This window comes from Sciurus carolinensis, chromosome 5 (genome assembly GCF_902686445.1).
Source record: "Sciurus carolinensis chromosome 5, mSciCar1.2, whole genome shotgun sequence".
Taxonomy (NCBI): domain Eukaryota; kingdom Metazoa; phylum Chordata; class Mammalia; order Rodentia; family Sciuridae; genus Sciurus; species Sciurus carolinensis.
Window position 1 is genome coordinate 92850230 of NC_062217.1, and position 144179 is coordinate 92994408.

Below are 144179 nucleotides of genomic sequence, written 5' to 3' on the forward strand. Positions count from 1 at the left end.
CCATCAAATCAACAAAAGTCTATAGAAATGCTTCATTTGCATTGAGGCTCAACCTCAAATGATACAGGGAAAACATTTTTAAATACTCACTGTGTCTCCTGAGTGATATCAGCAGAAAATAAGATATTAATTCAGCACAAGTTTACTCTGTTTCTTAATGGAATAATATCTTCCCAATGCACAGCACAAGAGATTGAGAAAATGCAGTGCCATGAGCAACTCTTTTTTGTCATCACCTCTAGGTTTCCCAGCTGACATTATGGTTTACATAGAACTGGCACTGGTATACATATCCAATTCATTTTCAGATACCCTGAGTGTGTGGCTCAAAAATCTACTACTTCCCAAACACTGCTGCAGTTGACATTTTGAGTTCATGTCTTTAAATATAGGTGAGCACCTTTTTTCTTCAAGAACTTGCTGATTAAATCCCCACTTCAGGATTTTTGTGAGTATCATAAAACCCATCAGTTACTTATACTTGTCTAATCTCCAGGAATGCCTATTCTTAAGTAGTCCATTCCACATGAGGAGCACTGCTGATTTCTACAACAGTGTCATGCTGAAAACTCTCATTGAAATTGACTTCCACTTAAAAGTGTTAAGTGTCCACCTGTGTTCTATTCACTTGATTAAACAGAGGAGAAAATGTTGAGAATAGGTGGGTTGGCATTATCTGAAGAGGCTGAGTATGATAGGTGCCTGGATCCTTTTCTGGTTCAAACTTTTACAACTACAATCAATTCCTATTTGTCACACACTGCCTCCTCCTCATCCTCCTGGAATTTTCCTTTCAAAAATTCTAACCAGAAGATATCTGAGCAAAACAAACAACCCAGTGGTGGTGCTGAATTTTTCCCAATTATTTTAGGTATATGGGAGACTGAGGAAGGAGGCTGTCCAGGACAAAGAGAGTTCCCTTAAATTAGAGAAGGCCTCAGAAAATTAGCAAGATCCTGTCAATATATATAAATAGGCAAAGGGAAGAGGTGATGGGTCCCTGGATCAGTGACCCCAGGTACAATATGTGCTGGCAGAATAAAACAAATAAAACAACACCAAATTGTCATACTTCCTGTGGTGGTGTTTGCAGCAAATCTTTTCAAGAACCATTGCCCTGAGATTAGGTCTGAGAAGTTCCTTCCATTGAACTGTCCATCATTCAAAATCCTGCTACACTGGTTTTGATCCTTCTCAAACAAATGCCTAAGTTGGTTAAGAGTAAAATAATAGCAAAATAGAAGGTAGCTAAGATATTCATAGTTGAAAGGGCTGGCATCCTGCAACATGTGATTGAAGGGCAAGGAAATTCCTGGATCAGGAGATTCCTGGCTCTGCACTTTGTTTCTATTTGCAGGAAGTGTTTCTGTACCTTTGGCAACATGGGTCCAAATGAGTGCCTGTTGTGACATCCTGGCCTCTCTGCAGATATCACCTGATGTCACAGAAAGGCAGAATGGTAGCATGATGATGTCATGGTTCCATGGCTGCCAAAGATACTTCTGCTTCTGGTCACTTAATAAAATGATTCAAGTCAAGCACCAGCTCAGTTGCAATGGTGATAGGGAAGAGTAAGGGATTGAGTCTCTGGAGGCTACTGTTTTCAAGAAATGTGATGCTAACTTCTTCACCCAGGAGCAGAGGTACCAGAGTGTGTTAGAGGCACAGTCATGTAGGCCTATGGGCAATCAAACTCCCTCTAGTGCCAGGGACCCCCTTGAAACCTGAGAGCCTTTTAGGTTGCACTGTCCATGGTTGGCCACACCAGGCATCAAGACCACAAAACCAACCAGTGTTGGTTGCATACAATTGGGCCCCAACAGGACTACTGGACCTGGGAGTGTCAGATGGGTTCAGAAGGGCATGAAGATCACTGAGCCTAACAGGGGCCCCAGTTTTATTGCCCCCTAAATCCACTGCTACAGGTCTGGACACACTTGTGATTTCACCCAGTTTGGTAACTGGTGTACAGCCTTACAGGAAAATGGAATGATGGCTGTTGACAACTGAGGGCAGGGCAGCATCCACTGCAGCTGGGTGGATTCAGTGATGACTAAATTGGGAAATGTTCACAAGCTCTACTGGGGTTCCCCTCATTCCCCTTGAATGTACAAACACATGAGGGGTGGACTCTGTCAAGTTTGACTTCTGAGTAGAGATGTGTGTTTGCTGTGTTGCCTAGTGAAGAGAGGAGGGATTGAATCACTGAGCACATGTGATGGAGCTCAGGAAAGAGTTATCAAGGGAGGCAGATATTCTGTGCACACTCCATCTGCCAGTACCCACTTGCTTTGCTGCTAGTCCATAACTAGGCTACACTCTGAAATTCTCCTGGTAGAAGTTTCAAAGGGGCATCTGAACTCACCTTTTAGAGGCAGAAACATCTGGCCAATCTGTCTTGGTAGAAGGGTTCATCCTCTTGCACTGACTACTACCTGTCTGACATGGGCCCTCTGTAAAAATGCCAAGGTTCTTTTAGCAGCCCCTGGAGGATGCAGAATACAGACTAGTGCCACAGATCCTGGCACAAAGATGCTCCAATAAAGTGAATGTGATGCATCAATGTTCATTGCTGCTCAATTCACCTTAGCCAGATTGTGGAACCAACCTAGATGCCCTTCAGTTGATGAATGGATAAAGAAGCTGTGGCATATATATGTACAATGGAATATTACTCTGCCATGAAGAATGATAAAATTATGGCATTTGCAGGCAAATGGATGAAATTGGAGAATATTATGCTAAGTGAGATAAGCCAATCTCAAAAAAACTAAAGGACAAATGATCTCGCTGATAAGCGGATGAGGACATATAATGGGGGGTGGGAGGTGTTAGTGTTAGGGTTAGGGTTAGGTTTAGGGTTGGGATAAGGAGGGTGGTAAGAATGGAGGAAGGAAGGACTGTATAGAGGGAAAAGAGGAGTGGGAGGAGTTGGGGGGAAGGGAAAAAAATAACAGAACGAATCAAACAACATTACCCAATGTAAATTTATGATAACACAAATGGTATGCCTTGACTCCATGTACAAATAAAGAAACAACATGTATCCCATTGTTTACAATTTTAAAAAAAGTTAATGTGATGGATGAAACAAGAGCCTGACAGTGTCATGATGAACACAATTTCCAGAACATAATATCATCTTGTAATATGCATCATTATGAAATAGAAGAATGTTACAAAGCTTCAAATCTGAATATGAAAAAATAAAAGTGCTAAGGACATTCTGTGGGGAAGTAAGACAGAGAGGTTTTGGAGGTGAAAACCAACTTCAGTGAACAGACAAAAAATATTGTCATTGCTGATGATCTCCCCAAAAATACCAGGTCATTTCTTCACCTTCAAACTACTACACCAATGTGACACTAAAAAAATGTGAGATCGTTCATTAAAAAAATAAAATTACTGACTCCACTTGCAAAGGACCCGAATGTTTTTGCAATTCATTGGACCTATCCTGTTGTGTGCAAAGGACAGCTGTTTACACTTATGCTGATTTGTCTTTTTTGTCACAAAACCTCTGAGGAAAATCTTTCCTTACTCCACAGCACCTACCCAGAAGCGCTTAAACAAGTAGAAATTTGGAAGTGCAGCACTGAATGATGGCTCTCAAAATAAAGAGTGCACCTGAATATCAGAGATGAAATGATAAATTGTCTGCTAAAATACAAAAATGAAAACCCAATATGGACACATCCTGAATTTAAAAAGCTGAAAATTTTAAAGATTAACCAAAGATGTAATGGGAGGTACCTACCACAAAAAATAGAATCTACAGCATTTCCAAAATAAAAAATCCTTTTTTATTGTAATGTTCTTATATCCAACATGAACATGCTGATACCCAATGTCTCTGATTTCTTTCTTTAAATGTGAGTTCTTAAAAATGTTGTTCTTGTATCATAACTTACCCTAAAAAGCACAAACAAAACATTCACAGAACCATGGCAAATAGGAAAATATCATATCCTTCACCCAAATCTAAACAGCATGGCTTTTGAACATCCATCAAATCAACAAAAGTCTTTAAAAACCTTCATTAAAATTGAGGCTGGACCTCCAATGATATAGGAAAATCAGTTTTTAATACCCATTGTGCATCCTGAATGACATCAGCAAAAAATAAGACATGTATTCAGCACCAATTCACTCAAATTCATAAAGGAATTATATCATCAAATGCACAGCACAAAGACTGAAAAAATTCAGTGCCAAAAGCAACTCTCTTTTGCCATCACCTTTAGGTTTCCAAGTTGACATTTCCCATTGATATGGTACCAATAAAGGTGTAAAAGTCCAATTCATTTGCAGAAAGCCTGGAGTGTATCCCAGATGTCTACTCTCCCAAACACTTCTGCAGTTGACATTTTGAATTTCATGCCAGTAAATTCAGATGAGCTTGTTTCTTCTTCAAGAGGTTGCTGATTAAATCCCCACTTCAGCATTTTTGTATCATATAATCTGTCAATTCCTGATAGTTGTCTCATCTCCAGGAAAGCCTAGTCTTAAGCAATCCAGATCACTGAGGGAGAACTGCTAATTCCTAACAGAGTGGCATGCTGAAAATTGTCATTGGAATGAACTTCAACTTAAAAGTGCTACTTTTCCAACTGTGTTCTATTCACTTGATTTAACAGAGGAGAAAATGTTGAGGAATTGAAGGGTTGGCATTATCTGAAGAGGCTGAGTATGGTGAGCAACTGGATCCTCTTCTGGCCTGACTGAAATGCTTGGCTGGAAAACCATCTCAAAGCAAACTGAAAACATTCTAATAAATTTTTAATTTCACATTAAAAAAATTCTGCCAGAATCCTTAGATGCATGAAAAGACCCACAGTCTTCAAGAGTGGGTGTCATGAGAGAAAGATTTATTCCTATCTATTTAAGGAGGAAAATGGTTGTAGTTAAACACTGAGTAGACAATTTTCCTAGTGATGCCCGGGGGCCTGAGGTAGGAGAGGCAGGCATATGTGGGAAAATTTATGTGCTCAGGTCATTTTTATAGAAGAAGATTTCTGGGGTTATTCAAACCTGAACACCAAGCCTTTATGACCACAATAAATTCCTATTGGTTCCACACTGCCTCCTCCTCCTGGAATTTTCCTTTCAAAAATTCTAAGCAGCAGAGATATGAGCAAAACACATGGACCCATGGAAGTGCTGGCTTTTCCCAATTATTTCAGGTATGGAGGAGGCTGAGGAAGATTCTTCAGGGCAAAGTCAGTTTTCCAAAATTAGGAAAGGCCTAAGCAACATAGCTAGATCCTGTCTCTAAATATAAATATGTACGAGGAAGAGGTGACGGCTCACTGAATTAGTGACCACAGGTACAATACATGTTAACAGAATTAAAAAAAAATAAATGGGCACCAAATTGTCATACTTCCTGTGGTTTTGTTTGCAGCAAATCTTCTAAAGAATCATTATACACAGCTTAGGTTTAGAAAGTTACTTCCATTGAACTGTCCATCATTCAAAATCCTGATACCCTTGTTTCGTTCCTTCTCAAAGAAATGCCTAAGTTGGTTATCAGTGATCCCGTGAAATGAGAGCAAAAAGAGGAAACACCTCAGATATTCAAGTCTAAAGGACTGGCATCCAGCAACTTGTGATTGAAGGGCAAGGAGATTCCAGGCTCATGTAGGGGAGTACACTTTTTTTTTTCTCTCTGCAGGGGGTGTTCCTGGTCTAGCACAACATGGGTTCAAATGAGTGCCTGCTGTGGCATCCTGGCTGCTCTGAAGATACCACCTTATGTCACAGAAAGGCAGAATGACAGCATGACAAAATCATAGTATGCATGGTAACCAGAGATTCTTCCACTCCTGGAAGCTTCAGACAATGTTTCAAGTCAAGCTCTGGCACAGCAGTGAGTGTAAGAGTGAAGAGTTAGGGGACGAGTCCCAGGAGGCTACTGTTATCAGGAAATTTGATCCTAACAACCTCACTGAGGAGCAAAGGAGCCAGAATGTATTGTTGGCACAGCTTCGCGGGCCTGTGGGCGATCCAGCTGCCTTCATTGCAAGGGACCCCACTGAACCCTGACAGCCTGCGCTATTCTGCAGGTCCACTAGGTGGCGTGGTCCACATTTGGCCACACCAGGCATCATGTTCTCATGGCCACCCAAGTTTTGTTGCAGGCAATTGGCACCACCAGGACTACTGGACCTGGGAGAGATGGATGGTTTCAGGAAGGCGGGAGGATCACCCAACCTAGCAAGGGCCCCAGTAGCATTGGCCTCCGAATTTGCTTCTCCCAGTCTGGGCTCACTTGGAATTTTTCTCAGTCAGGTACCTGTTGTAGGGTCTTACCAGCGAAATGGAATGATGACTGTTGACAGCTGATGGCAGGAGAGCTTCCAGTGAAGCTGAATGTATTCCATGATGACTGAAGTGGAAAACATCCACAAAATCTGGTGGGGTTACCCTAATTTTTCTTGAGTGCCCAAACACACAACAGCTGAAACCTGTGAAGTTTGACTTCTAAGTGGAGGTGGGTGACTGCTGTGATGCCTAGTGAGGAAAAGAGTGTGTAGATCACTGAGCACCTGTGATGGAGGCTAGGAAAGAACTAGAAATCGAGCAGAGATGTTCTGTGCACACTCCACTTGCCAGACCCCACTAGCTTTGCTGCTAGGCCACAATTGAGATGCACTGTGACCTACTCTTGCAGGAGTTTCAAAGGGGTCCTTGAACTCACACTTAAGAGGCAGAACTATATGGCCAATCTCTCTTGACAGAAGGGTTCAATCTCTTGTTCTGACTACTGCCTGTCTGACATAGGGCTCTCTGTGACTATGCCAAAGGTCCTTGTAGCAGTTCCTGGAGGATGCAGACTACAGGCTAGTACTACAGACACTGGCACAAAGATGCTCCAATAAAGTGAATGTGATGGATGAAGCAAGAGCCTGATAGTGACATGATGAGCACAATTTCCAGGGCATAATATCATCTTGTAACATGTATCATGATAAAATAGAGGAATGGTACAAAGCTCTAAATTTTAATATGAAGAAAAGGAAGAGCTGAGGACATTCTGTGGGGCAGTAAGACAGAGTGATTTTGGAGATGAAAACCAACTTCACTGAACAGACACTAAATGAAATTGTCAGTGTTAATGATCTCCCAAAATATTCCAGGACATTTCTTCAGTTTGAAAATACTATAGGAATACAACAAGAAGTTATTGCAGGATCATTCTGTAAGCACCAATAATTACTGACAATAGTTCAACTGGCAAAGAACATTAATGACTTTGCAATTTCCTGGCTTATTCCTGTGACTTTCAAGGAACAGCGTATTACATATATGCTGATTTAGCTTTTCTGGCACAAATGATCTATGAGGAAAGGTTTTTCTTACTCCAGAGTACCTACGCTCAAGAACTTAAACAAGTACAAATTTGGTAATGCAGCACTGACCAATGGCTCTTGAAATAAAGAATACACCACAATATCAGAAATTTAATCAAAAGCATCATTCCAATTTCTTCTACCCTGGTTTTGACGCTTCTCAAAGAAATGCCTAACTTGATTATCAGTGCTCCTGTGACAGTAGAGCAAAAGAAGCAAGAAGGGAAAAGTGGAAGGGGTTGGCTTCTGGGAGATTTCAGGTTCTGGTAGGAGAAAGCACTTTGTTTCTGTCCCTTGGGGGTGTTTCTGGGCCTTTTGTAACATCCATTTCCATGAGTTCTTTCCCTGACATCCTGACTGCACTGCAGATACCACTGATGTCATAGAGAGGCCAAATGAGAGCAAGATAACACCAAGGTTTTCATGGCAACCAGAGACATTTCTGGTCCAGGTTGCTTCAGACAAAGATTCAATAGAGGCGCCAGCTCAGCTGTGATTATAAGAGGGAAGATGAAGAAAACGAGTGCCAGTGCTGTTTTCAAGAAATACTATCCTAACATCATTGCACAGGAGCAGAGATGGAAGGGTATGTTAAGGGCGCAACCCAGCAGGTCTTTGATCTCTTTCAGCTCTATCCAGAATAAGGGATCCAGCTGAAGACTGACAAACTGCAGTATCTTCCATGCTTGCTAGGTGGTGCTGTCTTCATTTTGCAGCACCAGGAATCATGGCCTCCTGGTCATCCTGATCCTGTTGCAGGCACTTAGCCCCCAGCACATCTAGTGGACTGGTGAAAGATGGAGGATGGCAGGGAGGGTGGGTGGGTCACCCAGTTTATCACTGCCCCCAGCAGCATTGCTCTCCAAACACACTCATCAAGGCCTGGGCTCACCCAGTGTCTTGGTAACTCAGGAAACTGACCAAGGGTCCAACCAGCCACACGGAATGATGGCTGTTGACAGCTCGATGCATGGGAGCATGCAGTGAACCTCAATGGGTTAGGTGATAATTGAATTGGGAAACATCACACCAATTCTGGTGGGAAGCTTCCTCCTTTCCTGAAATGCCCAAACTGGAGACAGCTGGAAACTGAGAAGTTTGACTTCTAAGAGGAGGTGGGTGGCTGCTGTGATCCTTAATAATGAGAGGAGGGAGTCAATAATTCAGCATGTGTGATGGAGGCCAGGATCAAGCTATCAAGTGAGGAGAGATGTTCTGTGCTCACTCCCCCAATCATGCCACACCTTCTTTTCCACCTACTTACAACTAGGCGGTACCCAGTAATTCTCTTGGTATTAGTTTCCCAGGGGCCCTTGAACTCACCCTTAGATGCAGACAATTCTGGGCAATCTGTCCTCACTTAAGTGTTCGTCCTGGTGACTTCATTACTGCCTGTGTCTGGCACAGGCCCTCTGTAACAATGCCAAGGATCCTTTTACCAGACCATGAAGGATGCACACTACAGGGCAGTGCAAGGGCACTGGCAAAACAATGCCAGTTTTCCAGTTGATGTTGAAGTTGATGTTGAAAATGCCCAGTTGTAGAAGCCCAATTCATTTGCAGGAAGGCTGGGTGTGTGCCCCAGAAGGCTACTGCAGTTGACATTTTGAGTTTCATGCCATTGAACCCTCTTGAGCATTTTCTACTTCAAGAACATGCTGATGAAATACCCACATCAGCATGTTCATGAGAATGATATAAACTATCAGTTCATGAGTGTGTAATCTTCAGGAATACCTTCTCTTAGGAAATCCAGGACACAGGGGAATCACTGCCGAATGCCACTGCATCTCCATGCTCATAATTGTTTGGAATGAACTTCCACTTAAAATTTTTACTTTTCCAACTGTGTTCTCTTCACTGGATTTAACAGAGGAGAAAATGTTGAGAAATTGGAGTATCAACATTATCTGAAGTGTTTCTGTAAGATAGGTGACTGGATAGTCTTCTGGTTGGATTCTGTGAAATCTTTGAAGGAAAAGCATACCACGGTGAAGTCAAACAAATTCTAAAAAATTTTAAATTGCACTTTTGAGAACAATTCTGCACAAAACTTGGTTGCATGCCAAGTTCCACAATCCTAGGAGGTATGATGAGAGAAAAAATTTTCCTTATTTATGGAGAAAAATGGTTGTAGCTGAACAATGAGCAGACAATTTTCCCAGTGATCCATGGTGGTCTGGGCATGAGGAGAGGCAGGAACATGTAAGAAACAGTACATGCTCAGTTGTTATTATAAAAGGGATTTGGGGGATCATTCAAACCTAAATCCAAAGCCATTACAATCACAATCTACTCATTGCTTTCTCACTCATCTTATTCCTCCTGGCCTTCTCCTTTGAAATATTCTAACCAGCAGATATCTGGGTAAAATGTACAATCCAGTGGAGGTGCTGGATCTTGCCTGCTATCTCAGCTGTGGGGGAGGCTGAGGAAGGTGATTCTCAAGGGCAAAGCCAGTTTCCCTAAATTACAGAATGCCTAAAAACTTAGCCATTTTCTCTAAGTATAAATAGGCAAAGGGAAGAGGTGATAACTCCTGGGGTATGTAATCCCCAGGCACAATATTTACTGGCAAGAAAAGAAAAAAAAAACACATTAAATTTTCTAACTTCTGGTAGTTATGTTTCTAGCAATTCTTCTCAATATTCATTACAGTGTGATATTTGCACCAAGTCATATCCGTTGAACTCTCATTTATTTACATCCATTCAACAACTTTCTCCCCTGGTTTTGATCCTTCTCAAAGAAATGCCTACCTTGGTTACCAGTATTCCTGTGACAACAGAGCAAAAGATGTCAGAGCTATAATATTCAAAGTGGAAGGGCTGGAATCTGGAGTGTTGTGTTTGAACTGTGCAGAGGTTCCAGGCTCCAGCATGAAAATTCAATTTATTTCTTTCCCCAGGGTGTGTTTCTGGATCTTGGGCAACATGGATTTCCATGAGGGGCTTCCCTGACAACCTGGCTGCCCTGCAGTTATTGCCTGATATCACAGAGAGCAGAATGACTGCCTGATGATGTCATGGTTCCCATGACAACCAGAGAGGCTTCAGGTCATGTTCACTTCAGACCAAGATTCAACATAAGCACCAGCACAGCTCTGATTGTAAGAGGGAAGATGAAAGGAGGGAGTACCATGGTTCTTCTGTTTTCACCAAATGTGATCCTAACATCCTCACCCAGAAGCAGAAAAGTCAGGGTGTGTAGGGGGTATGGTCCCATGGGCCTTTGATTCATCCCATTCCATCCAGGGCAAGGGATCCCACTAAGACTGACCGCCCATAGTACCCTCCAGGTTCAAGTAGGTGCTGTCCTTTTTTGGCCACACCAGGCATCATGGCTGCCCTGCCACCCTGATCCTGATGCAGGCATTGAGCTCCCACCAGGTATAGTGGACTGGGACGGGGTTTAGGGTGGGAGAGTGCATGTGGGTCACCAAGCTTATCACCATCACCAGTTGCTTTGTCCTCTGAATCCTCTCCTCCAAGTTTGGGCTCACCCATGATTTTGCTGAGTCATGAAACAGACCGATGACCCTACGACCAGAGGGAATGATGGCAGTTGACAGCTCAGGACAGGGGAGCATGTAGTGCATCTCGGTAGGTTAGGTGATGATTGAACTAAGAAACATAACACCAATACTTGTGGGATGCCAAACAGGAGACACGCTGGATCCTGAGGAGTGTGATTTCTAAGTGAAGGTGAGTGATTGCTGTGATCCCTAATGAGGATAGGAGAAAGTCAATCATTCAGTATGTGACATGGAGGCCAGGAAATAGTAAGTGAGGAAAAATGTACTGTGCTCACTCCACCTGCCAAGCCCCACCTACTTTGCTACTGCCTTACAACTAGGCTGCACTCAGATATTCTCTTCATATGAGTTTCCAAGGGGTCTTTCAACTCAACTTTAGATGCATAAATATCTGGCCAATCTGTCTTCACTTAAGGGTTCATCCTCTTGATCTGACTACTGCCTGTGTGGCACAAGGCCCTCTGTGACAATGCCAAGGATCATTTTATCAGCCCCTAGAGGATGCAGACTACAGGACAGTGTCACAGAAACTGTCATAATGATGTTTCAAAACAGTGAAATTGATGGATGAAACAAGTGCCTGATAATGGTGTGATGAGCACAGTTTAAAAAAGCATATCATTTTTGAACATGCATAATGCTGAAAGATAGGAATGGTACACAGGTTCAAAGCTGAATATTCAAAGAAGGAAGAGTAAAGAACATTTTTTGGGTCACGCAAAGCAGAAGGCTGTTGGAGATAAAAACCAATTTCAGTGAAGGGACACTAAAAAAAATTGTCATGGATAATGGTCTCCCATACAATTCCAGGACTTTTCTTCAACTTCAAAGTACTATACAAATACAGAAAGAAGTAATTGTGAGATCATTCTGTAAGCAGTGATAAGTACTAAAAATAGTTCAACTGACAAAGAACATCAATCCCCTTACACATTCCTGGTTCCTTCCTGTGGCTTGCAAATTGATTACACATATGCTGATTTTGCTTTTCTGTCACATGACCTATGAGGAAAGGCTTTTCTTCCATCACATCATCTACACCCACACACTTAAATTTGAAGTACAAAATTGCAAATGCAGCTATGAATGATGACTCTCAAAATAAATAGTGCTGCAAACATCAGAAATTTAAAGAAAACAGCTATGCTAAAATACAAAATGAAGACCCAGTGTGGGTGAAACCTGAATTTCAAAAACAGATAATTTTAAATAATAACTAACCATGTGATACAACTTACTGAGCAGAAAAAAAGCAGATTCTAAATCATTTCAAAATTCAAAGTCTTTTTTTTTAATAATTGCTTATATCCACTACAAACATGCCATGTACCTAATACATCTAATTTCATTCTTTGAATGTCAGTTTTTGAAATAGAAGTTTTTTCTGTCATTACTTACCCTACAAAGTACAATTAAATAATTTCCAGAATCATGGTAATGAAGAGAATACCCCATCCTTCACCCATTTCTACATAGCCTCTCTTAAGAACATGCATCAAAAGAAATAAAAGTCTATACAAATGCTTCGTTAGTATTGAAGCATTAGTATTCTCTGGACCTCCAATGATACAGGGAAACCAGGTTTTAAATAACTCCTCTGCCTCCTGAACGACATCAGCAGAAGCTAATATATGAAATGCAGGGCAGCTCTCTTTTGTGTTCTCTCAGTTTTCCAGTTGACATTGAATTTGCCTTGGAAAACACCCAGCTGTAGAAGTCCACTTCATTTGCATGGAGGCTCAGCGTATGCTCCAGAAGTCTTCTACCTCACATAGACTACTGCAGTGGACAATTTGAGTTTCATGCCATTAAACCCTGCTGAGCACTTTCTTCTTTAAGAACTTGCTGATTAAATACCCACGTCAGTATGTTCCTGAGAATGTTATAACCTATCAGTTCCTGAGGGTTGTCTAATCTACAGGAATACCTACTCTTAGGAAATCCACATCACTGGGGAAGCACTGTTTACTGTGACCACAGTTCCATGCTGAAAACTCTCTTTTGAATAAGTTTTCACTGAAAACTTGTACTTTTCCAACCATGTTCTATTCACTTGATTTAACAAAGGAAAAAATATTGAGAAATTGGGGCATTGGCATTATCTTCACAGGCTCTGTAAGGTAGGTGACTAGATCCTGTTCCAGTTTGACTCTGAAATGCTTTGCAGAAAAAACATCCCAAGGCAAAATGAAACAACTTCTAATGAATTTTTAATTTCACTGTTGAAAACAATCCTGCAAGTAATCCTTGGTTGCATGTCACAACCCACAGCCCTGGAAAGTATCATGAGAGAAAGATCTAACCCTATTTAAAGAGGAAAACAGTTGTAGCTGAACACTAAGCAGACAATTTCCCAGTTACTCATGGTGGCCTGGGGCATGAGGAGAGGCGGGCACATGTGGGAAACATATGCTCAGGTCTTTATTATAAAAGTGATTTTTGTGATCATTCACACATTACAATCACAATCTACTTACAACTTTCTCAAACTTTCTATTGCCCCTGGCCTTTTCTCTGAAACATTCTAACCAGCAGATATCAGGGCAAAATGCACAGTTTACTTGAGGTGCTGGATCTTCTCTCTTATCTCAGGTATGGGGTGGGTACTGAGGAAGTTGTTTCTCAAAGGCAAACCAGTTTCCCTAAATTAAAGAATGCCAAAGCAACTTAGCCAGAAGCTGTGTCTAAATATAAATAAGTAAAGGAAGAGGTGATGGCTCACAAGGTATATGAATCCAGGCACAATATTTACTCTGGTGGATATAAGACAGAGAGTAAATAATGGTGGGAGAAAAGAAACAGGCATGAAAGGATAACAAAGTTGGAAGGAATTCATTTTTAATGGGATTCATGAAACTGGGCAAGAAATTTTTGAAGAGGATCCTTCCTCAGTGAGCTAGATTTATTTCCCCCCATAACTGTTTCAAAAACTGTTTCAAAGAGAACTGGAAAGAGTAGACATCGTTGTCTTATTCCTAATTTAGAGTAAGTGATTTCAGTGTTGGCCTTCTTGTTATAATTTGGCTTTGGGTTTGTCATATGTAGTCTTTATGATGCTGAGGTAAGTTCCTATTGAGCCTAATGTATTCAGAGATTTTATTATGAATTGGCACTACATTCTTCAAAGGCTTGTTCTGCATCCATAGAGATAAGCAAGTAATTTTTTTCTTAATTCTACTTATATGTTGAATTATATATACTTATTTGCATGTGTTGAACCATCCTTGCACTCTGGAATGAAATTAATTTGATCTTGATATAAAATATTCTTAATTTTCTTTTCATTGTGATTTGCTAACATTTTATCAAGTATTTTTGCAACTATGTTCTGAGGGATGTTGCTCTGAAGTTTTCTTTTGTTGATGTGTTGCTACCTGTTTTTGGTCACAATGTAATACCAGTTTTATTAAATAAATTTTGAAGCATTTTCTTTCTTCTTTTGCCTCATGAAGTAATTTGAGAAGCAACTAAATATTTTTTAAAATAATTTAAGTTGTAGGTAGACACAACATCTTTATTTATTTATTAATTTATTTATTGTGGTATAGATAAACACATCTTTCTTTCTTTCGTTCTTTCTTTCTTTATTTATTTATTTATTGTGGTGCTGAGAATTGAACCCAGTGTCTCACATGTGCTAGGCAAGTGCTCTACAACAGATACACCTCAGCTCTCATTAATTGTTTTTAAAGTGTGTGGTAATATTCAGCTAAGGCTACTTTCAATTCAGGGCTTTTCTCTTTTAGATGGCTTTTCAAAAACTATCTTTAGCTGCGAAGAGTGGTGCATGTTTGAATTCCCCGTTGCTCAGGAGTATGAAGAAGGATGATCATGGGTTCAAAGTCAGCCTCAGCAATGTTCCAAGGCTCTGAGCAACTTTGCAGGACCATATCTAAAACAAAATATAACAAACGACTGGGAATGTGGCTTAGTGGTTAATCACCCCTGGGTTCAATCCCTGGTATCAATATACATATATAGGTACATCATAATTATTTAATGGTATGTTCATTCCGACATATTCATTTATATAGATAACAAAATTCGAATGACCTCTTTCCTCAGTGCCTCACTTTTTCCTCTCCTCATCTCTCCTCATGAGTCTCTACTCTGCTCTTCTTTTTCCTTTTTGTGTGAAATATTATACCCTCATTCATTTTTCTTTCTACTTTTCACATGTAAGAGAAAACACTTGATCCTTGATTTTCTGAGTCTGGCTTATTTCACTTAGCATGATGTCCTCCGGGTTCATTCATTTTGAAAAAAATTACAAAAATCCCCTCATTTTTGTGGTTGAGAAGAATTTGTACAACTGTGAAGAGCTGTGTAAGTCCTATATCCTCACCAGAAATTGAATCTCTTGGTGCCTTGATCTTCACAGTGTGAAAAATAAGTGTGAATGACTTTTGAGCCACCAGTGCACTACGATTTTTAGAGTACTTTGATAAGGGAGTGCACTGTCTCACTGTGTTGTCACAGAGTAACGTTAGAGGTCCTTCCAAAACAGTAATTCCATTTGTGTAGCTCTACCCTCATGACTTAATAACCTCCAGGCTACACCTCCTTTTATCACAACAGGGTATAAAGATTTCAAACTATAAGTTTGTGGAGAACAAACTCTTAACCATGATAAAAAGTGATGCCCTTTCTTTGCTCAGGGTATCATGTAAGTTCCTCATGCATAGACTTCATTGCATGCTCCCCCAAAATTCTGAGACACAAAATATCTGTACATATGAATCCCATAATATCAGCATCCCTAGGTGAGTTAGGGCCAGGAGACCAACTGTCAGGTCAGTGGGCTTAAAGCCTGTGCTGGGAAGGAAATTGAACATGTAGAACATGTAGAAGAGAAGAAGGATGATGTTGGCTGAGATCCCAAGGCCACCTTCAGAGAAAAATGTGTTTCTTTTGCTAATAAAATTATATTGTTGGTTGGTCTTTTTACCATATGAACAAGGATTCACATAGTTTGTATCTTAGGAGAAAATGAAGGAAAAAACTATTTCAAACATTATCACCTGCACCAATCTCAGTCTTCACTATTATCAGAAATATATGTGATTTTACCCCAGTACACCCTTTTCAATTTCAGTTCTCAAGTTTCTCTGACACCCTTCAGGTGCAATTCCCCTATTATTACCAAATTATGCCTGGATAAGGTAACAATTTTGGGGCTCCCACTATATATCAGATTTCCTGTACATTCAGAATTACCATATATTTTTGAGAAGAGTTCTCAATTTTAATATCATCTTGAGGTTTTATGGGGTAATAACTTATTTGGTTTTCATCTTTCTCATCTTCATTAAACCTCAGGTACCTATGGAAAACTCTAATATTTTTGGTGAATTCAAGTGAGAGGATTGAATAATATTAGGCAAGTCCAACCCTCTCAAGAAATGAATCTCAATGGAGCAGGTGTACACATAAGTATGTAATTTCATTGCTGTCTTTATTAAGGTTTATTAAAAGACCTACTATTTTTAATTCATTAACTGAACCCACATTGAGGAGTATGAACTCTAAGGTACATTGTTTCAATTTGCATATATGATCTTCTGTTGAGTTCAAGTGTGATCTTGATGCTAGATATGATCATCTCACCTATAAAATATAATCAGTCATATTACATATTTCCTAGAACTATTATGTGTGAAAGAAGATAAAGTATCAAGTAGGGATGTGTTTCTGACCTATAATGATCTCTATAGAAATGTTGATCTTTATGTATTAATTATGCAGCTCCTTATACATGAGAATTGGGATATTTAATTAAGTTCTCTTAATAATGACTATCTGTTTTGCTGCCTCAACAAATCTTCATAATGTTTGAACATTTTATCAATATGGATAGAAATATTTTTGTAGTTTTGTACTGTCTTTGATTCCCCAGTGTAAATATCCATCTTGCTCACTTGTTATTATTATGACCAGAATTAAGTGAGCTAAGTTCAATTATCAAATATTAGTGTGAACATATTCTAATTGTTTTCTCCTCAGTTATCTGGAATCAGGGTGGTAATTAAAGTCACATTTAAGATAGATTCAGTCCTTCCATTTAAGGTTTTCCTTAAAAAAGTAGAATTTGACCCAAATCTGAAAATAGACCTCCAAGAGTCACAGTTTTCATCTTCATGAAGTAAGCAAATATATTTCTCTAGTTCATAGATCCAAGAATAAATGTGGTAGAGAAAATTTTATTTTGAACCACTGATAAAATATTTTCTACACAAGGCATATTTGTGTTTTAATTCAACTGTCTGAAATAGTAAGTATGTATTTTAATCATTTCAGTTATATAATAGTAATGAGTCATAGAAAATCATGTGTGTGAGGCTAAATCATTTCATGAGTCTTTACAACTTGTAGATTCGAAAGGCAAGATACTAAGGGAAACCAAAACATTTAATATTCATGAACATGGGATAACATTTAAAAATCTGAACTAGTTGGTTAAAATATTGAAGTGTTGATTTTTATTTATTTTAATTTTTAATTGTAATCTAGTATTTGTACTTGGATATGGAACCCAGTATTATAATTCTACAGGAGTATACAGTGTGAAGTGATCAAATCATGGTAAACTTCATCTTCCCTAATATTATTATTTTTATATTTGAAACCTGAGAACTCTTCTCTGCTTATTTTGAATTGTATAGATACATATTATAGACTGTAATCATGCTATTGTGCTCTAAAATGTAAGAGTTTATTTCCACTCTTAACTGTTTTGGGAACTTCTAACCCACTGCCTCTTTTATTTTCTTTCTTATAGATCTAGAAAGCTTTTCTGTTCTCAGCTTCTGTGTGAATATCTTCTTCAAGTTAGCAACTGCTTGTATTTCACCCAAATTTGTGAAATTGCTCCATTTAAAACATTACCACACACATCGATCTCATTTTTATCAAATTATTTTCCCTTTTCTACCACTCCTTCCTCTTTCATTCCTTTCATCTACATGACTAGAAAGGTATCTGTAAAGTCACCTAATGCTAATTTTGGTCTGGGGCACTTTGTTTTGTTGTTGTTTCTACCTCTGCCCAGTTTTCCAGTATTCTGCTGTATACATTGAATTCTTTATAAGAAACTTTAGCATTTTTATAATACAATGCAATCAGTTTTTTTCAAAAGATTAGCACTATTTTTGCTAGGATTTGGGCATTGAATGACATGATAAGAAAAGCACCTGACATAGTGTGAGTGAGTGATTCTGAGAAGACGCCAATTATTCTGTAGGGACTTACATGTTTTTCTTCCCTACAATGTCCTTCTCTTTGCCCTTTAGCAAACTTCTACTCATCCTTTAATTCCAAATTGAATGTGAAGAATTTTCTAGTACCTACAATCAGTCCATCAGACCCTTTCCCTGGAAATGTAGAACCTGAGCATAGATAAAAGAGGGACAGTGGAAAAACTTAGAGTGGGGTCATGTAGCAGTAGTCCATGGAGAACTGTGCAGGGGTTTTGGGCTCTGAGATCACCTGGCACAGTCCAGCTCCTCCTTTATTGAACTTGCCTTCAGGTTCCTGTGACCTCTCCAATGTCCTTTAACACATTGTTTTTATTGAAAGTACCCATACTTTTTTCTATAACTAGTAGTCCAAGTCCCAAAATACTGTCCTGTCTTCCCAAAATTAAAGCATGCCAAAAAAAAGAACAGTAGTTATGCAGAGGATATTATACAGATTTTCTTTCTGAGACTGAACATTAAAAAGTCCATGGTTAGACAATTATTCTGCCCACTTTGAGAAGCCCTGGGCTAGCTTGTGAGGAGAGCACAGATGACTCTTGTCTGCCAAGGAGCAGTGCCCATTGTGTACTGGAAGGCTAAGAGAAGCTGCTGAATGGCACAGAGCTAGATAAAAGCAAAGAGCAATTCCTGTTCAAACACACACACCTTTAATCCTGGCTAGGTTTCTTTGTTAGCAGGGCAGGGACTGTGCTATTTGCTCACTTGTGTCTCCTCTGCTTCCATACTCTGCCTGACACACAGTTGGTATTCAGAGCATGCTCAACGTAATGCCAGTGAAGTATTATCAACTGCTCTATTTATATAGTGAGACTGACTCACAGGTGAGCAGAGTGGTTCAAGTTCATCTATTGGTGGCCTGCATGACCATACTCCACTTTCAGTTTTCCCTCAGTCTAAGCAGTGTCTGGGACCACTGGGTAACTCTGCAAGACTCTTTTCATTCCTTTCAGGAGGAGTTCTCAAGGAGAGTTGGATCAGTCACGTGGGGGAGGGGTGTCAGGTGTACAAGTGAGATTGACTGAAGAGTCAGGGAGATCAAGAAGAGCCGATTCATTTGTTATGCTATTGGATGTAGGTGGAATTGGGCCAAAAAAGTTTTCAGGTTTAGAAGAAAAAATGTGACCTCTCTGTGTTAAACAGGTCAAAAGAGGAAGATCCACTGGCTAGAAAGCAGAGGAGGAAGTGGTTGGAGTGGGTTTGGTGCTGCAGAGAAGAGCCAAGTGGATTCCAAATGTTGGACAGAGCCTAAGAGATAAAATTGACTGTAGCTGAAGTGATGGGCAGTGAGAGTCTTGTGCAGATGTGTGGGGCTGTCTAGCTCAGAAAATGGTTGGAAATGGCAGGGAGAAACTGATTGGAACACTGAAACCCAATTGCTAGCAGCAGTGGGTGGGAATAGTACTCATGGAAACAAGTGGGAGGAGCACCTGATTCAGAGCTTCTCACGTGAGCTCAGTCTGAGAACCTGGAGTCCAGCAGGTGAGCAGACAGTGTGGTGGGTAAATCTGTAGCAGGCAAAGTGAGCCCAGGAAGCCCAGAGAGGCATATATGCTTTGGAAATAATTTTGAACTTTACTGTGGGCCAAATGGGAAAGCAGGGCCCTTGGACTTCCCCTGCCTTAGATGTGAGCTCAGAGTATTTTCTGTTGGAGCTTCAGTTTCTCAATTTTGCAATTAGTCAATGGAGCAAGGAAGAAGACACTATGATGAAGATGTCCTTAGTTTTTCCCTCTTAATGGATGCTGTCAACTTCCTGTGTATTCAGGTGGGTTGGGGTCCATAGGTTTTCTGGGAGAGGTCTTGAGGGAATGTTGTCATAGAGATTTTGTTTTGGGGGGAGTCACCATTGTCTGAGACCTGTTCACAGAAACTTCTCCTGAGCCTGGTGACCCCCACACCAATGTCAGACACCATTGCTGAGCCTGCCTGCCTGACCCCCTACTGCTGAGGGACATTGCACTTGTCTCTGTGCTGACTCAGCACACCCTTGCTGGGACTCCCCAGCCTCCTTTGAATTATTTTGAATTATTTCTGAGGTGGTGGACATCATCATCGGAAGGGAGGTTCCCTTCCTGAGACACCTACAGGAGACTGCAGGCCCTCAGGATTCAAGAAGAGGAGGTATTGAGAGACTTGGGACCAACTCAGAGCTGCCAGGTGAGTCTCTCCCACTGGGTGATACTCCCTCGATGGGTCAGTAGTCCCAGAATGCAGGGAACTTCATGGAGTAGAGTTGCCTAGTGATATTCCCCCACTGGAGCTTTGAACCTGGACAACCGGGAGCATTATAGAGGAGGACCACCCAGCAAGAAGCTTCACCACAGAGCAAGAGTCTCAGGTCTGGGCAGTAGGTACAGTCCCCAGGGAATGTCATAAAGGAGGGTCACTCAGAGAGAGAGTCCTTTCTAGGACCAGGCCCCCCAGCCCAGGTAGTAGTTCCAGGCTGCAGGGAACGTCACACAGGAGGGTTGCCCAGTGAGAGTCTCAATCACAGAGTGAGGCTCCCTGAACCAGGAGGTAGGTTCAGACCCCTAAGAATGTCACAGAGGAGATCTTCCCAGCCCAGGTGGTAGCTCTGGACTGAAGGCAACTTCTCAGAAAAGAGCTGCCCAGCGAGACGTACCCACCTGGTGAGTCTTCCCCACAGGGTGAGGCTTTCCCACCAGAGTGGTAGAACCAGAGACACAGGCCCAGACCAGTCGTGCCCCAGGTTGCAGTCTAGTCCCCCTTTTGACTGACCATCAGTCAAATAGTGGACGTGCCTTTGCTCAGCAGTAGGAAATACACCACACCTAAAGGCCACCACCCCTAGAGGGGCATATTCCTTGAGGAGCAGTGCATGATCAATTTTCTCCAAGACTTCAGGCAACTGAAGGCAAGGAGGCAAGTTATTGGAAATCTACAGGGACACTATAAGTCAACATAGAAAATATGCAAGATCTCAGGTTTCACTACTAGAGGGGTATATAACTGAGCCATATGAGCAAGCAAGGGAAGAAAATGTCCCAAACCTATGTGCTACATCAATAAAATCCAATGACAGGATGGCAGAAGAAATGTCAGAAAGGGAGTTCAGGATGTACATAATTAAAATGATCAGAGAAGCAAATTATGAGATGAAAGAGCAAATGCAGGCTTAGAATGACTGCACCAATCAAGAGTAAAAAGAGCAAATGGGGGAAGGAAAGGATCATGTCAATAAAGAGTTAGAGATACTAACAAAAAACAAAACAGAAATCCTTGAAATGAAGGAAGCAATAACCTAAATTTAAAAATTCATAGAAAGCATAACCAATAGGATAGAACACCTGGAAGACAGAACCTCAAACAATGAAGAAAAAATATTTAATCTTGAAAATAAAGTTGATCAAACAGAGAAGATGGTAAGAAATCATGAACAGAATCTACAAGAATTATGGGATGACATGAAAAGACCAAATTTAAGAATTATTGGGATTGAGGATGGCACAGAGAAACAAACCAAAGGAATGAACAATCTATTCAATGAATTAATATCAGAAAATTTCCCATTCTGAAGAATGAAATGGAAAATCAAGTAGAAGAGACTTACAGGACTCCAAATATACAAAATTAAAACAGACCCACAAAAAGGCACATTATAATGAAAATACCTAACATACAAAATAAAGACAAAGTTTTAAAGACTGTGAGAGAAAAAAATCAAATTACATTTGAGAGAAATCAATGCGTATATCTGCAGATTTTTCAAACCAGACCCTAAAAGCTAGAAGGGCATGGAACAACATTATTCGAATACAGAAAGAAAACAGATGCCAACCAAGAATCTTAGCCCACCAAAACTTACCTTCAGATTTGATAACAAAATAAAATCCCTCCATGATAAAGTAAAATTAAAAGAAGTTGCAAAAATAAAGCTGGCATTACAGAAAATTCTAAGCAAAGTATTTTATAAGGAAGAGATGAAAAACAATGATGTAAAGCAACTACCCTAAAGGAACAGACAAAGGAGAAACAAAGTCGTGTCAAAAAACAAAAATGAGCCAAATGACTGGGAATATAAATCATATCTCAATAATAACTCTGAATGTTAATGGACTCACTTCATCAAACAAAAGACATAGACTGGAAGATTGGATTAAAAAGAAAGATCCAACAATATGCTGCCTACAAGAGACTCATCTCATAGAAAGAGATACCCACAGAATAAAGGTGAAAGGATGGAAAAAACATATCATGCACATGGACTCAGCAAAAAAACTGGAGTATCCATCATGTCAGATAATGTGGACTTTAAGCCAAAGTTAGTCAGAAGGGATATAGAAGGACATTTCATACTGCTTAAGGGAAGCATCATTCAAGAAATAACAATCATAAATATCTATGCCCCAAACAGTGGCTCATCCATGTATGTCAAACAAATCCTTCTCAATTCCAGAAATCAAATAGACCACAACACAATAATTCTAGGTGATTTTAACACACCTCTCTACTCATTGGACAGATCTTCCAAACAAAAATTGAATAAAGAAACCATAGATCTCAATAATACAATCAATATTTAGACTTAACAGATATATATAGAATATACCATCCAACAAAAGACGAATGTACCATCTTCTCAGCAGCACATGAATCCATCTCTAAAATAGACCATATTTTACGCCACAAAGCTAATGTTAGCAAATACAAGTGAAGACACTACTTTGTATTCTATCAGATCATAATGGATTGAAACTAGAAATAAGTGAAAGAATAAAAAACAGAATCTACTCCAACACCTGTAGATTAAATAATACACTATTGCATGATGAATGGATAACAGAAGACATCAGGAGGGAAATAAAAATATTTTTAGAGGTAAATGAGAACAAAGAAACATATCAAAATCTCTGGGACACTATGAAAGCAGTACATAGAAAAAATTTATTTCATGGAGTGTATTCAATAAAAGAAGAAAAAATCAACAAATGATCTAATACTACAACTCCAAGAACTAGAAAAAGAAGAACACAGCTACACCAAGAGTAGTACATAACAGGAAATAGTTAAAATCAGAGCTGAAATCAATGAAATTGAAACAAGAGAAAAAAATCAACAAATAGACAAAATAAATAGTTGGATCTTTGAAAAAATAAAATTCATAAACTCTTACCACACTAACAAAGAGAAGAAGAGAAAACTCAAATTACTAAAATTCAGAATAAGCAAGGAAATATCACAACAGACATGACTGAAATACAAAACATAATTAGAAGCAATTTTGAAAATCTATACACCAACAAAATAGAAAATCTCAAAGACATCAACAGATTTCTAGAGACATATGAATTACCTAAACTGAACCAGGAGGACATACACAACTTAAATAGATGAATTTCAAGTAATGAAATAGAAGAAGACATCAAAAGTCTACCAACAAAAAACAGTCTGGGACCAGATGGGCTTTCAGCCAAGTTCTACAAAACATTTAGAGAAGAGCTCATTCCAATACTTCTCCAAGTATTCCATGAAATAGAAGAGGAGGGAAGCCTCCCAAACTCATTTTTTGAAGCCAATGTCACCCTGATACCCAAACCAGACAGAGACACATAGAGGAAAGAAAATTTCAGACCAATATCCTTCATGAACGTTCATGCAAAACTTCTCAACAAAATCACAGCAAATCACATACAAAAATATATTTAAAAGATAGTTCCGCTATCAAGTGGGTTTTATCCCAGGGATACAAGGTTGGTTCAGCATTGGGAAATCAACAAATGTAATTCACCATATCAACAGACATAAAGTCAAGAATCACATGATTATTTGGAGAGATGCAGAAAAAGCATTTGATAAAATACAGCATCCCTTCATGCTCAAAACACTAGAAAAAATAGTGATAGTGGGAAAATTCCTAAATATTGTAAAGGCCATATATGCTAAGCCCATGGCTAATATCATTCCAAATGGTGAAAAACTGAAAGCATTCCCCCTAAACCTGGAACAAGGCAGGTATGACCTCTTTCACCACTTCTATTCAATATCGTCCTAGAAACTCTAGCCAGAGCAATTAGACAGAACAAAGAACTTAAATGGATCTGAATAGGAAAAGAAAAACTCAAACAATCCCTATTTGGTGATGACATGATTATATATATAGAGGAACCAGGAAATTCCACCAGAAAACTTTTAGAACTCATAAGTGAATTCAGTAAAGTAGCAGGATATAAGATCAATACTCATAAATCCAATGCATTTTTGTATATGAGTGTGATGAATCCTCTGAAAGAGAAGTTAGGAAAACTACCCCATTCACAATAGCCTCGAAAAAAATAAAAACAAAAGAGGTGAGAGGTTTTCAAGATGGCAGACTAGAGAGTGGCTGCATTTCATGTTGCTCCAGGACTCAGGATTCAAAAGGGGAGATATTGAGAGACTTGGGACCAACTCAAAGCCACCAGGTGAGTCTCTCCCATTGGAGAGGCGTCACGGATGGGGCGGTAGTACCGGAACGCAGTAAACTTTGTGAATTAGAGCTGCCTGGCGAGACAACCCTCCCCCCGTTGGAGCAGTGAACACAGACAACTGGGAGCATCGGAGAGAAGGCCGCTCAGCACAAAGCTTGAACTAGGAGCAACCCACCGGGGCTCTGGGGGGGTGCCCAGAGGAGGAGCTGCACTGCCAGCTGTTTGGACTCAGAACAAGCGCTCCTGAACACCGGGGCCTGCCTGAAGGAGGAGGAGGAGGAACACAGCAGGTCGTTTGGACTCGGAGTGACTGCACCAGAGCTACAGGTGGTTACCAGAGGAGGAACTGTGCAGCGAGCTGTTTGGACTCAGAGCGACCGCTCCTGAACACCGGGGAGGAGACTGCCCTGAGGGGGAGGTGGAGGGTGGCGGGTCGCTTGAACTCAGAGTGACTGCACCAGAGCTACAGGCAGTTGCCAGAGGGAGAGGCAAGTGGTGAGTTGTTTGGACTCAAAGTGACCACTCCTGAAAACTGGGGAGGCTGCCCGGAGGAGGAGCACTGTGGGTCGCTTGGTCTCAGAGCGGCTGCTCCTGAATACCCAGGGGCTGTCCGGAGGACGACAAGGAACTGGGCGGGTTACTTGGATTCAGAGTGACTGCCCAGGGCTATGGGTGGTTGGCAGGAAGAGGAGGTATGCAGTGAGTTGCTTGGACTCCTAGTGACCACACCGGAACACTGGGCAGCTATCCAGAGGAAGAGGCATGCAGGGGATCGCTGGGATGTGGAGCGATGTACGGGGCTCCAGGGGGCTGCTCAGAGGAGGGGCCACATAGCCAGGCGATTAGGTACAGAGCAGGGTCCCAGGTCCTAGCAGGCTTCTTGGTGGAAGAGCTGCACAGAGACACGCATAGGGGTGGAGCAAAGGTTCCAGGACTGTGTGCAGATTCTCTGAGGAGAGGCAGCCTAAGGAGACTCATCTGCGAAGGGTGAGGCTCCCAGGGCCAGGAGGTAGATCTGGGCCCCTGGGAACATTGCAGAAGAAGGCAGCCCAATCCAGGCAGTAGTTGTAGATTGAGGGGAATCACCAGGAGGGTTACAGACGAACGAGACCTCCCAACCAAGTGAGACTTCCCTGCCGGTGAGATTTTTGCATGAGGACAGTAAAACCAAGAACACAAGCCCAAACAGGCCCTGCCTCAGTCCACAGCCTAGTTCCCCTTTGGATGACCATTGGTCAACAAATGGAGGCACCTCTTACCACTAGCAGGGAAGACCACCACCCCTAGAGAGGCAGATTCCTTGTGGAGCACCGCATTATCAACTTCCTCCAAGACTTCAGGCTACTGAAGGATAAGAGAGGATATACTAGCAATCTTCAGGGACATTATAAGTCAATAGAGGAAATCTGAAATATCTTGATGATCCACTGATTCCTGAACAATATGAGAAAACAAGGGAAGAAAATGCCCCAAACAAATCTAGATGTGACATCAATAAAATCCAATGACAGCATGGCAGAAGAAATGACAGAAAGGGAGTTCACAAGGTATATAATTAAAATGATCAGGGAAGAAAATGATGAGATGAAAGAGCAAATGCAGGCATTGAATGATCACACCAATCGATAGTTAAAAGAGCAAATACAGGAAGCAAAAGATCATTTCAAGAAAGAGTTAGAGATATTGAAAAAAAAGCAAAAAGAAATCCTTGAAATGAAGGAAACAATAAACCAAATTAAGAACTCCATAGAAAGTAAAACCAATTGGATAGAACACCTGGAAGACAGAACCTCAGTTATTGAAGACAAAATATTTAACCTTGAAAGCAAAGTTGAACAAACAGAGAAGATGGTAAGAAACCATGAACAGAATCTCCAAGAACTATGGGATATCATGAAAAGGCCAAATTTGAGAATTATTGGGATTGAGGAAGGCTCAGAGAAACAAACCAAATGAATGAACAATCTATTCAGTGAAATAATATCAGAAAATTTCCCAAATTGGAAGAATGAAATGGAAAATCAAGTTCAAGAGGCTTATAGGACTCCAAATACACAAAATTACAACAGACCCACACCAAGGCACATTATAATGAAAATACCTAACATACAAAATAAAGACAGAATTTTAAAGGCGGTGAGAGAAAAGAACCAAATTACATTCAGGGGGAAACCAATATAGATATCAGCAGATTTTTCAATCCAGATCCTAAGGGCTAGAAGGGCCTGAAAAAACATTTTTCAAGCTCTGAAAGAAAATGGATGCCAACGAAGAATCTTATACCCAGCAAAACTTACCTTCAAATTTGACGATGAAATAAAATACTTCCATGATAAACAAAAGCTAAAAGAATTTACAAAAAGAACGCCAGCATTACAAAACATTCTCAGAAAATTATTCCATGAGGAAGAGATGAAAAACAAAGAAGCAAATCAGCCAAGGGAGGTATTATCCTAAAGGAATTATCAAATAAAGGGGGAACCAGGATGTGTCAAAAAAATAAATAAATAAAATTTTTTTAAAAATGAACCAAATGACCAGGAATACAAATCATATCTCAATAATAACTCTGAATGTTAATGGCCAGAATTCATCAATCAAAAGACTGGACTGGCAGATTGGAATAAAAAGAAAGACCCAAAAATTGTTGCCTGCAAGAGAATCACCTCATACAAAGAGATACCCATAGACTATTGGTGAAAGGATGGGGAAAAACATATCATGCACATGGACTCAGCAAAAAAGCTTGAGTGTCCATCCTCATTCCAGATAATGTGGACTTCAAGCCAAAGTTAGTCAGAAGAGATAAAGAAGGACATTTCATACTGCTTAAGGGAAGCATAAATCAGCAAGACATAACAATCATAATCATCTATGCCCCAAACAGTGGCTCATCCATGTATGTCAAACAAATCCTTCTCAACTTCAGAAACCAAATAGACCATAACACAATATTACTTGGTGATTTTAACACACCTCTCTCACCAATGGACAGATCTTCCAAACAAAAATTGAACAAAGAAATCATAGATCTCAATAACACAATCAATAATTTAGATTTAAAAAACATTTGTAGAATACACCATCCAACCAAGAGCGAATACACTTTATTCTCAGCAGTTCATGGATCCTTCTCTAATATAGACCATATATTATGCCACAAAGCTAATGTTAGCAAATACAAGAAGATAGATACTACCTTGCATTCTATCAAATCATAATGGATTGAAGCTAGAGATAAATGAAAGAGTAAAAAACAGAAACTACTCCAACACCTGGAGATTAAACAATATGCTATTATATGATGAATGGATAACAGTAGATATTAGGAAGGAAAGTAAAAAATTCTTAGAGGTAAATGAGAAAAAAGAAACATGATATCAAAATCTCTGGGACACCATGAAAGCAGTACATAAAGGAAAATTTATTTCATGGAGCGCATTCAATAAAAGAAGTAAAACACAACAAATAAACGACCTAACACTACAGCTCTAAGCCCTAGAAAAAGAAAAACAGACCAACACTAAAAGTAGTAGAAGACAGAAAATAGTTATACTCAGAGCTGAAATCAATGAAATTGAAACAAAGCAACAATTCAAAAAATTGACAAATAAATAGTTGTTTCTTCGAAAAAATGAACAAAATTGATAAACCTTTAGACACACTAACAAATAGAAGATGAGAGAAAATCCAAATCACTAAAATTCGGAATGAATAAGAAAATATCACAACAGACACGAGTGAAATACAAAACATAATTAGAAGCTATTTTGAAAATCTTTACTCCAACAAAATAGAAAATTTCTAAGACATCAACAGGTTTCTAGAGACATATGAATTGCCTAAACTAAACGAGGAGGACATACACAATTTAAATAGACCAATTTCAAGTAATGAAATAGAAGTCATCAAAAGCCTACCAACAAAGAAAATTCCAGAACCAGATGGGTTCTCAGCCGAGTTCTACAAAACCTTTAAAGAAGAGTTCATTCCAATACTTCTCAAAGTATTCCATAAAATAGAAGAGGAGGGAATACTCCCAAATCATTCTATGATGCCAATATCATTCTGATACCTAAACCAGACAGAGACACATCAAGGAAAGAAAATTTCAGACCAATATCCGCAAAAATTCTCAACAAAATTTTAGGAAATTGCATACAAAAACATATTAAAAAGATAGTGCACCACAATCAAGTGGCTTTTTTCCCAGGAATGCAAGTTGGTTCAACATCTGGAAATCAATAAATGTCATTCACCATATCAACAGACTTACAGTTAAGAATCACATGATTATTTCAATAGATGCAGAAAAAGCATTCAATAAAATACAGCATCCCTTCATGCTCAAAACACTAGAAAAAATAGGGATAGTGGGAACATTCCTTAACATTGTAAAGCCATCTACGCTAAGCCCATGGCTAATATCATTCTAAATGGTAAAAAACTGAAAGCATTCCCCCTAAAAACTGGAACAAGGCAGGAATGCCCTTTTTCACCACTTCTATTCAATATCGTCCTGGAAACTCTAGGCAGAGCAATTAGACCAAAGAAATTAAAGGGATTTGAATAGGAAAAGAAGAACTCAAACTATCCCTATTTGCTGATGATATGATTGTATACTTAGAGGAACTAGGAAATTCCACCAGAAAACTTTTAGATCTCATAAGTGAATTCAGTAAAGTAGCGGGATATAAGATCAATGCACATAAATCTAAGGCATTTTTATACATAAGCGATGAATCTTCAGAAAGAGAAATTAGGAAAACTACCCCATTCACAATAGGTTTGAAAAAAATAAAATACTTGGGAATCAATCTCACAGAAGAGGTGAAAGTCCTCTACAATGAGAACTACAGAACACTAAAGAAAGAACCTAAAGAAAACCTTAGAAGATGGAAAGACCTCCCATGTTCTTGGATAGGAAAAATTAATATTGTCAAAATGGCCATACTACCAAAAGTGCTATACAACTAAAAAGCTTTCTCTCAGATAAGGAAACTATCAGCAATGCAAAGAAAGAGCCTACAGAGTGGGAGAATATTTTTGCAAATCATACTTCAGATAGAGCACTCATCTCCAGAATCTATAAAGAACTCAAAAAACTCTACACCAAGAATGCCAATAATCCAATTGATAAATGGGCTAAGGAAATGAATAGACACTTCACAGAAGAAGATCTACAAGGAATCAACAAACATATGGAAAAATATTCAACATCTCTAGTAATAAGAGAAATTCAAATCAAAATCACCCTAAGATTCCATCTCACCCCATTAGAATGGCGATTTTCAAGAATACAAGCAACAACAGGTGTTGGCGAGGATGTGGGGAGAAAGATACACTCATACATTGCTGGTGGGGCTGCACATTAGTGCAGTCACTCTGGAAAGCAGTGTGGAGATTCCTTAGAAAACTTGGAATGGAACCACCATTTGACCCAGCTATCCCATTCCTTGGCCTATACCCAAAGGACTTAAAATCAGCATACTACAGAGATACAGCCACATCAATGTTCACGGCTGCTCAACTCACAATAGCCAGATTGTCCTTCAATTGATGAATGGATAAAGAAACTGTGATATATATATTATATATATATAATGGAATATTACCAGTCATAAAGAATGATAAAATTATGGCATTTGTAGGCACATGGATGAAATTGGAGAATATCATGCTAAGTGAGATAAGCCAATATCAAAAAACCAAAGGACGAGTGATATCGCTAATAAGTGGATGATGACACATAATGGGGGGGTGGGGGGTTTAGTGTTAGGGTTAAAGTTAGGGTTGGGGATGGGGGCAAGAATGGAGGAAGGAAGAACTGTTTAGAGGGAAAAGAGGTGTGGGAGGGGTGGGGGGAAGGGAAAAAATAACAGAATGAATCAAACATTACCCTATGTAAATTTATGATTACAAAAATGGTATGCCTTTATGCCATGTGCAAACAGAGAAACAACATGTATTCCATTTGTTTATAATTAAAAAAAAGATATGAATGACCTCTACAATGAGAACTACAGAACACTAAACAAAGAAAACAGTAGAAGATAGACAGATCTCCCATGTTCTTGGATAGGCAGAATTAATATTGTCAAAATGGCCATACTGCCAAAAGTGCTATACACATTCAGTGCAATTCCAATTGAAATCCCAATGACGTACCTCACATATATAGAACAAGCAACTATGAAATTCATCTGGAAGAATAAGAAACCCAGAATAGCTAAAGCAATCCTTAGCAGAAAGAGTAAACCTGGGGTATCGCAATACCAGAACTTCAACTATACTACAAAGCAATAGTAACAAAAATGGCATGGTATTCACACCAAAATAGACAGGTAGATCAATGGTACAGAATAGAGGACATGGACACAAACCCAAATAAATACAATTTTCTCATATTAGAAAAAGGGACCAAAAATATGCAATGGAGAAAAGATATCCTCTTCAACAAATGGTGCTGGGATAACTGGAAATCTATATGCAACAGAATGAAATTAAACCCCTATCTCTCACCTGCACAAAACTCAACACAAAATGGATCAAGGACCTAGGAATCAGATCGGAGACCCTGCATCTTATGGAAGAAAATGTAGGTCCAATCTTCAACTTTTCAGCTTAGCGTCAGACTTCCATTATAGGAGTCCCATAGCACAAGAAATAAAAGCAAGAATCAATAACCGTGATAGATTCAAACTAAAAAGTTTTCTCTCTATGATCGCCCACCACCCGCAGGGACAATCACAACGTGTACACTCTTCTTGATCACAGGAACCAAAAGCCGTTTATTCCACAAGTCTCAGACTTATATCGAGAACATAAGTCTATCAGAGAGTAGACTACCAGGAAAGTCAGCCTATCAAGGAACAGTCTCTAGGCAGATACCAGGATCACTTCTTGTACAACAGCCACCCAGAGTTATTTCCTAAAACTTGTTTATGAGTGCAGCTATGTCTGGAAAGCTGCCAGGCACCATCTTAGAGATCAGACCAGGGTGCAGCTCTGGGGCCCTCAGAGCCCACCCCTAACATCTCCCCCTTATTCTTTAAATAAAGAAAAGATGACTTGGGACCATGCCTGTCTTAGGTTGTCCATGGCAAATTACACCCTACCCGTCATTGGAATTCTGACCTCCAGGCATCAGAACCCTGTCTTAGGTTGGTATGCATTTCCACAGATCTTACCCATCTTTGACTACTGGTCCAGCATGCTTAACTACACTTGGGGGGTGTGCCTGTCTCAATGACTATCGAAGCCTGTACTATAGCCCGTCGATGACTTCGGGCATCTTGGCGAGCTCTGATTTGGCTGCATATAACATAGGCTATCCCTAAGCAGATAATAATCAGAACAGCTACTGTTCCAGCCCACTGTTTTGTCAATCCCAGGGTTTTAGATAACAAAGAGAACATCTCGGATACCAATGCAACTTGAACCCTGGTGGCATAGACTCTGAGTATTTCAGCTTGTAGCTGACTGGTTCAATTATCAAACGTAGATGACCAATTGCCAATAAGGTAGACAGAAAGCTTTTTAGATAACATAGCCGCAGAGCTAAGGTTATTATAAGCAATAGGGGTGACACACACTACTCTTAAAGGATAAACACATCCCAGTCCCAAAAGTTCTTGTAAGACGTCCACTTGTTCTTGTAGTAAGTCCACTCTTTGATTTACAAGGAGTATGCCTGCTCTTAGATGTTGGTTTAGGGTCTCTTGAGTCTGTAAGGCTGCAGCTGTATTTTTGACCAAGTGATTGACCATTGTTGCTGTCCGTATGGTCATCATCAATGCTGCTGCTGCTGTGGTCACGGCTGCCACTGCAGAGACTGCTACCATGGCAACCACAGCCGCTGTGATGCCAAAATCTCTCCTGTTTTTCGATAGCAATACTGGCAATTCTGCATCTGTAACAGAGAGTGGAACAGGTAGGAAAGTAGGAACACGCATTATGACCACCCGTGAAAACATTGAAGCATTCCAGCATTGAGATAGATAACATAGGTCTGTGGTGCAATTGAGAACATAAGAAGAAGAATTTGAAGAATTGGTTAACAAAAACATAAAAGGAGTGAACACACAAACTGGGGTAGGTGGAAAGGTACATAGTTGAACTGTTCCTCCTAAGAGACTAAAAAGAGGTTGTAAGTTAGTTCAAGGGGGGAAAGGCTACGAGCATCATGGTCATCAGGAGTATGTTCAGCATCTTCATTTTGATCTGAGTTACTTGTTGGCAGCGTTGACACTGGTCGAATCAGCCATTCAGTAACCCAGATAGGTGATATTTTGTCCTGTGGAAACACACAAACTGAGCCGCGGTTCCAGTAAAGCACCGGATCCGGGCCATTCCATTGTCCAGTAAGAACATCCTTCCATTTTACCATCGCTCTATCATGTTGTTTATGATTGCCATGTCTCTCAGCGGCAGAGCGACCCTCATTATCCAGAGTTAAAAAATTTAAAATAAAGAGGCAAAGAGAAGTTTATCTTTAGGGGACCTGAAGGTCTCCCCTATTCCTCCTTTTTGTTTATAAAGAGTATTTTTGAAGGTGAGATGTGCATGTTCAACAATACCTTGTCCTGTGGGTTATAAGGTATACATGTGGTTAGAGTTATTTCAAATTTAGTGAGAAATTGGTTAAAGGAGGTTGAAGTATAAGCAGGGCCATTGTCCATTTTAAGTTGTTTAGGAAGTCCCCAGGCTGCGAAAGCCTGGAGACAGTGGGAAATGATATCTTTGACTTTCTCTCCATTGTGTAGCGATGCAAAGATGATACCTGAATGTGTCTACAGATACATGTACATATTTAAGGTTACCAAATTCAGGAATGTGAGTAACATCCATTTGCCATAGACGATTAGGTAACAGTCCTTTAGGATTAACTCCTATAGAAGGTGGATGATGGAGGACTGTACACTGGCCACAAGATTTAACAATAGAATGGGAAATTTTAGTTTTAATGTTGTAGAATTAACATGGAATTGTTGATGATAATTTTTTGCTGCCTCAAACGCAGAAAAAATGTGGGGATCCTTAGTTGCTATGTCTGCTACATTATTCCCTAGAGCTAAAGGTCCAGGTAAATTGGTATGAGCTCTGATATGTCCAATAAAGAAAGGATTATAATGATCCCAAATCATTTGTTGTAAAGTCTGTAAAGGATGAAAAATAGTAGAGTTTGAGTCAATAAGCCCTGCACATTCTAAGTTACTGAGAGCTTTAACTACATATAAACTGAGTAAACATTGAATGAAATATTAGGGAACATTTTAAAAACTTCAAGAACTGTTAAGAGTTCTGTTTGTTGAGCAGAAGAGTTAGGGAAAAAGCATGTTTGGACTTTATCTTGATAACAAATAGCTCCAGTCCCTGTTTTGGATCCATCAGTGGAAATCACAGGAGCCTTAGGAATAGGTTGTTGACTGGTAGCTCTTGGGAAAATTACAGAATTATTACTACAAAATTGTATATAAGGATGTTTAGGATAGTGAATATCAAAGTTAGCTTGAGTGGAGCATCTAACAACAGTCCAAGAATCCATGAAATTACATAACCAAGAAAGTTGAGGCTTATCATAGGGAATAATGATAGTAACTGGATGAATTCCAAACACTGTGATAGATGATTTAAGTGCCTTTAAGATTACTTGAGCTACTGCTTCAGGGTAGGGTAAGAGAGTTTTATTGGGTGAACAGGCTAGATGGACCCAAAACAAGGGACCCTCTTGCCAAAACACTCCAGTGGGTGGTTTCTTGTTAGGAATAACAGTGAATTGTAATGGCTGAGAGAGATCAATATGATCTACCTGGGCCTCATCTAATCTTTTTTGTATAATATTCAAAACCAGATGTGCTTCAGGGGTGAGCTCTCTGGGAGATGTGGGATGGAGATCCCCTGGTAAGATATTAAAAAGAGAAAGTAGTTCTCCTGTGGAAAGCCTCAAATATGGACGAATCCAATTTATATCCCCTAGTAGCTTTTGAAAATCATTTAATGTTTTAAGATGATCTACCCTGATGACAGTTTTTAGTGGCTTTACTACAGCCCTGTTTAATTGGGCTCCTAAGAATTCTTGTGTAGTACCAACTTGAACCTTTTCAGGGGCTATAATGAGTCCCCATAATTTGAGTTGTTCTATTAATTCAGAGTAAATATCCTTTAAAATATTTTCCTCACAGTGGCATAATAATATATCATCCATATAATGATAGATAATAAGTTTGGAGTATTTTTGTCGAATTGGCTTTAACGCCTGATCGACATAAATTTGACACATAGTGGGGCTATTGGTCATACATTGTGGCAAAGCAACCCATTCATATCGTTGTTCAGGTTGTTGGTGATTTAGAGATGGGAGAATGAAAGCGAATCTCTCACAATCATGAGGATGTAATGGAATAGAGAAAAAACAGTCTTTTATGTCTATAATTATTGTAGGCCAATCTTTTGGTAAAGCAGTAAGGACTGGAAGCCCTAACTGAGTTGGCCCCATAGATTGCATAGTAGCATTAATAGCTCTTAAGTCATGAAGGAGCCTCCATTTTCCTGATTTCTTTTTTATGACAAAAATAGGGGTATTCCAAGGAGAAGTTAAGGTCTAATATGATTTGCTTCTAATTGTTGTTGTACCAGTTCTTGGGCCACCTTAAGTTTTTCTAATGTTAGGGGCCACTGAGAGACCCACACTGGTGCATTAGATTTCAAAGTTATTTTTATATACTTTTTTTCAGTGGCCCCTAGGAAAAACCCAAGCCTTGGCAACCTTGATTGCCCTTAACACTAATTGGCTGGGTACTTCCCTGGTCATAGCGGCCAAGCCCCTTGTCCCATTTATGACCTGTTTTACCATTAGATTTTGAGCCTTTTGGCTATAATGGCCTTCTGTAGTGAGTACTAAATCCATTTGTATGGGAATATCTCTGCCCCATAAATTAACAGGTAAGTGGTCTAAGACATACGGTTGAAATATTCCCTGTTGGCCCTCTTCATTTTTCCAAGTTAATACAGCACTACTCCTTTGTGGGCTAGTAGCTACACCCAATCCCCTTAAGGTTTGTTCTGCTACTTGTAGAGGCCATTCTTTGGGCCAATCTTTTAGGGTAATAATGCTAGTATCAGCTCCTGTATCTAGGAGTTCTGAAAACTCTTTATTTTTAATCATTGGTTTGAGCATAGGTCTATTTTTTAGATCCATTGTAAGATAAGCAAAATCAATCCCAGAAGATCCCAAACCTGCAGTTCCCCTAGTTGCTGTGGTCAATGGAAAATTTTTATGAAGGCTGGGAATAATCAAGAGCTGAGCTATGTGGTCCCCAGGTGATATGGACATAATTCCTTGAGGAGAATGAGCAAGAACTTTAATTTCTCCTGTAAAATCAGAATCAATAACTCCAGGGATAACTATGAGTCTCCTGAGTGCGCTAGAGCTCCTACCTAATAAAATTCCAACAGTATCAGGAGATAAAGGACCTTTTAGGTCTGTAGGGATAGGTTGGACTCCCATTTCTGGAGTTAGTACCACTCTGGTGGTGGCAAGGAGGTCCAATCCTGCGCTCCCTGTGGTGACTCTCCTTGGCTTGTCAACGGTTGGTGAGTCCTGTGTACCTGTTGAATCACACCGTACACTTTTGAGGGGCCCCGGGGAGCTGGACCCCAATTCCCATTTTTTGTCTGTCCATGAGGGGGCAGAGGAGCTCCATCTATATCTATCATAGATCTACATTCAGATGCCCAATGATTGCCTTTTCTACATCTAGGACAAACATTGAGGCTTGGGTCTTCTAGGGGGTCGATTAGGGTCCCTTAACTGTGAACAGTCCTTTTAGAAATGTCCAGGTTGTTTACAATAAAAACAAGTTCCTGGAGGCCGTCCTCTTTTTATAGGACCTTGTAATTCTTGTGCAACGGCTGCTGCCATAACTTCTCCTTGAATCACAGTCTCATTGATATCTCTACACACTTTGATGTATGTACTTAGGTCCTTATTTTTCCAGGGACGAATGGCATCCTTACACCATTTATTAGCCTGTTCATAAGCTAACTGTTTTACCAAGGGCATTGCTTGATCCACATCCCCAAAGAGGTGGCCTGCTGTTCGCATCAGCCTCGCTACAAAATCAGCATATGGCTCATTTTATCCCTGAATAACTTTTGACAGTTGACCTTGCAAGTCCCCACTCTCTTGTATACTTTTCCATGCTTTTACAGTGACTGCAGAAACCTGCATGTACACTGCAAGATTATAGCCAATTTGAGCCTGTTGTCCTGTTAATACTCACATTCCCATAAGCATCTCTAAATTCCACTGAGGATTTCCTGCTGCAGCATTGCGGCATGCAGTATCGTTGGAATGCTCCTGCCATGCTGTTTTCCAGACCAGATATTGCCCACCTGACAACGTGGCTCATGCCACATTACCCCAATCATCAGGAGTAAGATTCATTCCCCCTATGGATTCTACAAATGATAAAGTAAAGGCTGCTTGGGGGCCATAGGTCATGACAGCCTCTTTTAATTGTTTTACTAATTTAAAATCTAAAGGTTGATGATATCTCTGATTATTTTGATCCTCAAACACTGGGAATGCTGTTGCATCTTGTTGTAGGAAGTCCCATCTTGTTGAATTAGAATTAGGATGGCTACAATAACATTTTTGTCCCCCTAAATGCTCATAATTATATGGTGGGGGAGCAGACAGCGTAAGTCTGTGAGTTTTCCTTTTAACTGCTACATTTGATTTAGTTGATCCTGTAATAGCAAGATTTTTTGTTCTACATAGTAAATCCTCCTCCTCATCTGAACTATCCTCACACACAGTTTCATTTTCCTTGTCTGTCTTGATCTTATTGATGCCCTTTCTAATGCTTTAGAACGTTCCTCTTTTATTTCCTCCAAAACCTCTTCCCCTTGTTTTATGGTCTCTCTGCATTTGGGCTTAGGAGTATCTAAACACCCTCTAACTAACATCCATATGGCCATGGTTCCCAGGGGTAATGGTTTTACTCTCTCTGTCGCTCTCAAATCCTCCCCTAGATGCTCCCATTGAGGGATATTCAGTAATCCCTCGTCCAAGAACCATGGCGCAATATCTTCCACTGTGCGTAAAAAGTCTGGGGCTGTTTTAGTTTCAAGAGGAATTCCATTGGCCCGGAGCAAATCCTTTAAGGGACCTTCCATGCGCATTTGTGACATTTCAGTGCCCATATTTCTCTATTAAACGAACAGAATGCAAAGCACTTTAACTAGCAAAACAAAAGCGAAAGCACTTACAAACACTCAATCTCTGTCGCTGTCCGCGAACTTTAACCTGGCCAGACTGTACTTTACTTACCCTGTATTTACCTGATCAGTTCCTTCTTTGTAACTCGAGTTCCTAGGTTTCAGCACCACATATGATCACCCACCACCTGCAGGGATAATCACAACGCGTACACTCTTCTTGATCACAGGAACCAAAAGCCGTTTATTCTGCAAGTCTCAGACTTATATCGAGAACATAAGCCTATCAGAGAGTAGACTACCAGGAAAGTCAGCCTATCAAGGAACAGTCTCCAGGCAGATACCAGGATCACCTCATGTACAACAGCCAACCAGAGTTACTTCCTAAAACTTGTTTATGAGTTCAGGTATGTCTGGCAAGCTACCAGGTGCCATCTTAGAGATCAGGCCAGGGTGCGGCTCTGGGGCCCTCAGAGCCCGCCCCTGACACTCTCAGCAAAGAAAACTCTCAGCAATGTGAAGAGAGAACCAACAGAGTGGGAAAAAATTTGCCATTCATACTTCAGATAGAGCACTAATTTCCAGGGTATATAAAGAATACAAAAAACTGTATACCAAGAATACAAATAACCCAATCAACAAATGGGCTAAGGAAATGAACAGACACTTCACAGAAGATCTACAAGCAATGAACAGATATATAAAAAAAAAACTTCATCATCCTTAGTAATAAGAGAAATGCAAATCAAAACTACCCTAAAATTCCATCTCACCCAATTAGAGTGGTAATTATCAAGAATACAAGCATCAATATGTATTTTGAGGATGTGGGGGAAAAGGTATACTCATATATTGCTGATGGGGTTGCAAATTAGTGCAGCTACTCTGGAAAGCAGTGAGGAGATTCCTTAGAAAACTTGGAATGGAACCACCATTTGACCCAGCTATCCCACTCTTTGGCCTATACCCAAAGGACTTAAAATCAGCATACTACAGAGATACAGCCACACCAATGTTCTTAGCTGCTCAATTCACAATAGCCAGATTGTGGGACCAACCTAGATGTCCTTCAATTGATGAATGGGTAATGAAACTGTGAGATATATATATATATATATATATATATATATATACACACACACACACAGTGGAATATTACTCAGTCATAATGAATAATAAAATTATGGCATTTGCAGGCAAATGGATGAAATTGGAGAATATCATGCTAAGTGAGATAAGCCAATCTCAAACAACCAAAGACGAATGACCTCACTGATAAGCGGATGATGACACATAGTGGGTTGTGGAAGGGGGGCAAGATTTGAGGAAAGAGGGACTTATAATTTGAAGAGTAGTGAGAAGAAGAAAAAAATAACAGAATAAATCAAAAACTATTACCCTATGTGAATGTATGATTACACAAGTGATATGCCTCTATTTCATGTACAGAGAAACAAGATGTATCCCATTTGTTTACAATAAAAATAAATTTATAAAAAACACCATTGATAAAGGAATGATTATCACAACTCATTCTGTTAGAGATTACAATGTTCCTGTTCACAAACATGGAAAGGACAAATAGCACCTCATGGCCTATGAGAATTATAATTCTGTGTCTCACTCATTGGAACACCCTCATATGGAACACCCAATATTATTATTAAAAATTATCCTATTAATATAAATATTGTTACTTTTTTACAATTATGTTCAAAGGGTTTGTTCAGTGTCTATTTCCACAGTCTCATCTGTTTGCTGTTATCTCAGAAAGATACATCTCTTTTAGTGTACCCATCAAATAAACTCAATAGCTTCTTTATCACATGTCATCTTTGCAACCTCTATTTTTCAAGTCAAAGATCTAACATTAAACCAATGACATTCTCCTCCAAGGAAATAATTGGGTCATATCCATTAAGAACACCCATGTGTAAGACCTTTTGATGGGCATGATGGCACATGACTGTAATTCCAGTGACTCAGGAAAACAAGCCAAATCCATCAGAAGTTTGATACCAGCCCCTGCAATTCAGGAGGGCCCCATCTTCAACAAACAAACAAGTGGGGCTATGACCCAGCTGAACAGTGCCCCTGGGTTGAATCCCAAGTAGCAGAAAATTATTTTAAATATTTTAGTTATTTTGGGGAATGGAATATTAAAATATAATTCATCAGATCTGTCAGCATTTTTTTACTTTGCACAGAGCTATCTTACCTAGAAATATAATAGTCTCTTTAAATAATTTTATCTATTCCAGTTCAACAAATGTATTATGGAATGGTTCTATGTATTGTATTCCTTTTATTTATAAATGACAGAAGAGTATATTTTGACATATTTATATGAACACAAAGAATATCTTATTCTAATTAGGATCCTGGTCCTGTGGTTTTACAAGATGTACAAATTCATTGTGTTGTATTCATACATGTGCATAGAAAAATTATGTCACACCTATTTCACTCTTTCCTATTCCTGTCCCCCACCCTTCCCTTCATTTCCCCTTTTCTGATTCAATAAACTTCTATTCTCCCCCCGAGCACCCATATTTGTATTAACATCCACATATCAAAGAGAATGTGTGGCCTTTGGTTTTGGGAATTGGTTTAATTCACTAAACAAGATAGTCTTCGGATCCATCCATTTACTGGCAAATGTGATAATTTCATTCTGTTTATGTCTGAGTAATATTCCATTGTGTATATATATATATATCACATCTTCTTTTTCCATTTATCTTTTGAAGGCCAACTCAGTTGGTTCCATAGCTGAGCTATTGTGAATTGAGTTGCTATAAACCTTGATGTTGCTGTGTCAGTTTATTATGCTGATTTTAAATATTTTGGATTTGTACTGCCAGGGTACAGCCCTAGGAGGGGTCGGGGGTCCTAGGTGGATGGGAGGTGTTGGCCCAGTGGAGAAAGAGCGGACAGAGATATCAAGTGTTCTGAGGCTGAATCTGTCTTTATTTTTTATGCCAGTCTTTGTATAGATATTTTTCTTAGTAATGATTATATCATTTTATGGTTAGTTTAAAATAAGAAAAACCTTCAAAAATACATCTATGCTTCTTCTCAAAGTACACATTCTGTATGACAGCCCAGACCAAAACAACCTTATTTCCCAGTTTGATTGAAACAACCTTGTCTCCCACTAAACTAAAACAACATTGTCTCCCAGCTAAACTGAAGGCACCATGATCTGCCAGCCTTCAACCTTCAGAACAAACACATCACTAGATTTTGCACCCCCACCATGAACTCCAGTGTTTAAAGTAAAAAGTTTTTACTATTATTAACAAAGGGCAAAGAAATCAACTTATAGTTAATATTTAGTCTATTCTATTTCACATAATGGCGGACTACAATCTTATTCTCAAACAATTAGACTAAACAGAAAAAAACACAAATTATATTTATGACTAACCTAAATATTTTTATTATGTAAAGTATCTCTAGAATCAACTATTAAAACTAGGAAAGCAACAAAGGGCTAAACACCACATCCAAGCTTAGAGGAATGCATCTTTATTCATCTATATTTAGAAATTATTATACTAAAGCAATCACAGACTTCTTTTAACTCAAGCATAGCTACAATTGTTTATTTTCACATACTTTATCTATGTATTACTACTAAATTTTTATTGTGTACTATTTTGTGTCCCAATATAGTAAAAACTTCCCAACGTTTTTCCAATAAGTTTCTAATGTATATTGATTATTAACATTAAAAAGCAACTGCACATGGAGACATGTCACGCCTATGGCCTCCAAGAGGGAAGATGATCAACAGAACCGCGCCAAGTTTTGAGTCCTCTACTCCAACAAAACTGTGCCAACTGTAAGATCCTCTACTCCAACAGAACTGTGTCAAGTGTTGGAGTTGCAGGAAACAGATGCAGCATTGTACATCTTGCCTGGTTTAGCCAGGAAAATGGTGGATTCATTCCTAGTTTTTGAGGAATCTCTTTACTGCTTTCTAGAGTGATTGTACCAATTTACAGTCCCACCAGCAATGTATGAGTGTGCCCTTTTTCCCACATCCTTTGATCATTTATTGTTGTTATATTCTTGGTTGTTGTCATTTTGACTGGAGTGAGATGAAATCTCAGTGTAACTTTTTTTGTGTGTGTTGCTGGGGATTGAACCAGGTTCTTGTGCCTGCAAGGCAAGTACTCTACCAACTGAGCCACATCCCCAGCCTTCAGTGTCATATTAAAATGTATTTCTCTTATTGCTGGAGATGTTGAACATTTTTTCCATATATTTGTTGACCACTCCTATTTTTTTTTTTGTAAAGGACTTGTTCTGTTCCTTTGCACACTTATTAATTGGTTTTTGTTTTATGTTGTTAAGTCTTTTAAGTTCTTTATATACCGTGAAGATTAATGTGAGGTGCATTAATCTGAAGTGCAGGTGGTAAATATTTTCTCCCATTCCACAGGGTCTTTATCTTGTTTCTGTCCTTAATCTCTCTACATTTAAGGTGTCTTTTAGGTCTTATACTTCACATCAACTTGAAAAATGTTCATATTAGCCTTTCCTTTATTTAAATGGGGTGACTGACTGATGTCATATGTATGGTAATTGTGTGGACAGCAGGCCTCCAGATGCTGAACAGGTTTGAGACCTTAAATATGTTTCTAGGTAGCCTCATGCATGCAAGTCTTTTGAAGCCACAACCTATCTTCCCTACTGTAGTCCCCACCCAATAGGCCAGTAATCAACCTAGGACTACAAAGAATGGGCCACTTAAATCTCAGGGATAACTGCTTTTATGAGTCAGTATGGAAACAAGTTCTCAAAAGTCTATAAATTTGGGATAAATGTGGGATCCAAAAGTAGTCAGCTGGAACTCAGTTTTCATCACCACTACTGACCATCCTAGAGTGTGAGGTGAATTACCTAACTCCCATTGTTGCTCAGTGCCCCATTCTTATAAATATATTGCTCTCTTACAATCCCCTTTTCCTTCTTTACCCTTCTTTATCTACAACCTCTATATACTACTTCTATCTGTTGGCATTTACACTGTTCAAATTATATATATATAATTATATATATATATATATATATATATATATATAATACATTGCTTTTCATTAGTTTGTGATTTTTACTATGCCTCATATTTAAAGATAATTACTTTTGAAAATATTTGGATTAATTACTTGAAATTAAGTTTGAGAATATGTTCTATCAATGCTTACCGGGTCACAGTCCTGAAATCTCTTTTGAATTTGAGGCTATTACAAATTCTTCTGCACCGAAGCAAGTTGCAAATAGCTTCAGGTTATTTTGCAAATGAATACTCCTATAATAGTCTTGAATGGGAGGTTCCATGCATCATTTGTTGTCTAGTTGCTGTCTTACAATCTGCTCTTTTTCACTTTATGCAGTGTTTCTTATTATCCCTTGTGACACTCATGCAGTCTTGTAGTTTCCATAATTTGCTGTTTTTCACCCTATCTGAGGAACAAATTATAACTGCACCCCACTCCAAATTTGTCCTGTTATGATAAGTTAATTTTTGGCCTTGATTTTCTAAATTCAGTCCTCAGGCATTTCCCAAAATTATGTCAAAACCTTTCTAGAAGTTTCAGAAGCATTCTTTCAAAAAGGATGCTTTTAGATGTGTCACCATTCAAATCTAAGATAATAAGAAAAGAAGAGCAAATCATCTGCTTTAGAGGAGGTTGGTTTTGTTTTGGAGTCAGTCAGAATTGATCCTGAATTACTAATCAGCTGCTTCATAGTTGAGGGACTTTGAACATGTTCCTTTAACATGGACAGCTATATTAACCTCATCCATAAGAAAAAGCTCAATGATTCTGAGTGCCAAAATATCAGCAATTCTGTATTCTCACCTGTGTCCATAATTTTGATAATGGACTTTTACTCCTATTTTTGTCAAAATTCAGAATGCTGGATCTGCACCCTCCTTATTTTCTATAACTCAAGAAAAGCTATGACTATTAATGAGTATTAGTCAAAGATTTAGCCTCAAACAATTTGAAGGCTTCTCCTTTTTCTTTCAAAACTCTACCATTGCCATGAGAATAAGCCCATATTAATTAATTGAAGGAACACATGTGTAGGAAAACCACGGCAATTTTTTTGACAGCCTACTCCCCCTCTGAAGTTCAGTGACATTTTCAACCATCAGCTAACCAACTTGCTGCAGAAAGACCCCAGAAGAACCCAACCTAGATTGATGTTCAAACCAATCTTGACCTAATACAATTTAGAGTGGTTTACTGTCCAGTAATACACAAGTAATATACACATTATAAGCAGGATGCCAAGATTCACTCATATATTATGTATATATATACATATATGTGTGTGTGTGTGTGTGTATACTTGGTATGTATATATATATATATATATGTATATATATATACATATATATATATACATATAGTTAAGTGAATTCTATCACTTCTTTGAGGTAAAGGAAGTCATAGTTCTTTTTCTTAATTTATTTTTATCGTAAAATAATGGGATACATTCTCTGGATATGGAGTAAAGGCATACATTTGTGTAATCATACATTTACATAGGGTAATGCTGTTTGGTTCATTCTGTTATTTTTTCCCTTCCCCCCACCCTTCCCACCCCTCTATTCCCTCTATACAGTCCCTCCTTCCTCCATTCTTGCACCCTCCCCCCAATTATTTGTCATCATCCACTTATCAGCGAGATCACTCTTCCTTCCATCCTCCATCCTTGCACCCCTCCCTAACCCAAACCCTAACTCTAACCCTAACACTAACCCCTCCCACCACCCTCTATGTGTCATCATCTGTTTATCAGCGAGTTCATTCATCCTTTGGTTTTTTGAGATTGGCTTATCTCACTTACCATGATATTCTCCAATTTCATCCATTTGCCAGAAAATGCCATAATTTTATAATTCTTTATGGCTGAGTAATGTTCCATTGCATACATATAACACAGTTTCTTTATCCATTCATCAATTGAAGGACATCTAGGTTGGTTCCACAATCTTGCTATGGTAAATTGAGCAGCTATGAACATTGATATGACTGTATCTCTGTAGTATGCTGATTTTAAGTCCTTTGGGTATAGGCCAAGGAATGGGATAGCTGGGTTAAATGGTGGTTCCATTCCACACTTTCTGAGGAAACTCCACACTGCTTTCCAGAGTGACTGCACTAATTTGCAACCCCACCAGCAATGTATGAGTGTACCTTTTTCCCCACATCCTTGCCAACACCTATTGTTGCTTATGTTCTTGATAATCGTCATTCTAATTGGGGTGAGATGGAATCTTAGGGTAGTTTTGATTTGCATTTCTCTTATTATTAAAGATGTTGAATATTTTTTCATATGTCTGTTGGTTGCTTGTAGATCTTCTTCTGTGAAGTGTCTGTTCATTTCCTTAGTCTATTTGTTGATTGGATTATTTGTATTCACGGTGTAGAGTTTTTTTGAATTCTTTATAGATTCTGGAGATTAGTACTCTCTGTGAAGTATGAGTGGCAAAGACTTTCTCCCACTATGTTGGTTCTCTCTTCACATTGCTGATAGTTTGCTTTTCTGAGAGAAAGCTATTTAGTTTGAATCTATCGCAGTTATTGATTCTTGCTTTTATTTCTTGTGCTATGGGAGTCCTGTTAAGGACGTCTAATGCTAAGCCAAAAAGTTGAAGATTTGGACCTATATTTTCTTCTACAACATGCAGGATCTCTGGTTTGATTCCTAGGTCCTTTGATCCATTTTGAGTTGAGTTTTGTGCAGGGTGAGAGATAGGGGTTCAGTTTTATTCTGCTGCATATGATATCCCAATTATCCCAGCACCATTTGTTGAAAAGGCTATCTTTTCTCCATTGCATATTTTTGGCCCCTTTTTCTAGTATGAGAAAATTGTATTTATTTGGGTTTTTGTCCATGTCCTCTATTCTGTACCATTGATCTACCTGTCAATATTGGTGTGAATACCATGGCATTTTTGTTACTATTGCTTTGTAGTATAGTTGAAGTTCTGGTACTGCGATACTCCCTGCTTCACTCTTCCTGCTAAGGATTGCTTTATCTATTCTGGGTTTCTTATTCTTCCAGATGAATTTCATGATTGCTTGTTCTATTTCTGTGAGGTTCGTCATTGGGATTCCAATTTTCAATTGGAATTGCATTGAATGTGTATAGCACTTTTGGCAGTATGGCCATTTTGAAAATATTAATTCTGCCTATCCAAGAACATGGGAGATCTGTCTATCTTCTAGGGTTTTCTTTGTTTAGTGTTCTGTAGTTCCCATTGTAGAGGTCTTTCACCTCTTTTGTTAGATTGATTCCTAAGAATTTTATTTTTTTCAAGGCTATTATGAAAGGGGTGGTTTTCCTAACTTCTCTTTCAGAGGATTTATCACTTGGGTATAAAGATGCATTGGATTAATGCATTGTAACCTGCTACTTGACTGAATTCACTGATGAGTTCTAAAAGTTTTCTGGTGGAATTTCCTGGTTCATCTAAGTGTATAATCATGTCATCACCAAATAGGGATAGTTTGAGTTCTTCTTTTTCTATTCCTATTCATTTAATTTCTTTGATCTGTCTAATTACTCTGCCTAGAGTTTCAAGGATATTGTTGAATAGAAGTGGTGAAAGAGCACATCTCTGACTTGTTCCAGTTTTTAGGGGGAATGCTTTCAGTTTTTCACCATTTAGAATAAAATTGGCCATGGGCTTAGCATAGATGGCCTTTAAATATTAAGGAATGTTCCCACTATCCCTAATATTCTAGTGTTTTGAGCATGAAGGGATGCTGTATTTTATCAAATGTTTTTTCTGCATCTATGGAAATAATCATGTGATTCTTAACTTTAAGTCTACTGATATGGTGAATTATATTTATTGATTTCTGAATGTTGAACCAACCTTGCATCCCTGGGCTAAAACCCACCTGGTCATTGTGGACTATCTTTTGAATATATTTTTATATGCAATTTGCTAAGATTTTGTTGAGAATATTTGCATGAATGTTCATGAAGGATATTGGTCTGAAATTTTCTTTCCTTGATGTGTCTCTGTCTAGTTTAGGTATCAGGGTGATATTGGCTTCATAGAATGAGTTTGGGAGGGTTCCTCCTCTTCTATTTAATGTAATACTTTGAGGAATATTGGAATAAGCTCTTCTTTAAATGTTTTGTAGAACTTGACTGAGAACCCATCTGTTCCTAGTCTTTTCTTTATTGGTAGGCTTTTGATGTCTTCTTCTATTTCATTACGTGAAATTGATCTATTTAAGTTGCGTATGTCTTCCTGGTTTAGTTTAGGTAATTCATATGTGTCTAGAAACCTGTCGATGTCTTTGAGATTTTCTTATTGGTTGGAGTATAGATTTTCAAAATAACTTCTAATTATGTTTTGTATTTCTTTCGTGTTTGTGATATTTCCTTGTTCATTCTGAATTTTAGGAATTTGATTTTTCTCTCTCCTTCTCTTTGTTAGTGTGACTAAGGGCTTATCAAGGAACCAACTATTTATTTTGTCAATTTTTTGTATTGTTTCTTTTGTTTCAATTTTGTTGATTTCAACTCTGATATTAACTATTTCCTGTCTTCTACTACTTTTGGTGTTGTTCTGTTCTTTTTCTAGGACTTTGAGTTGTAGTTAAGTCCTTTATATGTTGATTTTTTTCTTTTATTGAATACTGCTCATGAAATAAATCTTCCTCTAAGTACTGCTTTCATAGTGTCCCAGAGATTTTGATATGGTGTATCTTTGTTCTCATTTACTTCTAAGAACTTTTTTATTTCCCTCCTGATATCTTCTGTTATTCATTCATCATATAATAGCATATTATTTAATCTCCAGATGTTGGAGTAGTTTCTGTTTCTTATTCTTTCATTTATTTCTAGTTTCAACCCATTATGATCTGATAGAATACAAGGTAGTGTCTCTAACTTCTTGTATTTGCTAACATTAGCTTTGTGGCATAAAATATGGTCTATTTTAGAGAAGGATTCATGTGCTGCTGAGAAGAGGGTATTTTTGCTCTTTGTTGGATGGTATATTATATAAATGTCCGTTTAGTCTAAATTGTTGATTGTGTTATTGAGATCTATGGTTTCTTTATTCAATTTTTGTTTGGAAGATCTATCCAGTGGTGAGAGGGGTGTTATAATCACCTATTATTATTGTGTTTTGGTCTATTTGACTTCTGGAATTGAGAAGGATTTGTTTGAAATATATGGATGAGCCACTATTTTTGCATAGATATTTATGATTGTTATGTACTTCTGATTGATGCTTCCCTTAAGCTGTATGAAATGTCCTTCTGTATCCCTTCTGACTAACCTTGGCTTGAAATCCACATTATATGATATGAGGATGGATCTCTGGCTTTTTTCCTGTGTCCATGTGCATGGTATGTTTTTTCCCATCCTTTCACCTTTAGTCTGTGTGTATATTTTCTATGAGATGAATCTCCTGCAGGCAGCAAATTGTCAGATATTTGTTTTTAATCCAATCTGCCAGTCTGTGTCTTTTGATTGATGAGTTCAGGCCATTAACATTCTGGGTTATGTATTCCCAGTCATTTGGCTCATTTTTTTTTTTTTGACACGACTTGGTTTCTCCTTTATTTGTCTGTTCCTTTAGGGTAGCTCCTCCCTTTGCTGATTTACTTCATTGTTTTTCATCTGTTCCTCATGGAATATTTTGCTGAGAATGTTCTGTAATGCCAGATTTCTTTTTGTAAATTCTTTTTGCTTTTGTTTATCATGGATGGATTTTATTTTGTCATTAAATCTGAAGGTGAGTTTTGCTGGGTATAAGATTCTTGGTTGGCATCTGTTTTCTTTCAGGGCTTGGTAAATGTTGTTCCAGGCCCTTCTAGCTTTTAGGGTCTGTATTGAAAAATCTGCTGATATCTGTATTGGTTCCCCCTGAATGTAATTTGATTCTTTTCTCTCACAGCTTTTAAAATTCCATTTATTTTTGTATGTTAGGTATTTTCATTATAATGTGCCTTGGTGTGGGTCTGTTGTAATTTTGTGTATTTGTTGTTATAAGCCTCTTGTACTTGATTTTCCATTTCATTCTGCAGTGAAATTATCTGATATTATTTCATTGAATAGATTGTTCATCCCTTTGGTTCTTTTCCCTGTGCCTTCCTCGATTCCAATAATTCTTAAATTTGGCCTTCTCATGATCATCCCATAATTCTTGTAGATTCTGTTCATGATTTCTTATCATCTTCTCTGTTTGGTCAACTTTGTTTTCAAGATTTAATATTTTGTCTTCAATGTCTGAGGTTCTGTCTTCCAGGTGTTCTATCCTATTGGTTATGCTTTCTATGGGGTTTTCAATTTGATTTATTGTTTCCTTCATTTCAAGGATTTCTGTTTGTTTTTTTTTTTTTTTCAGTATCTCTAACTCTTTATTGAAATGATCTTTTGCTTCCTGTATTTGCTCTTTTAACTGTTGTTTGGTGCGATCATTCAATGCCTGCATTTGATCTTTCATCTCCTCGTTTGCTTCTCTGATTGTTTTAAGTATGTACATTCTTAACTCCCTTTCTGACATTTCTTCTGCAATGCTGTCATTGGGTTTTATTGATATAGCATCTAGGTTTGTTTGTGACATTTTCTTCACTTGTTTTCTCCTGTTGGTCAGATATCAGTGGGACTCTGAGATATTGCAGATTTCCTCTATTGGCTTATAGTGTCCCTGGAGATTTCCAGTATATTACCTCCTAGCCTTCAGTAGCCTGAAGTCTTCGAGGAACTTTATAATGTAGTGCTTCCAAAGAAAACTTCTCCTGGCCTGCCGCTTGGTGTAAGACTGTGGGATGGATGTGCTCGGAAAGTCTCTCACTAGGCAGGTCTGCTCCGAGAAGCTGGCTGTGGACTGGGCCTGCCACCAGATGGAGCCGGGATGCTCAGGAAAGCCTCTTGCCACCCTGCTCTACTCCAAGAAGCTGCCCACTGTCCCAGCCTGCTGCCCAGGCCAAGCTTCACCCAGTGTGAGAAACTCACCCAGTGTTTCTGAATTGGTCCAAGTCTCTCAATACCTTCCCTTCTTGAATCCTGCATTCTGGAGTGACAGGAGATGCAGCTACCTTCTAGTCTGCCATCTTGAAAATCCTCAAGGAAGTCATAGTTCTTAAACATGGAATGTGGTGTGAACTGATATGTTTTGGAGTTTTCAAATATAGAATTAGCTTTGAAGATGTAGTTTATATATACTTCATTATATATTTTATTAATAATTTTATATTGTCAAACAATGATAATATTCTGGACATATTGGTTTATGTTATTAGAATTGATTTCACCTATTCTCTCTGCTTTTTAATGTGAATATTATAAAATTTAAATTTACACTTTTGCCTTACAATTTATTTGTGTTGTACATTGCTGCTTTAGAAAATTCTTTTGAGCTCAAAGCCTAAGCTGCATCTTTATAAGAGCAGAGAGCAAAAAGGTTAAATGGATATTTAAACTAATGTTTATTAACATTTTTATTCATGAATAACACATGCAATTAATAAATATGACCTTATATTCAAGTTTATATGGAAATATCATCCTGGCTAGTCTAGACCCAGTACTGTAAGGAAACCCAGCGTTAAAATAGCTGCAACCTGAAGCTCTGGATTCAATTCTTAGTAAACCAAATGTTAAAGAAGAAAATAAGGACTGGCTGTGGTGGGGCATGCCTATTATCTCAGTTACTCACAATTTTTGAGACAGGAGCTGGCTTCCATGATGCACTCCTGTAATCCCCAGTGGCTCCTCTAGTGGCTGGAGTAGTAGGATTACAAGTTCAAATACAGCCTCAAAAGCTGAACAAGGACCTAAGCAAATTAGCAAGACCTTTTCTCTAAATAAAATTTTAAAAGGATGGGGATGTGGTTTAGTTGTTTAGCACTTCTTAGATCAAATCCTGATACCACTCCCTCAAAAAAAAAAAAAAAAAAAAACCAGTATTCCCAGAAGACCAGTTAGCAGAAAAGTTAAATGGAACTTAAAGTAATTTCCATTATATCATTTCCAGTCATGAATCATATGTACATATATAATTCACAAGTTATACTGAATTTATACTCACTGATAAATGCAAATTTTCTCCTCTCTGGGTTAGATTGCACTACTGCAAGGAGATCTCCCTTAAAGGAGTTGCAAGATGAAGCTCTGTGTTAAATTCACATCAACTCAAAGGACAAAAACTTAAAGCCAGGAGTTGTGGTGCATGCCTGTAATACTGAGACCAGCGTAAGCAAATTCATGAGGCCCCTTTTCAAAAAATAGAAAGGAGTGGGATTGGGTTTCAGTGTAGAATGCCCCTGGATTGAGTCCCCAGTGCTGCAAAAAGCAAAAGTAGCCATCCAAAGTCTGTCATTCTGTTCTCATTAATTCCCGGATTGGCCTCAATCTTCTGTCACTCAGAGGTAGGTTCACTCTGCTCAGTGTCTGGGGTCATGGACTTAAGCCCTGTCCAATCAGAGTCACCTGGATGATAACTGTCCAATTTGCATACAGTCAGCGAAGAGGAAGCGGGTTTATGCAATCGAATGCTGACCTTTTTCTTGGAAGTCTGCCATTCTCTGGATCCATTTTTGGCCTTTCCTCCTATGCTCAGAAGCCCCAGTTTTCTATGCTACACAACGGCTGAAATAATCATAGAGAGAATGATGGCACTGTGAAAACCAGGAAATGGTGAGTGTGCTTTATGCATCTGGAGACTGGGGAGGGAAGTCAAAGCCCTTGGGTCTGGTGATAGCAGAAACAGAAATGATGACTGGGACTCTTCATTGTCCTCTCAGTATGCCCACCACAGCTTCCTCTGTGGTGGCTCATCCCTAAGCCCCTTCCTCTAGGTCTAGTGAAGTTGTTAGCTGGACCTTTGACATCTTGTCACATTAGTGCAAGATTTCTTCAGCCTCTGCCTGAAACCCCATGAGGATATCAATGTGTTGGCACCCCACAGTCTCCCTGGGTTGAGAGAAGAAGACTCAGAAGATCATTAGAGGAGAATGAGGGTATCAGTGTGCTGGCAGCCCAGTATCTCCACAGGTTGTGTGGTGAAGACTGAGAGTATCATTAAAGGAGAACCCCAATTCCATTGTGTTCCTGCATGAGAGTAGCTGTGGTCTCTAGAAGTCTCAGTTTTTCCTTCCTACTGATCTAGCTAAATATACAGGAAGCAGTAACTCAAATCCAGAACCATGGTCCCCATCCTAGCTATTCCTTTGTCTATGAATAAATCACTAAATTTTCTTTTTATTTTAATTGGTTCTTTTTAGTTGTACATGACAATTGAATTCATTTTGTTATAACTATACAAGCATGGAATATGTCTTATTCTAATTAGGTCCTCATTCTTGTGGATGTTGGCAATGGTAAAATATGCTATGGTGTATTCATGTATATACATAGGAAAATTTTCTAAAGTTTCAGCTACAGTTCACATTCCCAATGCCAGTTTTCCCTCTTAACATTATTGATTATTGGTTTCCCATGCTATATTTCAAATTTATGTAATAATTTATCACTTCTATCACTTCTACAAATACTGGACAGTGCATGCTGAAGGTTTTGTTTTCTGTATGTGAGAAATTTTTGAGAGAGGGAAGCAGAAAATTATCACTTGATCATTCCAAAAAAAGAATGTGTGTTCATCTCTTCCATTTGTCTTCAAAGACACAGACACCTTATCATAAAATTTTTGTGTTGAAATTCACCTTTGAAGAATTTACTGTGTGGTACTTCCTTATATTAATCTCTCATTCTTTCTTAGTCCTGTGTTTCATAACTGAATGACATAAGGTGCCCACCTTTGCTGTGTCTAAAACTGCTTGGGCTATGTAGTGAATATCAGTCTCTGAGTCTTTTCCTTTTGGAGAGCAGTTTGAAATATTTGATGGAGCCTCTCAAGAGAGTAGCTGGATGCTCTCTAGCTAGGATTAATCTTTTGACATAAAATTACTCAAAATGTACTCCCAATGACCTGGGAGGCTGAGACAGGAGGATCACAATTCAAAACTAGCTGCAGCAACTTATCCAAGCTCTTAGAAACTCAGCTACACCCTATCTCTAAATAAAATATAAAAAAGGACTGAGTATGTGACTCAGTGGTGAAGCACCCCTGAGTTCAATCCCCAGTATAAAAAAATAAATAAATAAAATCTTCCAAAAAACAATTCAGGTTTTTATTTGGTTTCTTTTTTTGTTTGTTTGTTTGACTCTTCTATGAATAATGTTACAATGAAAATGGAGTTTGACTATTTCATTGACATAAGATTCCAACTCTTTTAGATATATACCCAGAATTATTACTGGATCACATGATATTTCTATTTTCATTTCTTTTAAAAGAGACTTTATAAACTATTTTGAAAAACAGTTTCACCAAATTTATATCTTCACCAACAGTTGTACAAAGTTTTTCTTTTACCCATATCCATATAATCTGGAGTACGTTTTATTTTTTGCATGTTTTTAATATCCATTCCTGAAGCTGTGTTCAAGCTCCAGGAAGTCTATTGAACTGGTACAATGAATCCCTGATGCAAGTTTGTTAAAATTCAGGCTTTCCAGAAGCCACTGTGTTTTAAATAATAATAATAATTTTAAAAAAAAAAGAAATCAGTGACCTGTACAATGTCCGAGGAGTAATTGTTATTACTCAGTTAATACTGAGGTGAGTAGTGGAGGGACAATAATCAAGAAGTGAACTCTCACTCAGGCTATCAATGGCATACTGTATTTAACCCTATAAAATGCATGAATCAAGCTAGATAGAAACTCTATTGTCAGCAACAGCAGGTGGCAAATATGGTGACAAGTCCCTTCTAAGGAAAAATTCACACCTTTGAGATATAACTCCTCTTCCCTGGTCCCTGTTTATGAAATCCATGCATGTATTTGAATAATCATAGAAAATCACCACTTTTTTTGGTTGTGTTATTATGTCTATCTAGTCACTACTGTTTTTCTGAAAAAGTGTCAGCATTTTATTACAAAAGCTGAAAATGGAACAGCAAAGAAAATGAAATCTTAAGACTTTCAGAGAAAAAAAAGATTAGCCTTATTTTTCAACAATTTAGAAATCAGGACACCTCAAAGTTACATTAGGAAAATACCCCAGGCTGATTTCTTGATCACACTAATTTTTTCAGTGTGTGTTGGGAAGAGACTCTACTTCTTGTGGTCACTCAGGCACCCAATCTGACATAACTCCATCTTAGCATAGCTCTTTTCAGCATGGAGACAGGACAAATACTGTATGGAATGATCTACTGTATCTTGATATTGTTTGGAGTAGCATACATCATCTGTTCATGGTTTGTTGGTCAAAGCAAGTTACAGTATTCTATCTAAACTTCTTATTTTTCTTTGTGAATTTTTTTAAAGTTTTTATTTGTTTTAATTAATTATAAATGGCAGTAGAGAACATATGTGCATTTTGATAAATCATACATAAATGAAGCATAACCTCTTTTTTCAGCTCTGTATCAATTTAGGTGAAAACCACAGTAAAATTTAGAACTGGTGTTGGTTTGGTCCTATTCTCTGTTTACTCAAGTTACCACTGGCTCTTGAGGATCTGGTCTCAATTAAATGGCAAATTGTTCAAGGCAGGATTTCTTCCCAAGTGTATACACCCCAGATTTTCATACTCACTAGAGGGTAAATATTTTCTCAGTTGTCTTATGTATCTTAATCTTTCAACTCACTTATAACTTTGTCATGAAGGGTTCTTAAACATAAGTAGATTATATTTCTTCAATTTCTAAAGATTTGACCTTTTGTGGTTATCAAACACATATATGACTTGCATACAGTGACTATTCAAATCTGTTGAGTGGTTTTCATTTGAGGCCTCTATTTTTTCCTTTCAATTAAGTGTTTAGTCATATGTGAGGTAATTCGTTTCTTCAACTCTGTCACTTCTCTTTGTACCCTTTAATGATATCACTTGAGAAATAAAATTTTTATTTTTATATTGACCCATTTATGAATTATTTTACCCTGTTTTGTGTAACTCTGAAATGGAGTACATTTATTCCTTCCTTGAGATTGAAGTTCAGTGTGGCCTACCATTGATGTTTTTTCCAGTCATCCCCAAAATTTAATTTGAAGACTTGGTCTCACTCAGTTGTTCAAGTTGGCCTTGAAATTGTAGTCTTTCTGCATTAGCCAAACCAGATAGTATTAGAGTTGTGTACGACCAGACCACCCCCTCTGCAACTCCCTTTCTTATAACAACTTGAATGTTTTATATTTTGCTTTAATATTTCAGTTGGTATTACCTCTGAAAATGATTTACTCCATGGTATGAGGACAAGGCACAATAACACTTTTGTCACACAGAGACCATATTGCCCAAGCAGCTTTCTTTGAAAGGATGCTATATTTTCTTCTTCCCTACAGTTCACACTGTTCTTTCTCCTGGTCTAAGTAACAAGATTCTTTTCAAAGGTCATTTTATGTATTCAACTACTGTGTATAAAAGTTTAAATTTTATTAAAATTTTATCTGAAGCCAGACACACAAATCATATTTGTCATTTACTATTAAATGTGCATTCACATTATTGATGTTACATTACAGTAATTTGGCTTCAGAGAACTGGATAAAAAACTAAAAGAAATCCATATTGCCTGGCTGCAGGATTTTATAATTCCTAGGTCATGTAAACCATAGGTTACACTTCTGTGATATGCTACTTTGAGCTACCACAATAAAATAGGAACTAGAATTGAGGCTAAAGAAAGTTTGATTTTTCAGTTATGACCAATATTTCATGCTAATGTGTGACTCAAAGTGAAAAGTCATTGTATATATACAACAGTCATGTGTTACATTTTTATTGCCCTATTTTGCTGACTGGGGCTTTGATTACTGTGTAACTTTGTAAAACTCAATACCTTTTTTATTCTGGCAAAGTACCTATCAAATTAATTTTAATTTTGCAACCATTTCTCAGAATAAAATTCTGTACCATTCATATATTCACTGTGTATATCATCATCAACATGTAGTACCAAAAATTATTTGACATGGAAAACAAGGAGTATCCACTAGGAAGAATCTGTCATTCATTCCTGGTTTTGAAGCCCTCTACTATTACTCATAAAACTCAGTATGCCCAGACCCAGAAGGCAGGGTCTGAAACCCTGTACAGTCATACACCCTTGGGTAAAAATTCTCCAATCTATCAAATAGCAAGTGAGATGGGGTAGTATTGATAATTTCTTCTGTCTGGAGTCCATGATTGATGATATTCACCTCTAGGTTTTTCATTTCTATGCTCAGGAAGTCCAGCTTGCTTCAGCAAGCAGGTGCTGGAAAATTTATAGGGAGAATGCTATGAACCCTAAAAACCAATAACTGGTGACTATGCAGTGCAAATGTTAGGATTGGTGAGGGAAGCTCCTCGGAAGACGTTGGACTAACTGTTGATGGGACTGGTTATGGTGGATGAGACCTGCCCTGTATAGTCTTTGGAGTGTGCACGTCTAAAAATGAACCTATCTAATGTATACCCTAGCAAACAAGTAAGTGTGCAAAAACTGGGGACAACTGCTCTGACTTGCTATGTTTCTGCCATATACTTTCTTTCTGGCTCATCCCCTCTCCTCTTGAATAGGTCTCTTTGGGTAGAGCTCAAGGTAGTTTTAGTTCTGAGGCTGTGGGAGTCTCCTGAGTGTTCAACCATCATTAATATGTGCAAGTCTGAGACCTCCTTGGGACAATTCATTCTTAAGTCCCTCCTGGTCAGTCTAATGGGGAATGTGTGAGTAACTGAGACCCTGGGAATCCTGTCACATCTCTCCATGGTGTCTTCAGTCATGGCCCAAAGCCCTTTGTGGTGTTGACTGGAAAGATCATCAGGAGAGAATCCCAACTCCATGTGTGACTTTCCTGCATGAAGTAGTGATAGTCTTTATGAGCCCCATTTCTCTTTCCTTCTGAAATTTCTAAATGTATGCAAAGAAGGAGCTCAAATCCTGTACTTCCTGTTTAGTTGTTTGTAGCTCTAGGAATTCATTCCTAAGTGTCCTTTTTCTGGTCTACATTCCCATTGTCAACTTAATGTTGCCAGAACATTATAAACTAGCTGTTTCCCCATTTCAAATGGACACAATATTTTTATATTATATTGTATATTATATATATATATATACATATATATATATATATATAATCATTCTCCCGAAATCACTAGATGGCACATTTTAAAAGATTTTTTTTTCAATTTTTGAACACCTCATATGAGGGGATAAGAGAGGAATCACTTGACCCTCTGTAAAAAATATTTCTGTCCTGCATTTGTCTTCCATTGGCACAATTTTCAGAATGTATTTGAATTGACTTTATAGTATGTTGTGTCTCCATCTCCCCTCCCCCAGAACTTTTCTTGGACTTTAGAACTGCTTTTCATAAGGTGCTCACAGATGTTATGTCTCAGGTCTTTGGAGTATCTAGTGAATTTCACTCCCTGGGTTCTCTCTTCCTAGAAAGTAAGCAGTCTCAAGTATGGAGTGGAGTCACTCCAGGAGGTAGGTAGATGTTCAACAGCTGGAAGAACATTTAACTCCAAAAGTACCCTTCATCTAAAGGCACTTCAATTGTCTTCTTTGCTACCATGAATTTTGCTACAATGAAAATAAGAGTGTAGCTATTTATTTGACCTATTGTTTGTACCTCCTTTGGATATATAATCAGAATTATTTTTACTGGATCATATGCTAGTGCTATGTTTGGTTCAAAAATCTTCACAGTTCTTTTTAATCTTCTGTGCACTAGTGCTTTCTGTTGTAGGACATGAAGTGACTTGCACACCACTTATTTGTGATCTAGGGAGATTGGCATATGTTCAGTCAGCTTGGACCCCAGAGCTTGGGAGTTTAGGATGTAGTCCATGGAATGGAAAATGTTGGAAATGAGATAATCACTGAATGGAAAACCTCCTTCCAAGAGGATTTGACAGGCTAGAGTTATTACAGGGACAACCTGGGTTAGAGAGCTTAGGAAATGTTAAACTCCCACTAAGGCTGCAAGTGGTGCAATGCTTTCTCCCCTTTTAAATGTTTGATGCAGGATAGGATAGAGAGTAGCTCAATTATCAGCAGCATAAGTTGGTCAGGTACCCTAGAAAATCTCTTCTCTAGGCATAAAACATGTCCTTTGTGATTTAACTTTCTCTACCCTGATCCCAGGTGTTGAAGTCCATGGAAGTACTTGCATGACCATAGAAGACCACCACTCTTTTTGTGATCTTGATACTTATAACTGTCTAGATTCTTCCTTTTAAGTACTAGGTAAGTTAGGGTATCTACCGCAGCAAAAATAAGAGTTAGGGTGTGTATATATGGTCCCAATTTTTCTCTCCTCTGACTATTGATGATTCTGGTCCAATTACACAGTACTTTGCCTAAAACTGGACTAATGCCCAAGCTACCTCAAGTTTTCTTCCATATTTGGTGGCAGGTATTTTCACTGTTGTGCAATGTAGAAAAGTCTATTGACTCATTTATTACTTTGTCAAGAGGGACTTGAAACATAATATGTTTATACAATGTATTCATGGAAGATGAATGGTCAGCAGCATCTTATTATGTTGTAATTCCAATGTTATCCTCCCTCTACTCTGAGTATAAGTCCTTTTTTGTGCTGGAGTTTGATCCCAGGGCCTTGCACATTCTGTACACACACTGCCAGTGAACTGTGCCCCAAGTACAAACATCTACCTTTAGCTTTGGTTGTATCATTCCTTCATATTTAATGTTATTTTTTTGATGTGGTTGGATTTATATAGGCCTTTCTATTGTTATTAAAATACAAATAATTTTGTATGCCTATGAATTCATTTATGGATTTCTTTGTGTTATGATACCTTCATCTTTATTATTTCAATTTATAGTTCAATAATATATATTAGTTCAGAAAAGGATAATGAGGTTTTTCCTCTTGTAATTCAAAGTTTCTTGGCTACTTTTATGTATATTTCACAATCTAGATGAATTTTAAAATTTTTACTCTGTTTTCTTCTTTCATTAAAAGTAAAGTATACTATCATTTTGATGGGTAATATTTTAGATTTGGGGAGATTACTTATCTTTTAAATGATTATTTCTACATTGTACACAAATGGTATGTATAATTGAGCTAAATCATTGAATCATGGTTCCTATCAGACAGGCATTGTCTCTGAAGGCTCTGGAAATCCCAACCCATCCATTTCTCCACTGATTTCTCTAGGCAGTCCCCAACTCACCCTGCCATCCCTGTCCAGTCTTACTGGAGGAAACTTTTCAGAATTCTCAGCCAGCAAGAAGTCCTTAAACTCTGGTCATGTCCAAAGACTTTGAGGGATGGAAATTATCCAGCTCAGCTCAGAAACCAGATGGGGTCTCTCTACCATGGTGTTCTGTCCAACCCTGTGCTACCCTGTCCACCACTCTCCTGAACTGCCCACCATGTGCTTAATAATGGGGCTGGGTCAATGTCACATGGGAGGCAAGTCTTTGTCACTTTCCATTTGGTACCATCAACTCATGCATGATGGGGTTTGGGCTGTTGTCCCTTTTATGGGCATTGCAGACTCTCATGGCCATAGGAGTTGATGCTATCCAGGTATATCCTGCAACCTGGGTCTCTAGTCCCTCTGAACTTTCCAGAGCTCTGTGCCAAGTCCTCATTTGGTGCAGTACCTTCTTTCTTTCTGTCCCTCTTCCCTGGAGAAGCCTGGGACAAGTGAGACTTGGAAAGTTTTTCAACACTGCCTCTGGGTTCAGTCCATCACTTCCTTTACTAGAGAAAACATGATTTCCACCATGTTAATCTAGAGAATCAGCCTGAGGAAACTGGGAGAAAATATTTACATAATGAGGAAGGAACAAATTTTAACCAAAAACGCATTCTCTGGGAGTCCATTTTTCTTCATCTTTCCCATCAATGACTTTGGACTTAACCTTATATCTCTCATGTGGGCAAAAGTCTATGAGCACAATTCACTGATCTTTCCCTCAGTTTTACATACTAATAATAGATCACATTAGTCTTGAATCTGTTGGCATCTCTTGCACTGAATCAGAATTGCTTTCTCATAGTTTATATTAGAAAGATATCCAATATACTAAAGCGGATATCCAATATACTAAAGGAGACCTGAAAAAGAAGAAGAGACTCATTCTCTAGAATATTACATTGTCTATTGAACTACCCTCTTAGCACTTCTATAGCATGCATCACATACACAGGTGAAACTTTAGGTAAAACTTTTATCAGAAGATTGACGTGATTCTTTACTTTTATTTCATTTTGCTTCGTGTGGCCACTCATATAGAAGCAATAATAGTATCCTGTTATGTGCATTGACCCTTTCTACCAAATAAATCTGCCAGATTCTTCCCAATGAAGTTCATAGATTTCTCTTTATCATTATCTCCTCAGAATTTTTCTAAATAATCTGTATAAATCACCATATTTTGTACAAAAAATGTACAAAATACATTTTTTTACTTTTTCTATATTTGTCACTTGCTTTGGAGAACAAAAACTCATTTTTGTTTTTCTTTTTTACTTTTTTTTACTTTTTCTATATTTGTCACTTGCTTTGGAGAACAAAAACACTCATTTTTGTTTATTAGACATATAGGCTTTCACACTTGAGGTTTGAAGCAAACCATAGTTTTATACACTTTCATTTTATTCTACCTCAAGTTCAAAGGCATACCCATTCTAACCTCCCTGCATTTTCAGCAAAAGAAACAGTTTAAACAGCCTTTTTCTCAGTGCATTAAAATTCTAAAATATAGTTCAGAAATGATAAGTGAAATATATCAAAGAAAATACAAGACTCAGAAATTGGAGCACTTTATATTCTGTTCAATGAATGTATCTCAGCAATGTCATAAACAAAGCTTCAACCCCAAGTTGATTTATAATTTTACACAACTGAATATATTTACTTTCTCTAACATGAAAAGTTATCTGCTGTTGTAATGTATAAAAGGTACCATTTTCACATGTGTGGTAAAATATATCATTTGATTAATTTGATTTTATTGCCTTAACATATTTCCATTACACTTAGCAACATTAACATTCAATAACTGCTCTAAAAATTTAATTCACACTTTATTTTTAACTTTATGTTCTTTTCTATTAATTATAGGCCAGGTAAAATTGCAAAAAATCCAGGCATAGTATTATTTGGATGTTTAACAAAATGTCTCAGAGATAAAAATCTATTACCACTCTGAATAGATTATTTTGGGTATACACATTAAGATATAAAAAAATCTCTTTTAGTGATGTATATATATTTACAATGATCAAAATGGATTCTTGTTACTACTTGCTCTTATAACAAAATGCAAAAACTGCTTAAAATATTTGAATTCAAATTCATCAGTGAATATTTTATTAATTTTCTACCTCATTACTATTCAAGAGTTTTTCTTGGACCAGTGGCATTGGCATCACTAAAGAGCTTGCTACATATTCAGAAACCCAGATCTCATCCCAGGACTACTGAATCTGTCTATGAACTAGCAACACATTCAATCAATGTTTGTGCTAATTATCATTTAGGAAGTAATCTTCTAACTCACTATAACTTTCTCATTTGAGAAATATACATAACTCATTTTATAAAATATGAATATAGCCCCCAAATATATTCTTATGTTTATCTTAGTTTTACATTTTATTTCACAAAAGTGTAGCATATACACTTTTTTTGAACTTATGTCATCCTCTTTTCTCAGAGTTATATAGTACATTAGACATGCATGCTTTGTTAAAAATTATCTTACTGAATAATTTAGGTTCCTCAACTTTGTGAGAGCCCATTCTTCTACTTCTCAATGGGTCAAATTAAAAACTCTGTCAATGATCATATGGTCAATGTGCCATTTATATACTTATTCTTATTTCAGGAACCATTGACATTCAAGGATGTGGCCACTGATTTCTCTCAAGAGGAATGGGAATGCCTGGAACTGTTCAGCAGAATTTATACACAATGTGATTTTGGAGAACTACAGAAACATGATCATTCTTTGTGAATGTAACTTCCCTTCAGAATTCATAATTTGCTATCAATATTGAATGTTTTTCCTTTGCACAATCTTTCTTGGTAGCTTCTACTGTGCATGAATGAGCATCAGATACTTACTTTCATGGAAATTGGGAACTGGTTGAAGTAGACAAGAAAATATTAATTGTATTTCTTTTAATGTTTACCCTCATTCTTTCTTGATATGATGATATACCCCTCACTTCAGATTTGTCACAGAAATTCAACAGTATAAAATATTGTGACCTATACCATAAAGTCCAATGTATTTCCTTTGATTTGTTCCCTTTAGTGTTAATAATTGGAAGTTGGGCTCAGAATTTGCAGATTGAAATGCTTCTTATATATTCTAATGGATCTGTCAGGAAACAATATTTGGAGAAATAGTTTTCTAGAATTTGGTATTACTGTAATGAACAAAGAACTAGAACATAAACATCAATAATCCCAGGGAAGATTCCCAAGAGTTATTCTATTTTACAGCAATATCCTCATTATCTCCAAGCCATCCCTAGTCATCTTTCTGGACCAAAACGCCATAGAATCTAAAGAGACAGGAGAGAGTAGCTGGTTTAGTCAGCTTTATTGCTACTGTGACCAAAAGACCTGACAAGATAATTTTAAGGAGGAAAATTTTATCTGAGCCTCATAGTGTCAGAGGTCTCAGTCAATAGACAGCCAGCTCCATTCCTTGGAAGTTGACATGAGGCCGAATATCATGCTGGAAGTGTTTGGTGAAGGGATATGTCTTACATGATGATCAAAAAACTGAGAGATAGAGACTCTGTAGACTAGATAACAGATACAAAATGCATACCATAGAGGTGTGCCTCCAATGATCCACTCCTCTAGCCACACCCTAGAAGACTACAGCTAGCTACTTCTCAGTTAATTCTATCAAAGGATTAATTCACTGATTGGGTTAATGCTCTCATACTCAATCATTTCAACCCCTAAACCTTTTCCTATTGTCTCACACACGAGCTTTCAGGGGATACTTTATATCCAAACCATAAGAGTAACCATATGGACAGGTGGGTAGAAATGAAGAAAATTAAAGATTCCTGAAGATAGGTCCAAGTGTCAAGGAGGAAACCATATTTTACAATGTTTATTGAGAAGCTCTCATTCAACAGAAATGAATATTCAGAAACCTAGTTTATTTATCTTACAGTCATATAAGGGCATGCTCTTCCCTAGTTTACCATGGTTTCAAACTCTTTTAGGCTCCTTTTTCCCTTTAGTGATCCCACAGTATATTCGAAGTAACAGCCACAGTACTCTCCTTTGCCTATTAGGGTCTGCATGATCTGACATCTCTTTATTGATTTTGAAGGTCTCTAGAAAACCTGTTCACATTTGTGAATGCCTCTAGGTTAAACCATTGCAATGTATTAATATCCTAAACCAATTTCTCTATATGATTTAAATATTTATTCATTCAAATTATCCCCTCAGGGCTATTTCTGAGTGATTTTACTGGGTTTTCTGTTAATATTCTCTGCTGTGTAATGAATGTTCTTTACTCACAATGCCTGTTCTTTGTGAGTGTATACTCATGGCTGAAAATTATTATTATAAAGAAGGATTTTTAAGATAACATGGTTATTGATAATTTTATGGATTAATTTTTTAATCAGTCTTGTGCCCACTGTGTGTGTTCTATTGTTTAGAATAGGTTCTATTCTGGAGTAGATTTCCTCCCATCAATGAATAATGTTTTTATTTTTGTAATCTACATATTATGCTTGAATGTTATTTGTCTGTATTTCACATTTTGGAACCATGTAAGTTGAGATATGCATGAATTTTGTGCCTACTGTCAATTAAATTACATGTTTCACCTGCTTTTATAAATATTACCCCTTTATGACTGTATATTGTGACTTGTTTACTTCATGTAGGTATTTGAGTAATTTATCTAAATAAATATGTGTAGATGTATGTACATGTTCTGGGGTTTGAACTCAGGGGTGCTATAATAGTGAGTTACATCCTAGCTTCTTTTTATTTTTATTTCGAAATATGTTCTTACTAAGGTGTTCGAACTGGCTTCAAATTTGCAATTATTCTTCCTCAGTCTTCTTAGCAGCTAGAATTACTGGCATGCTTATCAACTATTTATTGACAAAATTGTTCTTTTGTCTAGGATAAAGACTTTACATTGAAAGATGTTTTTAAATATTTTTACAATTCTGTTTATCTTTAATGTGTTTTTAAAATTTAAATTCATTCAGACCACATAAAATTAAACTTACTATTTTAATGTTTTAAGTATTGTTTAGTAGTTTTAATTCTAATTGTTTTGAAACACCTTTCTAGGAAGTTTATATCTCACAATATTAAACTTAGATTTTCATGAAAAGCAAGTGCTCATTTGTCTCCCATCACAAACACCATCCTTTCTGTTCAATGGATTTGACTCCTTTAGATGTCTCATATATGTAGAATCACACAAGATTTGTCTTTAAAAATTGTTATTTCAGGAAGCGTAATGTCTTCAAGATGAATTCATAGTATAGATGTTACGCAATTTCTCATATTTGTAAAGTTGAAAAACATTCTGTAGTTTTTTTCCAAAATGCCTTCATGCACAAATATGAAAGAACATTTTTTTTGCTTCCCCTGTTGGCTCTATTGAATAATTTAATGTTTACATATGTGTAACTATGTCTTGATTCATCAATATAAGTGAGGATTTACTCTGTTCTGTTCCATATCTCTACTTGTCTAAGTTCATGTCAGCATTAATATGTTGAATACTGCAGCTTTTGTTATGTTCTAAAATCAAAAAGCATTATTCAAATGTCTCCATTTTAAATATTTTTGAATAATTTACAAGTACATGGAATTCCACAGGATTTTTAAAATATCCTTTCTTTGTAAAATTAATACTGTGATTTTGATAGATACTACCTGGAGTGTCTAGGTCATTTGGGTATTATAGATAACCTCTAATTTTTTCTTTCATTTATTGAACAACACCATGGTTAAGAGTGCACCATTGCCACATATTTTTGGAGATTTGAATGTCACTTCCACTTTTGATTTCTAATTCACTATAATGTATTCAGAAAGTCATTTAAATATTGTCATTTCTTAAGCTATTTTCTGCTTTTTAACTGGTCAATAGAGAATATTTCATGAGCTATTGAGAAGATTGAGTCTGTAAGTCTAATTGATTTATAATAGTTTGTGAAGTCTTCTAGTCCCTGTTTACTGTTCTGTTTTTATTTTCTGTTACATTTATTGGGGATTGGTGTCTCCAAATATTACTGTGTTACTATTTGTATCAATTCTTTCAGTGTTGCCTTTCTATATTTGGAAGTATGACTGAGATACACATGTATTTACTATGATTGTAATGTTTTAGAGAGTGGTCTCTACTATCTTAAAATAATATTTTAGTTTGTCTCTCTTCAAAATGATTCTACTTAAAAACTATTTTATCTTACACAATTTTTTGCCTAATTGTTTTATATAACATAATTATTGGCATGTCTGATTTAATTTTTTATCTTTGCATATGATATCCTTTTCACTTTTAGTGAAGTGACTATAGATTTAAATAAAAACTCATGTAGATAGTCTACAGAAATTTTTAGATTTAATCTTGTCAGTCTGATTGGCATTTAATAATAATCCATTTATACTTAAATAAATTACTAAAAATAAAGAATTTAGTGCTCTTACTTTGTAAGTTGTTTTTTCTTTTTTATGATTGTTTTCCATACTTTTGGAATTGCTTTAATATTTGGTTCATAGACCTTTTTAGTGACATGTTTTGATGTCTCACTTTATTGTAATCATATATTTTATAATTATTATGTCATTAAATTTGGACTACATAAAACACTTTAAGCTTAAATGACATTATATAGTAAATTAACTCAAATTTCATATAAAAGTTGACATCTTTGCATTTCCTCTCAGTGTTGTCTTTGATATCCCAGCTATACCAGTTAACGGGTTTATGATAACTTTAAATTTTTATCTTTCAAACTCTATAGCAAAATTGTTTTATGTACCATCATTATTGTCAAATTCGTATTTGTGAATATTTGTGGTTTTGACTAAAAATTTTGAGATTTTAAATGATTTGTCCTGTGCAGTTTTATTTTATTTTCAATTGAAAGAATTCTCTATAGTATGTTTTGGGGGACCAATCCAGAAGTGAGAAACTTTTTCAGCATTTGTGTATCATTACATGCTTTCTTTTTCTTTACTTTCAAAAAGTAGAGGTTTGGGGCATAGTATTCATGGTTATTAGTTTATTTTTTCTTTCATTCCTTTGACTATATATTCTAATTCTTTTCTGGGAGTCTTCTGGTAAAACTATGAACTAATAATTATATAGAAGTATCCTTGTAAGTGGTACATCTCCTATGTTTTGGTCCTCTCAAAAAATTCTGTGGGTTTTGTAACTTTGGTTATGATGTGCTTTCTTTTGAATCTTTTTGTGTTTATCCTAGTTGGAAATGATTGTGCTTCTTAAAGTTTGATATCTTTTCTTTCTCACATTTCCAATTTCTCAGACCTTACATATTAAGGAATATTTCAAGTACAACATTTCAATTGATTTCTGTTAGTAACTTTTTTTCTCTCAATTTTATTAATTTTAATTCCTGATCAGTACATTAAACATCAATGAAATGGTTATTTAGTCTTCTTAATAAGCTCAAACTTTCACATTCCTATGGTCTTTTCCTAATTGTTTTATATTGTTTCTTTTATCAAGCCAAATTTTCCTTTTTGCTTTCTGTGCTGTTGTTTCCATTGAGATATTTCTACTTAAAAACCAGTTTACAGTAGATGATTGTATTTTCAAAATGTTCAAAAATTACTAAATAAATGAAAAATAGACAAGGTAAAAAGACATGTGTGTAAAATCCAGATAATCGGGAGACTGAGGCAGAGGGTCTGCAAGTGTGAGATGAATTTCTTAATGACATTTTGTCTCAAAAATATACCATATAGAAAGGGACTGGGGGAACGTGCTTATAGTTCAGTGGTAGAGCACTTGCATGATGTACTGAGTTCAATCCTCAGAACCCCATAAAAATAAAATAAAGGTATTGTGTCCATGTTCAACTAAAAAGAAAAAAAAATTTAAATGACAAAAAGGGACTGGGGAAGTAACTCAGTGGAAAATTGATCCAGTATTCATTTCCAATTACCCTCCCCCCATAAAAGAACATAAGAGGAAACAATAAGGCAAAAAGTCAATTGTTACATCAGTTGACTCACATGTGAAATCTGAACAAGTTGAACTTAGGAGCTGTGATTTGGGGGATGTTAGGGGTTATGTCAACCAAACTGCAAATTTATACATGTTTTTTCTTTTTTGATTCATCAGACACAAATGGGGTAAACTTTTATTCCTCTGGTTGTACGCAAAATAGAGTAACACCATTTGTGTAATCATACATGTACATGGGTAATGATGTTTGTCTCATTCCATTATGTTTCCTCCGCCCCCTCACTACCCCTCATTTTCCTCTACAAAATCCATCCTTCTGCTATTCTTCCTTTATTACCTCCAACCTATTATGTATCATCAACCACTTATCAGAGAAATCATTTGGTCTTTGGATTTTTGGGATTGGCTTATTTACCTAGCATGATATTCTCTAACTCATCCATTTATCTGTGATTGCCATAATCCTTTTTTATAGCTGAATAATATTCCATTATGTATATATACCACAGATTCTTTATCCATTCATCTATTGAAAGGCATCTAGTTTGGTTCCAGAATCTAGCTATTATGAGTTGAGCTGCTATAAACATTGATGTGGTTGCATCAATGCAGTATGCTGATTTTAAGTCCTTTGGTTATAAACTGAGGAGTGGGATAGCTGGGACAAATGATAGTTCCAAGTTTTCTAAGGAATCTCTATCTTGCTTTGCAGAGTGGATGCACAAATTTGCAATAACACCAGCAATGTATGAGTGTACCATTTCCCCCACATCCTCACCAACAGCTATTATAGTGTACTTTTTTTTTTTGCCTGTATTCTTAATAACAGTCCTTCTAATTGGGGTGAGATAAAATCTCAGGGTAGTTTTGTTTTACATTTCTCTTATTACTAGAGATGTTGAATGAACATTTTTTCATTTATCTGTTGGTTTCTTGTAGATCTTCTGTGAAGTGTCTGCTCATTTCCTTAGCCCATTTATTGACTGGGTTATATGTATTCTTGGCATAAAGTTTTCTGAGTTCTTCACAAATTCTGGAGATTAGTTCTCTATCTGAAGTGCATGTGGCAAAGATTTTTTTCCCATTCTGTACACTCCTTCTTCACATTGTTGATTGTCTCCTTTGCTGAGAAAAACATTTTAGTTTGAATCTATCCCATTTATTGATTCTTGCTTTTATTTCTTGTGCTCAGGAAGTCTTGTTAATGAAGTCTGGTCCCAAGTCAACATGATGAAGATTTGGGCCTAATTTTTCTTCTATTTGTTGCAGGGTCTCTGATCTCATTCCTAGATCCTTGATCCATTTCGAGTTTTGTAAAGAATGAGAGATAGGGGTTTAATTTCATTTTGCCATATATGAATTTCCAGTTTTCCCAGCACTATTTGTTGAAGAGTTTATCTTTTCTCCATTGTGTCATGTCTCTAGAAATCTGTCAATGTTTCAAGATTTTCTATTTTGTTGTATATATTTTCAAAATAACTTCTAATAGTGTCTGTCATGATATTTACTTTTTCATCATAAATTTTAGTAATTTGAGTTTTCTGTTTCTCTTCTTTAGTTTGGCTAAGGATTTATCAATTTTTTTTAATTTTTTCACAAAACCAACTTTTCACTTTGTCAATTTTTCAAATTGTTTCTTATGTTTCAATTTCATTGATTTTGGCCCTGATTTTTATTTTTTCCTGTCTTCTACTATTTTTGGTATTGATCTGTTCTTTATTTTCAAGGCTTTGAACTGTAATGTAAAGTCATTTATTTGTTGAATTTCTCTTCTTTTATTGAGTGTGCTCCATGCAATGCCTTTTCCCATTAGTACTTCTTTCATGGTGTCTCAGAGATTTTGATATGTTGTATCATTGATCTTGTTTACCTCTAAGAATTTTGTTATCTCCTCCCTGATGTCTTCTGCTATCCATGCATTGTTCAGTAGTGTATTATTTAGTCTTCTGGTGTTGAGTAGTTTTTTTTTTTTTTGGTCATTTATTTCTAATTTCATTCCAATACAATCTGATAATATACAAGGTAGTATCTCTATTTTTTTGTATTTGCTTAGAGCAGGTTTGTGACATAACATATGATCTATTTAGAGAAGTATCCATGTGCTACTGAGAAGAAAGTATATTTGCTTGTTGATGGATGCAATATTCTACATATGTCTGTTAAATCTAAACTAATGATTGCAATATCGAGTTCTATGGTTTCTTTGTTCAGTTTTTGTTTGGAAGGTCTATCCAGTTGTGAGAGAGTTGTGTTAAAGTCATCCTGTATTATTGTGCTGTGATCTATTTAGTTCCTGGAATTGAGAAGGATTTGTTTGATGTACATGGATGCACCACTGTTTGGGGCATAAATATTTATGATCATTATGTTTTGCTGATTTGTGCTTTCCTTAAGTTGTATGAAATGTCCTTCTTTTTCTCTTCTAAGTTTGGCTTAAAATCCACTATATCTGATACAAGGATGGAAACCCCTCCTTTTTTACTGAATTGATGTGCATTTTTTTTTCCCATCCTTTCACTTTTAGTCTGTGGGTGTCTTTCTATGAGATGAGTCTCTTGAAGGCAGCATGTTGTTGGGTCCTATTTATAAAATCCAAACTGCCAGTCTGTGTCTTTTGATTTATGAGTTTAGGTCATTAACATTATGAGTTATTATTGACATATGGTTTGTATTCCTGGTCATTTTGATTTTTATTTTTTTGTGGTGCTGGGGATTGAACCCAGGGCCTTGTGCATGTGATGCAAGCAGTCTGCCAACTGAGTTATACCCCAGTCCTTAATTTTGATTTTTAACTTGACTTGGTTTCTCATTTGACTGACTTTTCTTATGGTGTATTTCCTTTCTTTGCTGATTTACATTGTTATTTTTCATTTTTTCCTCATGGAATATTTTGCTGTGAATGTTCTGTAGTACAGTCTTTGTAAATTCTTGTACCTTTTGTTTATTATCAAAAGATTTTATTTCATCATCAAATTTGAAGGTATGTTTTCCTGAGTATAAGATTCTTGGTTTGCATATATTTTCTTTCAGAGCTTGAAATATGTTGTTCCAGGCCCTTGTAGTTTTTAGGGACTGAACTGAGAGATCTTCTGATATTCGTATTGATCTCCCCCTATATGTAATCTGATGCTTTGCTCTCACATACTTTAAATTCTATCTTTATTTTGTATGTATCAAAAGAAATTGGTTGTTAGCATGAGAAAAGGGAGAAAATAGCCTACATGAAAACAGATAAGAGGAAAATAGAGAGTGAGAAAAATAATAAAAATAGAAAGTTAAGAATAATAGTAATAATAGTACTAAAACAATTCTATGATAAAACTATAATATACTATTCAAACTTCCCTGTCTTCAGTAACCTGATGCATGATAGGTACTTGATAATGGGGTGTCCCAGGATGGGAACTTCCCCAACTAAAATTGGCAGCATCCAGGTCGGGAATTATCCATGATAGCAGGCAGAGGCATTCCCACGTGTTGTTGATGGGGATCCACAGCTTTGTGCTGAAACTGAACAGGGCATGGCACTGGATATCTGAGGTCTGGGGCTAGGCGGTGCTGGAGATTCATAGGACAGTGACTGGGCCTGCAAATTTATATTTTGATAGGCGAAAATCACATTTTCTGTACCAAATGGTGGGCATAGTATATTATATTATTCTTTTTATTTTGTATTGAGAATTGAGTCTCAAAATTGAGTGGATTTTACAACTGGCCAATATCACTAGCACTTTTAAACACATTTTTTTTTTTTACTTAGTGTCTTGCTAAATTACTGACACTGGTCTTGAACAGGCAGGCACTCCCGTCTCAGACTCCTGTGTCACTGGGATTTTGATTGGGTGCCATTATGTCTGGATAGTGTATTGTATTAATGAATGCTACTAGATGTATGTAAATGTATGTAACGTATATAAAGTTTACTAAAAATAAACTTGCTAATTATGTGAAACAATGCATGTATTAATAAGTTAGATTTAGTCATTTTTATGCTTTAAAACATCATGATGTACTTAAAAGTTGTTATTGTAATCAATTAATAAATAACAAAATGTATGAACATTAAAAGGTGAGTACTTTTTGTTGATCTCTATGGTTTGTCTTCATTCAGATAGTACTGACATGAGCTGTCAGACTTTTGTTGCCTCTCCAAACTGTTTCTATGCTTTTTAGGCAGTGTAATGATCTTCAAGTAATTTAGAGATTATTAGTCCCATAAATAATATTTTCACTATTCTCCTTTTTGTAATCACGTGGAAATTAAGACAGTCATAGAAAAGATATGGAAATATGATAGTAAATGCAGATTTCTGTGACTTGTAAATACTTAAAAATTATATGATATGGTATTTTTTCATGTTCCAGACCTTTGGGTCAACAACATATCCACACAGTGGTTTTGGTTTAAGTTGACTTGAATACACAAATGTTACAATCTAATGGCTAATTTTAGTAGTAAGAGAATCATGGAGGCACTAATTGTGTGTGTGTGTGTGACACAGAGAGAAGGAATGTGTTTGTTTCTTCTCTTTAGAAGAAATGGGTTATTTAACCAAAAGAAAATTTCAATATTCCTCATGAATTACAAGTAAACTAGAAAGGTCAAACGTCTGAAAATATCTAGTTTAGGTATACTGAATTTATTTTTTTTCCAAAATAGTGTGATTCCTTCTTTAAAATCTCCCCATGTAAATTCCATTTTTTCTGCTTTCTTGTTATTCATGCAAAACAATGTATGACTTACATATTTGAAGTTTATGAAACATTGCTATATGATCCATGTAGAAAATTTTTAAGAATAGTTTTAATGACATTTAGTGGTATTTAGTAATGAGTTTAAAGATATAGTTTCTCACTGAGCATGTTAACATGTATCTATTTTTTTAAATAATCCTCCATTATTTCTTTCTGAATTGCAGAACACTAAGTCATGTGAGATTTATCATCTCAAGTTATACCACATCATAAACTGTAGTGAATTCACTGAGCCACTTTATTCAGGTGAAACTTGGGTAGACTTCCTACATCTGAGGTTGTTTTGATGTTTTTATGAAATAAAGATCACAAAAAATGATGGGTTATAATAGATACTCTTAACAGGTAGAAAAAAATGGCTTTATAAGACAATGAGTTCATACCTCCATTCAGGAGAATAAAACATCCTGAGAGAAGAAATAACACTAATTCTGCATAAGGAGCAAGGAACTTTTTCAATGCTGTACAAGTGACTCTGAATTTAAAATGTTTTTTACTTTTGTTTGTTAATTATCTTCCATTTCTCATCAAATCTTTAATTTTTAGCTACATAAACATTGTAGCTAGTCTTCTTAATGGCCAGTGTTTTAGCTTTATCTTTCTCACTATTTTCCTTAATTCATGTCATCTTACAGAAATTTTATTTTATTTTTGATGTGTAGTTCATACTTTTTCCTAATGGAAGTATACTGTATTTGTGGAAGTATCTATTGTATTTTGTTGTTTTGGGGGTAATTCCTTAATTTTTAATTATGTTTAAGAACATAGAAACATAAATTTTATGAGATTCAGAGTGACCTTTCAACATGTGTATATGTTACATAAACAAACCAGTAATTAGCATATCTTTCACCTCGTATTTTTATTGTTGTGATGAGAACATAAAGAATTTTTTATTCAGTTATCTTGGAATACAGCACATTGTTAACAGCTATAGGCATCCTACTATGTTCTAGAACCATAGTACTTCTTTTATTCCCATGTATATGAACACCTCTCAATTTCATTTCTCCACTCCCCACACATGGATAACCTTTACTCATTGATTGTATTTCTTCTATGAATTGTCTGTTTAGTTCCTTAGCCCATTTTTTGATAGGGTGAGTTGTTTTAATGGTGTTAAGTTTTCTGGGCTCTTTATATATCCTGGAGATGAATGCTCTATCTGAAGTGCATGTAGTACAGATTTTCTCCAATTCTGTAGACTCTGTGTTCATTTAATTGTTTCCTTTGCTGAGGAGTTTTAGTTTGATTCCATCCTATTTATTGATTCTTGATTTTGTTTCTAAGCCCATACAGTGAAGATTTGGGTCTCATGGTTCTTCTGTTAGGCACAGGTTCTCTGTTCTAGTACCTAAGTCCTTGAGTTTGTTACAGAGTGAGAGACAGGTGTTTAATTTCATTTTGTTACATGTGGATTTGCAATTTTCACAGCACCATTTTTTTTAAGAGGTTACTGTGTTGGAGTGGCGAGCACCCCACCAGAGTAGGTTCTGCTCAGAGGTGTGAGCCACTTGAAAAAATGAAAGAGTCTGAAATAATCAATAAAAGTTTAAAGACAAAGACAAAGCCTGAATTTACTATGTGGAACACCTGATGGGTCTTCCAATTCCAGTTCTGGAACTGAACAACTTAAAAAAGTCTCCAGTGCTTTATTGAAGGGGTAGTAAATAAAATGCAGTATAAAGTTTCAATGGAAGAAGTTTTGTTTCCATGCTTGTTTCCTGGCATGGCAGAGGTCTTACAATAAACAAGTTGATTGGTATTTGACAACCTACACCCATCTCAGGAAGGTTGTGCTTGAACTTGAGTGGTGATCTAAGACAGTGTGGCACTTGAATCAGGCATTCTCCAACTAGGGGATTCTGACTGGGAATTCCTAAACCAGGCTTTCCTTCTTAATGCCTCCAACGTCACTCAATTCACACAGATGGTTCATGGATTGCTCTCAGCAGGTTACCTTTTCTCTAATGTAGGTTTCTGGTGCCTTTGTCTACTATGAGATAACTGTATTTATATGAGTTTGTATCTGTGTTCCATTCTGTACCATTGGTTTACATGTGTATTTTGTGTCAATACCATGCCACTTTTGTTAATATGGCTCTATAGTATAATTTAAGTCTGGTATTGTGATGCCTCCTGGTTCATTTTACTTACTTAGAATTTCTTTGTATATTTTGGGTCTATTTTTGCAAATGAATGCTGTGATTGCTTTTTCTATGCAGAATGTCATTGGGTTTTAAATAGGGATTGTATTAAATATATATGATGCTTTTGGTATATGGCCATTTTGACAATGTTGATTATGACTATCCAAGAACCTAGGAAATCTTTCCATCTTTGAAGGTTTTCTTCAATTTCTTTCTTTAGTTTCTGTACTTTTCATTATAGAGGTCTTTCACCTCTTCTGTTAGATTGATTTCCATGTATTTTGTTTTGTTTTTGAAGGTTTGTGAATGGGGTATTTTCAAAATTTCCCTTTCAGGGGATTCATCATGAATATATAGAAATGCATTTGATTAATGGATGTTAATTTATATCATGCTACTTTGCTGAATTTATTTATTAGTTTTAGAAATTTTCTGTTGGAATTTTTTGGATCTTCTAAATATAGAATCATGTCATTGGCAAATAGTGATCGTTTGAGTCCTTCTTTTTCTCTTCCTATTCCTTTAATAACATTCTTTTGTCTGCTCTGGTTAGAATTACAAGGATGATGTTGAATAAATGTGGTGAACCAGGACATCTTTGTCTTGTTCTAGGTTTAGAGAAAATATTTTCTAATTTTTCTCCATTTAGAATTTTGTTGGCCTAGAGTTTAGCATATATAACTTTTACAATGTTGATGTATACTCCTGGTATCCCTAGTTTTTCTAGTATTTTAAGCAGGAAGGGGTTTTTGTGCATTTATTCAGATAATTATGATTCTTTTCACTAAGGCTATTTTTGTGAGGAATTACACTGATTGATTTTCATATATTGACTCTTTCATTCCTGGGATGAACCCTAATTGGTCACAGTGAGCTACCTTTTTAATGTGGATTTTTAATGTGATTTCCCAAAATTTTGTTGAGAATTTTTGCATCTATGTTTATCAGGGATGTTGTTTTGAAGTTTTCTTTCCTTGAAGTGATACTAAGTTCATAGAATGAGTTTGGAATGGTTGCCTCTTATTCTATTTCATGGAATAATTTGAGAAGTATTGGCATAATTTATTCTTCCAAGGTCATGTAGAACTTGGCTGAGAATGCATGTGGTCCTGAGGTTTTCTTATTTGGTAGACTAAACTTGGTTGGATACTTAATATAGTATATTAAAAATTCCATAACTATGGAAGCAGTGTCTATCATAAATTTGGGCTTTTTTTCAGGTTTTGTTTTTTGCATATTGGTGATATTATAGCTTTTTCTCCCTCCTCTAAGTTTTTAATTTCTCCATGCAATATATTTAGATGTTTCCATTTATAAACCCTCGAGTGGAACAGCAAGATAGCTGGTATAGCCTCATTCTCATGAATGTGAGGTAAGAAATGCCTCATGTTTATGTCTTCATTTTTTCAACCCTGTGGATCATAGAATCTATTTCCACCATTTCAGTCCTCACAGGGCAACCTTTACATTAAATTTTTATTTAATTTTTTTCAACCAACTCCTGAAAGGTGAGTAGGTGCTTAACAGTGAGAACTGACAGGACATCTCTTTCAGTTAGTTTTTTGTATGATCCAGAGTTCTGGTTCATGGTCATTGCCTCATTGAATAGCAGGGCCAGGGCTCCAGGAATTTTCCCCCATCTCTTTAACATGTGTCTTAGTATTTTGATCTATTAAACACTGAAAAAGTGATTGTAACTTCTTTGTGAGTGATTACATGAATAGGAAGAGTGATGGAATAAATGATTTAATCTTCTGTTACACTGCAATTTTATCAAAATACATTTCTAATGAAAGGTAGAAATATTGAGAGACCATCATCTTGCTATAATGCTTAGGAAATGAATACAGTGAGTGTAGGACTAAATAAAGAAACAAAAGATGCTCAGTCCAAGGAAGCCACAGAGTCCCTGTGTGGAATGCACAGATATCCTGTGAACAGGACAAATCACAGGAGATATTTTAGATTGAAAAGCTGAATTCCATGAAATTTGGGTCTAGCATTCCAATTTTGATGTTATAATAATTCCTACCCCAAGATATATATATATATATATATATATATGTGTGTGTGTGTGTGTGTGTGTGTGTGTGTGTGTTTTGTGAAAAATCAGAAGACCGCTTTGCAGAAATCAGAGATTTGAAAACAGAAAAAGGGGTTGCTGTTATAAACCTCTTGCTGACATTAGCTAGAACTCCAGAGTAAGGATGATTTGTTGAAAGAAACAAAGTGGACATTTTTTTGGTGGGGTACTGTTGAATGGACCCAGGGTTGCTTTACAAATGAGTTATAGCCCCAATTCCCAGTCTTTTTAATTTTAATATTTTATTTTGAGACAGTTTCTCACTATGTGTCTTAGGACTTCACTAAGTTGCTGAGTCTTGTCTTAAACTTGGCATTCTCCTGCCTTAAATTTCCAAGTTCCTGTAACTATTTTCACATGAATGCCCAGCCAAATTGGACTTTAGTCAAGCAGTTTATCTGTTTTCTTGCCTCTCTGCAGATAAGGGAAGAAGTCACACACACATTTTTTGTAAATGCAATAAAACTTTTAATTTCAAAGGAAATCAAGCGTTTCAAACCTAAAATTCAGGCATTGGTAAAAGGAGCAATCAAATTCAACATGTCACATTCTTGTTGACATATTGTTGTCACCGCGTAATAAAAGGGAATATTTGCCATGAAAAAGTTTAAAACAACTACAAGTCTTCAGTTTGAATTAATATCGTTTGGAAGTTGCTGGAACATTTTGTAACTTAGAAAACTCTAGATGCATATTCTTTCAGACACTGAGAATCTGAATGCTGAGAAGACCCCAAACCCCTGAGTGTCCTTCAAAAAATCTGCCCATGTTTCCCAGGCTTCTGTTATTCTGCTCCCAATGCCTGGATGCAGACATTTGGGAAGCAGCATTGGAAACATCTCCACTAGCATACACTAATTACCATTTCTTGTTTTCTTTAAACCATATGTTCCTGAAGGTTATACTTAATGTACCTTAATAAACATGCAAATCTGTAGATGTTTGGAGATGGGTTTGCTGAGGGTGAGGACGAAGGATGCCTACCCTACTTAGCCTTACCTAGCGTGCTTACCCAGGCATCAGAGATCGAGCTCTGAAGACATGGATCTAATTTTATTTAGGGTTGTACAGGACATATATAGGCACATTATCCAATCAGGTTAACATGCTTGTTAAAGTATAACAGAATCAGCCTATAGGTGAACTATTCGTCCAGGGACTGGGGGAATAGCAAGCCCCAGCACACAACAGGAGACAAGGCAGCGCAGGTGAGCTCACATCACAGCTTTCTGTGATGCATGTCAGAACAAGGCCTCCCCTCAGCTCAAACTCAGTCTCAGCAACTGCAAAGACCTTCATTCCATTGCAAGTCTTTACCATTACCTCAGTTTCTCTGTTCAGACTGTTTGGCATACTTAGACCATGGTGTCAGTGACTGATGTCAGATAAGCTTGAGGAATGTTCCCTACACAAATCTAAATTTTGTGATCATTCAGTGACTTTGAAAATATTTTTGGGGAGATCATTATCAATTCTGAACATCGTTAATCAAGATTTGGGTGACAAGAGCAGCAAAAAAAGCATTAGAAAATAAAATATTTCTTGGGAAATGTAAAATAAATTTCCAGTAGATTATTGTAAACTGCTCTTTGGTAAAGAAATTTCATTAAAATTAAAGCAAAGGACTTTGTTCATTTGTAGAAGCATCAGTAAATTTCACATAATCAAAATATATCTTACACTTTAAGAAATCACTAATTATGCAAAATTTGTTGTTTCAAATTTTTTGTGCTTTCTCAGTAATTTTGCATGAGTAAAGAATAAAGCTAAGAGATCAGTTGGAGGAGGTGACCATTCTAGAAACTTTTAGGAATTGAAGGACAATGTTGTTTTTTGTTTTTTGTTTTTTTGGTTTTTTGGTTTTTTTACCATAGGAAGATAATAACTATAACCAGATATATGGGTCTATGGTTGTTGTAATAACATCACTCTTCCTAGCCATAAAATAATAAAATTTTATTTTATCCCAGATTTATGTTTCTTCTTGTATTTTCCTATCCCCTCTCATCCCTGGGATCATTTGTTAATTTAATGATCTACATCAAAGATGACAATTTTGGAAAATTCTCATGTTAAGTTCTATGTCCTTTCTCAATGATATGCATTAGTGAAGAACTCTAAAACTAAGTGATGAACTACATGAAACAGTTCCAGAAATTTGATAGGTATCAAGAAAAAGTGTTTTCCACCCTGAGGAGATAATGACTGGTGCCATATAAATATGAATATGTATACTAATATCACTACACAAATATCAGTCATGAAAATTTCTTATCTTATTTGGTAAGAAATTAAAGATTATTCTATTCATTACCTATATTTGCATTCCTAGGATATTCTCTTTAATTTTGTGAAGTATTTCAATTTGTGATACAAATTGTTAAATCATACCATATTTTTGGTATTATTTTTACTCTTTTATTGATCCAATTAAATTATATATAACATTAGGATACACTTTGTCATAATCACAAAAGCATGGATTAAAATTTGTTCTAATTCAGTCCCCAGACTTCCTAATCTCTTCTCCCACAACTCTATTAATTCCTCTGCAATTGATTTATACTTTTTTTTTTAATATTAGTGTCTAGGGAAGTACTTGGTGTCAGGATTCCCTGTGGTGTATTCATGTATGAACTTAGGAAATTTCCATCAGGTACATTCCACTGTTCTTCTCTTTTATATCTCTCATTCCTCACCCTCCATCCACTCCATCTACTCTACTGATTTTTTTCCTCAATTTTGATAAAATTTCTTCTCCCCTGTTAAGATCCAGGATGTTTTCAAAGGTCATTAAAATTGTCCAAATTTAAAATAATACCTATGTAGTAGTAATGAAAAAAATAATCATTGACCTGTAGTGAGACTGAAAAATTTTTAAAAATAAAATTTCATTAATTTTTGGTAAACATACTCTACACATTTTATTTAAAATTTCTAGTACAACTAATATTATATTAGCTAGGATTTTTAGTATGGATGTGTCTCAGCTTATGAATTGCAATAGTAGGATTTGAAATTTTTTAAGTCCTAGAAATTATTGTAAAGCTAGAACTGTAATTTTTTCAATTATTCTTTGTGTATATTTATAATAAATAGTTCACTCATGTACAATAATGCTTGTAATATCATACAAATTCTATGAAATAAAAGTAGTACTATAAAATTTCTAGTAAACAACCATTCTGTGTCCCGTGTTCTGGATATAATGTAGTAAGAGTCAGACTTTACACTGCCTTCCTCCTTCCTCTGCATTTTACTGAGGAACCTATTCTGCCTTCTCTGGCTCTGTTTCCATTAACATTTGGAGCTGAGGTTTCCAAGATAAAGTTCTATGGCACAGATGACTCTAGCTCATCTTTGAGTAGACTGGTAATCTTGGTATTGCATCTCACATTTGACAGCATCTGTCTTGCTGTAGGCAGAGAGGGTGTCACAGATCTTCTATTCTCAGACATTGGTATAAAACCAGCATGTGTATGAAAACTTTTTTTCATGTAACTCTTATTTTTCTAGATCAGTGCCTGGGTTGTTTTCTGAATCCCAGACATAATGAAGAAATCTCAGGTCTCTTACATTGACTCTCAATAGTTACAGTCTGACATTACAAATAAAATAAAATATAAACCTATTTAATGTTATATGGGAATGGAAACACATTTAGGAAATATATTTCTCAGGTCTGTCTAATAAAAATAACTCAGAGTAGTGACACCCAATATCAATGAAAATACTCCCTAGCAGCCTTTGATTTCCAAATTGCTTGATTGTGAGAAGAAATTATGGACAGTGAATGGGGACATCCACTGTCAGATAGACAAGAAGAGAAAAGGGGAGGGAGAACAGTGTGAAAAGGGAATGAAGACAGAAGGAATGATTTAAGGACTAATAGGATTGCTTCACTTGGGAATAAAGAAGTTAAAAGGGCCTCCATCCAGAGTGAGCCAGATTTCTCTTCACTTTATAGTTATATCTATCTCTAGGACAAATTTTGACATAATCACAAAAGCATGGACTATAATTTGTTCTAATTATAGCACACCTCATTCCATCTACCTTCCCCTGTTATCCCTCTACTCTATTGATCCCTCTGCAATTTATATATAGTTATTGATTTTAAAAGTAGTGTCTGGTGAAATTAGTGATTTGGCTTTGGCCCCTGAGAAAAGGCTTTCCTTACTCCAGAGAACCTACTCACAATCACTTAAATTTAAGAAGTACAAATTTGGAAGTCTAGCACTGAATGATGGCTCTTGAAATAGAGAGTGCACTTCAACATCAGAGATTTAAACAGAAAATTATCTGCTCAAAAAAAAAATGAAAACTGCCGGGGTCCAGCCCTAGCAGGGGTTGTGGCAGTCTCAGGTGAGGGAGTAGGCATTGGCATGCTGGAGAACAAAGCAACACAAACTCAAGGAATGGATGCTAAGTTCTAAATTTTATTTCTCCCAGCCAACATTTTATACATTAAAAGGTTGACAGTTACACATGTTTTTCCAAAACAGGAAAGATCACAAGGAAAAATAACAAAAATATCTTGTATAATCATTACTAGACTAGGCAATGAAGTATTCTTATTATTCTTAGTAATTGTTTACTTGTGATAACCTATAACTAAACAATAAGACATATTAATATTGCTTAACTAATCATAAAGGTTAAAACAAGTACAATAGGGTTGAGTAAATATCAGTCATGTGGCTACTGCTGTGGTTAATAAGTGCTAGACAGTTTAAGCTAACAATCATATGATATCATCTTATACTGTGTGAACTTAACATTGAGGAACTTTTCTCCAGGGGATAGGTGGCTAATAGTATTTACAGCATTTAGTAAATCCTAATCTTTAAGAAATGGAATATCTTGCACTCTTGTATGTTTACCTTCAAACCAGATTATAACATGTCCTGATTTTATATCTAAATATCCTGTGGGAGATAAAGGAGGGTCTATATCCAGGGGCTTAAGAGGCATCCCTCTGGGAGGATGTCATGACTTTCCATTAATTAAATAAGCATTGCCATGAGGTGTTTTAACTGTAGGAACTCTAGTTTCTTTTTTTCTTCTGTTTCTGTTAATCATTCCTGATAGTGTTGGAGTTATTTACCTGCGTACTTTAGGTCATCTGAGAGTAGCAACAGGGGATCGACAGCTAGAATCTGTTTTTGTATTTTCTCATATCATTCTTGGTTACTCAGAGTTTCATTGCAAATGACTAAATCTAAAATCACTGTTTCATTAGAAGTCTGGTTTTTATGTTTTAACCCTGGTTCTGTTAAGACCCCTGTTTTCAGGGAAAACACATAAAATATTAATAGTAAACCTACACATATTAAGCAAGCAAGGAAGGAATGTCTGCAACCAAATTCCCAACGCAATGAGACTTTGCAAACATCTTTATTGCTCAGCAGAATCCTTGCCAAGCACTGAGGGGAATTGCAGGTGGTATAACAGAAAACCCAATATGGGTGAATCCTGAATTTCAAAAGCAGAACATTTTAAAGAATAACCAAAGATGTGATGGTAGTTACCTAAACTAAAGCACTTCCAAGATACAAATTCCTTTTTTTTTTTTTTTTGGAACTGGCTATATCCACCATAAACATGCTGTATACTTAATGTCTCTGATTTCATTCTTTAATTTTGAGTTCTTTCAAACAGGTGTTCTTCTATTATTCCTTACCCTACAAAGCACAATCAAAACCTTCACAGAACCATAGCAAAGATGAGAACACCATATCCTTCACCCAAATTTATACAGCATGGCTTTAGAACATCTATCAAATCAACAGAAGTCTGTAAAACTGCTGTATTCAAATTGTAGCTGGATTTCCAATAAGACAGGGAATCCAGATTTTAAATACTCACTGTGCCTCTTGAATGACATCAGCAGAAACTAAGATATATATTCAGCACCAAGTCACTCAATTTATTAAAAAATATTATCTTCCCAATGCACAGCACAACAGACTGAGAAAATGCAGTGCCAAAAGCAGCTCTCTTTTGTCATCACCTCTCAGTTTCCCAGCTGACATTGAGGTTGACATGGTACAGGCCCAGGTGTACAAGCCCAGTTTATTCGCAGAGAGAGTCTGGGAGTGTGCCTCAGAAGTCTACTACTTCCCAAACACTACTGCAGTTGTCATTTTGAATTTCATGCCATTAAAAACAGTTGAGCATTTTTCTTATTCAAAAACTTGCAGATAAAAATCCCACTTCATCATTTTCATGAGTATGACATAACCTACCAATTCCTGGTAGTTGTCTAATCACCAGGAATGCCTACTCTTAAGCAATCCAGGTCACAGGGGAAGCACTGCTGATTCCTACCATAGCATCATGGTGAAAACTCATTCAAATGAACTTTCACTTAAAAGTACTATTTATCCAACCATATTCTATTCGCTTGATTTAACAGAGGAGAAAATGTTGATAAGTTGGAGGGTTGGCAGTATCTGAAGAGGCTGAGTATGGTAGGTGACTGGATCCTCTTCCAGTCTGACTCTGTGAAATGCTTTGCAGTAAAACCATTTCAAGGCAAAGCCAAAGAGTTTCTAATGAATCTTTGATTTCATATTTGAAAACAATCCTGCCAGAAACCTTAGTTGCCTGTCAAGACCCACAGTCTTCAAGGGAGGGTGTCATGAGAGAAATATTTATCTCTGTCTATATAAGGAGAAAAACAACTGTAGCTGAACACTAAGGAGACAATTTTCCTAGTGGTCCATGGTGGCCTGGGGCAGGAGGAGAGGCAGGCACATGTGGGAAACATTATATGCTCAGGTCATTCTTATATAAGGAGATTTTTGGGTTCACTCAAACCTGAACCCCATACCTTTACAACCACAATCAATTAATTTTTGACCCATTCTGCCTCTGCCTCCTGGACTTTTCCTTTGAAAAACTTTAACCAGCAGGTATCTGGGCAAAATGAATGGCCCAGTGTAGGTGCTGGATCTTCCCAATCATTTCAGGTAAGGGAGAGGCTGAGGAAGGAGGTTCTCCAGGGCAAAGCCAGTTTCCCTATATTAGGGAAGGCCTAAACAACTTAGCAAGATCCTGCCTGTAAATATAAATATTCAAAGGGAAGAGGTGATGACTCATTGGATCTGTGACCCAGGTATAAGATGTGCTGGCAGAATAAGAAAATAAAGTGACACCAAATTTTTAAATTTCCTATGGTTCTGTTTGCAGCACATCCTCTCAAGAATCATTGCACTGAGATTTGATCTACAAAGTTACTTCCATTGAACTGTCCATCATTCACTTCCATTCAAAATCCTCCTACCTCGTTTTGATCCTTCTCAAAGAAATTCTTAACTTGGTTAACAGTGCTCCTGTGAAATGAGAGCAAAACACAGGTCGGTTAAGATATTCAAAGTTGAAAGGGCTGGCATCCAGCAACTTGGGATTTAAAGGCAAGAAGAATCCAGGTTCAGGTAGGAGATTAGGAGATTGCACTTTTGTTTCTCTCCACAGGTGGTGTATCTGGGCTTTGGGCAACATGGGTTTTCATGAGTGGCTTCCCTGATATCCTGGTTGCACTGCAGATACTGCCTGATGTCACAGAAAAGTGGAATGATAGCATAATGATATCACAATTCCAAAGGCAACCAGAGATTCTTCTGGTCCTGGCCACTTTGAACCAAGATTCAAGTCAAGCTGTGGCTCAGCTGTGATGGTAAGAGGGAAGAGGAAGGAGGCAATCACCCTGAGCCTCTTGTTTTCAAGAAATGTGATCTTAACTTTTTCTCCCAGGAAAAGAGGAGACAGGGTGTGTTGGGGGACAGCCCCGGGGGCCTGTGGTTGATCCAGCTCCTTCCAGGACAAGGGACCCAGCTGAAGTCTAACAGTCTGCAGTATCTACCAGGCACCCTAGGTGGCGCTGTCTACGTTTGACCACTCCGGACATCGTGGCCTCCTGGCAACCCTGATCCTGCTGCTGTCAATTAGCCCCCACCAAGACTACTGGACCCTGGAGGGACCGAGAGTTGCAGGAGGGTGTGTGGGTCACCCAGTTTAGCATGAGCACCAGCGGCATTGCCCTTCAAATCTGCTCCTCCTGGCCTGGGCTCACCCAGGATTTTTCCCAGTTAGGAAACTGACCTAGAGCCCTACCAGTCACATGGAATGATGACTATTGACAACTGAAGGCAAGGGAGCCTCCAGTGCAGCTCAGTGGGTTAGGTGATGATTGAATTGGAAAACATCTACAAACTCTTGTGGGGTACACATCCTTTCCTTGAATATCCAAACAGATTTGAGCTGAAACCTGTGAAGTTTGACATCTAAGAATTGTGGGTGGCTACTGTGAGGAGAGGAGGGAGTGAATCATTGAGCATGTGTTATGGAGGCCAGAAAAGTGCTGCCAAGCAAGGAGATATGTTCTGTGCACACTCCACCTGTCAGATCCCGTGTCTATGCTGCTGGCCTACAACTAGGCTACACTCTGAAATTCTCCTGGTAGGCATCTCCACAGGGCCCTTTAACTCACCTGTAGATGCAGAAATATCTGGCCAATTGTTTTGAGAATATGTTATATTCTCTTGCACTTACTACTGCCTGTTTGACACAGGGATCTCAGTGACAATGCCAAAGGCCCTTTTAGCAGCCCCTGGAGGACACAGACTACAGGTTAATGCCACAGACCCTTCCACAATGATACTCCAAAAAAGTGAATGTGATGGATGCAACAAGGGTCTGAGAGTGATATGATGAGCACAGTTTTCCAGGGCAAAATATCATCTTGAAACATGCATCATGATGAAAGAGAGGAATATTATAAAACTTCAAACCTGCATTTAAAAAAAAGGGATGAGCTAATAAGCACATTCTGTGGGGCAGCAAAACAGAGGGATGTTAAAACCAACTTCAGTGAACAGACACTAAAAAAATTGTCATTGTGAATGGTCTCCCAAAAAATACCGGGACATTTCTTCAACTTCAAAGGAATTGCCAGATCATTCAGTAAGCAAAGATAATTACTGCCAATAACTCAACTTACAAAGGACATGAATGCCCTTGCAAATTCTTGGACCTATGCTGTTGCTTGCAAGGGAGAGCTATTTACACTTATGCTGATTTGGATTTTCTTGCACTCTGAGGAGAGGTTTTTCTTACTCCATAGCACCTACAAACAAGCACTTAATTTAAACAAATAGAAATTTGGAAGTGCAGCAATGAATGATGGCTCTCAAAATAAAGACTGCACCTCAACACCAGAGATTTAAAGAAGAAAATATATGCTCAAATAAAAAATGAAAACCCAATATGGGAGAGTCCTGAATTTCAGAAACAAACAATGTTAAAGAACAACTAAAGAAGTTATGGAAGTTACCTACCATGAAAAACAGGATCTAAAGCATTTCCAAAGTACAAAATCCTATTTATTTTCTTGTAATTGGTTATATCCACCACATACATGCCACATACCTAGTCTGAGTTTATTCTTTGTGAGTTCTGGCACTAACAAGAGATGCCTTAGAGTTAGGAGGAGCATTTTGGGGAAGCCTAGTGGGACTGCAGAGGGGATCCACTCCCCAAACCTTCACTGGAATCCACTGGTGAAACATTTTCAGGAAACTCCCTTCATGTGCATTTGTGCACTTAGAATGAAGGACCTGTTACCATTATATAAAAACCTTAAATGAAAGTCATTACTGCTGGCATGGAAAACTTTATGATTTGTATGACTTCCTCCCAAAACATACCACAAGATTTCCATGGAGAACAGAGTGAGCGCCTACTGGTGAATCTGCTTGCTGAAAGGACTCGTTATGCACTTCAAAGCTGTTCTCAGCCAGCACATTGATAGCCCAGTTCAGACACCAAAACAGTGAGCTAACAATTAGCCCATCTGGTTAGCAGTACCATCTACTGAGGGCAGAATGGAACTGCAGAAAACACCACGACCCCCATCGTTTCACTAAAATCCATAGGTGTGAAAACTCGCTTCAATTTCAATTGCATGCCTAGTATGAACTACTACTTACAGGTGAAACAAACCCATTGAATTTAAACCATTTCTACTGGTGCAGGCATCATGGAGTTTTAGGCTAATTTCTACCAATACAAAGCATAATGTTCTTATTGAGAAGAGATTTGATTGCCTGCCTGCATGGTGAAGCTGCTTGTTGCCACTCATCCTGTTCAGCATTTTTATGGTGCTCTATCCCACACATTCTAAGGAGAGTTCAGGCACAATTTAACAAGTGTGCGTAGAGAAGACATCCCTCCCAGATGGCAGCACCACATTCAGAGACCATAGTGGGACTGTAGAGGCAATCCACTCCCAACATTTCACTGGAATCCATTGATGAAATATTTTCAGAAAACTCATCACAGCTACTGCTGTTCTTAACCTGTATATTCAGAGTTCAAATCAGGCTTAATTTACAAAATGTGCCCACAGGAAAGCCCTTGCAGCATGAAGCACTAACTTTTGGATGACAAGTGGAACTGCTGAGAGAATCATTTCCCAAAATTTTCATTGAATTCCACTTCTGAAAATTTGTCAGAAAACTCTCTTCAACCACACTTGCCCACTTGCAATGATTTGGTAGTTACTCCTGGAAAAAATGCTTCAAATTGATCCATTGAGGTAAGTGGTTGGAAGTGCTTATGCTTCCAGATAGTGCCACTAAGTATGAACTAGAGTGGTCTCATTTAGAAGTAGCAAAATCCTCAAAGTTGGTAGGAATGACTGAAGCTCCTTCTGCTCTGCATTTGTAAACTCTTCTTCATCAGCACATTCAAAGCCAAATTCAGGGACAAAATACAAAGTGTGCTGGCAAAAAAGTCCTTGTAGTTAGGATCACCAACATTTGGGAGTAATTTGGAACTGCTAAGAGACTCAATTCCCAAGAAGTTTATTGAAGTTCTTTCTTGAATATTTTTTGGAAAGCTCACTTGAACTACAGCTGTTATCAGCTAGCATACTCAGAGCTTATTTCAAGACCAATAAAAAAAATTGTGCTAGCAGGAGAGCTCTTGTCACAAGGATCACCAACTTCTTGGAGCAAATGGAAGTTCTGAGATAATCAATTCCCCAAAGTTTCATTGTAGATTCATGAGTTTTTTTCAGAAAACACTCTACCACTGCACCTGACCTCATGTCATGTAGTTCCAGTTACCAATGGCACAAAAGTTTAAAATAGAAACTGTTTAAGTGCTGGGAAGCACTTATGCCTCATGCCCAAACCATAATGTTCTCACGGAGAATAGAGTGAGATTTTCAAAGTCGATACTGCTTGTTGAAACTGCTTGTATTCTGCACTTCTGAGTTCTTACCCATCAAAGCACAGTTTAAGTTTAAAATACAAAGTGTACAAGCAAGACAGCCCTAGTAGCTAGGATCAACAACTTTTGGGACCAAACTGGGACTGTTGAGACAATCAATTCCTGAAAGTGTCATTGAAATAATTCTTGAAAATGTATCAGAAACCTCAATTCAATTGCAGCTGTTCTTATCCAGCATATCCAAAGTCCAGATCAGGCCCAATAAAGAAAGTGTGCTAGAAGAGAGCCCTTGTAGCTGTGATCACCAATTTTGGGGGAGCAAATTGGGACTGCTGAGAGAAACAATTCCCCAAAATTTTATTGATGTCCATTCATGAAACATTTTCAGAAAACTTACTTTAACTATACCTGTTCTTACCGAGCATATTCAAGGCACATTTAAGATACAATAAGCCAAGTGTGCTAGCAAGACCGCCCATGTAACTAGGATCATGAATTTGGGGGAGAAAGTTGGGAATGCTAAGAGAACCAATTCCCATATAGTTTTACTGAAAACATGGAGGATGGATACCGAGTCCAATCCCCATTACCAGGGAAAGTAGCCAGGGGTTATTAATTTAGAGAACATTCCACATGAACTGGCAAGAAAGGGGAGTGGGAAGGAGGCAAGAATGGAGGAAGGATGGATTATATAGAGGAAAATGAGGGCTTGGGAGGGGGTTAGGGGAAGGAAAAATAACAGAAGGAGACAAACATCATTACCCTATGTATACATATGATTATGCAAATGGTGCGACTCTACTTCCTATACAACCAGAGAAACAATAGTTGTACCCCATTTGTGTACAATGAATCAAAATCAAAATCAAAATCAAAATATAAAAAAAAGAAAGGAATGGCACAATGGGGAAAGGGAACAATAATGTCCAATTAATACAAGGCAGAGTGCTGGGAAGACAGTTCCAGCCTGTACAGACAGCATCACCCAGCTGGTGGACACCAGGCCATTACCAAAGCACATAAGCAAAGCTCAGGATCATCAGTGAGACTGAAGAGAAAGACAAGGAGACCCCAGACACCATCACAGGAGGTTGACCTTCACAGACAGTGAAAAGATTTAAGCACAGGGATGGCAGCTACAGTGTATGGAATAGTTGTAGGATGGGGAGTAGAGTACAGTAAGAAGACAGGGGTTAGATTAGACAGAAGACAGTGGACAAGTTAAAGGACTGCTACAAAAAGGTCTATAAAAGATGCCAGGAAATCAATGTCACTCTGAGAAGGGTCACATTTGAAGAAGTCAGGACTAACATGTCCCAGACCAGATTTCAATGATGTTCATAGAATGATGACATTAAATAAGACTGGAGGCAAGAGGAGGAAGAGCAGTTACAGAGGAAAGATGTAAGTTCAAATGGAAACTCTGAGTAGGAGATGCCTGTGGGACATGTAAGGAATTATGTTCACCAACAAATATATTACTAAGAAAATAGTAAAACAGAGGTCAAAAATACAGAAGCATACAGTGGATGACCAAAGCCAAAGATTACACTAACCCAAAGAAAGAGCCAAGAGACCTGGGCAGGGTGGCACATGCCTGTAATCCCAGCTGCTCAGGAGGCTGAGGCAGGGGGATTACAAGTTCAAGTTAAGTCTCAGAATCTTAGAAAGGCCATAAGCAACTCAGTGAGACCCTGTCATGAAATAAAATATTTTTTAAAAAGGCCTGGGGATGTGGCTCAGTGTTTAAGTGAACCTGTGATCAATCCCTTGTTCAAAAAAGGAAAGACCAAAATGCCAAGAATGGAGCCCATAGAAAATTAAGTTTTTAAGGGCTGGTAACAGGGAAGAACTGGCCCCCTTAATCTGAACCTAGTGAGCCAACATCAATTGACAAACCAAGGAATAATGGTGACAGAATGACAGGTGGTTCTTGTGCACTGCTTTTTTTTTTTCTTTTTCTTTCATTTTCCTTTTCTTCTTTCAGTACTCAGAATTGAACCCAGGAACATTCCATCAGTGAGTGACATCCCCAGTCCTTTTTATCTTTTTAAATTTTGAGTCAGGCTAACCTCCAATTAGGAATCCTTGTGTCTCAGCCTCTGTCCTCACTAGGATTTCTGTCATACAGTGCTGTGTCTTTTTTTTTTTTTTTTTTTCTTTTCGAGTTTCTGAAAACTGAACCCAGAGCTTCAGGTTGTTGGGTTTCAGGCACGAATTTCCCTGAGTAGTGGCATCTAACCCATTCACGAGGATCTTTGCATTCACTTTGTATCCTATCAACCTCGATCATATAAAGTTACTAATTATATGTATATGTGTCATTCATGAATGTAAATGATATGGCAATTACTTTAAAATTTCATTTAATCTTTCTGCTTTCTGGTCTTATCAGCAGTCAGTTTGAGCTTTGAACTGGGAATCAATTGCCTAAGACAGCAACTTTCAACACAAATAAAATGTGTCACAAGTGCAATGAAGATTTCTGACATTCACATTAAATATTAAAAAGAATTGGTGAAGGTTTTCAAGATGGAGGCCTAGAGGGCGGCTGCATTTCATGTTGCTCCAGGACGCAGGATTCAAAAGAGGAGATAGTGAGAGACTTGGGACCAGCTCAAGGCCGCTGGGTGAGTCTCTCCCGTTGGGGAGGCGTCCCAGATGGGGTGGTAGCCCCAGAAACCAGAGAACTTTGTGAAGTAGAGTTGCTTGGCGAGACGCCCCTCCCCCCACTGGAGCGGTAAACATGGACAACTGGGATCATCTTAGAGGAGGCGGCTCAGCACAGCGCTTGGACTCAGAGCAACCACTGGGGCTCTGGGCGGCTGCCTGAGGAGGAGCTGTGTGGCAAGCTGTTTGGACGCAGAACTACCACTTCTGAACACCGGGGGGTTGCCCGGAGGAAGAGGAGAAGCGTGGCGGGTCGCTTGGTCTAGGAGTGACTGCATCAGAGTCACAGGCGGTTGCCAGAGGAGGAGCTGCGTGGCGAGCTGTTTGGACTCAGAACGACTGCTTCCGAACACCCGGGGGGTTGCCCGGAGGAAGAGGAGAAGCGCGGTGGGTCGCTTGGTCTAGGAGTGACTGCATCACAGCCACAGGCGGTTGCCAGAGGAAGAGGCAAGTGGTGAGTTGATTGCACTCAAAGCGACCGCTCCTGAACACAGGTGGCCTGCCTGGAGGAGGGTGCGGTGGGTCGCTTGGTCTCTGAGCCACCACTCCTGAACACCCAGGGGGCTACGCCAAGGAGGAGGAGGAGGAACAGGGCGGGTCACTTGGGCTTGGAGTGACTGCCTAGGGCTACAGGCAGTTGGCAGGAGGAGGATACGCGAAGTGAGTTGCTTGGACTCCTAGTGACTGCGTCGGAAACCGGGCGGCTGTCCGGAGGAGGAGGTGTGTGGCGGGTCTCTGGGTATCGGAGCTATTGTACGGGGCTCCAGGTGGCGGCTCAGAGGAGGGGCCGCATAGCCAGGCGATTAAGTGCAGAGCACGGTCCCAGGAGCTAGGTGGCTTCTTGCTGGAAGAGCTGCACAGAGACACGCCTAGGGGCGGAGCGAAGTTTCTAGGACTGCGGGCAGATTCTCTGGGAGAGGCAGCCTAAGGAGACTCGCCTGCAGAGGGTGAGGCTCCCAGGCCCAGGAGGTAGGTCCGGGCCCCTGGGAACATTGCAGAGGAAGACAGCCCAGTCCAGGTGATAGTTGTAGATTGAGGGGAACCTCTAGGAGGGGAACTGACCAGCGAGACGTCCCCACCGAGTGAATCTTCCCTGCCGGGAGAGGTTTTCCCACAGGGACGGTAAAACCAGAGACACAGGCACAAACAGGACTTGCCTCAGTCCGCAGCCTAGTTCCCCGTTGGATGACCATTGGTCAACAAGTAGAGGCACCTCTGCCCACTAGCAGGGAATATACGCCACCTGAGGGTCACCACCCCTAGAGAGGCAGCTTCTTCATGGAGCTCTGCATTATCAACTTCCTCCAAGACTTCAGGCTACTGAAGGATAAGAGGGGATATACTAGCAATCTTCAGGGACATTATAAGTCGAGAGAAAATCTGCAATATCTTAATGACCCACTGATTCCTGAACAATATGAGAAAACAAGGGAAGAAAATGCCCCAAACAAATCTAGATGTTACATCAATAGAATCCAACGACAGCATGGCAGAAGAAATGACAGAAAGGTAGTTCAGAATGTACATAATTAAAATGATTAGGGAAGCAAACAATGAGATGAAAGAGCAAATGCAGGCATTGAATGATGAGATGAAAGAGCAAATGCAGGCATTGAATGATCGCACCAATCGACAGTTAACAGAGCAAATGCAGGAAGCAAAAGATCATTTCAATAAAGAGTTAGAGATACTGAAAAAAAAAAACAGAAATCCTTGAAATGAAGGAAAAATAAAGCAAATTAAGAACTCCATAGAAAGCATAACCAATAGGATAGAACACCTGGAAGACAGAACTTCAGATATGGAAGACAAAATATTTAACCTCGAAAACAAAGTTGAACAAACAGAGAAGATGGTAAGAAATCATGAACAGAATCTCCAAGAACTATGGGATATCATGAAAAGGCCAAATATGAGAATTATTGGGATTGAGGAAGGCTTAGAGAAACAAACCAAAGGAATGAACAATCTATTCAATGAAATAATAACAGAAAATTTCCCAAATCTAAAGAATGAAATGGAAAATCAATACAAGAGGCTTATAGGACTCCAAATACACAAAATTACAACAGACCCACACCACGACACATTATAATGAAAATACCTAATATACAAAATAAAGACAGAATTTTAAAGGCTGTGAGAGAAAAGAACCAAATTACATTCAGGGGGAAACCAATACGGATATCCGCAGATTTTTCAATCCAGACCCTAAAAGCTAGAAGGGCCTGGAACAACATTTTTCAAGCTCTGAAAGAAAATGGATGCCAACCAAGAATCTTATACCCAGCAAAACTTACCTTCAAATTTGACGATGAAGTAAAATCTTTCCATGATAAACAAAAGGTAAAAGAATTTACAAAAAGAAAGCCAGCATTACAGAACATTCTCAGCAAAATATTTCATGAGGAAGAAATAAAAAACAAAGAAGCAAATCAGCAAAGGGAGGAATTATCCTAAAGGAACTGTCAAATAAAGGAGGAACCAAGATGTGTCAAAAAATAAATACATAAATAAATAAATAAAATATTAAATATGAACCAAATGACCGGGAATACAAATCATATCTCAATAATAACCCTGAATGTTAATGGCCTGAATTCATCAATCAAAAGACATAGACTGGCAGATTGGATTAAAAAAAGATCCAACAATATGTTGCCTGCAAAAGACTCACCTCATAGAAAGAGATACCCATAGACTAAAGGTGAAAGGATGGGGAAAAACATACCATGCACATGGACACAGCAAAAAACCTGGAGTATCCGTACTCATTTCAGATAATGTGGACTTCAAGCCAATGTTAATCAGAAGGGATAAGGAAGGACATTTCATACTGCTTAAGGGAAGCATAAATCAGCAAGATATAACAATCATAAACATCTATGCCCCAAACAGTGGCTCATCCATGTATGTTAAACAAATCCTTCTCAATTTTAGAAACCAAATAGACCATAACACAATAATACTTGGTGATTTTAACACGCCTCTCTCACCACTGGACAGATCTTCCAAACAAAAATTGAACAAAGACACCATAGATCTCAATAACACAATCAATAATTTAGACTTAACAGACATTTATAGAATATACCATCCAACCAAGAGCGAATACACTTTCTTCTCAGCAGCACATGGATCCTTCTCTAAAATAGACCATATATTATGCCACAAAGCTAATGTTAGCAAATACAAGAAGATAGAGACACTACCTTGTATTCTATCAGATCATAATGGATTGAAGTTAGAAATAAATGAAAGAGTAAAAAACAGAAACTACTCCAACACCTGGAGATTAAACAATATGCTATTATATGATGAATGGATAACAGAAGATATTAGGAAGGAAATTAAAAAATTCTTAGAGGTAAATGAGAACAAAGAAACATCATATCAAAATCTCTGGGACACTATGAAAGCAGTACTTAGAGGAAGATTTATTTCATGGAGCGCATTTAATAAAAGAAGTAAAACTCAAAAAATAAACGACCTAAAACTACAGCTCAAAGCCCTAGAAAAAGAAGAACAGACCAACACCAAAAGTAGAAGAAGACAGGAAATAGTTAAACTCAGAGCTGAAATCAACAAAATTGAAACAAAAGAAACAATACAAAAAATTGACAAAATAAATAGTTGGTTCTTCAAAAAAATAAACAAAATTGATAAACCTTTAGCCACACTAACAAAGAGAAGACGAGAGAAAACCCAAATCACTAAAATTCGGAATGAACAAGGAAATATCACAACAGACACGACTGAAATACAAAACATAATTAGAAACTATTTTGAAAATCTATACTCCAACAAAATAGAAAATTTCGAATGATATCGCTAATAAGTGGACGATGACACATAATGGGGGGTGGGAAGGGTTAGTGTTGGGGTTGGAGTTGGGTTTAGGGAGGGGGGCAGGAATGGAGGAAGGAAGGACTGTATAGATGGAGGGGAAGGGTGGGAGGGGAGGGGGGGAAGGGAAAAATGACAATGAATCAAACAACATTACCCTATGTAAATTTATGATTACACAAATGGTATGCCTTTACGCCATGTACAGACAGAGAAAAAACATGTATCCCATTTGTTTACAATAAAAAAATAAATAAATAAATAAATAAATAAAAGAAAATTTCGAAGACATCAACAGGTTTCTAGAGACATATGAATTGCCTAAACTGTACGAGGAGGACATACACCATTTAAATAGACCAATTTCAAGTAATGAAATAGAAGAAGTCATCAAAAGCCTACCAACAAAGAAAAGTCCAGGACCAGATGGGTTCTCAGCCGAGTTCTACAAAACTTTTAAAGAAGAGCTCATTCCAATACTTCTTAAAGTATTCCATAAAATAGAAGAGGAGGGAACCCTCCCAAACTCATTCTATGAAGCCAATATTACCCTGATACCTAAACCAGACAGAGACACATCAAGGAAAGAAAATTTCAGACCAATATCTTTAATGAATATCGACGCAAAAATTCTCAACAAAATTTTAGCAAATCGCATACAAAAACATATTAAAAAGATAGTGCACCATGATCAAGTGGGTTTCATCCCAGGGATGCAAGGTTGGTTCAACATCAGGAAATCAATAAATGTCATTCACCATATCAATAGACTTAAAGACAAGAATCACATGATTATTTCAATAGATGCAGAAAAAGCATTTGATAAAATACAGCACCCCTTCATGCTCAAAACACTAGAAAAAATAGGGATAGTGGGAACATTTCTTAACATTGTAAAGGCCATCTACGCTAAGCCCATGGCTAATATTATTCTAAATGGTGAAAAACTGAAAGCATTCCCTCTAAAAACTGGAACAAGGCAGGGATGCCCTGTTTCACCACTTCTATTCAATATTGTCCTTGAAACTCTAGCCAGAGCAATTAGACAGACCAAAGAAATTAAAGGGATACGAATAGGAAAAAAAGAACTCAAACTATCCCTATTTGCTGATGATATGATTGTATACTTAGAGGAATCAGAAAATTCCACCAGAAAACTTTTAGATCTCATAAGTGAATTCAGTAAAGTAGTAGGATATAAGATCAATGCACATAAATCTAAGGCATTTCTATACATAAGCGATGAATCTTCAGAAAGAGAAATTAGAAAAACTACCCCATTCACAATAGCTTTGAAAAAAATAAAATACTTGGGAATCAATCTCACAAAAGAGGTGAAAGACCTCTACAATGAGAACTACAGAACACAAAAGAAAGAAATTAAAGAAAACCTTAGAAGATGGAAAGATCTCCCATGTTCTTGGATAGGAAGAATTAATATTGTCAAAATGGCCATACTACCAAAAGTGCTATACAGATTCAATGCAATTCCAATTAAAATCCCAATGATGTACCTTACAGAAATAGAGCAAGCAATTATGAAATTCATCTGGAAGAATAACAAACCCAGAATAGCTAAAGCAATCCTTGGCAGAAAGAGTGAAGCAGGGGGTATCGCAATACCAGATCTTCAACTCCCCTACAAAGCAATAGTAACAAAAACGGCATGGTATTGGTACCAAAATAGAAAGGTGGATCAATGGTACAGAATAGAGGACACAAACCCAAATAAATACAATTTTCTCATACTAGACAAAGGGGCCAAAATATGCAATGGAGAAAAGATAGCCTCTTCAACAAATGGTGCTGGGAGAATTGGAAATCCATATGCAACAGAATGAAACTAAACCCATATCTCTCACCATGCATGAAACTAAACTCAAAATGGATTAAGGATCTCGGAATCAGACCAGAGACCTTGCATCTTATAGAAGAAAAAGTAGGTCCAGAGCTTCAACATGTCGGCTTAGGACCAGACTTCCTCAATAGGACTCCCATAGCACAAGAAATAAAAGCAAGAATTAATAACTGGGATAGATTCAAACTAAAAAGCTTTCTCTCAGCAAAGGAAACTATTAGCAATGCAAAGAAAGAGCCTACAGAGTGGGATAAAATCTTTGCCAATCATACTTCAGATAGAGCACTAATCTCCAGAATCTATAAAGAACTCAAAAAACTCTACACCAAGATTGCAAATAATCCAATCGACAAATGGGCTAAGGAAATGAATAGACACTTCACAGAAGAAGATCTACAAGCAATCAACAAACATATGGAAAAATGTTCAACATCTCTAGTAATAAGAGAAATGCAAATCAAAACCACCCTAAGATTCCATCTCACCCCAATTAGAATGGCGATTATCAAGAACACAAGCAACAACAGGTGTTGGCGAGGATGTGGGGAGAAAGGTACACTCATACATTGCTGGTGGGGCTGAAAATTAGTGCAGCCACTCTGGAAAGCAGTATGGAGACTCCTTAGAAAACTTGGAATGGAACCACCATTTGACCCAGCTATCCCACTCCTTGGCCTATACCCAAAGGACTTACAATCAGCATACTACAGAGATACAGCCACATCAATGTTCATAGCTGCTCAGTTCACAATAGCCAGATTGTGGAACCAACCTAGATGTCCTTCAATTGATGAATGGATAAAAAAAATGTGGTATATATATATACAATGGAATATTACTTTGCCATAAAGAGTGATAAAATTATGGCATTTGCAGGCAAATGGATGAAACTGGAGAATATCATGGTAAGTGAGATAAGCCAATCTCAAAAAACCAAAGGAAGAATGGTATCGCTAATAAGTGGATGAGGACACATAATGGGGGGTGAGAAGAGTTAGGGTTAAAGTTAGGTTTAGGGAGGGGGCCAAGAATGGAGGAAGGAAGGACTGTATAGAGGGAAAAGAGGGGTGAGAGGGGTGTGGGGGAAGGGAAAAAAATAACAGAATGAATCAAACATTACCCTATGTAAATTTATGGTTACACAAATGGTATGCCTTTACGCCATGTACAAACAAAGAAACAACATGTATCCCATTTGTGTACAATAAAAAAAAAAAGAATTGGTGTAATCAATTGTAATAACCCTATATATGCAAAATATTATTATGTAACCAATATAAAATTACTAATGGAATATAAATATTTTGGAGGTATACCATCAAAACTCACTCTATTTTAAGCCTCCAACATACTTCAGTTCATAGCATCTGGACATAGCTTGCAAAGTTATGTCTCCCCTGACTTTAAGGAGAAGGTAGCTATGAATCCCTCCTTTTCATAACAAAGTTGAGAGAGTACACTTCTTTACTCTTAGTTCTCCACAGGGCCAGCCCAGGAAAGATGCTGCCTTGAGAGAGAGCAGGGAGTTCCCACCAGGAAGTGTCCATAGGACACCAGTTTCTCACCTGATGCTGGGCACAGAGCCATTCCCATTTCAGATATCAAGCAGCAAACAATAGTGTCTATGGAGGTGGAAACCACATACACTTACATCTCTCAACAGTTCAAACTCTATTTTAAACAGATTAAAAGAAATCCTATTTTGTAATTTGAACTTGGACCTAAGGGCCAGGCTGTGACATCTGTTTCCTCCTGTGGTGTGGTTTACTGTGAGCTTGAGCACCACCAATCACATGAATATATGTCTGTACATATTTTTGCATAATTCAAAACCAGCTAACAAGAGGTCCAACTTTAAATTTAAATTAGGAGAGAAAATTATCAGCACCTAATGGACATCTCTTCTTTACTGTATATCTTCTACTCCACAAGTAATTGAATCTTTGCATCCTGCCTATAATGGATGATTTAATTATCTTTCACTTGATAAAAATATTCACATTTATTAGCTCATGATTGGGCTGGTCATCAATTCAGGATGGCTCAGCTGAGGTTCTTGTTGAACTTCATGAGTGCGCTGGCTGTTAACTGAAGCACTTTGATTTTCCTCTGTGTGATATCTCATCCTCCAAAAGGCTAATAACTTGTTCCCATGACATGGTTATGAACACAAAAGTAAAAGCATTCAGGGCAATTTTATCGGAGGTAACCAACTAATACACTTTCATGATCACAGATTTATATGGACCTTGGCAAATAAAGAAAGCCCCAATTCAAGGTTTGAGAAAGAGATTCTGCATTTTGGCAGATAAAGGAATAAAAGCACACAATCAAGATTGTTGGTAAAGGGAAGACTGAAAAATTGCCTACATTTTGACACTTGGTATCATTCTGCATTTTCTTATAAATGAGGCTTATATAACTATTTAATGTAAAGGAATATTTGAAAGTCACATGACTATTAAGCATTTGGGTTGGGATTTAGGTTCAACTCAGCCTGACTGCAAAGTCAAAATGCCTCCACTAAACCGATTCATCCTTACTTCTTTCAGGTCTTGAATAGTGACACTTATTCAGAAGCTCAGCAGTAGATTGACACCTAGTGCTCTTCTCCAGTGGGAAGAATATCCTCAAGTGAATGCTTCTGGAGTTTCTAGGAAGTTCTTGGAAAATTTGGGGAAAATGATTAAGGAATAAATTTAGGAAACTGAGAAAAAACATTTGTTATTGGCTCATCACAGAAGAAACCTGGAAACATGTATCATGCATCCATAAGTATGGTGAGAAAAAAGCAAACTATGGAAACTTCCAAGAGAAGATGCATCTGTATCACAGCAATGCTAAAAATGAACAGTTCGAAGAACCTAATAAAGTATTAGGACTAACTCTCCCATGTGAAAACATTACCTGGGAACATTTACAAAGGCATGTGAAGCCCAATGGAGCTTGCTTTAGCTCAGAGGGTTTATAAGAGTCACCAACTAGGATATTGCAGGACTGGGACCTGTACATATTGATAGACTTCAGTGCAAGGAATTGATTTGAATACATTATTAGAGAATACATTATTGATTACTGTAGTAGAGACCTATCTCCAAATATGACCTGTGATATAAACATCACAAAAAATGAAAATGTGTAAAAGCCTGTGAATGCACGCATGAGCATACACACACACACATACACACATCCAACATAAATTTCAATAAAATAAATACTGACAGCAACCAGAAGTACGCAGGGATTACAAATGAAGAAGGATATAAAAGAAAAGGGGATTTTCAGAGAAAAATTAATTCATAACCATGAAGCATTAACATGGGAGTGAGGTGATTTATTCCAGCCACCACAATGGTCAGTGTTGGAGGTGGACATGAAGTACCACGTGTGTACTTCCAGACTCCACATTATCCCCAAATAAACTTATCCTTGAGACCCTGTGCCCCTTCTGGCTCAGGATAACAATTATCCCTGCCATTTAAGTGTCCTATTTCTCCTGGCCCTAAGAGTGCATGGGGTTTCCAGTAAGTAGAGCAGTACACCATACCTCGACCTGCAGTTGCAAGACAGAGTGACATGGACAAGTCCTTCTAAAACTACATATTCAATCCTTGCCCAGCAGTTGAAGTCCTGGTATCCAAGCAATGCCAGTGACTGACCATGGTACCACAACTACACCCTTGAGGTTTTCACTAAATTCCTGCCCGGCCTTCTCCTCTCAACCAACTAAATTGATCCATGGACTGGAAAGGGAGCTAAAATCACTCCTCAAAATCACTATTCTCACTTGTTGCCCCCTGGAGCAGCAGGATCAAAACCATGGCCATTGCAAGGCATGGACCTTTGCATTACAAAGCTATGTAAGCACCCAGACCTTCAATAACATAACCAAGAATGTCTCTGAGCTGGGGTAGAAGAGTTGGTGTGTGTGTGGAAGCAAGCAGAGAAACAGGAGGAAGGGGGACACAGAGCGCCTGCCCTGAGGGTGGGAGGAGGTGTGGCCCAGCACAGCAAGGCGGGGAGCTGGAGTTTTGCAGCCCAGGGAAGGAGGGGCTCGCCTGCCTAGGGAGCAAGGAACCCGCCTTCGTGGCCGCACCCTTGCATTGCTCGCTCCCTCTCTCTGCTTTCCTTCTCCACTCACCACTACCTCCTTGCCCACTCACCCACAGCCCAGGAGCCCAGACATTAGCCACGGTGCCCACAGCCATGGCCTTGGGCGACACTCTCTACATGCCACCAAGTCTCAGAGATGTCGGTCAAGATCTTGGAGTTGCAGGAGATGGCAGTGTAGACCATCCCAGTGGAGACGATGGAGACCACGGTGGTAGGAGAGCACCAGTAGTGGTGCTCCCTACATACTTCTGGTTGCTGTCAGTATTTTTTGCGCTGCAGCCTGGGGTCACCAACAACCCGATCCAGGTGCGCCAACCCCAGGAGGTGATCCTGGTGCAGAGAGCTAGGAGGCGGTGGACGGGGCTGTATCATGAAGAGTCACCTGGGTGGCAGTGGAGCAGACCGGGGCAGGAGGAAGTGGGAGCAGAAGTTGGTGCAGCTCAAGACCCTGAGGGCGAGTTCTGCTGCACAATCGGAGGCTGTGGGAAATGCTTGTCACTGGACTTCAATTTGTGCACACATGTGCAAATCCATAACGGAGACAGGCCCTATAAGTGCCCCTTGGATAGTTGTGATAAGAAGTTTGCTCAAATAACCTGCAGTCGCACGTCTTAACAAATGCTAAGATCAAAAACAACCAGTGGAAAGGAGAGAGAAAACCTCTCTGGATAGTAGAAAGCACCTTCCAGGAGTACTTGCTGTCTCTGTGGTCTTTATAATTCCCCTGGTTGGGAGGTTGTGTGACTCTCCAGAATTGCAGATCTTACAAGTAGTATCATTCCACAGCATAAAACTTTAAGATCTCTTGTTATTCAAGAGACAGATATCTGGGGCTTTTTTTCATATCCCCATATCTTATCTACAACTGTCTTGATTTATCCATAATTATGAGCAGAAAAATGAGTAAACATCTGATTTATGGGAATAATATTCTCCAAAGGAATTGAATTTTCATTACACTTTCTAAAATGATTAATGGACATGTTATGCCATTATTTTTACTACCTGTTAAAAGAACATTTAGTAAAGTAGAATATGTTGATATCTGTGACATGAAGACTCCATACATAACAGAGTTAACATATTAACATATATTCACTTTTATTGAGTAAAAAAAAAGCATATATAATATGAAGAAAGTATTTCAAAATCCATAGTAAAAAATCAAAAAAAACCACTGATTAAAATGTCTCAGGAACATATTTTCTTCTGATATAATGAAATATGTGAGAATTATGTTCTCTCCAGTTTTAATGAGGATATTTAGTAATCTTGATTATAATAAATTTATACATTTCAGAGGTGAGTTTTCTGCATTATACTATGATATTTTGGATGATTTCTTCATTTATACACATCAGCTGATAATTTTTAATAAATTTTAAGCAAAGTTAAATTCCCATTTTCTATCTTTATATGATTTATCTCCATTTATTGTTCTTATATAGATCAAGATATGAGGAACAGATAAGGGTACTGCTAAACGTTTTATATTTGTCAAGGTTTTTCTTCATTATAAATACTTTGTTATTTAAGGCATCTATTTTGGATGAATCTTTTCACATTTATTTCAGGTATCAGGTTTTTGATGTTGAAGAAATTTCAAAATTTGAATAAAAACTTAGATACATTTTTTACATATTTAGGGTTTGGTGCACTGTGAATTCTCCAGTTCTTAGTAATGTCTGAACAATTACTAAAACCTTTGTGCATCCTTTACACTTGTATTTTCTCTCCCCCATATGAATTCTCAAGTTTTGAGTAGGGTGTGAAAAACTGTTGGAGAGTGTCACATTTTTTTTTAATAATTTTGTATAATTTCCCTCTGCTTTTCCCTCTGGTGTGGAATGAGGGTTGATCCTTCCTTATGTTCTCTGATACAATGTTCATATTTACAGAACTTTTTCTCCAGTATGAATTCTCTGGTGTTTGGTAAGGCTTGAAGAATATGGAAAAGCTTTGCCACATTCTTCACATTTATAGGGCTTTTCTCCAGTATGACTTTTCTGATGATGAGTAAGTGTTGATCTTTGATTAAAAGCTTTGCCACCTTCTTCACAATTGTAGGGCTTTCCTCTAATATGAATCCTCTGAGGTGGACTAAGTTTCATGATTTTATTAAAAATTTTGTTATGTTCTTTGCATTTGTGGGCCTTCTTTTGAATACAATTCCTTTGGTTTTGAGAAAAGGTTGAAGAATTCTTAAAGGTTTTCGCACATTTACACTTGTAGGATCTCTCTCCAGAATGAATTTCCTGGTGTTGTGTAAAATGTGACCTTTGATTAAAAGGTTTGTCATGTTCTTTATATTTGAAGGTTTTCTCACTGTCATACCATCTCAGGTGTTTAGAAGGGTAGACCAATTGTTAAAAGATTTGATGCATTCTTTACATTTGGGGGCTTTTCTATAGTATGAAATCTCTAATGCTTGACAGGGGGTGATTCTTTGTTAAATGTTTTGCCACATTCTTTATACTTGTGTCATTTATCACTTCTAAAGTATCTCTGGTGTTTAGAAGTGTTTGAGTGATCCCATGTTTTAATACATTCTTTAAATTTGTAAGGTTCTCTTCCAATAAGAATTCTCTTGTATTGAGTACGACTTGCAAGATGATTAAAAACTATTTCACATTCCCTATATTTGTAAGTCTTTTCTTGACTATGAATTCTTGGATGGGTAATAAGTTTAGAGGATTGATGAAAAATTTTCTCAGATTTGTCATTGTTTTAAAGGCTTCTTGCAAAACAAGTACAGTGATGTTTACTGGGATTTCAACTAATGCTAATGTCTTTATGAATTTCACTACTTTCATATTTTTTCTCACCAATATAAATATACTGGTAATTACTTAGGTTAGACACTTGGGTAAGGGTGTTACTTGTTTCATTACACATGTTGCATGCATGCCAGAAATCTATATCTGAATTTTTATTAAGAAATAATGGGTAAGTATGAATATTCCCACAATTGTTAAAATTATATGTTTTGGCACAAGAAGATATTATTGTATGTGGCAGAATAATGGACATTATGTAAAGTGATAACTTTTAGAAATTTGTCCTTCATTTTTACATTTCTTTCCTATAGAAATCCTTGACTGAAAGTCTAAATCAACACTACATTTGAAATTTGTCAAGTTATAAATTGAAGCATAGCCTAGATCTCTTTTTAAATTTTCCAAATTTCCTTTCAGTGAAACTGTATGCATCAAAAATTGTGTTGGACATGCACTTGAATAAACACACAGCTCCTCAAATATAAGTAGCATAAATTGAATTCTTTTCTGAGATATTAAATGTTCTTGATGTCTGCTGACAGTGACATTTTTATTATGGATAACCACTACTAATTCGCTTTGACTATCATAATATGTTTTCAGACCTTTACTCTTATCCCCATTTTCCCATAATTTTCTTAACTGTAAATAGTCGAAGTAACAATTTCTATATCATCTCTTTATCACTTTTTAAAATAAATCTTTTATGGCATGCTCTGGTAGTAATTGTTGAGAATGTCATGGATGAAATAAAAATAAAAATTATTTTACTTATTAGACTGGGGTGAATATATTTTGCAAACATAATATGAATTAAAGCAAGGTTAGGACATCAACAGTGTAGCAGAACAGCAAATCCAAGGTCTTTATTTATCCAGAAATATATAAACTAGATTAAAATGTAGACAAAATTACTTTGGGAGAATCACCCAAATGTCTGAGAGTTTACAGTCTACAGAATGAGTATGTGACTAAGGAGAGTAATATAAAATAGGGAAGGCAAGTGTGTTGATATTATTAACCACTGCCTTTCCCCTTCAGAATATAGCATTATGTGATAAGGGAAAACCTACCCAACTCCCTTCTTAGTAGAAAATGGGAAATGCAAAATAATGTGAATATTTAAGGTTTCTTGGGAACTGTCTGAAAACTAGTTTCTCTCTACCACAATACAGAGACCTAGAGATGAAATACAGATTTTTGCATTGCAATACCACAGATATTTAACAGGTATAGAGTCTATGGGCTCTTAAGAAGAGATATAAACAAATCTTTTTAATGGGAAAAACACACACATGATAAACACACGGCCTATGCCAGTATTATCAAAATGAAGACAACTCCCAGAGATCAAGACGAATGATTTGCTTTTAATATATGTTTTAAATTTTTTGCTATTTACTAATTGATTTCATTTACAATAAATTGGAGGCTGTTGCAATTGATTTTCTGTCTCCCTTACTTCATTTAAGGCAAAGTCCTACATATTCATCCCATATCACCTTAAATAACAAAATACCTTTTTTTATACATAGAGTAACTGATTGTGTATCAATGCCATATTTTTAAAATAGGCTAAAGAGTAACTGATTGTGTATTGATTCCCCATTTGTTACTTATTCAACCATTGATGGGGACATGGGTTCCGTCCATGCCTAGACCACTGTAACAAAGCTTGCACTGAACATGGTAGTGGAAACAGCTCTTCTATGTCCTGATTTAATATCCTTTGTGATACATATTTAATACTTGCATTCTGGATCACATTATCTTACTTTTAATTTTTTATGTGTGGTTGTTGGGATTAAGCCCTATGCTGCTGTACCACTGAGCTACAACACAGACCCTCTAGAAATTGTTTAACTTGAGCAGTGGCACCATGAATTTACTGTGGCTTAGCTCGAACTTTAAATCCACTTGCACAACCTTCCCATTAACTGAGTATACAAGCATGTAGCACTGTGCTTGGCTGATTTTTCACTTATTTAGTAACTTCCTTATTGTTTTCCTAAATGACTATATCAATCTACAGTGCCTGGTTTTATATGCACAAATCAATTTTAAAAAAAGTACAGCACATACAAACAAAAACAGTTTACTCAAAGACAAAAAGTAAAACATAAGGAATTGAATATTAGGAAAGTTATGCATGACCCAAAAAAACTTAACAACCATTTGCAAGAATTTTAGTGAGATAAATCAAAATGCAGGAAAATGAATAAAATCAGATAAAAAAATCTTAAAGGAAAAAAAAGCAAATATTGAATACATGAATAATTTCTTAGGAAATAGTGTTTGAGGTATTCAGGAGTGATTGTTTCAGCAGCAATCCAAGCATCATGGAAGGCTGCACCAAGAGAATCAGAAGTAAATGAATGTATGGGAAATATAGAAACTGAGATTTTTTTTTAAATCAAAAAAGGTAAGATATTTTGTAAAATTTATACTAACAATAAATCTTACATACATTTTATTAACTAAAATAAGTTACAACAAAAAGATAAATACTGCAAAGTTATACTTACATGAGATATCTAAACTTTGGAAATTATCTAATCAGAAAGTAGAATATGGTTTGTGATGGGGAGAGACAGAAATGAGAAATTATTTTCCTGGGAATTGAATTTTTGCTTTTTGAGATGAAAACTTCCTATAGATATTTCATAACAACTTGAATTATCATTATTGAACAGTTATACTCAAAATATTCAAGATAGTATATTTTATTTTGTGTGGTTTTTATCAGCATTAAACTTCAAACAATACATAAAAATAAACATAATTGCAACATTTTTGAATGCTAACTTTAAGCTGTCATGGTCTTTGTCCTAGACATAGTAACAGATGTGTCCATATATAGATGATGAGCATGCAAATAATCCCAGCTACAGGAATTTTGAGGCATGAAAATTGCAAATTCAAGGCCATCCTCAACAACTTAGTGAGAACCTCTCTCCATATAAAAATTAAAAGAAACTGGGAATGTAACTACATAGATAGAATGAAAACCAATAAAAACAAAATAGGCAGCCCTCAAAAAAAAAGGATGATGTTTATATAAGCAAGTAAAAACATATATAATTTTATAAACAAGGATAATGCATAGCTTAAGTTCAACTTACATTGCACTACTTAGTCAAACAATGGAAAATGCCATCTAATCATGAAATGCAAGTGAAAGACAAAATCATTATTAACTGATGTGAAGAAACCTACTTTATAAGATAAAATCTCCTCTATAAAATAAAACACAGGCAACAAAAAAGGAAAAAGAAAATTAACCAACAAAATTCTGAATAACCTAAGATGCATTATTTTACAAATCCTTTAATGTAACTATAATTTCCACCTGTGACTGTGTATTCACAAAGATCAGCCATTATCAATCACTGATATTCATTTTATGGCAGAAAAATTCACAAAAAATCCATCATAAAAATTCATAAAGAACTCTGATAAAGAAGTTTTAATGAATAAATTTGTAAATGATATTACAGAAACACCTTTGGGATATTACAATGGCTTGGCTAGAGGTCTTCATAAATGCATAGATTCCCTACAGATTCCCAAGTAATGAAAAAGGTATCAGGTATCATATGCAGGCCATCACAACAAAGGGAGGTGTTTTGGTTGCTAACTTTAAACTACAGGTGCATCAATTCAGTGAAAGAATTTGAAAGCATGATAAACATACAGTAGTACGTGTCCTATGATGGCAAGAAAAGTCAACCATTTTTGTTGCGTGATTACTTCTCAGCAAACATTTTCAAATTTGACTTCTTCCTTAACCTTTGGAATGCTCAACCGTGTCCCCGTTTCATTCATTTCTAACCACCTGGGTATAGGTGTTTATCTATGCAAATCCAGGACTCTTTCCTTTGCTCATAAGAAAGGTGCCCAGTTATGGCTTAGAAACAATAAGATCTGTTTATTGGAAATGAAATTATCTGTGGGAATTCTTATAACTATTGTAATGGTTAATTTGAATTGTCAGCTTGATTGGATTAAGAGATGCCAATGATTAGAGACTTCTGGGTGTGTCACTGAGGGCATGTCAAGAATGACTGGAATGTGGGATAGAAACTGAAGTGGAGACCCTCCCTAAGCATGGGCACCACCACCCAATAGGATGGAATGAAAGCTAGAAGAACAAGAAAGCACATGCAGATGCAATCTCAACACTTCTTGGATGGGTTCTTGATTGCTACTTCAATAATCTGAGGATACTGGACTCTTGATTCTCTCTTCCAAAGTGGACTCTTCAAGTGTTTCTTCAGAGAGTTTCCAGGAGCCTTGGTCTTGGACTAGGGTAGCACTGTTGACCCTCTTGTTCTGGGGCTTCCACCTCTTGGACTGTGCAGCTGCTAGTTCTTCCAGGTCTCCAGTTGCAGAAGGCCATTGTGCACTATCCAGCTTCTGGTCATGTCGCCAATGTAATAAATGCCCTTTTTATACTCATACTTCCTGTTGATTCTGTTCCTCTAGAGAACCCTAATATAACTACTGAGGTTTATATTCTAATAATATGTGCATACACACACACACATAAATGTGTGTGTATATATTATATATCTAGAAAATATATATCTAGATGTTATAAATCTAGAAAATAAATAAAATTACAATAATTTTCTAGAATTTCTATTATATGTAATACACACTGTAAGAAACCCACAAAAACCACGCCAGACAAGGGAAATCACATAAGAGGGTTTATGAAGCAAACAGAGTGTCTCCCTGCAGGGTAAGAGAGAAAATGAGAGGAAAAGAGAAAGGCCGCACTAGAGAGAGTGAAAAAACAAGGAGGAGAAAGAAAGTGAGTAGGAGAGAGAGAGCATAAGAAAAGATGGTGGGGGTGCTATCCCTAAGCAGTTGAATTCCACTGGGCTAACAGGGGACCAATTACGGAGAAGGCTACTCGCAAGCTGACTGATGAACCAATAGCTAGCTAGGATGTTCACAGACTGACAAGTAGTTGGGAGGCAGAGAAATGTCTGCAATGGAAAGGGCAGGGGAGCAGTTTTGTACATTACATTACATTACATTAGCCCGTTTCTATTTTTATAAGAAAATTGTTTGTTCTCCAGTTCTTTCCCACCTTATCTCTCCTTCCTGCCTAAGTGACTAGGGCTGGTTTTGCAGGTGAGATGTAAAAAGTCCATTCTCCCAGGGCAGTCTTCAACTTCCAGACTTCCAGAGGCAGATGGTTTTCATGGACTTCATTTCCTCGATTTAACTTATCCCCAATGTCCACACTAATTGCCTGGACCCAATTCTGGCTTAACTCCTTTACTGCTGTAGGGAAAGGGGGCAATGACCATTCTGGCTTCTTTGAGCTGGAAGGGGGCAGCATGGGGCAAGCAGTTTGGAGTTCCCTTTTTAGAAATCGGGTTAATCCAGGGGTCCAAGGTAGAAGTCTGGTTGGGGAAGAGCAGGTTGTAAAGGCATCTGGGGGTGGGTGCTTCTATGAGAGAAGAACAAAAAGACATGAGTACTGAAAAGAGATTAATACAATATAAATGTTGCAGAATCTGGAACATGCCAATGAATATCATAAAGATGACAGAAGTCAATAGTTCCTCACCAGGGGGTGGAAGAACTGAGAAGTTGTTCCCATAACAAGGCCTAGCAAAGGCTGGAGAGGACAAGGCCTTTATTTGGGAACTTTAACATTGTCCTGCTTATCAGGAATGTAAACACAATATTTAACTCTTAATGTCATTGATGTCCCCAGAAAATATAGTTAAGCTACTTAATGTTATCTGGTTTTTGTAAAATATCCCTTTATTGGTATAAACTGTGTCTAGTAGAGATCTCTATACTTCTGTTTCTTAGGGCTAGATAAAGGTATGTCAAAAATCATTAACCTAGGTATGTAGGATCAAAATTGTGTGCTGAAAAATATAGCATTTAAGAAAAACAAAAGTCCTAGAAGAAAAATGATAATGGCCATTAATTATGGCATGCGAGAAGGAGAAGGAGAAGGGCGAGAAGGAGAAGGGCAGAGAGAAGAGGTAAAAGGGAGAGATAAAGTGTTGTGTTGCAGTCCAGGAGAAATTCAAAATGGACACTTTTTTGCTTGGGTTTGGGATTGGTCTCCCACTGTGCCTTCTGGCTTTCTCCATTTACATTTCAATGTAAACCTTGACTGAGATCTGGATCTGAAAAGAGCTAACAGGTTCTAGCAGAAACTTGATGCCTAGGACATTTTAACCCTTTTTCCTGATTAGTAATCAATTCAGATTTGGATGCAGAAAATTGTGAAACATTTACGAGTGAGGAATGGGGCTGCTATCTCATACTCCTTACTGGGATATGCCACTGATGGTTGGGTTGGTTACTCCCTCCACACTGACATATGTGGGACCTCATGGCAGGAGGAATAGATGGGCTAGGCCAGGGAATGGAAGCAGAGCTGAATCAAAGTCAGAGGAGGAGGAGGGATTAAGAGGGGGAGAAGAAGACAAAAGGAAGTGTTTGAGTTTGCAGGAAGAGCCAAGAAGCAAGAAAGAAGAGACTTGAAGATAAGGAATCCCTTTCCATCTGCCCACTTGCTCACGAAAGTTGTGTGCCATTACATGGTCATTTTGGATTGATTATCTAAAGGGTACACAAACGAATTTTGATGGCTTTAAGCAGGGGGTCAGGCGAAGGGTTCCCAGGGTTGAATCTGCCAGAATGGAGGATCCAGATCCCGTGGTAGAGACTGATACAGCCATGTCAGTGGCCAGGGCATCCCAAGGCCAGAGTAGTCGACTGGAAATGAGGAGGCAGCACATTGATTGTGTCATCATGCAAGCTCCAATGTGTGCCAGGCAAAAGCCAAGGAGGGTCAAGGACCTGATATCAGGGTTTTCAAGGGTGAGTGTGAGTGTGAATATTAAGACGAGCCTTAACCCTGAGGGAGAAACTCCACCATAAAATCAGGAACCCACCCAGCAGATAAGACTGACTAAGGGGGCCAGTCGTGGCTGGGGGTAAATCACCTAGGGGAATCCACCTAGGGGACTCACCAATCTGAAGTCCAGTGATGAATGCTGAGCAGAGCAGAGCATCTGGGCATAATGGAAGGTGAGGCTGTGTCTGGGGGGCACTGGGGCATCAGATGGGGTTCCATTTGCTTAAGAGACAGTGGAAGAGCCCACCCGAGTCACAGCACCAAAGTAAGAAATCTCATGAAAACCACACCAGACACGGGAAATCACATATGAAGGTTTGTTAATCAAACAGAGTGTCTCCCTGCAGGGTAAGAGAGAAAATGAGAGGAAAAGAGAAAGGCCATGCTAGAGAGAGTGGAAAAGCAAGGAGGAGAGAGAAAGAAAGTGAGTAGGAGAGAGAGAGCATGAGAAAAGATGGCAGGGGTGCTATCCCTAAGCAGTTGAATTCCACTGGGTTAACAGGGGACCAATTACGGAGAAGGCTACTTGCAAGCTGACTGATGAACCAATAGCTAGCTAGGATGTTCACAGACTGACAAGTAATTGGGAGGTGGGGAAAAGTCTGCAATGGAAAGGGCAGGGAAGCAGCTTTATACATTACATTACACACACAATATATAATTTATATATATTTATGAAATATGTACATAATCTGTAATTATAACCTATACTGTTATTTATATTTAATATATATGATTAAAAAATTATAACATATAATTTACATGTGATAAATTATTTTTTCAAATTTTGTTTTCTGACAGACCCATTAAAATATTTAGGAAGAAATTTTAATGTGCAGATCCTGAGTTCTATTTCCAAGTATCAAAGCAAAGAAAACAAGTCAAAGGGAAGAAACTGGAGTGTAAAATGCAGGCCATGACACTGTATGTCACTGAATTATTACATATACCAGTAATCTAAAATGAAGGACCTAGATTACCTCAAGAAAGGGAAAGATTAAAGATTAATAGAAATGTAACTGACATTACAAAACCCAAGCTGTCCAAACTTTTTTTCTTGAAAGCAAGAAACTTAAACTCATTCATGCAGAGTAGAAGCTCTCAAAAGATATTCCACAAGGGAAAAAATGAAATGTTGACAATTACTTAGAAATTCTGAAGGAAAATTAGCCTCACCCAGTAAGACCAGGTTTCTGTAGTTCTTCAACATCACAACTCTATATAAATTCTGCTGAGCAGGCTCCAGGGGTTCCCATTCCTCTTCAGAGAATTCAATGGCCACATTCCTGAATGCCAAAAGTTCCTGAAATAAGAATAGGTAAATATATAATGCATTGATTATATGATCATCTACAGAGCTTATGATTTGACTGAAGTAGAAGTGAAAGTTAGTAGATTTGGTTCCCATGTAGAGGGATGACTTTAATTTTTCAATTAGATACTTTAGTAACAGTGTCTATTACCTAATTCAAAGGAGAGCAACATACGTCCACAAAAGGGAAATATACTCCACCTTTATAAAATGAAATGTAAAAATAAGGCATCAACATAAGAATATACATTTTAAGTACCATTTTATATTTCATAAGATAAATTTGTATATTTCTCAGATGCAAAAGTTATGGTAAGAAGGGTGATTCCCAAATTTTAATTCTGTAACCACAAATTGGAAAAATTACTAAAATATAGACTGATTCAGAAGTTCTGAGATGGTGCCTGATTTTCTAAATATGTATCAAGTTCTCTAGTGATTACAAAAACAGTGGCACAAGAGAAACTATTGAACACTACTGGAAAAATTTATTGATAAATTTGAGTTCAAATATTTTAAGGGACTTTTGTATTTTTATTAAAGTAGCAAGTAGCAACATTTAAATAATCTAATGTAACACCAACTTTTTTTTTTAATTCAGTTCCATGCTGTTGCTCTGTGCATATTTTCTTATGTTTGAAATTCTATTAAGAAAATACATTTAACACTTAGGTAAAATTTATATTGAAATAAGTAAACAAAAGTTTTCAGGGTAACAAGCCCAGGGAAAAGTAGGGCTGACTATAAAATAGACACGGAAGACCCAAGGTTAAAGTCCAGACATCCTGACACCTTGGAAATTCTCCATCCCATAGTTTTACCTATTGAAGGACATTGTGAACTCCTTTCCATCCTAATCGGTGTGGGTTTTCCTTGAAGAAAATCCAGAGATAAGAATGGATTCTGTATTTCCCTCTCAACACATTATCCAATTTGTGAGCCACCAAATATCTTTCTCTGTGAAATGGAGGCTGTGGGAGAAATATTTAAGTACCAGAATGTTACATATGTAGATCAAATGGATAATGGGAGATACTGTTAAGCCCCAGGATAACCAGTTTTTCCCAAATCTCCACTCCAATCATGTGTATCTACTCTAGGAAGAGTGACGAGAAGACTGATGGTCTACAGACAATCCGAGAGAAATGGCTCCACTGGGTATCAGGTATGGTCCCTAGGTAGTTGTCAAATCCGGCACCAGGAAAAAAAAAATAGGACAGTGGATGCAGACATGCCAGCCACTAAAGTTTTTGCTATAGTGAGTTTTTAATTTTGTGACTTAAATAGCTAAAAATAGCAACTTAGAGGTGGAAACATATTTCAGCTCACAGTTTCAGAGGATTCAGTACATGGTAGGCTCACTCCAAGGAAGAAACATTATGGAAGAAGGGCCTGAAGTTAAGCAGCTCAGCTTATGGCAGTCAGGCAGCACAGAAATCGGAGGGTACTGGGAGAAGACAATCAGGTTCAGGGTAAATTCCAGTAGACATTCTTCTTCCAACTAGGAATCCCCTTCCACTATCCATTTGGTTCTCAATGTACTGATTAACTGAAGATGTCAGAACTCTCATGATACAATCAGTGTCTAAAAGTCCATCTCTGAACCTTGCTGCAATTGAGGACAATGCTTTAAACATGTGCAATCTGAGAGACATCTGTAATCCTACAATATTGCTGTGAGAAAACCACTTGAGGGCATAGACTATTAGAGGTGGGACAAATTTTGCATGTGGGTTCCTGGTATAATTCCTGCCAAATTAAATAATTTGCTCAATGAATTTCAAAAATAGCTCCTGATATAACCTATGTTAAATGTTTTTCCTGTTTAAAATGTATCTAAAATAAAGTTGATTGCACTCTCCAAAAGCTAAAAGAAATGGAAATTCACTATGGCCTATTCAAAGCACAGCACCAGCAGATGATTCACAGACTGCTTGGTGTTTTGTTTTGGCTTTCCTTTCAATTTTTAACGAATGGTTTCCACAGACCAGTTCATAGACAAGAAGTATGGTTCATGACAGTTTTTTTGCAACTTCAGTTTTTTTCTGTGGGAATATCTCATGTTATCCCCTGAAATTAGTTCTTTTTGGTTCAGAGTTCCAAAAAGTGGGATGGAGCCTGTGGCCTCTTCCTGGCATAGGATGATCTACATCTCACAAATTCTGTCAGGCCCCTGCTCTTATGCACAGGCAGAGCTTCAACTCTTCTTCAGGCTTTTACTCAGAAGCCATCAAATTTGTAAGAACCTTGTTTGTTATTTTGGAAGACTGCTTCAACCAGGCATTGCATTCATCCTATGGCCAGCTTGAAACTTGTATGAATTCCCTTTCTCAGAGTCAGTCTGCAGGAAGGATTCTGAATATTCTGGGCTATCTGCCATCACCACCATTGACCCCACTGGAGAGGTGCTCTTATTTAATGTTGATTTGAAACATTTTCTTTGTGCAGCCTTAAAAAATTGGTGCAGAGTAAAACATGTCTGACATTATATGTGTTAAATACTAGAAAATTATCATAGCAAAATATCAATATTGTCACCCATGATGACACCCTGTTGCTGGGAGAAGGTTAATTCGATTAGCCAGAAAAATAAAAACTGTAATTGTAACATCTTCTCAGGAAAGATTAGCTTGATAATTTAAGTTGTTGGGGTTTCTTTGGAGGGGGACAGGGGTTGTTTTGTTTGGGATGAGTAGAGATCTTTTTCAACATTAAACTTCTCAACTGAGTACTGTTGAGAAACAGTATGTCCTGCAGGAAGTATAAAGGCCACATGTTCACATACCAGTTTTAAAAAGCAAGTTTCAGAAGACATGGTTGTGTCTATCTGGGATTACCCTTTAGCATTCTGCAAATTTATTGTTGGACCCTAGAGCTGCTTAGTAAAGAACTCAAATCATAAAGTAAAAAAGTTAAGTACTTGGACAAACTGGAATTATGTGGAAGCAAAATATTACAAAAGACACTAGAAAAACAAATCAGATAGGTAGACTGTTGTACTCAAGTTCACAAGGAAACTGATACAAGCAAATAAATATATACCCAAACTTGGTGAGTACTCTCACTGTAAGACTGGAGCTCTGCATGTTTCATTTCTAAATTAATGTGAGAAAGTTCTGAGCAGCTCAGAGAAACAAATTCTGTGAGGTCCACATATGCAAGACTCCTTTTTCCCACTGTGAAATGCTTCCTCTTCCAGGATCACAATTCTCACCAATGAACAAACACATAGCTACAACTCATTTAAGGTACTGACCTCTCATGTCTTTTCCTGCAACTACTTGTAATAACAAGAATGTGAATTTGTGAACATCAGTACATTTCCTAACAAGTGGTAAGCCAATAATTCAATTTTGCCACTGGTTGGTAGAAATGTCATAAGTTTTGGGCTCAAACCTGCAGCATTTTGCCCAATTTGGGATGACAGTTACAAGGTCCTGGATTTTGACTATAGTATTCAACTTTCTATAAGGTGGAGGACACTACAACTACCTACCCATGTTCAATAATTTCATAGAACTACTGAAAATGAAGAAAAACCCTTTACTTATACATGCCAACATCTCATAAGGATATAATTCAGGAAGTTAACACATAGAAGAGATACACAGAGCATGGAAAGTGGCAGAGAAAAAAGCAGCAGGTAGGTAATCCTAGGAAAGAACTAATTGAAAATATTCTCCTGACATTTGTGTTCTTCCACACAAAGAGTAAAGTGTCCCATTATAACTTAGATTGTCTTTCCCATTTTAACTACAAAAACCCACAATAACTCTGCATACCCCCATTTTTCCTTCATAAACAATTAACTAAACAGTTTCTTTTTCATCAGTTGTAAGATCAGAATATTTGTTAACCAAACAAAGCTTAAATTTATCTCCCTCATACTGCCTCTTGAAATTTAACCCTCCTTAGCCTAAGCCAACATACACTGTGTTCATAGAACCTCCTAAGTATACACTGGTTTCATGGTAAAGGATTCTTTAATCTTATATTTGAATTTTTTTAATGGCACTGGAGATTTAACCCAGGGACATTTCATCACTGAGCTATATCCCCCAACACAGGGATGAAGAATGCAGTCTTTAAGGTTGGCATCTGAAGATCTAAGAAATGGCTATCTCTCCAGACTATAAGGGAATTAATTCCCAACAGGGCACAGCCTTTGAATCACCCCTTTAAAAACCTGCTTTCCTTCTGAAGTTAGAATCTCAGCTTTTGGAACAGGAGTGCCCTTTATTTCATCCTTGGTAGCAAAGCAATAAAGCCTCCTTTTCAATTTCTTTTTCTTATTATTTGATCAGTCTTGGGACAAGAACCAAGCTTTTGGTGTCAAACATGGTGACCCTGAAGGGACAGAAGAGTGCAGCCTTTTTGGATAAGTCTAGCACTTTAAGTAACACTGTTTCCATGCTGAGGAGGCAAGGTGGTTGATGAGCTTGTAGAAAGCTGATCCCTGAAGAATTATGAGATGGGGGAATCTGCCTCAGAATATACTAGAGGAGCTGTTTCTGTAAGTAAAGGGAGGGACTGACAGACCTTTCTAGCAGCTCCCAAGACTCCTTTTGCTTTAGGAAACTCCTGCCTTTTCTCCCTGTATGGTATGGGGTGTTCTGCCATACCATTCAGGGAGACTTCGAGAAAAAGAAAACTAATATATTAAAGTCTCGACAACTTGACTATCTGGTAAGTTCTTCCAGCATTCATACCAAGACCTCTGATTCCATATACCTGGTCATCTTCACAGAGACATCTTGTTTCCCTTCAGGGGAATGTCTGGTTCCTCTTTGGGTGCATATTTGTAGCCAATGGTGTAGGAGTCAAGTTTATGTGGGAACCTAGGGAATTTCCCATTTTCCAGTGTGTTTAAGAGGTTTCCTTCTGTTGCCCTGGTTTGGAGATCCCCTCTGGTTTCCTGTCTCTATGTTCTGGTTTGAATGTTACTGACCCTTTAAGAAGTAGGTAATGATGCATTGATCCCACCTGTAGTTTCTTGAGAAAAATCTTGGTTGAGAGGGCCACATACATGTATAACCGTAAAAAAAAAAAAAATGGCTTACTGTAAAATCTGAGCATTGTATGACTTTCTGAATTAATACACTATGTTGCAATTGAAGTTGGAATTTCAGAGATCAGGCATATGAAAGATATTGTACATGTGCAGGTATTTACTAAGTTGCATTATTAGGAAATAATCTGAACAGCCTCAAACTAAATTGATGGTGTAAAAAAAGGCACTGCCTCTTTTCTGCAAGGATATCAATACACCAGAAAAAAACTGTTTAAAAAGATTTAAATTCTTTCAACCCAATTCTGTCATGCCCAGCACTGCTTCTCACCCAGTGCTAGGCAGTTGTAGTTTACCCACTGTTGATCAGGAAAACAAGCCTTGTTCTGAAAGAAACATACCAGAAAAGATGCTTGGTTAGTAGAAAAATCAGTGAAGAGGACTTAGCCTCAATCCTATTTTCTAGTCTCCTTTGCCCCTAATGGGGGAAGTGGCACAAAAGGACATGACAGTGGGTATTGGAAATACTACATTATAAATTGAGAACAGAGTTGGTCTCCTTTTTTGAGAGGACACTTGGTCAATTGTTGGGGCAGAACAATTTTACCTATTACAGAATCCCATCAACCTAAATGCACATGTAAACTAGGCAAGAAAAACAACCATGGTTAAGGGATCTGGCAGAATAAAAACTGCATATGGAAAAGAAAAAAAATAAACCCAGCTACGGCTTATAAGCAGATGGCTAGAGAAAAAACTATAACCTCTTGGACTCTGGAGAGAAGTGGTAACTATGAAAAATGATCTGAGCAAATGCAGGTTCCTGAGGTCTGACTCAACAAGCTAAGGGCTCGGGACCACCCAGGTTGTACTGCAACTGCACCACAAACAGCAGGAGTTATGCCCAGATGGGCCTGGCCTATCGGTGTATGCCTGACCTCAGAGGCCAGGTCAAACTCCCTAAACTCTGACCAGAGGGATAACCAAAGGTCAGAGTAACTGTGGAGAGGCAAGACCTAGAGTGCAAGCACCCCACCTTGTATGTCCTGACCCTCTGAGCTTTTGCCTGACAGGAGACACTTCTAAATGGAGCCCTGCTTTCTGCACACAGAGCTAAGCAGGCACAACAACCTCCCAGAGTTCCCATATATGCAGGCATATGCTTATTGCCATGCTGGTTACTACAGAGGAAGCCCTAAAAATCTCTATGTGGCCTAAGTGTGGCAATGCATACCTATAATACCAGAGATTTAAGGCTAACATGGGAGGATCACAAACTTTAGGCCAACCTCCATAACTTAAGCAACTTAATGAGACACTGTCTCAAAATAAAAAATTAAAAGAAATGGGGATCATGTGCCTTAGAGTCTAAACACCCCTAGGTTCAATCCCTGGTACAAAACAACAACTCTGTATTGACAATGTGAACATCATTGGACAGAGTACTCTGGACATAGAGAAAAAACTTCAGGGAGTAGAGGGTCAAATTGATATAAACCCCTCATAGCTAACTGATATTGTCTTTAAGGTATAAAATGCCTGGGAATAAAAGAAACTAAAGCCAAGATGTATTTTGTTGGCAGCCCCCACAAAGGGACCATTAAGGAAATGTAAAGAAAAGGATGGGGGATCCAAGATGGTGGACTAGAGGGTGACTGCATCTTCAGTTGCTTCAGAACCCAGGATTCAAGAAGGGGAGGCACTGAGAGACTTAGACTAAAATAGAGCCACGGGTGAGTCTCCCCCCTTGGGTGAAACTCAGTCTGGGCGGCAGGCCCAGATAGAGGTGGCTTATCAGAGAAGGGCAGGGAAGCTAGAGTCTCCCCCAGGTAGCCCTGCTCACTTCGGCGGTGGGCTCCTCCCACACGGCCAGCTTCTCCAGCTTCTCGGAGAAGTCCCCTCAGTGAGAGCCTTTCTGAACAGAACCAGATCCAAGTCCCGGAGCCAGCGCAGCAAGCTCCGGCCTGCAAGCAGCTTCAGGGACCAGGACAGGGCAACCAGGGAATTCCCCAAGTTGCCCCGCCCCCTCCGGCAGGAGGTGCCTTTCAAGGCTAGCTTCTAGGAGCAGACTGCCCAGTGAGAGGCCTTTCTATACAGAGCCAGCCACAAGTCCCCGAGCCAATAGAGAGCTCCAACCTGCAAGCAGCCCCTGGGATCAGGGCAGGGCAGCCAAAGACTTCTCCAGGTGGCTCTGCCTCCTCCGGTCCCAGGTTCGTTCCACAGGGTGATCCAAGATGGCGGACTAGAGGGTGCCTGCATCTCCAGTCACTCCAAAATACAGGATTCAAGAAGGGGAGGTATTGAGAGACTCAGACTAAAATAGAGCCACAGTGAGTCTCCCCCACTGGGTGAACTCGGCCTGGGCGGCAGGCCCGGATAGAGGTGGCTTATCAGAGTAGGGCAGGGCAGCTAGAGTCTTCCCCAGGCAGCCTTGCGCACTCTGGTGGTGGGCTCCTCCCACACGGCCAGCTGCTCGGAGCAGGTCCCCCAGTGAGAGCCTTTCCGCACAGAGCCAGCTCCAAACCCTGGAACCAGTAGCACGCTAGGGGCAGCTTTCTTCAGAAGCACTGCATTATCAAGTTACTGCAAGACTTCAGGCTACTGAATGCTGAGAGGTGATACACTGGAAATCTACAGGGACACTATAAGCCAATAGAGGAAATCTGCAATATCTCAGAATCCCACTGACATCTGACCAATATGAGAAAACAAGGGAAGAAAAGGTCCCAAACAAACCTAGATTCTATATCAATAAAACCCAATGACAGCACAGCAGAAGAAATGTCAGAAAGGAAGTTCAGAATGTACATAATTAAAACCATCAGGGAGGCAAATGAGGAGATGAAAGAGCAAATGCAGGCATTGAAGGAGTAGATGAAAGAGCAAATGCAGGCATTAAATGATTGCACCAATCAACAGTTAAAAGAGCAAATACAGGAAGCAAGAGATAATTTCAATAAAGAGTTAGAGATACTGAAAAAAAAAAGCAAAGAGAAATCCTTGAAATGAAGGAAACAATAAACCAAGGTAAAAACGCCATAGAAAGCATAACCAATAGGATAGAACACCTGGAAGACAGAATCTCAGCCATTGAAGAGAAAATATTTAATCTTGAAAACAAAGCTGAACAAACAGAGAAGATAGTAAGAAATCATGAACAGAATACACAAGAATTATGTGATATCATGAAATGGCCAAATTTAAGAATTATTGGGATTGAGGAAGGCTTAGAGAAACAAACCAAAGGAATGAACAATCTATTCAATGAAATAATATCAGAAAATTTCCCAAATCTGAAGATTGAAATGGAAAACCAAGTACAAGAGACTACTAGGACTCCAAATATACAAAATTACAACAGACCCGCACGAAGGCATATTATTATGAAAACACCTAACATACAAAATAAAGACAGAATTTTAAAGGCTGCAAGAGAAAAGAATCAAATTACATTCAGGGGAAACAAATAAGAATATCAGCAGAATTTTCAATCCAAACCCTAAAAGCTAGAAAAGCCTGGAACAACATTTACCAAGCCCTGAAAGAAAACAGATGCCCACAAAGAATCTTATACCCAGCAAAACTTACTTTCAGATTTGACAATGAAATAAGATCCTTCCATGATAAACAAAGCTAAAGGAATTTACAAAAAGAAAGCCAGCATTACAGAACATTCTCAGCAAAATATTCCATGAGGAAGAGATGAAAAACAACGATGCAAATCAGAAATGGGAGGAACTAGCCTAAAGGAATAGCCAAATGAAGGAGAAACCAAATCATGTCACTAAACAAAAATAAGTCAAATGACTGGGAATGCAAATCATATCACAATAATAACCCTGAATGATAATGGCCTGAATTCATCAATCAAAAGACATAGACTGGCAGATTGGATTAAAAAGAAAAATCCAACAATATGCTGCCTGCAAGAGACTCATCTCATAGAAAGAGATACCCATAGACTAAAGGTGAAAGGATGGGAAAAAACATACCATGCACACGGACACAGAATAAAAGTTGGAGTATCCATCCTCATTTCAGATAATGTGGACTTCAAGCCAAAACTAGTCAGAAGGGATAAAGGACATTACATACTGCTTAAGGGAAGCATAAATGAGCAAGACATAACAATCATAAATATCTATGCCCCGAACATTGGTTCATCTGTGTACGTCAAACAAATTCTTCTCAATTCCAGAAATCAATAGACCACAACACAATAATACTAGATGATTTTAACACATATCTCTCACCACTGGATAGATCTTTCAAACAAAAATTGAATAAAGAAACCATAGATCTCAATAACATAATCAACAACTTAGAGTTAACCGACATATATAGAATATACCATCCAACAAAGAATGAATACACTTTCTTCTGAGCAGCACATGGATCCTTCTCAAAATAGATCATATTTTATGCCACAAAGCTCCTGTTAGCAAATACAAGAAGATTGAGATACTCCCTTGTACTCTATCAGATCATAATAGATTGAAATTAGAAATAAATGACAGAATAAAAAACAGAAACTACTCCAATACCTGGAGATTAAATAATACACTATTATATGATGAATGGATAACAGAAGGCAACAGGAGGGAAATAAAAAAATTCTTAGAAGTAAGCTAGAACAAAGACACTTCATATCAAAATCTCTGGGACACTATGAAAGCAGTACTTAGAGGAAAATTTATTTCATGGGGCGCAATCAACACAAGAAGTACAAATCAACAAATAAATGACTTAACACTACAGCTCAAAGCCCTGGAAAAAGAAGAGCAGCCCAACACCAAAAGTAGTAGAAGACAGGAAATAGGTAAAATCAGAGCCAAAATCAACGAAATTGAAACAAAAGAAACAATCAGAAAAATTAACAAAATAAATAGTTGGTTCTTTGAAAAAATAAACAAAATTGATAAACCATAGCCACAGTAACAAAGAGAAAGTGGGAGAAAACTCAAATTACTAAAATTCAGAATGAACAAGGAAATATCACAACAGACACGAGTGAAATACAAAACATAATTAGAAGCTATTTTGAAAATCTCTACTCCAACAAAACAGAAAACCTTGAAGACATCAACAAGTTTCTAGAGACACATGAATTACCTAAACTGAACGAGGAGGACATACACAACTTAATAAATCAATTTCAAGCAATGAAATAGAAGAGTCATCAAAAGCCTACCAACAAAGAAAAGTCCGGGACCAGATGGGTTCTCAGCCGAGTTCTACAAAACCTTTAAAGAAGACCTCATTCCAGTACTCCTCAAAGTATTCTATGAAATAGAAGAGGAGGGAACCCTCCCAAACTCATTCTATGTAGCCAATATCACTCTGATACCTAAAGCAGTCAGAGACACATTGAGGAAAGAAAATTTCAGACCAATATCCTTAATGAACATCGACGGAAAAATTCTCAACAAAATTTTAGCAAATCGCATACAAAAATAAATTAAAAAGATAGTGCACCATGGTCAGGTGGGTTTTATCCCAGGGATGCAAGGTTGGTTCAACATCTGGAAATCAATAAATGTCATTCACCATATCAATAGACTTAAAGACAAGAATCACATGATTATTTCAATAGATGCAGAAAAAGCATTTGATAAAATACAGCATCCCTTCATGCTCAAAACACTAGAAAAAATTGGGGTAGTGGGAACATTCCTTAACATTGTAAAGGCCATCTACGCTAAGCCCACGGCCAATATCATTCTAAATGGTGAAAAACTGAAAGCATTCCCCCTAAATACTGGAACAAGGCAGTGATGCCCTCTTTCACCACTTCTATTCAACATTGTCCTTGAGACTCTAGCCAGAGTAATTAGACAAACCAAAGAAATTAAAGGGATACGAATTGGAAAAGCAGAACTCAAACTATCCCTGTTTGCTGATGACATGAATATATATTTAGAGGAACCTGGAAATTCCACCAGAAAACTTTTAGAACTCATAAGTGAATTCAGTGAAGTAGCAGATTTCAAATCAATGCTCATAAATCCAATGCATTTTTATACATAAGTGATGAATCTTCAGAAAGTGATATTAGGAAAACTGCCCCATTCACAATAGCACTGAAAAAAATAAAATACTTGGGAATCAATCTCACAAAAGAGGTGAAAGACCTCTACAATGAGAACTACAGAACACTAAAGAAAGAAATTAAAGAAAACCTTAGAAGATGGAAATATCTCCCATGTTCTTGGATAGGCAGAATTAATATTGTCAAAATGGTCATACTACCTAAAATGCTATACAGATTCAATGCAATTCCAATTAAAATCCCAATGACATACCTTACAGAAATAGAGTAAGCAATTATAAATTCATCTGAAAGAATAAAAAACCCAGAATAGCTAAAGCAATCCTCAGTAGAAAGAGCGAAGCGGGGAGTATCACAATACCAGATCTTCAACTCTATTACAAAGCAATAGTAACAAAAAGGGTATGGTATTGGTACCAAAATAGACAGGTAGATCAATGGTACAGAATGGAGGACATGGACACAGACCCAAATAAATACAATTTTCTCATACTAGGCAAAGGTGCCAAAAATATGCAATGGAGAAAAGATAGCCTCTTCAACAAATGGTGCTGGGAAAACTGGTAAACCATTTGCAACAGAATGAATTTAAACCCCTATCTCTCACCCTACACAAAACTCAACTCAAAATGGATCAAAGACCTCGGAATCAGACCAGAGACCCTGCATCTTATAGAAGAAAAAGTAGGTCCAAACCTTCACCTTGTTGTCTTAGGATCAGACTTCCTTAACGGGACTCCCTTAGCACAAGAAATAAAAACAAGAAACAACAACTGGGATAGATTCAAACTAAAAAGCTTTCTCTCAGCAAAGGAAACTATCAGTAATGTGAAGAGAGAGCCTACAGAGTGGGAGAATATCTTTGGCACTCATACTTCAAATAGAACGCTAATTTCCAGAATCTATAAAGAACTCAAAAAACTCTACAACAAGAATACAAATAATCCAATCAACAAATGGGCTAAGAAATGAACAGACACTTCACAGAAGAAGATGTACAAGCAATCAACAGATATATGAAAAAACGTTCAACATCTCTAGTTATAAGAGAAATGCAAATCAAAACTACCCTAAGATTTCATCTCACCCCAATTAGAATGGCGATTATCAAGAACACAAGCAACAATAGGTGTTGGCGAGGATGTGTGGAAAATGGTACACTCATACATTGCTGGTGGGGTTGCAAATTAGTTCAGCCCCTCTGGAAAGCAGTATGGAGATTCCTCAGAAAGCTTGGAATGGAACCACCATTTGACCCAGCTATCCCACTCCTTGTCCTATACCCAAAGGACTTAAAATCAGCATACTACAGTGATGCAGCCACATCAATGTTCATAGCTGCTCAATTCCCAATAGCCAGATTGGGGAACCAACCTAGATGCCCTTCAGTTGATGAGTGGATAAAGAAACTGTGGCATATATATACAATGGAATATTACTCCGCCATGAAGAATGATAAAATTATGGCATTTGCAGGCAAATGGATGAAATTGGAGAATATCATTCTAATTGAGATAAGCCAATCTCAAAAACTAAAGGACAAATGATCTCGCTGATAAGTGGATGAGGATATATAATGGGGGGTGGTAGGGGTTAGCGTTAGGGTTAGGGTTAGGTTTAGGGTTAGGGATAAGGATGGTGGTAAGAATGGAGGAAGGAAGGACTGTATAGAGGGAAAAGAGGGATGGGAGTGGCGGGAGGGGTGGGGGAGAAGAGAAAAAAATAACAGAATTAATCAAACAACATTGCCCTATGTAAATTTATGATTACACAAATGGTATGCCTTGACTCCATGTACAAATAGAGAAACAACATGTATCCCATTTGTTTACAATAATAAAAAAAGACAAAAAAAACAAAAGAAAAGAATGGGAAGTGCCTCCCTCTGAAATCATTATGTTTTCTGTAATAAAAAGGTCCAGCAGGAGACCCAGATACAAATGACAGTGGGGACTCACTTAAAGTTTATGACAATGTAAAAAGGACAACAGTGACAAGTCAGGTTCAACCACATCCTGTGCTCCAACCCCTTGAATGTAACCTGGGAAAATAATGATGAAAGCGTATTTTTTTACTTGCTATACTGTCCAATTCATCTCCTGGGATTGAGATCTGTTGAGTAAATTAAATACTCAGATAAACTTCTCACCCAAAAAAATAATAACTCCATTTATTTCCACTGGAACATGTACTCTGATTGCAGTTTCCACTTGCCATTCAGGTAAAGGGAATCAAATTTTGTGACTGGAGGTCAACAAAGAAGGGAGTAATGCTATCTGAGCCAAAAGACAATGTGAAGGATAAGCAGTGTGTGAAGAGATGGTGTTTCTCCCAGGAAGTGATAATACTCACTGAGAGAGAAGTATTATTAGGAATCCAGCCTCTTCTGAACAAATTCTTAAAATATGGATTGAGTTGGCTTGGTCAAATACCTACAACAATCCAATCCTACCCGTGAAAAACAAAAAAACAACAAAATCTCACACGGATGAATAATAATTTTTGCAAGACCTGAGAGCTATAAATCACAAGTAACATGGTTTAGGATATTTGGCCCACAGTATTTAATCCATATACCCTACTAATAACAATGCCAGGTAACAATGACTGATTCAAAGTGCTAGATTTAAAACTTGAATTATTTTGCATCCCACTGATTAGGGATTCCTAATTACTATTTGCTTTTGAGTGACAGGACTGCAATACCAAAGTAAACATCCAGTATTGCTGGGCTGTCTTACATTAGAAATTTAAATTCTTTTCTACTTTAATGACAGTCTAGCAAAAGGGTTAATTGTAAGACTTATAGTTGGATAAAGGAATCATTCTGCAATATGTGGATGACCTGATTATAGCCAACCAGAACCAGGAATACTTTCAATATTATTGCTGCACTAAAACACCCTGCCTTATGTGGATATGAGGTGTATAATAAAAAGGCTCAGATTTATTTAAAAAAAGTCACCTACCTGGGATTCCTGAGTAACCAATAAACATAAATTTTTAAGTCATATCAGAAGCAGAATATCTAATCAGAACAAGAGTAACTTACATGGTTCCTAGACATGTCATGCTTCTGCCATATTTGGATCCCTAATTTTAGACAAATAGCTAAATGTGTATATGTAGCCTGAAAATGAACAGAAATAAAATATTTTACTTGTACACCAGAATACCAAGCAATCTTTGAGAAGTTAGTATAAAATTTCAAGACAGCATCTGCCCTGGAGCTATGTGACTGACAAAAGGTGTTTATCATATCTGCATGATGAACAAGATACAGCCTTTCAAGTTCTCTTACAGACATTGGAGACACTGTAGCCTATTTGTCAAGGGAGTTTAACCATGTGGTTAAATGGTGGCCCTCCTTCCTTTGGGAGGTGGCTGCCTCTTGTGATTTACTACAAGGTTGGGAAGCTCCTTTAAGGACAACAAATAACTTCCTCAAGTCCTGGTCCTCCTAAGTCAGAAGGATACATGTCTTCTGACCGCATGGAGGGTAGGGAGATTCCAGGCCATCCTATTTGACAATCGAAATGCCAACATAGAGAAACCATGACCACCTTAAATCAAGAAGAGTGTAGCTAGCATATGATAAGAGACCAATACAACATAACTGTTCAGAGAGCTTGGAGACTACTCAGAAAGTTGGATTTGCTTGATTAGCCTAACACTGAGGTAGACTGGGACCTCGTCACTGACAGAAGCCAGTCCTTGGGCAATGGCTGGTGGATAGCTGGATACTCTGAAGTCATGGAATGACAGATATGAAGAGCTCAGACTTTGCTGCTAAAGACAAACTAGTTTCTCTGAAAATAGTTCTGATTGACTAAAGAAAACAAGCATCTATACTGACTTGAAATACACTTTCATGATAGTACCTGAACAGAGAAAACCATGAAGCAACGGTCTACTGGAATGCCAAGAGGAAGAAGGTGGAAGACAAGGTAAACTGGAAAGGGCAAAATCAAAATGTGGCAGAGGATGATGAGGATAGGGCTGAGGAGGAAAATGACCCTGCTAAGTATGGTGAGGGAGAAGAGGAGGAGGAAGAAGATAAAGAAAATCCTAGTTGGGAGAAGACAGAAACTGAGGTGACAGCAGGAGAATCCTTTCAATGGGCTTGAGATGGCAGGTCCCTTTGGAAGTGAGGATGGGGGAAAATCACCTGGTTCTAGCTCTGGGAACTACACCTAAAATGTCTCTTTTGCACCCCAGCCTTCTCATTTTCATGTCTGTAGATTCCCCACTCTGCCATTGGGACACTTTATGGTCTACTCCATCTGAGTCCCTCGCTGGTCCCAGCTGCCCCTCTCTCCTGAGGGCTCCTTCCTTCCCCTCCTCTCCGACATTCCAGCAGCCTCATGTCCTACTCCAGGGTCTCCTGAATCTGCCGTCATCTCACATCTGCTTCTGTCAGAGAGCAACAGTCTGCAGTGGGGTCAGGGTGAAGCCAAGTCCACAGCTGCCTCCTTTCCCTCCCTTGTGTGTATTAGTGAGTAAAGAGAGAGTTACTATTTCTCTTTTATTGTTTGCTTCTTTTGTTTTAAAATAATATATTTTTCTTTTATTTTTCAATTTTAATAGATAACTTGAGGATTCATTTGGCATAACTAAATAATACTTTAACAATACTAGTTGACAAAGAAAAATTTTACTTCTGACTATGGAAAATGAAGGGGATATTAAGATACATCTAAAGCAGAGTGTAAAAAGGAAGGGCATCGAGGTTTTGCTGGGAGGGGCGGTTTCAAGATGGTGGACTAGAGGGTGGCTGCATTTAATGTTGCTCCAGGACTCAGGATTCAAGAAGAGGAGATATTGAGAGACTTGGGACCAACTCAAAGCCACCAGGTGAGTCTCTCCTGCTGGGGAGGCATCCCAGATGGGGCAGTAGTCCTGGAATGCAGGGAACATTGTGAAGTAGAGTTGCCTAACGAGACACCACTCCCCCCACTGGAGCAGTGAACTCGGACAACTGGGAGCATTGTAGAGGAGGGTCTCTCAGCACAACGCTTGGACTCAGAGCAACCCACCAGAGCTCCAGGTGGCTGCCCAGAGGAGGAGGCATGCAGTGAGTTGTTTGGACTCACAAAAACCACTCCAGAACTCCAGGCTGTTAGTTAGATGTAAAGGGGGCAGTTTTGGTTCGTCGATAACTCCCAGAAAAGACGCTCTGCAGATACAGGTCTCACACGAGGAACTTTTATTCAAGCGGACAAAACGTGTCCGCTCGGGGGAAAGGGAAAAAGAGCAAAAGGAAGATGGTGCACTGTTCTTTGTATTGGAATTTCGCGGGCTGGGAGGAACCAATCACGGAGGAGAATTATTACAGACTGACTGATGGACTAATGACATATTGGAACGTAATGTGGGAGGCAGGAAGGTTACGGCGACGTAAGCCGAAAATTCCTGTAATGGGAAAGGCGGGCTTAACAGCAGATTGACAGGTAATGCCTGTAGCGGGAGAGGAAAAGGTGGCTTTATACCTAACATTCCCCCATTTCCTTTTTTATAAAAAAATTTTTTTGGGTACATGGATGAAGGTCAGTCTTCTGTAATTACTTCCTGCTGGGGTGTGGACGTAGAGCTGGTATCATTGTGACAGGAAGAACTGGAGACTTGATAGTTTCTCTGGAGGCACATCTGCAGCAAGGCTCCAATTTTTGAGAGATCCTGATATTTCTGCAATACAAGTTGATTAATTGACATGAAAGTAAAGACAGGGGGCTCCCCTCCTCAGCTGGCATTCTATTGGAAAGAAAATTTGGTGGTTAGGAAAATTGTAAGTAGGCCTCCGGTTCTCATGGCTGGGTATGGTTGTCCCAGTTTCTGGAATGGGAGGAAGGGTGGAGGGTTTCATAATCTTCAGTCTGAGATGAAGGGGTCCCACAGGAGTGGCTGAGTATCGGTTGGAAGAAGCCTGTGGATTAGGAGCTGGAGAAGGGTTAGTGGACCGAGAATAGAGCTTAACCCGAGAAATGTGTAGCCATCCTGGTAGATTTTGTACCTTGACAGCTGTTGGCATGGTTAGGATCACTGTATGGGGTCCCTGCCACTTGGGAGATAGAGGGATTGTAGCTTCTTGAGGAGGAGAAATAAGAACTTGGTCTCCTATTTGAAGAGGTTGGGTAAGGAGGCCAGATAAAGCTTTGGGTAGGGTGGAGTCAGCATAACCCCATAGAAATGCTCGAATGTGATTCAGGAGAGGAATGGATATTTGAGAAGGAAGAGGTGAAGGAAGGGGCACTATTCCAGGTGGCAGGATGGGACGACCATGCATTAACTCAAAAGGGGAAATATTAGTTGGTTTCTTTGGGAGTGAGCGAAGATGCAAAAGAGCGAGAGGCAGGAGTTTAACCCAGTCGAGGTGAAGTTCTAAGGAGGTTAAAACATTTTTAAGAGTTCGGTTTGCTCTTTCTATCTTGCCTGATGACTTTGGGTGAAAAGGGATGTGGAAATGCCAAGGGACCCCGAGAGTCTTGGCAAGTTGTTGGGTGACCTGGGAAATGAATTCAGGTCCATTATCTGACTGGAAGGAAGTAGGTACTCCAAAGCGAGGGATGATTTCATGAAGGATGAAGGTAGAGACAGTTATTGCCCTTTTGTTGGAGGTGGGGATGGCTTCAATCCATCCTGAAAAGATGTCTACCATAACCAATAGGTATTTAGACTTCCTTACTGTGGGCATGTGAGTGAAGTCAAGCTGCCAGTCTACCCCTGGAATGGTGCCACGGGCTTGGTGAGTTGGAAAAATGGGAGGCCTGACAGCTGTAGGATTTGTTCACAGGTAGACTTCACATGAGGAAGAGAGTTCCTTTAGAAATGAGATATCAGAGGAAGACAGTTGCAGATGAGTTTTAGCAAATTGTAAGAGTGAAGAAAGGTTGGGGTGAAACAGATGATGGAGATAAGAAAGTATTTCCCTGTTGGGGGGCGGTGAAGGCAAAGGATTATGGAGAGCCATAATAGGGGCTGGCCTGGATGAGAGGGCAGCCCTTTTAGCCTCCTCATCTGCCTTGTTATTACCTGAAGAGATGAATGATTGATGTGTTTGATGGGCCCTGCAATGTACAAGGCCTATAGTTGCTGGGAGGTGAACAGCCTCAAGGAGGTTTAGAATGTAACTAGAGTTGGTGATGGAGTTTCCTCTTGTACTAAGAAGGCCTCTCTCTTTCCAGATAGCAGCATGAGAGAAGATAATGTGAAAAGCATATTTGGAGTTAGTGTAGACTGTAAGGGATTGTCCCTTTGTGAGGGTGAATGCGCGGGTAAGGGCAATTAGTTCCGCCTGTTGATTGGTAGTGTTGTTGGGTAGTGGTCCCGATTCTATTACCTTTTTAAGAGAGACAATGGCATATCCAGCTCGACGGATTCCTTTATGGAGAAATGAGCTTCCATCAGTGAACCATACGAAAGTAGGGTTGCGTAGAGCTCCTTCCTGGATGTTAGAGGGGTAGGGAAGTAAATCTTCCTGGGTCTCAAGGCAGCTGTGGGTTGCAGAAGTATGTATATTGGAAGGTAGGGGTAAGAGGGTGGCTGGATTTAGAGGAGAGCATGTTTTGAAGGAAATGGAAGAGTCCTCAATAAGAGCGGTTTGTAAGGTTAACACCCAGCAGGGTGGTAGCATCTGCAGACCTTTATAAGTAAGAAGCTTAGATAGATGATGAGGTGAGTGCACTTCAGTGGGAGCCCCGAAAGAAAGTTTTTTTGATTCCTGAATTAAGACAAATGCTGCTGCTAATACTCTAAGACATGGTGCCCAGCCCCTTATAGTGGGGTATAACCTCTTTGACAGGTAAGCTATTAGTCCAAAAGTAGGACCAAACATGTGTCCTAAGACCCCCAGGGTGAATCCACTTTTCTCAGAGACAAACAGGTAGAATAGTTTGGTTAAGTCAGGGAGATGTAGGGCTGGAGCTTGAAGAAGGACTTTCCTTAAGATCTGGAAAGGGGCTTCCACTGTGTTGAGGAGAGGTTCAGTGGGAGTACCCTTTGAAGTCTCATATAGGGGAGCTGCTAGGATGGAAAAATTGGGGATCCAGGATCGTAAATATCCTGCTAATCCCAAAAAGGAAAGGATTTCTTCTTTAAATCTAGCACTGAAAAGTACGTGGTGGAAGATGGGATAGAAGAAAGTAGGGTGTAAGGATTGGATACAATGGGAAAGATGGGGACCACTGCTGAGTTAATGATGCGGAGGTCTTGCACTAGACGGTACGATCCATTAGATTTCTTAACAGCCAGGATGGGAGTGTTATAAGGCGAGTTGGCAGGGTGCAGAAAGTCTTTCTGCCTTAGATCCTGGATGATTGGTTGAAGTCCTATGAGGCTCTTTTGGGGAAGGGGATATTGGGCCTGGGCTGGGTAAGATGTTGGGTCCTTTAGATGAATGAGTACAGGTGAGCATTTAGCTACAGAGGGTGTATGAGTGTCCCAGACCTTGGGGTCAACCAGGGAGGGAGGAAGGGGATATGAGGACTCTATTTGAGTTGTATATTCCTGTAGGGTCATAAGGAGAGGAATAGCAGAGGAGTCTTGGCTAAGGCGCATGGTGGGTGAGAAGGAAATAGAGGCACCCAATTTGGTTAGGATGTCCCTTCCCAGAAGGGGAATGGGACATGAAGGAATTATTAAAAAGGAATGAGTAAAACCAATTTGTCCTATATGGCAGCTTATTGGAGGGGTTTGTAGGGGATTATATGGTTTTCCCTCTACCCCGACAATAGAGGATTTGGCAGGGGAAGTCGGTCCCCAAAACTCCCGCAGCACTGAGAATGTGGCTCCAGTGTCTATAAGGAAAGGGATCTGCCTCCCTGCCACCATAAGGGTCACCCGGGGCTCCTGAGTCGTGATGGTCGTAGGGTGTAGAAGTCCCGGGCCCCTTCATTCATCCATTGCCAATCCCAGCAAATCGCCGGAGGGAGGGGCCAAGGATGACCTGGCACTTCTCTGAGCACCAGGGCAATCCACTGCCCAATGTCCCAGTTGGTGGCATTTTGGACAAGAACTTGGGGGCTGCCGGGGGTTGGGGCAGGCTCATGCCCAGTGGCCCTCTTGCCTGCACTTGAGGCATAGGCTTGCAAGTCTTCTGGGAGCTTGGGCGCCCCTAGCGGTGGACAGTTGGGCAGGTCTAGCCAGCTGAAAGGCTTTGGCCAGCATTTGGTATTTTAATTTTTGTTTTTTTCCTTCCCTTCTGTTATAAACCTTGAATGCCACTGCTAGAACGTCTGGCTGTGGGGTAAGGGGCCCCCTATCCAACTGCCTCAATTTCATCTTTATGTCAGGGTAACTTTGGGAAAAATAATAAGTCATAAGTAGCTGCCGTCCCTCTGGGGTTTCAGGATCCTGGTTGGTGTATTTAAGCATGGCCTCTGTAAGGCGGCTTAGAAATGCTGATGGGTTTTCATCTTTGTCCTGTATAACTTCCTGAAGTTTATCATAGTTAATGGGCTTAATAGTAGCTTTTCGTAGACCTGCAAGGATGCAAGTTTGAAACCTATCTCGCTGTAGACACCCAACCTCAGTATTATAGTCCCATAGGGGCTCTCTTTGGTACCACTTCAGCTCCAATGGGATGGTTTGGGGTCAAATGATGAATGTCATCTGCATAATCGCGCGCCTGTTCCCAGACTCTCCTGCGTTCCTCAGGGGTTAGGGTGTTGGACATGATTACGTAAATGTCATGGCACGTAAGGTTATAAGACTGGATAAGGTATTGAAATTCCTTAATGAAGTTTGCAGGGTTGGAGGTGAAGGAACCTAGCCGCTTCTCTATTTGAGACAGATCAGACAGTGAAAAGGGGACATGAACTTTGATTACTCCCTCCGCGCCAGCCACCTCCTGTAAAGGGGCTAAGATATGTGCACGAGACCTTGGTGGGCTGAATGGAGGAGCGGAAGGAGAAACAGAATGAGGCAAAGAAGAAGAATGGGTAAGGGATTCTGCAGTAGGAGGCTTGTAAGGAGATGACTCATCGGCTGGATTGAACTCAGAAGGGAAAGAAGGGTTAAAAGGTGGGGGAGAAGCCAAGAGAACAGGTTCAGTTTTTTTTTGGGAGAGCAGAGATTAGGTTTAGGCTGAAAGAAAGAAAAAACACGAAGGGGAAAAGTTCCTTTCCATTCACCAGGTTGCCCACATATGTATTTAATTATAACTAGTACAATTAGGCATACAATTATACCTAGTAAAAAACTAGAATTTAGGGTGTCATAAATAGACCATTCTGACTTACTATCTAAAGGACAATTTAGCTCTGATTCAGGGAATAGGTGAAGGGGTTTGAGATGGTTTAATAAACATCTCAGGGGCGAGTTTGCTGGTTTGGATCTTTTGAATTTCATGGTAAGCTGAGACCCACCTGGGTAGTGGATTTGGCGTCCCAGAATCCACGGTACCAGGCAACAAGAGGTTAAAAACAATGATTAGGTCGTCACCCGAAATCACTGTTTAACCGGGCAAAAAGCCAAGAGAGGGTTTGAAGACCTGGCCAGGGTTTTGAGAGGGAGCCGTGAGAGGAGGGGGAGAAAAGCCACAGAGCAGCGAGAGGGACTAGCAGTGGCAGAAGTGAGTAAACTTCAAACCCTGAGAAAGAATCACAGCACCATAAAATTCAGACATCCACCCAACAACTAAGACCAATTATGAGGACCAAGGAGGTACCCCCCCACCTCGGCAGTTGAGTGGCAGGAGCCACGAGGGATGAAGCTGCAGGGCGGCGAGAGATGAAGCCGCTGGGCGAGCAGCGAAAGGCTGCGAGCCGGCGGAGGGGGCTGGGGCTTGCCGCTTTATAATAAGGAGGGGGGCTGCAGCGGACTGCAGGTGAGGTGCGGGTAGCCGAGATGTGTTTAAATGGTCAGGGGCCTGCCTAAGGGGAACTCACCAATTTTGGAGTCCGGTGTTGTATGCAGAAAATTGGGCATCCAGGTAAATGGAAGGTGAGCCTGAATCTGCGGGCGCAGGAGAAATCGGATGGGATTCCGCTTGCTTAGTCAGCGGAAAAAAACACCCATCCCAGGTTTCTCGGCACCAGATGTTAGATGTAAAGGGGGCAGTTTTGGTTCGTCGATAACTCCCAGAAAAGACACTCCGCAGATACAGGTCTCACACGAGGAACTTTTATTCAAGCGGACAAAACATGTCTGCTCGGGGGAAAGGGGAAAGGGAAAAAGAGCAAAAGGAAGATGGCGCACGGTTCTTTGTATTGGAATTTCGCGGGCTGGGAGGAACCAATCACAGAGGAGAATTATTACAGACTGACTGATGGACCAATGACATATTGGAACGTAATGTGGGAGGCAGGAAGGTTACAGCGACGTAAGCCGGAAATTCCTGTAACGGGAAAGGCGGGCTTAACGGCAGATTGACAGGTGATGCCTGTAGCGGGAGAGGAAAAGGTGACTTTATACCTAACACAGGCAGCTGCCGGGAGGAGGAGGAGGTTCGCTTGGACTCAGAGTGACTGCACTGGGGCCCTGGGTGGCTGCTGGGAAGAGGAGGTGCACAGCAAGTTGCTTGAACTTGGAGTGACCACACCAGAGCTCAGGCGGCTGCCTGGAGGAGGACGCATGTGGCAGGTCACTTCCAGGAGATTAGGTGCAGAGCACGATCCTGGGACCTAGGTGGCTTCCTGGTGGAAGAGCTGCACAGAGACAAGCTGAGAGGTGGAGCGAAGGTTCCAGGACTGTGGGCAGCTTCTCTGAGGAGGGGCAGCCTAAGGAGACTCTTCTGCGCAGGGCGAGGCTCCCAGGCACAGGAGATAGGTCCAGGCCACTGGGAACGTTGCAGAGGAAGGCTACCCAGCCAAGGCGGTAGTTGTGGACTGAGGGAAACCTCTAGAAGGGGAACTGACCAGCGAGACCTCCCCACCGGGTGAGTCTTCCCTGCCGGGTGAGGTTTTCCCACAAGGTCAGTAAAACCACAGACACAAGCCCAAAGGCCTTGCCTCAGCTCGCAGCCTATTTCCCCTTTGGATGACCATTGGTCAACAAGTGGAGGCACCTCTGCCCACTAGCAGGGAATATACCCCACCTGAAGGCCACCACCCCTAGAGAGACAGCTTCCTTGTGGAGCACTGCATTAGTAACTTCCTGGAAGACTTCAGGCTACTGAAGGTTAAGAGGGGATACACTAGAAATCTTCAGGAACACTATAAGTCAATAGAGGAAATCTGCAATATCTCAGCGATCCACTGATACCTGAACATTATGAGAAAACAAGGGAAGAAAATGCCCCAAACAAATCTAGATGTTACATCAATAAAATCCAATGAAGCATGGCAGAAGAAATGACAAAAACGGAGTTCAGAATGTACATAATTAAAATGATCAAGGAGCAAACGATGAGATGAAAGAGCAAATGCAGGCAATGACTGATGAGATGAAGGAGCAAATGCAGGCATTGAATGATTGCACCAATCAACAGTTAAAAGAGCAAATACGGGAAGAAAAGGATCATTTCAATAAAGAGTTAGAGATACTGAAAAAAAAAAAAAAAAACAGAAATCTTTGAAATGAAGGAAACAATAAACCAAATTAAGACCGCCATAGAAAGCATAACTAATAGGATAGAACACCTGGAAGACAGAACCTCACATATTGAAGACAAAATATTTAATCTTGAAAACAAAGTTGACCAAACAGAGAAGATGGTAAGAAATCATGAACAGAATCTATAAGAATTATGGGATATCATGAAAAGGCCAAATTTAAGAATTATTGGGATTGAAGAAGGCTTAGAGAAACAAACCAAAGGAATGAACAATCTATTCAATGAAATAATATCAGAAAATTTCCCAAATCTAAAGAATGAAATGGAAAATCAATACAAGAGGCTTATAGGACTCCAAATACACAAAATTGCAATAGACCCACACCAAGGCACGTTATACTGAAAATACCTAACATACGAAATAAAGACAGAATTTTAAAGGCTGTAAGAGAAAAGAAACAAATTACATTCAAGGGGTAACCAATACGGACAACACCAGATTTTTCAATCCAGACCCTAAAAGCTAGAAGAGCCTGGAACAACATTTACCAAGCCCTGAAAGAAAATGGATGCCAACCAAGAATCTTATACACAGCAAAACATACCTTGAGACGTGACGATGAAATAAAATCCTTCCATGATAAACAAAAGCTAAAAGAATTTACAAAAAGGAAGCCAGCATTACAGAACATTCTCAGCAAAATATTCCATGAGGAGAGATGAAAAACAATGATGCAAATCAGCAAAGGGAGGAACAAGCCTAAAGTAATTGTCAAATAAAAGAGAAACAAAGTCGTGTCAAAAAAAAAATGAGCCAAATAACTGGGAATACAAATCATATCTCAATAATAACCCTGAATATTAATGGCCTGAATTCATCAATCAAAAGACATAGACTGGCAGATTGGATTAAAAAACAAAGATCCAACAATATGTTGCCTGCAAGAGATTCATCTCAAAGAAAAAGATACCCATAGACTAAAGGTGAAAGGATGGGGAAAAACATACCATGCACATGGACTCAGCAAAAAAGCTGGGGTATCCATCCTCATTTCAGATAATGTGGACTTCAAGCCAAAGTTACTCAGAAGCAATAAAGAAGGACATTTCATACTGCTTAAGGGAAGCATAAATCAGCAAGACAGAACAATCATAAACATCTATGCCCCAAATAGTGGCTCATCCATGTATGTCAAACAAATCCTTCTCAATTTCAGAAACCAAATAGACCATAACACAATAATACTAGGTGATTTTAATACACCTCTCTCACCACTGGATAGATCTTCCAAACAAAAATTGAACAAAGACACCATAGATCTCAATAACACAATCAACAATTTAGACTTAATGAACATTTATAGAATATACCATCCAACAAAGAGCAAATACATTTCCTTCACAGCAGCACATGGATCCTTCTCTAAAATAGACCATATATTGTGCCACAAAGCTAATGTTAGCAAATACAAGAAGATAGAAACACTACTTTGTATTCTATCACATCATAATGGATTGAAATAATTTATTAGAAATAAATGAAAGAGTAAAGAACAGAAAATACTCCAACACCTGGAGATTAAACAATATGCTATTATATGATGAATGCATAATAGAAGACATCAATAGGAAATTAAAAAATTCTTAGAGGTAAATGAGAACAAAGAAACATCCTATCAAAATCTCTGGGACACTATGAAATCAGTACTTAGAGGAAAATTTATTTCATGGAGCACATTCAATAAAAGAAGAAAAAATCAACAAAAGAACGACCTAACACTACATCTCAAAGTCCTAGAAAAAGAAGAACAGACCAACACCAAAAGTAGTAGAAGACAGGAAATAGTTAAACTCAGAGCTGAAATCATCGAAATTGAAACAAAAGAAACAATTCAAAAAATTGCAAAATAAATAGTTGGTTCTTTGGAAAAATAAACAAAACTGATAAACCCTTAGCCACACTAACAAAGAGAAGAGGAGAGAAAACCCAAATTACTAAAATTCAGAATGAAAAAGGAAATATCACAACAGACACAATTGAAATCTAATGCATTTTTATACATAAGTGATGAATCTTCACAAAAAGAAGGTAAGAAAACTACCCTATTCACAATAGCCTCGAAAAAAAAATACTTGGGAATTAATCTCACAAAAGAGGTGAAATGAGTTCTACAATGAGAACTACAGAACACTAAAGAAGGAAATTAAAGAAAACCTTAGAAGATGGAAAGATCTCCCATGTTATTGGATGGGCAGAATATTGTCAAAATGGCTATACTACCAAAAGTGCTATACAGATTCAATGAAATACAAAACATAATTTGAAGCTATTTTGAAAATCTATATTCCAACAAAATAGAAAACCTCGAAGACATCAACAGGTTTCTAGAGACACATGAATTGCCTAAACTAAACGAGGAGGACATACACAATTTAAATAGACCAATTTCAAGTAATGAAATAGAAGAAGTCATCAAAAGCCTACCAATAAAGAAAAGTCCAGGACCTGAGGGGTTCTCAGCCGAGTTCTACAAAACCTTTGAAGAAGAGCTCATTCCAATACTTCTCAAAGTATTCCATGAAATAGAAGAGGAGGGAACCCTCCCAAATTTATTCTATGTAGCCAATATTACCCTGATACCTAAACCAGACAGAGACACATCGAGGAAAGAAAATTTCAGAGCAATATCCTTCATGAACATCGACACAAAAATTCTCATCAAAATTTTAGCAAATCACATACAAAAACATATTAAAAAGATAGTGCACCATGATCAAGTGGGTTTCATCCCAGGGATGCAAGGATGGTTCAACATCCAGAAATCATTAAATGTCATTCACCATATAGACAGACTTAAAATCAAGAATCACATGATTATTTCAATAGATGCAGAAAAAGCATTTCATAAAATACAGCACTCCTTCATGCTCAAAACACAAGAAAATATAGGGATAGTGGGAACATTCCTTAACATTGTAAAGGCTATCTATGCTAAGTTCAAGGCTAATATCATTCTAAATGGTGTAAAACTGAAAGCATTTCCCCTAAAAACTGGAACTAGGTAGGGATGCCCCCTTTCATCACTTCTATTCAACATTGTCCTGGAAACTCTAGCCAGAGCAATTAGACCACAGAAATTCAAGGGATATGAATAGGAAAAGAAGAACTCAAACTATCCCTATTTGCTGATGATATGATTATATACTTAGAGGAACCAGGAAATTCCACCAGAAAATTTTTAGAAATCATAAGTGAATTCAGTAAAGTAGCAGGATATAAGATCAATGCTCATAAATCTAATGCATTTTTATACATAAGTGATGAATCTTCAGAAAAAGAAGGTAAGAAAACTACCCCATTCACAATAGCCTCGAAAAAAATAAAATACTTGGGAATTAACCTCACAAAAGAGGTGAAATGAGTTCTACAATGAGAACTACAGAACACTAAAGAAAGAAATTAAAGAAAACCTTAGAAGATGGAAAGATCTCTCATGTTATTGGATAGGCAGAATATTGTCAAAATGGCCATACTACCAAAAGTGCTATACAGATTCAATGCAATTCCAATAAAATCCCAATGATGTACCTTACAGAAATAGAGCAAGCAGTCATGAAATTCATATGGAAGAATAAGAAACCCAGAATAGCTAAAGCAATCCTTCACAGGAAAAATAAGCTGGGGGTATCGCAATACCAGATCTTCAACTCTCCTACAAAGCAATAGTAACAAAAACGGCATGGTATTGGTACCAAAATAGACAGGTAGATCAATGTTATGGAATAGAGGACACCGACACAAACCCAAATAAATACAATTTTCTCATACTAGACAAAGGGGCCAAAAATATGCAATGGAGAAAAGATTGCCTCTTCAACAAATGGTACTGGGAAAATTGGAAATCCATATGCAACAGAATGAAACTAAACCCATATCTCTCACTGTGCATGAAACTCAACTCAAAATGAATTAAGGACCTCAGAATCAGACCAGAGACCCTGCATCTTATAGAAGAAAAAGTAGGTCCAGTTCTTCAACATGTCATCTTAGGACCAGACTTTCTCAACAGGACTCCCATAGCACAAGAAATAAAAGCAAGAATCAATAACTGGGATAGATTCAAACTAAAAAGCTTTCTCTCAGCAAAGGAAACTATCAGCAATGCAAAGAAAGAGCCTACAGATTGGGAGATAATCTTTGCCACCCATACTTCAGATAGAGCACTAATCTCCAGAATCTATGAAGAACTCAAAAAACTCTACACCAAGAATACAAATAACCCAATCGACAAATGGGCTAAGGAAATGAATAGACACTTCACAGAAGAAGATCTATAAGCAATCATCAAACATATGAAATAATGTTCAACATCGCTATTAATAAGAGAAATGCAAATCAAAACCACCCTAAGATTCCATCCCACCCCAATTAGAATGGCGTTTATCAAGAATAAAAGCAGCAATAGGTGTTGGAGAGGATGTGGGGAAAAAGGTAGACTTATACATTGCTGGTGGGGTTGCAAATTAGTGCAGCCACTCTGCAAAGCAGTGTGGAGATTCCTTAGTAAACTTGGAATGGAACCACCATTTGACCCAGCTATCCCACTCCTTGGCCTATACCCAAAGGACTTAAAATCAGCATACTACAGAGATACAGCCACATCAATGTTTATTGTTGCTCAATTCACAATAGCCAGATTGTGGAACCAACCTAGATGCCCTTAAATTGATGAATGGATAAAGAAACTGTGGTACATATATACAATGGAATATTACTCAGCCATGAGGAATGATAAAATTATGGCATTTGTAGGTAAATGGATGAAATTGGAGAATATCTTGCTAAGTGAGATAAGCCAATCTCAAAACAACAAAGGTCGAATGATCTCTCTGATAAGTGGATGATCACACATAATGGGGGGTGGAAGGGGTTAGTGTTAGGGTTAGATTTAGGGTTAGGGAGGGGGGCAAGAATGGAGAAAGGAAGGACTGTATAGAGGGAAAAGAGGGGTGGGAGGTGTGACGGGGATGGGAAAAAATAACAGAATGTATCAAACAACATTACCCTTTGTAAATTTATGATTGCACAAATGGTATGCCTTTGCTCCATGTACAAAGAGAGAAACAACATGTATCCTATTTGTTTATAATAATAAAAAAATTTAGAAGGTACTAGAAAATAAAAGTGGGGTAGCTGGGACATTATTATGTTCTGTTTCTTGATATAGGCAGTAGCTACATGGTGTCTTGTCTTCATGGTGATTCAAGAATTTATGTCATTTTGAAATTTGTCCTCTCTTTGCTCAATAATATCAAATTTATTAAATAAAATTTTGTGGGAAAGAGCAGAAAGGAGGGATTTAAAAAGGATCTGGGTTAAACTTACTAGTAATAGATATTTTAATTTTGTTGATTGTGGTGTTGGTATCATAGATGTGTACATATGTCAAAAGATAAAATTATATACCTTAGATAGATAAAGACTACTATATGTCAATTACACCTCCATGTGTGTATAAAAAAAAGTGGGGGGCTGGGGAGATAGCTCAGTCGGTAGAGTGCTTGCCTTGTAAGCACAAGGCCCTGGGTTCGATCCTCAGCACCCAAAAAAAAAAAAAAAAAGTGGGATGCATCTAGAGCAGAGTTTCAAATGGAAACACAATCTTAAGTCAATACAGTAAAAACAGGATTAATAATTTATTAGCTAATCAGTCTCAATAATTTGGAAAAGGCAAATGTTATAAATAGAAGAGAAAAGAAAATCCTAAGTAAAAGAGCAAATTGTAAGAATATTGAAAATGAACATACTACAGAATCGCCAATGTCAACTGTGGGTGCTTTTATGTAACAAAAGAAAGTGAAAGAACTCTGGCAAATTTGACAAGTAAAAATAATGCTAATATACAATCGCATATATAGGTATATAAATAATGACAATGATATCTCACTTAATGATGGGGATATATTCTGGAAAAGGCATTGTAAATTGATTACATCATTTTACAAACATCATGGAGAGTAATAATAATCTAGATGGTATAGACTACTACGTACCAAGGCTACAGCCATCATCATACATACATACACTTATAAGCAAAACTTATAAGTGATTATATGTGAGACAATTTATATATGAGTATATGTGAGACACTGACCAAAACTTTATTATGCCACTGTACATGATGGACATGACTATATCATGAAGTTATAGCAATCAGGTTAGATATCATAATGAAATGAATACACTGTGAAATAAAAAAAAAAACACTTAATAAGTCCCTTGCTATTTAGACAATGATAAGTGATGGAGATTGCAGTGTAGAAAAAAAGAAAAATGTCACACTTTTCAAAATAATGCTGGGGGCTTGGGATATAGTTCAGTTGGTAGAGTGCTTGCCTTGCAAGCACAAGCCCCTGGGTTCAATTCCCAGCACTGCAAAAAAAAAAAAAAAATGCTGGGATAATGGTACAAAAGTGTGATAATGAAATTACTATTGTACCCTTCATTCACACCATGATTTTCAGATGTGAAAAATATTTATATCTGAAAAAAAACATAAAGCATTCAAAAGTTGATGTAAGAAAGGGTGATACAGGGGCATGTAGTGTGCACACCTGAAATGTCAGGTACTCTGCGGGAGGGTGACAATTGCAAGGCCAGCCCCACCAACTGAGCATGACTGTCTCAAAATAAAATTTTCTAAAGGTCTCAGCTTATAGATCAGTGATAGGACACCCTGATTTCAATCACCAGTATCTTAATAAAGGGAAAAAGAACAAAAAATAGACTGAAGTTATTTCTTTTCAAAGTTACACAAAACAATATTTTAAAAATTCATAAATTGTGTGATTATAAAAATTCTATTCAACCAATGACAGCATTAAAGAATGCAAGAAGTGGCTGAGTGAAGAAAAATTGTCTTACATATAATCACTTATAATAAAAAGGAAAAGACAGACCTCAAAAGAAAAGCAAGCAAGAAACTAAAATAGCCACTTTATATAGGAGATATTTAAGTGTTGAGTAATCATAAAATCTTGACACCTTTAGAAATTAGAGAAATGTATTTTCAGATGTGAAAAATATTTATATCTAAAAAAATAAAGCATTTGAAAGTTGATGTAATCACATAATGTACACAAAATAGTACTAGTAAACATATGGAACAAATAAATTTTCATGAAGTGAAGATGGAGTTTCTGTTGCTACTATATTTGTGGAAACTGACTAGTGAAGACAAATGATACAGCCCACCAGAAACACAGAACCATAGAAATCACAGCACATGTGAACCAAGATATAACAGTGTTTCTCTAAGAAGTTGAAACTCATGGGGTTGGTGAAAGAGGACATACTTTTAGAAAGAGATAAACAATAAACTGTGGAAAACAAGGAAAACTAGGAGCCAGACATTTTCTGTCACATTACAACAATCTTAGTAAACAGTGTAAAAAAACACCATGCAAGTTTTATATAGCTACCACATGCATGTGGTATTTCATATGTAAATACATTTGGAAAGAAAACATGCAGAATGTATGAAAAAATAAAAACACACAAAAGCACATAAAAGACTCAAATACACATCCCACATGCAGATAATAAAACTCATCATTACAAAGATGACCATTTCCCCATTAATCTATATTATTCCTTCAAAATTATTATGTACATACATGACAGAAAATTTCATCTTTGTGGGTATCTATAAAGCAGTAACTTAAAAAACTATAAATAAATAGATGGAAGACTGGGAGAGCAAGGGGTATGAGGAAGGAGGAGGAGATGGAAAGTGGAAGTACTGAGGACTTCAGAGGAGCAAATTATATTCTATTCTTGTATAATTATGCCAAAATGAACCCCAACATTATGTTCAATTATAATGCACTTCTAAAAAAAGTTGAGCATGCTTTACTTTTAATGGCAGAAGAAACCACAGCTTAAAGCTCTAAAATTTATCTGCAAAATTAAATATATGTGCATTAGGCAAAAAACCTTTGGATTATAAGAGCAAGAGAAGTACCTATCATTACTTGACAATGAACATTTGAAACTATAACATTATAATAATGATCAAGGAATCAATATAAACAAAATGTATCCATGAATCCATAGGTATGTAAAATCATATTCTTAGTTGCAATATAAAAGTCTATATAAATCAAACATAACAAGACTAGTCTCAGCAACTTATCTAGACCCTGTATCAAAATAAAAAAATATCAGGGATGGAGCTCACTGTGGTGAGGGGAAAGGGGAGGGAGGGAGGGAGGGAAGGAGGGAGGAAGGAACACAGGCAGGCTAGCTCAGGAAGAAGTGAGGTCCCTATACACCACAGCTTCTCTGCTGAAGGAAAACTGCGTGCACAGAGGCGATTCTGAAGATGGTCCCACCTGTCAATCACCACACAGGCTGGGAAGACGATGGGCTTCTACACACACCTGCCTGATAGGACTTGAGGCAGCTGCTAAAGACACCTGAGTGATGGGACAGGCTATGTTGGTTCTCCGCAGCTGGCATATTCCCCATTTCGCTGGACAGTGGGGACTGAGAGGGTGCTGCCAGGAGGAGGACTCAGGCCTGCAGACTTCAGAGACTGCCTGGAGTTCAAAGCTTCTGTCAGCTCCTGTTCTGGTTAGAGATAGTCCCACAGTTTCAATGGCCTCCCTCCCCAGGCTCAAGGTACCACTTCACACTCACCATTCCTGGCACTGGGGAGTCAGGTCTGCGCCTTAGGGATTTTCTGAACCTGCATAGCAAGAAACCTCAGACTCCTTCTGAGCATGGATGAAAAGCCTAAAGCTGGGTCTCAAGAATGGTGGTTTCCAGAGAAAAGGACCATGACCAGATTGCAGAAACCCATCCCCTCCTCATTGACTGTGCATGGGATTGGGCAGTTCTCGACAAGTGTTTCTGATTGGTTACAGCTTCAGACCACACCCCCTGAGTTTGAACACAGTGAGCCTTCTTGTTGACAGCACATGATATTCAATCCAAGAATAAATAAGGTCAAAATGGGAAATTCTTGGCTGTAACTCTTCTTTCTTTTGAGGTCTGGAAATTAAACCCCAGAGTCTCAGGCTACAGCTATTTTAAGGCAAATTTTCCTCACAGAAAGGGATATAGCCCAGCCAGAAAGACACTTGCATTTAATCTTGCATATAAGGTCACATCAATTGTTCATTAAAGGAAATAATATAATAATCACTCCGAATTTTCATTTAAACTTTCTGCTGTCTGGTTTTGTAAAGAGACAGTTTGAGGTTTGTACTGGGAAGCAACTGCCTAAAGCAGTAGTAATATCTAATTAAAGTAATATGTGAGGCACAGGGTAATTTAAAATTTTCTAGTATTCACACTAAAAAATTAAAAGAGGAGAAATTTATGTATATATATCCCCTAAGACTCATTGTATTCAAAGTGTCCAGTGTATCTCAGCACACAGCAGCCACATTCCTGAGTGAAAATCTATAACTGCCTGAATCCCTCCTTTTTGTACTAGAGGTGAGGGACACAGTTCCTTACTAATATTTCTTCTCAGGATCAAACAGCAGGAGAGACAATGTACTGATTGAGCACAGAGACCTTTGACCAGGAAATGACCAAAAGTATACCACTTTTTCTCACTTGATGTTGGTCACAGGTCCAATCCCACTGCAGATAGCAACCGAAGGAAGATGGAATACCAAGAGGTGGGGGCACAAGCCTTCAGATGTTTCCATAGCACTGACTCTATTATTTAAATACATGGAATGCAAACTCCTTATCTGGTAATATGTCCTCACACCTATAGTCAGGCTATAATATCTGTTTTCTCCTGTAGTGGAAACCCCACACTAACAAACAACTGGGCCGGGACTTAGAAT